The sequence below is a fragment of the Saccopteryx bilineata genome, chromosome 3 (assembly GCF_036850765.1).
Source record: "Saccopteryx bilineata isolate mSacBil1 chromosome 3, mSacBil1_pri_phased_curated, whole genome shotgun sequence".
NCBI classification, from domain to species: Eukaryota; Metazoa; Chordata; class Mammalia; order Chiroptera; family Emballonuridae; genus Saccopteryx; species Saccopteryx bilineata.
The window spans coordinates 240,318,849-240,427,867 of NC_089492.1; the positions used below are offsets into that span (position 1 = coordinate 240,318,849).

The 109,019-nt window shown below is 40.7% G+C and overlaps 2 pseudogenes; one reads left to right on the forward strand and one right to left on the reverse strand.

Moving 5' to 3' along the window:
* The first annotated feature begins 19,945 nt into the window (after positions 1 to 19,945).
* Positions 19,946 to 81,272, forward strand: LOC136330018 (small ribosomal subunit protein uS2-like; annotated as a pseudogene).
* Positions 81,273 to 88,814: 7,542 nt separating this feature from the next.
* On the reverse strand, positions 88,815 to 89,479 carry LOC136330019 (peptidyl-prolyl cis-trans isomerase FKBP3 pseudogene; annotated as a pseudogene).
* Positions 89,480 to 109,019: the final 19,540 nt, after the last annotated feature.

Genomic DNA, 109,019 nt, shown 5'->3' on the forward strand with positions numbered 1-109,019 from the left:
GAGAGAGATGAAAAGCATCAATCATCAGTTTTTCGTTGCGACACCTTAGTTGTTCATTGATTGCTTTCTCATATGTGCCTTGACCGTGGGCCTTCAGCAGACCAAGTGACCCCTTACTCTAGCCAGAGACCTTGGGTCCAAGCTGGTGAGCTTTGCTCAAACCAGATGAGCCCATGCTCAAGCTGGCGACCTCGGGGTCTTGAACCTGGGACCTCCACATCCCAGTCCAACGCTCTATCCACTGCACCACCACCTGGTCAGGCTCTATCTGACTCTTTTGAACTCAAACTTCCCTCTCAAAGATTTTTTTCCCTTCCAAAGTCTTCCTCCTGTATAATTGCCAAGAACTGGGCTAGTAACACCAGAAGGACAGAAACAGAAAGGTTTTTTTTCTTTCTAAGTGCTTCACAACATGTCACATTTTTTTGTTGGTTGGGACCTGGGCTTCTTTGTACTTTGTCTTCTTTATCCCTGAAAGAACTATAAATGGCAGGAGAGGCCTTCTTAAAATGCAGGAAGTTCACTCCAGTTGCTCTTTCATGTATTTGTTATTTTAAATGGTGACAGTTTAGTGAGTCACTTTGGATTGTAGAGATCACACAGGTCCTTTTGTGAAGGCTACACTGACATTGTCTCATTCACCAAATATTTATTGGGTACCTACTGTGGGAAAGATGGGGCAGTAAGGCTGAACATGGGGAATGGAATTGACTTCCTCTGAGCTTCAGTATGTACATGCACTGTAATTTTTTATGATTATTGAATTTACTTAAGAGGTATAAGTCATTATGGTCAGAGATTTTCAGTATGGCAGGTTTCTTCTTCCATGCCAGCTCCAATTGTCTATCTATAGCACTACATCAAGGAAAATTGTGAACCTGAGCTCAAGTGTGATGGGAAAGCATGTGACATCAATCAATAGCATCTCCTATAAGTGCAAGAGGGGAGAAAGGTGACACATATATCATGTAAACTTTCATTTACTCATTAAACACATACTGAATGCCAATCATGTTCTGAGCACCGTGAAGGCACATGTGAATGTAAATGCAGCAATACAGGATAGTATGTGACTAATGTCAATAGATGACTGCAAACATTGTTCCAGAGAAATGTAGAGGTTACTCTGCAGTGATCAAGAGGTCATAAAGAAACAGCTATTACATGAAATGAGCCTTGTGTATCAATTAAGTTCTCACCAGAGAAGTAGAACCACTCTGAGCTCTGTTGGGAAATTAGGGATTTATTATAGCAATTGGATATTACATAATGGTGAGAGGATCTATGGAACTAAGATCTGGAAAGAAGAGCTGGAGGGTCAGAAAGAAGGTCACTAACTAGTAACCTCAAACACTGGCACTGGTAGATAAGTAAACATTTGCAAGGGAAACCTGGAAAGTCAGGTGTATGTAGCTGCTGAAATGGGACAGCAAGCGAGAACCTATGGAGCAGCCCATGGAAGATTGTTGACTCTGTTCTGTGTGTGGGTTGGGGCTGTGGGTCATCAGGACCAGCAGTGGAGACGAAGAGCTGATTGAAGAGGAGGGGAGAGCGAGAACAAGTTTGAATCTGCTAGTGCCTCTGTTTTTTTGTCTCTCACCACATCTAATCAGGAACTTCAAACTTCCAGAACTGTCTTGATCAACTCTAACCTGGAGTCCTACAGGAAATGAGACTCTGGGAAATGTAGTTTCAGCTTAGTCAAGTTGACACAGATCAAAATATCACACCTTAAAAAGTGGAACAACTGTATGTAAGAGGAATAAGAGTGAACATAACAAATGGGGAAGGCTTGTGAGCCAAGTTTTAGAGGGAGAAATAAATAAGACAGTGTTTAGAAAACCATGGGTAGATTGGCCTGGGTAGAGTGAAGAGCTCATGCTGAATAATAGTGGAAGAAAAGACTAGTACCAAATGTGGGAATCATTAACTAATAAATTAACTTATTCAACCATTTGTTATTGAACACATATTACCTATCAGGCATTGTCTATAGTGTATACAGTATAGTGATAAATGAAATAGGTAGATTTTGGAAGGATTTGAATATCACACTTAAATGTTTGTTCAGTTTTTGATCCATCTCTTGAAAAATAGTAGACTCTTCCAATTGAAACAACTGACCCATTGAATTTCTGCCCTGAATTCAATTTAATCAACATTTCAGCTCCTCCTCTGTATAAACTCCTCACAGGCACACTATCATTGTCTTTTCGAACTAACAATATTGGTCAGAGTGAAAGTACCAAGTCACTACTTTCTCTGGCAATTTTCTAGAATGATTTGTGTTCACATTTAATTTTATGTCATGATGTCCTATTCAAAAGCAAAGGTGCTTTAATAGCCACTCAGTGAAACACACAACATGCAGATTGAACTGCCTAAAACCCAATTGTTGAAGTGCATATTATTTCAGAATTCTGTAAAAATGTTGATGCATAATTCATATTAGCTTACTTTGGGTCACACATGAACTCTGCGCTAGTAAAGTGTAGCACAGCATTATGCCTCTTGTTTAATATACATGATATTATTTAACCTCTTAGAAGTACTGCTATTGGTCTAATTTTGTGGAAAGGAAAACTAGACTTAATGAGATTCAATACCTTTCCTGAGATTTTATAACTAGTATGAGACTGAGCTGGAATCCACTCTTCTTAACCCTTCCAATAAATAAGCAGCCAACTATTCTATAGCTTGGCAACTGTTGACTTAAAGACTCCTTCAGATAACTCAGGAGGAATAAGGAAACTAAGACATATCACTCATTGTTTTAATAGATACAAGTTGAGGATAAAACATCTGTGGGAGAAATTTGCAAAGAGCAAAGGGAGACCTTTGAAGTCTTTAGGTTCTGCTCCAACCACGCAAGTTGCAAATGAGCACTTCCTCTAGATTCCACAATGTAGGCATCTGTGTGTCAAACTTCTCCTTGTGACACTTGCATAGTTTGGAGCCTTGTGTGACGGGTACTTTTTTCTCTACAACTAGTCCCTGGACTTATTAGTGAATGATGTAGATATGCTACCATTTATGCTCAATCAGCAACATAAGAAGGATCTTGTTGTATGGCATGTGCATGTGTGTGAGAAAGAGCATTGAATCTTTACAGAGTAAAAACTCAACTGAAACCAAGGACAACACTTGACGCTTGAAGGGTTTGCCATGAAGTCAGTAGCATTCCCTTCTTTTCATTTCTTTTTTACCACTTTCTGCTGTCCCAGATATTTCCTGAAGTGTTTCCATCAGCTCAATAAACTCTTCATATTCTCTGATGCAGGGTCCATTAGCCTCACTCCGCTGCATCTAGTAATAGATTTCAACATTACTCTGCAGGTAACCAAGTGGTACTGCATTTCACCCTCATGACAGCTCGGTGAGATAGACAAGGCTAGAACTATTCTTTCCATTGGACAGAAGAGAAAATTAAGACCAAGAGGGACGAGGAGACTTGCCACTCTAGTTAATGGCAGAATCAAACTAGACCCTGCCTTTTCTGCTCTGCCACATAATATGTCAGTCCTGGGAAGGAGTGCACCATTATTATGGGTCAGATATTTTATTTTTTATTTTATTTTATTTATTCATTTCAGAGAGGGGAGAGAGAGAGAGATAGAGAGAGAGAGAGAGAGAGAGAGAGAGGAGGTGGGGAGGAGCAGGAAGCATCAACTCCCATATGTGCCTTGACTGGACAAGCTCAGGGTTTCAAACCGGCGACCTCAGTGCTCCAGGTTGACACTTTATCCACTGTGCCACCACAGGTCAGGCAGATTATTTTATTTTTTAATAAAAGTTTCCCAAGTTGACATCCTGTTTTCTTTTGGACCCATTTAAAATTGATTTTTGAATGGGGACCTGAGGTGGTGTCGCTGAGGGGAGGAGGGGGACAGGGATCCAAAGCACACAGGCTCTGACCAGCGGCTGCCTCCTTTATAGCACAGACTCTCCAAACCAAATGTGACAAATGGGCAGAATCTCATAAGTATTCCATCTCTTCACTTCCCTAGTTTGATTACATTGTACCGGATGACATTTGGAACTCGGTGCAGAGAGCTGAATTATGCAATTTGCCGATATGCAATTAACTGGAGTAGCAACACATTCAATCTAATGGGGGCCAGACAGAGACTGCATAATTCTTGGGAACACGGGCTGATTATGCAGTTAAGTGGTATGCACTTAAGAGAAGTGCACCACATCTATCTGATCCCATTTCTTCCAATAGATTCTTCATGGCACTTTATCCTAGCCTTTCTGCTTTTATGGTCAAACATATTCTAACCTGTATCCACTTGAAATGAGAACCTTACAGTTCATATGTAGATTTGGGATTCATTTCTTTTAAAAGTCAACCTTTAAAAATCTGAATTTTTGGATGCAAAAATGGATAGGCATTTGAGAAAGGAAAGGGGTGAATCTGGGGCTCAGTATGTCTGGGTCTTAGAGCTAGGGGATAATACCTGAATTGTGCAATCGAGGATGATTTAGTTTTAGTTTCTTTCTTTCTTTCTTTCTTTTTTTTTTTTTTTTTTTTTTGCTTGCTTAGGAAGTTGTGTTTCAAATGCAAACATGAGGCAAATGAAAAGATTTCTTTTTAAAAGCAAAGGCCTTTGCAGTCATTACTTTTTTTTTTAACTTGAAAATGGATATTGTAGAAAGGGGGCCCTTTTACGAGAAATTCCAATTAAATGACAGTTCATTGAATATAGCCAGTTTTAAGTTACTCTGATGATGATGGATCGTTAATTTAATTTGGCAGGTTTTTCTGGTTTACTGTATGCTTGCTGTGTACCCTGGATTGACCTAACTCCTTTGGGGGACCTCAGACGTATAAAATATGGCTGTCTGTCCTCAGCCTTCTTGGGAGGTCACGACTCATGCATACAAAGTAATTGAGGAACAATAAAATCCAGCATATGATTAGATATAAAAAATGGTTGTTAGAGTAAAAAGATAAATCAGAGAAGGGGGAAAATAAGCTGGGCTAGAATTTTTCATCACTAGAGGGAGACAGCGGGAGAAGCAAGAATCAGTGCATCATATATATTAGATCAATCACAACAACTCTGTAAAGGTATTACTATCCCCAATTTACAGATGAAGAAACTGAGGCTCAGGGAGGTTCAGGAAATTGCCTTGATCTACAGGTAGCAAGAAACAGTGTCAGAATTTAGAAGTCTGTCTCTCTGTCTCTCCATACTTCCTCCTTGGGCATGTTTAAACAGAAGGCCATGGCAGACATACTGTGGAGCACACAGAATTAATTATACAACCATCATAATCTTTCCCAACTTTGGGGCCCTGTTGTCTGGGAAGATATCAAGAAGCAGGTAAGAGCTGTGGTCTTAATTATTTTTTTCTATATTTTTCTGAAGTGAGAAGAGGGGAGGCAGAGAGACAGACTCCTGCATGTGCCCAACTGGGATCCACCTGGCAAGCCCACTAAAGGGGCGATGCTCTGCCCATCTAGGGCTGTTGCTCCATTGCAACTGTAGCCATTCTAGTGGCTGAGATGGAGGCCATGGAGCCATCCTCAGCACCCAGGCCAACTTTGCTCCAATGGAGCCTTGGCTGCGAAAGGAGAAGAGAGAGATAGAAAGGAAGGAGAGGGGGAGGGGTGGAGAAGCAGATAGGCACTTCTCCTGTGTGCCCTGGCTGGAATTGAACCCGAGACTTCCACACACCGGGCTGATGCTCTACCACTGAGCCAATCTTCTAGGCCTGGTCTCACTTTTAAAGAAATTTTTCTCAACCCTTTAATTATACCATTGGCCCTCTGGTTCTTAGAACTACACTCTGGCTTTCCTGGGTTTCCAGCTTTTAGGTGGCAGATCATGGGACTTACCCTCTATAATCTCATGAATCAACACCTTATAATAAATCTTATCTTCCTTATAATTAAATACTAATAATATTTATCCTATTGGTTCTGTTCTCTGGAGAACACTAATACCTTTCCTTCCCCCCTCCCTTCTTACTTTCTTCCCTCTACTGTTCTTTTTCTCTCTTTTTACTTATATTTCTATTTTGTGTGTGTGTGTGTGTGTGTGTGTGTGTGTGTGTGTGAGAGAGAGAGACAGAGACAGAGAGAGGGACAGATAGGGACAGACAGGCAGGAAGGGAGAGAGATGAGAAGCATCAATTCTTTGTTGTGGCTCATTTGTTGTTCTTGATTGCTTTCTCATATGTGCCTTGATCGGGGGGCTACAGCAGATCAGAGTGACCCCTTGCTGAAGCCAGTGACCTTGGGCTTCAAGCCAGTGACATTTGGGCTCAAGCCAGCAACCATGAGGTCATGTCTATGATCCCATGCTCAAGCTGGCAACCCCACGCTCAAGCTGGTGATGCCACGTTCAAGCTGGATGAGCTTGCACTCAAGCCGGCGACCTCAGGGTTTTAAACCTGAGTCCTCTGTGTCCCACTCCAATGCTCTATCCACTGCTTTTCTGCCTGGTCAGGCTATATATCTATTTTTATATGCTTATTGCCTTCTCTTCCTTTTAGAATATTAGCTCCATGAGGGACATTCAGGACTGTGTCTGGTACATAAGTGACGTTCAATAAAAATTTGTGGAATATATAAATAAACCTTGTAATGTGGGCTTATTAATTCTTATTTTAATCAGAAATATTAGGTCAATTGCCCAAAGTGAAAGTATTGTTCAATGTCCACCCATGAGCTCTTCAAAGTTCGAGACCATGTTTTATACATTTTTCTTGCCCCAACATAGTCTCTGGTACCTGGCCGCTGAGAACAGGATAGAGTAGTGGTTGATGAGTTAGAGTTCTGACTCTGCCATTTACTGTGTGACCCTGGGCAGGATATTTAACTCTTTTTGAGGCACAATTTCCTCTTACATGAAGTCAGAATAAAAATAGTACATGCTTCACAGGGCTATGAAGAGCAACTCAATTAATACGGGAAATCTCTTCGCTCAGTGCTCGACACATATTGAGACAGTTTTCATATTTTCTTGTTTTGTTTTACCTCCTTTTTCTCTTTGAAAATATTAAACTAATTTGGAGCTAAATGAATAAATTTCTATAGTTTTCAAACTGTTTCAATGAGTCATCTTATTTATTTTTAGTTTCTCTAATCCAAAGGGCTTCTTTCTTGACTTTAAACATGAATGTGAACGGCATTCATTCCATGCAAAACAGCAATGTTGCCCAGTGAAAAGGCGCGCCCCATCTTCCTGCTAGCATTCTGTGAGCTTCAGGGTTGACCACCAGGGCACTGGTGAAAGGGGAAGGAGCGGCCAACACTGGGTAAGGTTTTGCCTTTAATTGTGGGCAAAAATATTTCAGGCTTTACACCATTCCATTCCTAGGGAATCCAGCTCTGTACTGAATTTTTAGAATCCTTATTCTTTAGAGATAAGAGAATGCCCTCCTTCTCTCCCTACCTCTTTTGTCCTCTTCCTATTTCCTGTCTCTTTCCTCTCTTTACCCAGATACCTTCATCTTCCCTCTTCAGTTTACCTCGTCTACATCAACACAACATCTCTAATCAAAATCCTTTTGCCTTTGAATCTCTTTCTTTACCAAGCCTTCTGAAAACAGAAATGCTGCAATTAGAAGCATTGTTGCAGAATGTCAAACTCAAGTTAGACAGGCCTGTGTTTACATTCCTGGCTTTGCTACTTACTAACTTTGTGACCTTGGGCAAGTTCTTTCACTTCTTGGCACCTCTACTTCCTCATTGGTAAAATAAGAACAACATCTATCTCATGGGTTGGTGTTCTTGTGAAGATTTTTTTTTTTTTCCTGAAGCTGGAAACGGGGAGAGACAGACAGACTCCCGCATGCGCCCAAACCGGGATCCACCCGGCACGCCCACCAGGGGCGACGCTCTGCCCACCAGGGGGCGATGCTCTGCCTCTCCGGGGCGTCGCTCTGCCATGACCAGAGCCACTCTAGCGCCTGGGGCAGAGGCCAAGGAGCCATCCCCAGCGCCCAGGCCATCTTTGCTCCAATGGAGCCTCGGCTGCAGGAGGGGAAGAGAGAGACAGAGAGGAAGGAGGGGGGGGGGAGTTGGAGAAGCAAATGGGCGCCTCCCCTATGTGCCCTGGCCGGGAATCGAACCCGGGTCCCCCGCACGCCAGGCCGACGCTCTACCGCTGAGCCAACCGGCCAGAGCCTGTTCTTGTGAAGATTAAAGAGACATTCTATGTATACTGATGAGCACTTAACAGGCATTTAAAAGATATTAGTAATTTCTCCCATTTCCATGTTCCAACTAAAGGGATAGATTTGAATTTCACTTGAAACATAAGAGTCAAACTAATGTTCACTGAAGCTTGACTCATAACAGCCAAAGGTCAGAAGCAACCAAAATGATTTTCAATAGATGAATAGATAAAGTGCAGTGATGGAGTAGCCATACTGTGGAATACTACTCAGCAATAAAAAGGAATGAACTATATAAGCGCACACAACAATGTGCGTGAACCTCAAAAACATGCTGACCAAAAGGAGACACGGAAAAGGGTAGACACTGTATGACTATATTTATATGAAATATTGGGAAAAACAAATATAATCTATAGTGATAGAAAGCAGATCAATGGTTGTTGGGAGCTGGGAGTGGGAGTGGGGATTAACTGGCACAAAGGAGTGTTTTTGGATGACCAAACAGCATCCAAAATTGATTATGAAGATGGTTCTATGAGTGTATTACATGGATAGGTACAATTAAAATGAGTGCATTTTTAGCATAGGTAAACCCTATCTTTGTAAAGTTCATTTAGAGAAATAAGAATCAAGAGAAACTGACAATGTAGGTGACTCACACTTGACAGTACCTGGTAACTGATTTTCCTTTGACATCGATCATCTAAGGAAACAGAAAAAAAAATTCTCTTATTGTCCAGAGATTCCAGTAAGAGTTATGAGGCAGTCCCTGGAGTGAGGAGGAGTGCGGGGTGTAGGGTGTTATGCTTTCACGGTTTGGGAAGGAGAGCACCGGCTGTCTCCCATCAGCTTTCCTCCTTCTTTCCCAGAGGGAACGGGCTGTGTTATATTACTGTATAAAGCCTTCTCAAGTTCTCCCCATCTTCTCTCACTCCCCTCACTGGTCCCCCTTCCTTTTCTTCCTTTCGCTGTGTTCTTTGCCTGCCAAGTTCTGTGCAGTTCTGAATCACAGAGAAACAGATCACCTTCTATTAATCTGAAAAGTCAGGTTCAAATAGGAAGAGTAAGCAGGAAATTTTCATGCAATTCTCTCGAGCTATTCCCAGAAAAAGTTCTACTTTTTTACCTTGTTCTCACAATGATCTGGGTTTCTTTGTCTGAATAATTAAGGCTAATTCTTCATTACCCCTCTTCATTAGTGTCAATGGAGAAACATGGTGAATTCCTGGGAGTTTGGAATTTGTAGATCAGAAAAGCAAACACATTTTATGTGTTTATAAAATACATAAACACTTTGTAATTAGTTGTAGTAAATAAATTTTAAAACCAAATTACAAAAAGAATCTCATTGTAAAAGGCCCCAAAATAACAATGTTAAATGTTTAGTGAGTCTCTTTCTTTCTCTGTATTTTTGTTTTATGTGTTTTTTAACATATATATGCCTTACTATATATGCTGTCCAGCAACTTGCTTTTTTTAGCTTCTAATACACTTTGAAATTTTTCATGTCTGTACATATATTAAGTTGAACTATATGAAATTGCTATTTCTGTACCTCTAAATAGGAAAGAGTTGACAGATTCATATAGTTTACCTAATATGTATACTCTAATATTTAATGGGTACATAGTATTGCATTGTATGGTTGTACCACAATTTAAAAAAATCCTTCCTCTTTTGGTGGACATTTAGGTTGTTTCCATTTATACAAACAGAACTGTAATGACTGTGCATGCACATATGTATTCACATATATTTTTGCATATAAATGTATATTTGTCTTTGGCTGTGTGTGTCTATATGTACACACAAATATATCTTTGTATATATGTATATCTTTTTATGTGTGTGTTTACACACATATCAAATCTTTGTATATATGTGTATTTCTGTGGAATAGATTCTTAGACAGGTAAGTATTGTGGTCAAGGACTTTACACATTTTACATTTTGATAATTATTGCCAAAGAGTCCTCTAAAATCACTGTAACAATCCACACCTCAAGATTGTTTCTTTCTTCCCACACTCTCAATAATCTGATGGGTGAATTGGTTTTGGAAGCATTTTGAAATTTGTTATTTTATTCAGCAAAAGATATAAGAAAAACCTGCCACATGCCCAGCACTGAGCTAGGCCTGAGGAGTAAATATGTACATAATTGATATAGTCACTCCCTACCAGTGTGTGTGTTCTGATCAGTGAAACAAGACTGGTGTAGCCTGACCTGTGGTGGCGCAGTGGATAAAGCGTCAACCTGGAAATGCTGAGGTCGCCGGTTCGAAACCCTGCGCTTGCCTGGTCAAGGCACATATGGGAGTTGATGCTTCCAGCTCCTCCCCCCTGTCTCTCTCTCTCCTCTCTCTCTGTCTCTCTCTCTCCTCTCTAAAATGAATAAATAAAAAAAAAAAAGACTGGTGTACACATACACAGTGGCAATGACATCATTGTCATAACTACCAATCATCTGTAGCAAGAGTAACTGAAAATACACCAACTCCTACACTGAGGGTCCACTGAAGTCAGACAGAACGAGTGTCATTCCAGCTCTTCCACTTACTGTGTGCGCAACCCCAGGGTTTTTTTTATTTGTAAGATGGTATAGTAGCAGTAGTGCCCTCATAGAATGGTTGTGAAAATTAAATATGGAATGCCAAGCACAGTGCCCAGCCCTTAGCAAGGACTCCATGAATGTTAGCTGCCACTATTTGCCTTCAATTCAAGAGTGCTTTACCAGCTGCCTGTTGTTATCCCTCTTATATGTGGCACTAACTACTGAATATAAAGATTATTCCTTATGTAGTGTGTCTAGCTCTGAGGAGGCAGGGCCCATCACTTTCCTCATTTGGTACATTATACTTCTATTAGTACAACCTGGTTGCTAAGGTGTCTGCTCTAAAGTTATTCTATTCTAAGAACTTTAAACACTGCCTGTATCCTCAAATAGGGGGTTTCCTATTGCTAGTTAACATCCCCCTAGTTCTTTTAAAAAAATATTTTCCAATTTGTTGGAAATTTATTTTATGTATTTATTCATTCATTTTAGAGAGGAGAAAGAGTAAGAGTGTGTGTGTGTGTGTGTGTGTGTGTGTGTGTGTGTAGAGAGGAGCAGGAAGCATCAACTCCCATATGTGCCTTGACCAGACAAGTGCAAGGTTTTGAACCAGAGACTTCAGCATTCCAGGTCGACGCTTTATCCACTGTGCCACCACGGGTCAGGCCACAACCCCCTAATTCTTGATTGAAAAAAGGCCATGCCAATTATCACCAGTGCACTTTAGAAGGAAGATGATAAGGTAGATATTTTTAACCAATATAGAATGGTGCAAAGTTAAGCCATGGATGTTTATCCATAACAGACAAATTTCTGCATTTATCATTAATGATTTATAAAACACTGTTTTCTTCTAGATATGTAAATGTTGTGTTCACTGTGGTAGCATAAGCAGGTGGGCGGAAAAGTGCCTGGTCCATTATGCATGACCATGAACGTACTGTAGTCCATAAACATACAGCTTCCTTCTCCAGTACATTTGTTTAATCTCTTTCAATTAATGGGCTGTTTGATGCACAGGTGGCTGCAGCAAGTGCTGCTCAATGGAAACTGTGAGAAAAGATCAGAGAAATATAAACAATGGACAATCTAACAAGAGGTCATTACCCCACTGGAAACTCATGAGAAGGAAGGACTATGGTGCATATAAATAGCCTTTGGAAAGAGGCATCTCCATCAGCTGCTAAGGACACCCTGACAACATGGACAGGTGTGGATTGATAAGTAGCAGCAAGGAAACACTAAAATGCCACTTACAGGCAGGGCTGAAACCATTCCAGATGACTCAGACCCAAGGCTTCTGGGTTGGGGCTCCATTGGTATGATTATGTGTATCATGAAGTGTGTCATAGGCTACCTGCAGGGTCTTAACCTAGTTTGGGTCCCTGGACTCCTATGATCATCTGATGAAAGTTCTAGTCCCTATCCCCGAAAAAATAGCCCCACACATGTAACTAAGATTCTTTTTTTTTTAATTTTTATTTTATTTTTTTACAGAGACAGAGAGAGAGTCAGAGTGAGGGATAGACAGGGACAGACAGGAACGGAGAGTTGAGAAGCATCAATCATTAGTTTTTCGTTGCGCATTGCGACACCTTAGTTGTTCATTGATTGCTTTCTCATATGTGCCTTGACCATAGGCCTTCAGCAGACCGAGGAACCCCTTGCTTGAGCCAGTGACTTTGGGTCCAAGCTGGTGAATTTTTGCTCAAACCAGATGAGCCCACGCTCAAGCTGGCAAACTCAGGGTCTCGAACCTGGGTCTTCTGCATCCCAGTCTGACGCTCTATCCACTGCACCACTGCCTGGTCAGGCTGTACCTAAGATTCTTGCACATAATCACCTGGGCTTCGCAGATGTCCCGGAAGTTCCCTGGGCCCTGGAATAACAAACCCTACTTGGTGCTCATTTCCAGTTTTCTTTACCCTTTACTCTTTTTTTTGTGTGTGTGACAGAGACAGAGAGAGAGTCAGAGAGAGAGAGAGACAGATAGGGACAGACAGACAGAAAGGGAGAGAGATGAGAAGCATCAATTCTTTGTTGCAGCACCTTAGTTGTTCACTGATTGCTTTCTCATATGTGCCTTGACTGGGGGGCTTCAGCAGAGCAAGTGACCCCTTGCTCAAGCCAGCAACCTTGGGCTCAAGCCAGTGACCTTGGGCTTCAAGCCAGCAACCATGGGGTCATGTCTATGATCCCACACTCAAGCCGGTGACCCTGCGCTCAAGCCAGATGAGCCCGCATTCAAGCTGAAGACCTTGGGGCTTTGAACCTGGGTCCTCTGCATCCCAGTCCAAAACTCTATCCACTGTGCCACTGCCTGGTCACGATCTTTACCCTTTACTGTTAGCAGTGACACCGGTAGCTTTTCCTTCTCAGTTTGGATGTCTACTGATGTCCCCTGCACCCTACAGATTCTTTCTTTCCTTCAAGCCCATCTAGTTTATATCCTTTTTGAGCTTTTTGTGCTGTGAATTCCTAAGGCACTTGGAGTTGGTAACATGCAATTTTGTACCCAATTATATGTATCTAGGATGTCCTGAGCCTATCACTAACACAGCATTTATGTTGTCATTCATTCAGCACATTTAATGAGTGCTTACTTTGTGCCAGGCACTATTCCCAGACAACTATTGTAGTATATTAAAATCAGGATCACACAGTATGATTTGTCAACTTCCCCACAGACAGTGCATCCTCAGAGGTGAGGACCAGATCTCCCACCTTGCCACATCTTTTTCTCCTGCCTTCTCCCACTCATCCTCCAAGGCTCAGTGCAAACGTCCTTTCTCCTGGGCCAGGTTAGGATGATCGGGCATCTTGTGCTTACCACTGTGAGAACACTTGCCATATTATTTAGACATCATCTCATCCCATGTCTGTATCTCCAACTGTGCTTTCTTCCAAGGCATGGTGTTATACCCAGTACAGATGCTGGAAATAGTAAAACTCAGTAAGCATTTGTAGAATATCTAAGCTTTCTCTCCCCTCTAGTCCTTCACATATGCTGTTCCCTCTGCCTGGAACATTCTTCCACTTTTAGTGTTTGCAAATTCCTATTATCTTAAACACTTCCTCAAGAAAGCTTTTTTTTAAATTTTTTATTCCTAAGTGAAGTTAGATCCCCTACTAAAATGCTGCCAAATGACTTCAAACATCCCCTAACATTGCACTTAATTGTAATTCCTTGGCTAATATTTATAGTCATTGCTAGAATATTAACTCCATTAGGGCAGGGGCCATGGTTATCTTATTTACCTCTGTATAGCAAAGGACTAACACCTTGTATGGTCCCTGACTACTCAAAGAGTAGTTCATGGACTGGCAGCATTGGCATTCCTTGGGAGCTTGCTAGAAATGCAGAATTTCAGGCCTTACCCCAGATCTTTGGAACAAGAATCCCAGGTGATTTATATCCATACACAGTAAGGTTTCAAAAGCAGTGTTCTGATACAAATGTATTCAATAATTATATTCCGAATGAATAATAAATGTTGAATGGAACAAAATCGAACCAGCTCAATCTTGGTTACCCCTATTGTCCAGCACAAGACCTAGCACAAAGTAGGCACTCAGAAAGTGTGCAAGGAACAAATGTTGGCTTCCATTCATATACAGTCACTGCATTTTCTTTAACTAGCTTATAAGCCAAATTGGGGGGGGGCAGTTCCCATTTTGGCCTTTTTTCTTACTTCTATAACTTCTAACTTTGCACTGTATGCATAGTAGGTACTCAGTAAAGATTTGAAGCCAAGCTGATACTTCAAGGCTAAGAAATATACTGTGAGCCAGACTGGATTCAAGCCAGCTAGTTTGAAGGCTGGGGGTATATGTGAAGTGACCAGGGACGTTTTCAGTTGTCTGGAGACCCTCAAGCCCCGGTAAACGTGCTTTTCATTTCCAGCCTCATTTGTATCAGGAATATCTTACGTGGGGCAACAAAACAGGGAGGTCATGCAATGAGGACTTTGATTTCTGCTTTTTATTCTTTTCTCAGGACAATGTTTGGTTTGAAGAGGCCTAATTAGCCCACTTCCACAAGCAAAAACAGTGAATCAGATCCTTCTGAGTAGTATGTTTTCAGTATAATTACCTCATCCAGATTTTCTTGAGGAAAAAATAATTTGCTTTTTTGGCTTCTGGTCGTAGTATTAGGACAACTACAGACTGTGGGAAAAGGCTTTGTGAAAACAGACATATTGACACACAAGATGAGCCTTCATTTTCTTTAACGAGGTGAAAATAAAATTTGGATTTAGGAATTGTATTAGTGCATTGAGAGAATACTCTGGATGTTTCGGAAGAACGCTGCACTGAGGTAAACTCAGCAGACACTCGAGTACCTCCTGCGTCTGGCGTCGCAGGTGTGACCACTGACCTGGTGGAGCGCTAATCTTTTATTTATTTTTTAACTAGTCTACTCATTAGAATATCAAAATCTAAGGGATTGTGGCAAAAATTTATGTTTCTTTAAAGTGGTCAAATTTTAGAACGAAGAATCGGAACCCTGGAATCTCAGGGCCTTTGATGTTTAAGCTGTAGATCCCAAACTTTCCAAAATAGTTTAGAGATTACCCTACATTGAAGTAACACAGAAGCACAGGGATAGCCACCAATCGCCACTGATATCTGACCCTCCCCCTGCCTATTCCGGGAGAGCTCCCACCGCCTCAAGTCCTTTCAGACAGTCCCGCAAGTTTTCAAGGAGCTTCTTACATGTACTCCGCCTGCTCGATCCTTGGTTACTCAGAGGGGCCCACCATTTTGGTCTTTTCCTTCTCCAGCTCCTTGCAATAACTCTTCTTTCACAACCAAAGCTGTGCCCTGGGTCACCAAAGACACTCTAGCTGCAGGCCCACCAAGGCCTACGACCGCTGCCGGAGCCATACCTCTGTCAGCACCTCCACCAATTCTAGTAGGGCCACCTGCTCTGTCTACAGATACAGTCGACGCCTTCCTCTCCTTCCCTGGCTGTGGCCAAAAGGCTCTAAAACAAAACCAGAGCGCACACCTGGATCCAGTTAGCAATCTGTTCAGGAGCCAAGTAAACAAGGAATTTCTGAGTCATAGCCTTTCTACCCCCCACTTCATATCTTCTGCTGGTTGCTACTTCATCAGGCAGGAGAGGCTGACATAAGAAGCTCAATCTTTGTTTCAGATGCCCCAGACTATGTCCCATTTTCACTCTCCTTTACCATCCCCCTGGGAGGGACCAATTTAACTCCAAATAGATGTAGGGATTCCATGATGTACATGTGTTTGAAGAAAGGCCTAGCCTAGGAGCCCCACACCTCCCCCCAAATTATCCCAGAGAAACACTCCCATTTTCCCTACAGTCCGCTCTGTCTGCCAGGTAGAACCAGATTTCCTGAGCTCTTTGTACTAGACCTTCCCATTCCCAGTGGGGTCTGGGCTGCATCATTTTCTGGCCTGCCATAGAATGGAGAACAGTCTGGTTAGGTCCAGAAGTTAAGAATCCCACCCATGTACCCAGCACACAAAGCAGTTAGGAGCACAGGATTAGGTAGCCAGCTCCTGACTTTGCCACTACCGTCCATTCTAAGTCCCTTTATCTGCAAAGTGAGGCAATCCTGGTGCCAGTGGAGAGCACTCAGTAAGGTCTATCTGTCTAATTATATATCTGTCTAAATATATAATTGTCTATCTATCTATCTATCTATCATCATCATTTTCTATAGTGTTTAGCTTTGAATCTTAGTAATCACTCAGTTATTGGTTGCTACTAATAATAACAAAAATATCTAAGTGGTGCCTTATGGCAGTGGTGTTATAACATGTCTTCCTGTCTTTAGCTTTTTATTCTGTGCAATTCACTTCATTCAGCTGCTAGATTCATCTCCCTGGAACATTTCGATCACCTTACTCCCCTGTGTGAAAATGTTAGAGGGCCTCCCATTATTTACAAACAAGGTCTGAAATCTTTCTTTTTGCATTCAAGGCTCTTTTTTTTATAAATAAAAATTTATTTTAATGGGGTGACATCAATAAATCAGGGTACATATATTCAAAGAAAACATGTCCAGGTTATCTTGTCATTCAATTCTGTTGCATACCCATCACCCAAAGAGAGATTGTCCTCCGCCACCTTCTATCTAGTTTTCTTTATACCCCTCCCCCCACCCCCCGTAACCACCACACTCTTGTCCATGTCTCTTAGTCTCGTTTTTATGTCCCACCAATGTATGGAATCCTGCAGTTCTTGTTTTTTTTTCTGATTTACTTATTTCACTCCGTATAATGTTATCAAGATCCCACCATTTTGTTGTAAGTGATCCGATGTCATCATTTCTTATGGCTGAATAGTATACCATGGTGTATATGTGCCACATCTTCTTTATCTAGTCTTCTATTTTTTTTACAGTGATTAAAGCCTTTAAGCAAACTCTTGGCCAATACAGCAAGAATCCATAAAAGAGTAGTGTCCTTAACATGTTCACCAAGTCCAAGCTGTCTCCAACACCATGCCAAATCCCTGAAAAATGCAACCCAACCCTAGTTCTGTCTGTTAGGAGCTGTCACAAGGAGCAGGAGTCCAGAAAAAGTCCACATCCAGGAAAAGTCCGCATGGCACTGGAATTGTCATAATTCTATACTTTGCAGCTCACATCCAAGTCCCAATGACTGCTGCTTCTAGCTGGTAATGGTTAAGGTAGACTGGAAAAGCCATCTGCAGCATGTGTGGAGATGAAGCTTCTGTTCTCCTCTGCCTGGAGAAATGAGACCAGGTTGCTTTTCCCTGGAGCTCTGTGACTGTGGTTTGGTAAAGAGAACCTTGGGATACACTAAGCAGTCTCGGTGTGGCTTCTTCAGTGTTCCTTGGTTGAAGAGTCCTCTTAGTTTAGTCCAAAGTTGGTTTTTCCAGATGATATTTCTTTTTTTTTTTTTTTTTTTTTTTTTTTTTTTTTTTTTCTTTTTTCATTTTTCTGAAGCTGGAAACAGGGAGAGACAGTCAGACAGACTCCCGCATGCGCCCGACCGGGATCCACCCGGCACGCCCACCAGGGGCGACGCTCTGCCCACCAGGGGGCGATGCTCTGCCCATCCTGGGCGTCGCCATGTTGCGACCAGAGCCACTGTAGCGCCTGGGGCAGAGGCCACAGAGCCATCCCCAGCGCCCGGGCCATCTTTGCTCCAATGGAGCCTTGGCTGCGGGAGGGGAAGAGAGAGACAGAGAGGAAAGCGCGGCGGAGGGGTGGAGAAGCAAATGGGCGCTTCTCCTGTGTGCCCTGGCCGGGAATCGAACCCGGGTCCTCCGCACGCTAGGCCGACGCTCTACCGCTGAGCCAACCCGGCCAGGGCCAGATGATATTTCTTAAAATTAGTTTGTAATCCACTTTGGTTCTGGGAGGTAGAAGTTGTTTCATCCACCTACTCCAGCGCCATCTTGTCTTCCTCAAGGCTCTTTTATTAAGTCCCACAAAACATTAGCTCCTTTTTCTCCACTGCTCTTCTTTACACCTCTTCTACCCCAATTAAAATAAGCCAATATTCCTCACATACACCCACACCATGTGCACTTCTTGTCTTTTTACCAGCATCCAGACCTGATCTCTTCTTTATGCCTGGGTCATCTTTAAGGACCTTGGTACACTTACCCTTTGTCATCACACTGTACACTGTGTGCTTTAAGTTTATATACCCATCTCCATATACCAGATGATGGATGATGATCTCTGTCTGATTTATCTTCACATTCCTAAACCAGGGTTTCTCAACCACAGCACTATTGACATGTGGGGCTGAATAATTCTTCATTGTGGTAGGATAGCGTGTGTATTGTAGGCTGTTTAGCAGCATCTCTGCCCTCTACTCACTAGTTGTCGGTAGCAGCATCCTACACCCAGTTCTGACAACTGAAAAATGTCTCCAGATGTTATCAAATGTCCCCTGGAGGACAATATCACCCCCAGTTGAGAACCACTGCCCAAGAATGAGCTTGGAAGTTTGAACACAGATGGCTCTCAGTAGAGCCCATGAACAGAAGAAAGGAGTTTGGCTTCGGTCCTTTCAAGTTTAAAAAGTAGTGGAATATACAATTAATGATATTCTTTCAGTAATTAGAAATAAAAGTACAGAGTTCTCAGGAGAAAGAGCTATAGAAATTTGAACACCATCAGCATGGAATCAGCCAATAAGTATTTGCTGGGTAACATGAAGTTTAAGAGTCTGGAGTCAGACATAAATTGGGTTCCAATACTGGCCTTTCCACTGTAAGCTGTCACCATAGGTGAGTACCTTAAACTTTCAGAGTTTCATTTCTCTAATTTGTACAATGGAGATAATGATTGTAATACACCTTGGGTTGTGACGAGGATAAATCAGATAATGCATTTAAAGTCATTAGCAGAGAGCCAGGGATGTAGTATTTAATAATAGTTCAAAGCTATTACTAATATTGTGATTACTGTAATAATAATTTTTTGTGTGTGAGAGAGGGAGATGGAGGGAGGAAGAGAGAGAGAGATACAGTAAGGGAGAGAGGTGAGAAGCATCAACTCATAATTGTGGCACTTTAGTTGTTCATTGATTACTTCTCCTACATGTTTTGACCAGCTCTAGCTGAGCCAGTGACCCCTTGCTCAAGCCAGCGGCCTTGGGCTCCAGCCAGAGATGTTTGAGTTCAAGTCAGTGACCTTGGGATCATGTCAGTGATTCCACAATCAAGCCAGTGACCACGCACTCAAGTTGGTGAGCCCATGCTCAAGCCAATAAGCCTGCAATCAAGCTGGCAACCTCGGGGTTTCAAACCTAGGACCTCAGAGTCCCAGCTCAATACTTTATCCACTGTGCCACCACTGGTTAGGCATAATGATTCCTTTTAAGTCCTTTCAAAGGTCATGATAATACTGTTTCCATTTTACAGACATGTTGTAGTTAGGACATGGATTTTCTGATCTCCAACTTCCACTGGATCACATTCATCTTACAAGTAGACTCTACTTTTTTATTTGGAAACTAAGTGCTAACTGCCTACAGCAAAAATTCTTTTTGTTGGTAAAGACCATCTATACCTATCATTGGGAAACTCAGTAACTGCTTATTAAGCACTTTGGATAAGTACATGTACTAGGTATTGAATAGAAGACACCTGTGTTAAAACAACACACCTGCTTGTTTGTGGCTTACAAACCCCATAAACGAAAAGATTTTGTCCTTTAGACTTTAAGAAATTAATTTATAAGTTTAGCAACCAGTTGGCATCAGCTCCAGGCAGCATTATATTTTTGGAGTAAAGCAGCATGAGCAGCTGCCTGGGCCCAGAGCAGAGGCTGGGACAAAAGCTGAGGTACAAGAAAACAGGTAGGTGGGGAAGCCAATCAACAAGGAACATCCATGCAGAAAATCTACAGCGAGGCAGGCTTATTCTCATGCTTCAGAAAACAAACACCAGAGAGAAAGTCAGAAGAACTTAGCCCAAAACCAGTTCTATCATTGACACACTGGTTGACCAGAGTAAAAACTCTCCAGGCCTCGGTTTACTTATCTTCAAATGAGGGCGTCAGATGAAATCAGTGGTTCTTAATTAGTGCTACTTAGGTTTAAGGTGGACCACTGTGCTAGTCTTAGTGGTGCAGGATTGTTGTAGCGATGACTAGCCATTAACAAAGTGCCCAACAATTCGTAAAAATATAGGAAAAAAACCCCTAGGGTTTTTTTTTTTTTAATTTTTTTATCACATCGGGTCTCTGTTGTTTGGTACAGGAGATTATTCAGGGGGCTCAGTTCATTTGCTCAAGCATTCATTCAACAGCTGAGCACCGCTGGGTGCTGGGCCTGGATTGGGGACCAGATACTACTGCCTTTACCTCTCAATTTGGAGTTTACCATTTAACCTGTTAAATCAATTCATAGGTTGTAGGAGGAGACCTGTATTTAGTCCTTCGGGTATAAATCCCTGTGCTGCATATGACATGCCACTTCTGATCTGTTGATGGCGATCCCTTGTCCCAACTCCTTACCGTCAGCTTTTTAAACTCTGTGCCCGCTGTCTGGGGAACTCTCGGGGCAGCTGTCACTGTCCCCCAGCCCGCTCTGTCTGCGGAAGCGGAGGGATGGAACTGGCTTGCCCTCGGATTCCTGCAGGTGGAGCCAAACCCCCTGGCAGCGCGGCTGCGGGCCTGCGGCCCGGCCACGCTGGGTGGTGGCTTCCTCTCCCCATCTCCCTTTTCCTCTTCCCCTTCTCCCTTGTGCGGTCTCCCTCAACCTCCAGACCAGCCGAGTGCGTCTGAGGTGAAACCGTGCCAGACTCAGAGACGGCTGCCAGGTTCCTCTCAAGTCTTGGCTTTCACAAAGGAAAGCAAATTACAAAAAATGGAAATTTTCAAATGAGCGTTCAGCGGTATTCAAATCGACGTTTGGGTAGCATAGCACGCAGGCACAGACCGCGTTCGTGCTATTTTGTGATTAAATTGATACTTCCTTGCTTTGGTTTTCATCTTTTAACGTCTTGTTTCTTCCCTTCTTCGAACTGAGCCTTCCTCTGGGGAGCGGCGGAACCCCCTGGCCACTGGTATGGCCAACATTTGGGTCTGCCTCTGTTGAAATCTTGCCTCTGCTGATTTTTCTCAAGAGTTGAACTTTAAAAATGCCTGTGTTTTTCAGCCAGGAGAAAAACAGATCAAGAAGTTTCTTGGCACTTTACCAGGAAGTGCTGTGTTTTGTGCACCTACGACAGGGTCTATGACAACGCATAAATCGTCTCTGTGCTTCATCTTGATGCACCGGGAAAGCCTGTCTGCCTCGCTATTAGTGTGTTACCTTGTTTCCCTCTCAGCTTGAATTGTGTGCTGTCTCATCCTTTAGGAAAAAAAAGGTTTTGTAGTGGCTCTTGAGTTGGTTCTTGAAATATTTTACTTTACGTGTAGTTGAAAGAAACAAAAGGCCTGATCATGTACTTTTTGTGATTTTTTTGCAGTTCTGGCCAGGCCCTGTCCCCACTGGGTTTGTGAGGAAGGCGCTCCCAGCGAGCTCTCCCTTCCCCACCACCCCAGACAGAAACATTCTTTCCTCGGAAGCTTTGGCTGCCCCTCTTCCACAGCTGCGTCTGCGCTGCCTGGAGACAGGTGGGGGAGGCCGCTGGGCCAAGGCTGCTAATTCCCTCTCTAAGGACTGGGAATAGCTATTAAAATTTCAAGATCACACACTCATGCACACACACAGGTTTTTTGGTTTTTTGTTTTGTTTTGATGGCAGTTACTGTTGTACAAAGGCAGCAGTGACAACAAATGGCACCCATTTGCCAGACTGAGATTAAATGTCGTTCGTGTTCTCTGGCCACCTAAGCATTACCGTGGGCCACTGCTACATTTTTCTAAGCACCTTAGAAAGCTGGGTCCTGTGGCCTTGGCCAAGTTGTGAGACTGATTATGAACCATGGGAGAGAGCACCACCCATCTCTATAGATAAATCCAAAGTTCACATAAACATGGAAATTATTCAGGCAGTAGTCACATGAAGGGGTCCCTGTTGGTTTGAGGCTACACAAATTAGAATTCTCTACCTGGGTCAAGTGATAGCAAATAAATCATGACTGGTGGTGTTTTTTCAGACTCAGAATGGAAAGATGACTTTTGCAATCTGAAATCAGACCCTATGGCTGCACCCTAAGGGCATTAGCCCAGCAGCCAGTGCTCCTTAGGACCCTCCTACCTCAGTTTGTGCTCTTTCTTCTTCCTCGTGCTGTTTTTCCCCCAACCTCTTCTCTGCTTAGCAAACTCTTGTTTGTCTTTGGAGACTTGTCTCAAATGCAACCTCTCTGAAGTCTTTCATAGTCATGCCCATGGGCCAGTCCCTTCCCCCACAGAATTAATAATCCTGTTATCTGTTAAATATAACTCCATGGCTTAATCTATATAACACACCACATGAGGTTATGCATATTGTTTATGCCTCTTCCTCCCCTGGTAGAATATACTCTTTGCCAAGGCAAGGAACACATCTATTTACTTCATACACCTCGCGCTAAAAATGCTCAGGGAAAAAATATGTTGAATGAATAAAGAAATATGCTTGGTTTTTAAACATTTTAAAAGGGGCAGTTTGCTTTCTTTCAGGTTATTCTAGTCCACCTGCCAGACAACTATGACTGTATCTGCAGAGCTAAAGGTAAAAAATTTAAGTTTACGTTAAAGCCTGTGGTTCATGGCTCAGAGACGTACTTCTGCTTTACAGTGAGGCGAGTTTGATATGGATGTGGGTGGAAAATCTGTACCCCCAGCACCGAGTTAATGCATCTATCTGCTTCTGCAAAATCCAATAAGAGCGGAGGATCACTGCAGACACGAGAGCCTGGGAGCATAGTTCTCCTATCGCTTTGGTATAGCCATAAGAGTCATACTAACAAGTTGTTATTTACTAGGTTTTATTCATAAAGTTACTCCAGGGAGAAACCTGGAAATATCCTTGCAACCTCTTTTTCCCTCACTTCCCAAGCCCAGTTATCACCAAGTCATGTCACATTTTCTCCAAAATATCTCTCAGATTTGTCCACTGTTCTTCATCTCTGCCATTGCCCTGTTCCAAGTGACTATCACTTCCCCCCTGGACAACTGCCAAGGCCTTCTCATTAGTCTTTCTGCTTCTTGTCTCGCCTGTCTCCCATGCTGTCACTCCCTGGCCTACCACCTTTCAGTGGCTGCCCTTAGCATAATCCTTTACATGGCCTTGTGTGGTCTGTCTCCACGTCTTTCTCACTGAATATACTAGCCTTAAGGTCTTCTCACTTGCCAGAGTCTTGCCTACTTCAGGGCTTATCCACGTGCTTACTTCTCCTGAGAAAACTCATTCACTCTCTTGGATCACTTCTCATCTACCTGAAATCAATTCGGTGGCACTTTCTTGGAGTTGTGTCCCCTGGTTCTCCTCTCCACTCCTTCTCTCCTGGATATATTATGTCCCAGTTGTCCTTCCTGATGCCCTATTATCTCTTCATGTGATCACAGGTTGTAATTTAAAAATTATTGGTGTTTTCATTTGATTTAGGTCTGTCTTCCCCTCCACAGTAGATCACAGGAAGGCAGGGATTGTGTCTTTGTTCAAAAGAGTTTACCTGTTTACCCAGTGCAGGAAATCCTCTTTGGATAGTGCTGCAGCGAGAAATGCTACAGGTCCTGGGTAGCAGGACTGTGACATGAAAAGATTTTAAAGCAAAAAAAAAAAAAAAAAAAGGTAATTTGCAATGAGACTCAAAGATGTTTATGCACATGGAGCAAGCAAGGAGAAGACTTGAGTTATGATATGATATCCCACGGCCTTTCTCCACTGCTATTTGAAAAATAAGAAGAGAACAAGAACAAAAATATTTGTTTTACAGCTCTACCAAGATTCAGCCCTCCCCTTTCTCTCCCCCTTGCATCAAGTACATCCTGTACTTTTGGCAACATGTTGACTGGATATTTAAAAGCTGTGAACTGTTCAGAAAATTTCACATACTGGGTTATGGGCCATGTGTGTTTGATCAAAATTCAATTACTACACTGTACCATACTTGGAAACCTATCATCCCAAGTTATGAAGTATGACGAAATAGGCAAACCTAATTGGTTCAGTATGGGAACAGTATCAACCAAGCTTGTTATGATAAATAGCTTCCTGTGTTAAAGGTTCTCTAGAGCTTATAAGTATCTTGGCTTACCTCCTCAGTGGAATAGGAATATTGCTCCCAGGGACCCCCTAGATCACTGTCCCTGCAATGCACTGGCAGGCCGCTTTTCTTCAACTTACTGCCCTTGAAAAAGAAAAGTGCTGTGCACTTTTTCCTCTTTTTTCCCATTTCTTCCTTTAGAATTAGAGCACCTGGTAACTTCTTCAGCTTATTTTTCCTTATAGAAACAATTGTAAAAATCACGAAGCATTAAAAAAAAACAGAAAAAGTGTCAGATATTCATGTGCCCACCAATCAGAATGAACAAATAACACCTTCCCCCCATTTCCATCAGACCTGCTGTCTTTCTTTTTTAAGTGTCCTTTATCCTGCTTTTTAAGACCAAATTGGACCATGATTTATTAAACCACCATATTTCTGAGACTTATAAACTAAGTCCTGAGATACTTGAACACACTTGAATCAAGAGGATGTACATCTCATTACAGAGAAGTACCTTAAGTTGTCAGTCTTTCAGGTGTTGAAATGGACTCAGTGAGAATATCTAGTTTATTTTATAGATGAGGTTATAAAGCTCCATAGAAGAGGAAGTTTGTTATAGGTGTGGGTAGAGAGATCGAGAAATTATCTTAACAGTTTGGAAAGGATACAAAAATTAAACAAATCAAAATGTTTCCATGCTTTGTGGTCATCGTGGACACATGCACACAATTTGTCTTTGGAAGTGACATTTTGAGTTAGGATAGAAGTATTTTCTTCTAGTGATCTCAGTAAAGGGCAAAACAATTGGGTGACTGACATTTTAAGCCCTGAAAAGCAATCAGTTGCGCTGGCATTTTCCTCAGAAGACAGCTGTATGGCCAGGAAAATTTGCATATATTTACCCTTAATTTAAGTCTACTTCTTGGAGCTGCTTCCCTGAATTTGTTCTCATTTTATTCATCATTTTCATTAGACCTTCCTCCTTAACTTATTAATAAAAATGCATAATGCTAAACTTGCATTTCTCCTCTGGAAAAAATTTTGTGTTCCAGAAAAAGTTGTTCTGGTAAAAAGCAAGAGCCTTCGTTTGTCCTTGACAATAATTCATTAATCATGAGTGCTGCAAACATAACCAAGACAGAGAAAGATTCTTGGTGAAGGCAAATATGCAAGCCCACACAAAGGCAAAGTGGAGATACCGCATGGTTTAGCAGCATGAAATCACAACCCTGCCAAGATTAGATTAGGGACGTTCTTCTTGTTCTAACAGTACCATTAGGTTTACTTTAGAAATTGCAATTAGCTTAAAAGTTGTGACTTCAAAAATGGCCCACTGTCCTTTCTGTTTTCTTCCATCAGGTGGATGCTGCTATCGTAATCTTTCTGCGATTTTTAAATAGAACTTTTAACAAGAAGGGCTCCTTGAGAACTGTAAACTTCAAAATACAGAATGTGACTGTCAACACTTATACTGCTACATAATTTTTTTTTTCTCAACAAATGCCTGATTTTGGCAAATTTGCTTTATTTTTTTAAATGGAAACTTGCCTGATTGAATAGCATAAGAAGGGCCAGGATAAATGTTATTATCTATGTGCAGTAATTAAGAAAGCAGTCCTTGTCACTCTACTAGGGACCAGGCTTTGCCTGCCTATAATAGAATTACATGATCAGAATTTCTGAAGTGTAGCAGGAAATAAAGGGAAGGAAGTTACTAGCATGTGGTTATTCCAGATGAACAGGAGAAAAAAATGGAGTGGAAAGTAAATAACAAAAACATATTAACTTTTCTAACTTAATAAAATAATTATTTCAGGAAAAGAAACTTCAATTTCTCTCTTTGGGAAGAGTTGATGTTTCCTTCATAAACTTCAGTGTATTATTTTAAAACATAAATCACCAAATGCAGGTCAAACTCTACCATAGTAAACATCAGTTTTAAGACAACAATTCTCTCAGTAATCACAATAAATATTTTACTGCCATAAAAATAGTGCTAAGCTTTGGAAACAGCCATGTTAATACAGTTTTGAAATGATGGTGATAGAAAGAAAATTCCCCTATGGAGTCAGTTGGCCAAAGTGTGGTGTCCTAACTTTTTCTTTGGTGTTCCCTTTCCTTCTCTCTGTGTACTCATCTATCTTGGCTACAGTAGTCGCCCCCTTATCTAAGGTGGATATGTTCCAAGGCCCCCGCTGCATGACTGAAATGGTGACAGTACTGAATCCTCTATGTATTATGATTTACTCCATGCATATATACGTATTTATATAATAAAGTGCCATTTATAAGTTAGGCACAGTAAGAGATCGACAATAATAACTAGTAATAAAATAAGACAATTATAATAATATACTGGCTGGGTCAAGCATATTGTTGGAGCATCAATTGGTTGGAGTGTCGACCAGATCTGCCAGAGTTTTGGGTTTGATCCCCAGTTAAGGTGCCTGCGGGGGTTGGCCAATGAGTAGATGAATGGATAGAGCAGCAGATCAATGTTTCTCTCTCTCTCTCAAAAATAAAAAACAATAACAATATACTGTAATAAAAGCGATGTAAATGTCTCTCTCTCAAAATATCTTATTGTATTGAATTCTTCCTTTCATTTAAAGAAAGCACTTTACTGCTTCTCTTTGGCACATTATGAAGAGCATCACTACTCTTGCACTTTAAGGCCATTATTAAGTAAAATAAGGATTGTTTGAACATAAGCACTTGCAATCCCAAAATAGTCAACCTAATAACAAAGATGATTACTCAGTATTCAACGGGCAGATAGTTGATATTCTGGACAAAGGGATGAGTCACACTCCAGGTGGGAAGATGCAGAATGGCATAAGATTTCGTCATGCTATTCAGAATGGTGTGCAATTTAATTTAAAACGTATGACTTGTTTATTTCTGGAATCTTTCATTTAATATATTCTGACTGCAGTTGAGTGAGGGTAACTGAAAGCATGAAAAGTGAAACCGTGGATATGGAGGGAAAACAGTATCTCTTTGTTTCAAACACGGCAAAGAGGTACGTAAAGGCACTGATAAGTCTTTGAATAAATCTTACCCCAAAGCCATGGTATTAAAAAAAATAGTTTGTTTTCTTTAGAAGAAATTGAAGTGAAAGAGTGGTGATCTGCAAAGAGAGGAGGCAGAAAACACTGTGTTTACCATTGTCTTAAAAGTTGTTGAGTTTTATACTTTGGAAGATCTGGGTGCAGGGGCTGGCAAACTTCTCCTGTAAAGGACCAGATAGTAGATATTCTCAGCTTTGCAAGCCCTACATTCTCTGACACAACTACTCCACCCTGCTTCGTAGCACAAAAGCAGCCCAGATAACATGCAAACAAAGGGGCGTGGCTGTGTTCCAATAAAGCTTTATTTATGGACACTGAAGTTTGAATTTATTGTATTTTTCAGGTGTCATGAAACATGATTCTTCTTTTCATTTTCCTCCACCCTTTAAAAAGGTGAAAACCATTCTCAGTTCATGGGCCCTGTTCTCATGAGTTTCCATTATTAATGGAGCATGAGGATTACAGGTGTGTGGAAGCACATGACAGATAGAACCTAGCTACAAGTAGCTGTCAGTGTTTTTAATGGTACTTTGTACTTGACCTTCCTATCTCTAATCCTTCCCCTATACATCTCTATCTAATTATTCTTTTTTAAGGTGCAGTATGATAATATTTCCCTGAAGTCAGAGAAGTAAAACGATACCTAGAACACCTTTCTGTTCCAGTGGGGACACAGTTTTGTCCCCTCCATTATGGATATGGACCAATTAATCTGCCACCAGATGTCAATCTGATCTCCCCAGGATATTGTATCATATAGGGAGCTAAGCTTGGGTCTTGGCTATTGAAAAAGTGAGCACTCAACAGCAGTGGCATCCAGATCTAACGTAGTGAGAAAAAAACTCTTGCTGTGACATTGAGCCCATAAATAACAGCTGTCTCTGCCACAGTGGCCACTAGCTTTATTCGTAGACACACTGATCAAGCTCTGCCATAACCAGGAAAGAGGCTGACTTACATTCACAAATCAGATCAACTTTTCCTCTGTAACTGAGAGACCCCTCTGTAGTGGGAGCCCTCTGATGAGCATTTACAAAGGACAGAGATAGTTCTCACACTCGAGCCATTCTGTGAAGTCCATCCTTACAACTCTCTCCCCTTTATCCTTATTACCAACCCTCCAATCTCATTCTTCCTAAGTCTATGACCATCTAGCTAAGCCATTCAGCACTACTCACAAATTAATATAGATATGTACCTCTCCTGTTGCCTTCCAGGCAAAGGGATAATCATATGTACTGCTTAAGTTTCTGCCTACTGAAAGAACGACCTTTTCTCCTTTTCTTACTGTCCTTCAGAGTCACTCTTAAGTAGGGCATACTGCTCACATAGTCCACTCTTAGCTGGTGTGTATTCCTGCAGGGTTTTCTGCGTCCTTCAGTCGATTTTCATAAGCAATTCCCTGCAAAGCTATTGGAATTTGTTAAAGAAAAGATAGCAATACCTCTTGCATAAGATACTGGGAGTGTGAGTGACCTGCCCGTGCAGCTTACCATACTGCCTTTACCACCTGCTCAAGTACAACCTCATGTTTAAACTTCCACTTAATTTTGGAGTGAAACTGTGCATGCCAAATTTTATGACTTGATGGATTAGATAATATACAGTTGATAATGGGAAGTTTAGGTCACATGGTATTCCATGGCCAAACACTCAGTTTCTACCAACCAGGAGATGTTTTGCAAAAAGAGACTACATATTTGTAGAGGAGTGCAAGGCTTTGCTCCAAACCCTGTGGGCTTATACTTTGTTTCTGCTATTGGAGCTGTCTAGTACCCATCGGTGGTACACTTTGAATACCATGATTCTGTTAGCTCTTATGTCTAAGCTGCTTGATACGCATCCTGGACCAGCTAGACAATTGTTGTTTGGTCTGGGACCTAATTAAAATTGATGATCCCGCCCTGGCCGGTTGGCTCAGCGGTAGAGCGTCGGCCTAGCGTGCGGAGGACCCGGGTTCGATTCCCGGCCAGGGCACATAGGAGAAGCGCCCATTTGCTTCTCCACCCCTCCACCGTGCCTTCCTCTCTGTCTCTCTCTTCCCCTCCCGCAGCCAAGGCTCCATTGGAGCAAAGATGGCCCGGGCACTGGGGATGGCTCTGTGGCCTCTGCCCCAGGCGCTAGAGTGGCTCTGGTCGCAACATGGCGACACCCAGGAGGGTCGCAACATGGCGACGCCCAGGATGGGCAGAGCATCGCCCCCTGGTGGGCAGAGCATCGCCCCCTGGTGGGCGTGCCGGGTGGATCCCGGTCGGGCGCATGCGGGAGTCTGTCTGACTGTCTCTCCCTGTTTCCAGCTTCAGAAAAATGCAAAAAAAAAAAAAAAAAAAAAATTGATGATCCCTAGGGATCATTTGGTAAATGTGTCCAGCAGCTTACCCAAATGGGGTGTGAATTGTTGTAAGGCCAGTGGCCACTGCCGTGGCCATGTAGGTTCTCAGTGGATTTGGGCAGACGGTCAAGGAACTGTGGATCCAGAAAATGGTGGGCCATTCCGTTTATTAAAGTCTCGGAACGACGAATGAGCAAATAGGCAAGGAGGACCACTTCCCTCTTTATCTCAGGGATCCCAAGCCCCGACTCACCTCTCCGGATTCACAACCGTGACTCACAGGCCGCCACCAGCCTCGGCACTCCCCAGCCAAACAGGCCTGGCCGACATCTCAGGGCTCCCAAGCCCCTCAGCACTCTCTCTCTCTCTCTCTCTCCCCCTCTCTCTGTGGACTCTATAGCAAAAACAGGCTGGGGGGATAAATCCAGCAAACAATGGTTCCTCCCAAGCAGGAAGGCAATCTGCAATTTGCCGCCCTGAGGACAAGCACCCGAAGTCTTTCACAGACCACACTCACAAGGTGCTACCCTGCGCCAATGCAAAATACAAGTGAACAAACCTAAACGCACTTGTTTCACACTTGAAACACACTGGTTGCCCAACAATTTTCTTCAAAACCCTTGGAGGTCTTCAAAGCATCTCTGTGCTGAGGTGGCAGAGGCCTGGATTTTTATGAGGTTTATCTTACACCTTTTCATGCAGACAAGTTTTATCAAGGAGTCCAGGATCACAGCAGCTTTTTATTTACCATATCTTAAGAGTAAGATATCATCAATGTATTGAACTACCATGAAGTCTTGGGGGATGGTGAGGCGATCAATATCCTGTTGACTATTTTTTGACTAAGAGCCAGAGCTGCTATGGCCCTGGGGTAAAACAGTACAGGTGAACTGCTTACCTGCCAGATGAAAGCAAACTCTTCTGGTATTCTCTGCTTATTGGGATACAGAACAAAGCGCTTATCAGATCAATAACGCCATACCAAATGCCAGGGTCTGTGTTGATTTGCTCCAGCAAAGAGACTATATCTGAAAAAAGCAATTGCAATTGAAGTACAGTCACATGACTGAATTTATGAGAATCCATTGTCATTTTCCAAAACCTATACATCTCTGCAGTCACCAAAGTGGTGAATTAAATGGGGCTATGATAAAAATCACCACCCCAGCATCTTTCGTTCATTTTTAAATAGCTTGGTGAATGACTTCAAGGTGAATTATTTTTAAGAAACACATGAGGCCCTGGCCAGTTGGCTCAGCGATAGAGCATCAGCCCAGTGTGTGGAAGTCCTGGTTTTGATTCCCAGTCAGGGCACACAGGAGAAACGACCATTTGCTTCTCCACCCTCCCCCTCCTCCCTCTTTTTCTTTCTCTCTCTTCCCCTCCTGCAGTCATGACTCAAATGGCTCCAGCAAGTTGGCTCCAGTTGCTGAGGATGGCTCCTTGGCCTCTCCCTAGGTCAGCGGATCTCAACCTGTGGGTCACGACCCCTGTGGGGGTTGAACAACCAAAACACAGGGGTCGCCTAAAGCCATTGGAAATACATATTTTATTTAAAAATGTATTGTATAATAAATTGTATTTTCCGATAGCTTTACGCGACCCCTGTGTTTTGGTCATTCAACCCCCGCCGGGGTCGCGACCCACAGGTTGAGAACCACTGCCCTAGGCGCTAAAATAGCTCAGTTGCCAAGCAACGGAGCAGTAGTCCCAGAAGGGCAAAGCATTGCCCCATAGAGGGCTTGCTGGGTGGGTCTCAGTCAGTGTGCTATTGGGAGTCTGTCTCTTCCTCCCCACTTCCCACATTAAAAAAAAAATGAGTCAAGAAATAGAACTTTGCCAGTCACCCCAGGAGCCTCTACAAGTGCCTCATCCCTCACAGCCCTCTTCCTCCCTTCAAAAGTGACTGCTATCCTGAACTCACTTCCTTGTCTTTTTTAATGCTTTTATTACCTGAGCATGCATCCTTAAATGTTACAGTTTAATCATGCCTATTATATTTTAAAGTTGATTTTAATCTAAGATTCCTTCCCCTTTTATTCTTATTATTTACCTCAGTGGTAGTCAACCTGGTCCCTACCACCCACTAGTGGGCATTCCAGCTTTCATGGTGGGCGGTAGTGGAGCAACCAAAGTATAAATAAAAAGATAGATTTAACTATAGTAAGTTGTTTTATAAAGATTTATTCTGCCAAACTTAGCGAAAATTCAACATAAAGTACTTGGGAAGTAATTATTATTATATGCTTTAACTTGCTGTAACTCTGCTTTATAAATTTTTAAAGTAAAGTTACTTCCCTACTTTATAAATCACCATTACTGTGGAACCGGTGGGTGGTTAGAAAATTTTACACTAACAGAGATACAAAAGTGGGCGGTAGGTATAAAAAGGTTGACTACCCCTTATTTACCTAACCCATTTTAACTGTAGAGTTTCCCAAATTATGTATATATTTATTGGATTCTCGAGGAGCAATTCAATGTGCTACTTTCCCTTTGTATTTCCTGTCGATTGGCAGCTGCAGCCAGAAACTTGATTGGATTCAGGTTCAATCCCTTTGGTAATACTTTGGGTGGTTATGTTATGTTCTTTCATTAGAAGATACATAATGTCTGTCTGATTTTCACTCTTTTTACTATTTCAACCACTGGTGATGATCAAGGCCTATACCCATTTATTTATTAGAAGTTTCAAGTTGTGGTAGTCTATCATTTTTTTTTTTCCATATTGGCTGAAACACTTTTACAAGGGTAATTCCTCTTGTCTAGTATTTGGTTGGCCTGCTGATATAGACTTGGCAAGATAAATGTTTGATTCTTACCGGTGACGTCACGGAAATGGTGCCGTGAGCAGCGCGTCCGACAGCTCTCCCCTAAATCACAACAAATTTATCAACTAGAAACAGAAAAATTTATCCTCGAAGCATTCCGGAGTTCCACACAACCTGATAGCGAAAGGACTGTTATCACTTGAATCTGAGAGACGAGGGTGTGGAGGAATCTACCACAGGGACGTTCTTTCAAACTGCAAGGAAGTGCGCCTGTGGTGAGTCAGCCCATATACTTGGGAACCGCGAGCCACCACCGCGAGCCGCCGCGAACCGCCGCATGCGCGCCCGGTCCGGTTGAGCACCACTGACGTTCCCAGCGGCCCGCACACTGCGAGTGGGGGTCGCCAGCCACCAGTGCCCGGAGCGCCCCATTCGCACGCGTGCCTTGGGCATTCCACGTGCCCAGGGCGCCCTGCTGGCCCGCACACCCAGGGGGCTCCATTATCCTGCGCCTGGTGCGGTCCAGCCACCAGCGGCGGGGCGAGCAGGAGAGGCTTGGGAGATTCTCTCTGTGGGCGGGGCACCTCACCCAGCCATTCAAGCTAACAATCAAGCGTTGGGGGAGGGGCGCGCGCAGGCAGCCTAAAATACCTTCGGAAGCACAGCTGCGACCCAATCACTGAAATTAGCTTAACCCATGAAATCTGCGCACCCACAGGGCTCTAATTGATAAGATCTCTCTCAATTCAGCGTTCCAAGACAAGAGGCGTGATATTTTTTAGTGCCTCTCGCTAAAGGGGCGGGGGCAACTTCTGATTAATAGAGCCTCCATATTTAGGGATAAACGCTAACAAGAAGGACTTGGCAGATAATAAGGTCTATACTACACTAGTCGTAAGCAGAGACTAGTGCCTCTTCTTCCCTGCAAAAACAGGCTACAAAGTGTGGAAAGCCTGGGTTGAGAGGTCCAACTAAATGATAGGCGCTGAACAGTCACCTTGACAACAATTGACTCCCACCCCCGCCTGATTACACTGGAGGCCCTGACTGTCAGAGCCTTTCCCAAAGCCTTGCACTGAGTGGGGATAGAGTGGGGATTTCTCAGCTCTTTGAGCCTCTTACTCCCCAGGCAGAAGCAGTTGTAGCCTTATAGCTGGATCACCAGGCTGCTAATTCAGAAAGGGGGGACTAGGAGAGAGAATCCAGGAAAGCAAACTCTCTCATCGTTGGACCCTGCAAACGCCAACAAGCCTTTACTTCCAGCAAGACTAAAGCCAATTATATGACATTGCCATAGAATCCCATCAACTGCAAATCCCTACCTAAGAGTGACACAGGGGCAGAGCCTGGGGTACAGAGTCACCGACCAGGAAGAGGGAGAGAAAAGAAAAAGGAAGAAGTTAACCTCTCAAAATCAAGAAAAACCCACAGACTTTACAACTTGATCCACTATTTTTTTGTTGTTGTTGTTGTTGTTTGTTTCTTCTATCTTTTCGCCTTTATTTCCTCCACCTCGGTCCTTCTATTCTCTGCCCATCTTATGCTTCCCCTTTCTTGAACTACACTACCCATGAGTGTTGCATTTTATTTTTCTTCTTCATCCTCACCCTCCTTTAAGGTTATATACTCCAAAACACTTAACTCTCACTCTCTCCTCTTTTTTTTTTTTGTCTTGCTTTATTTTGTTTTTTTTCTCTTCCTATTTTATTTCTTCCTTCGTTTTTCTCCTTTTCTTATTTTTTCCTTTCTATTCGTTTTTTCTTTTCTCATTTTACTTTCCTCCCATATAATCCTCAATCACGAACAAATTAGTTAATTTGGGACTCAAGGCTTTTTTTTGGCTTTATTTCTCTTTTTTGCTTTTGTTTTTATTTTTTTTTCTTGTTTGTTTATTTTTGTGGCATTTTGGGTCCTCCCAACCCAAGGTCTCCATTGTATTTAGTCTTCGCTCCACTTAATACAACAGATTTTTACTTATTATTTATTTTTTCTTCTTTATTATTCTTTTTTGGTCCTTTTTTCTGGTTCCCTCTTATCCCTCTCATTATATCTCTTAGTTGACCATCACATACAAGCAAATCATCTTATGCTTGTCTAAGATTTTCTTCCTTTTTTTTTTTTTTTTTTTTTTTGCATTTAGTAGGTCCCTACTCCCTTTTTTTTGCCCCTTGAACTCTTCACCCCAAATCAGGCCCTCCATTATAGGCACGATATTTCCCTGAGGAGGGGAGAGGAGGGAAAGAGAAGAGAGAAAAAAAGGGGGAAATAATAAATTATTACTGTTTTTTTTGTGGGGTGTTTTACCTTTTTTTTTTTTTTTTTTTTTTTTTTACTTTTTACTCTTTATTAATTCTAATTAGTGCTATCAATAAGACCACCCTCAGATGCCGATAAGAAAGAGGAAATAGAATATTATGGATACAAAAGAAAGAGAGGTAACACAAATAGATGTGGAAAAATCGATGGAGAAAAGACTTAACATATTGGAAGCCTTGGAGCTAAATGACAGAGAATTTAAAATAGAAATCTTAAAAATACTCAGAGATATACAAGAAAACACAGAAAGGCAATATAGGGAGATCAGAAAACAACTCAATGAACACAAAGAATATATTACCAAGGAAATTGAAACTATAAAAACAAATCAAACAGAAATGAAAAACTCAATTCACGAGCTGAAAAACGAGGTAAAAAGCTTAGCTAACAGAACAGCCCAGATTGAAGATAGGATTAGTGAAATAGAAGACAAACAACTTGAGGCACAACAGAGAGAAGAAGAAAGAGACTCAAAAATAATAAAAAATGAGAAAGCCCTACAGGAATTGTCTGACTCCATCAGAAAGAATAACATAAGAATAATAGGTATATCAGAGGGAGAAGAGAAAGAAAATGGAATGGAGAATATACTCAAACAAATAATAGACGAGAACTTCCCAAGCCTGTGGAAGAAACTAAAGCCTCAAATTCAAGAAGCAAACAGAACACCGAGTTTTCTTAACCCCAACAAACCCACTCCAAGGCACATCATAATAAAGATGACACAAACCAATGACAAAGAAAAAATTCTCAAGGCAGCCAGGGAAAAGAAGAGTACAACATATAAAGGAAGGCCTATTAGATTATCATCAGATTTCTCAGCAGAAACTCTACAAGCTAGAAGAGAGTGGACCCCAATATTTAAAGCCCTGAAAGAGAGGAACTTTCAGCCAAGAATACTATACCCATCAAAGCTATCCTTCAAGTATGAAGGAGATATAAAAACATTCACAAATACAGAAAAGATGAGAGAATTTATCAACAGAAAGCCCCCACTCCAGGAAATACTAAAGGGGGTTTTCCAACCAGATTCAAAGAACAAAAGAAAACAAAACCACAAGTAACAGCTCCACCAAGAACACAATAAAACCAAACTTAAACTGTGACAACAAAGGAAAAAAAGGGGGGAGAGGATGGAGATTAACAGTAGCAAAGGATGATGAAGTGCAGAAATACTTATAAGATAGGGTACTACAATGAATATGATAGGTACCCTTTTCATTACTTAATGGTAACCACCCTTAAAAAAACCACCACAAAAACACTTGACTTAAAAAAGGTAGCAACAGAGGAAAGAAGTATGGAACACAAACAAACAAAAACAAATGATAGAAAAACAAAAGAGAAGAATCAAACTAGATACAAAACTAACAGAAAGCAATTTATAAAATGGCAATAGGAAACCCACAAGTGTCAATAATTACACTAAATGTAAATGTATTAAACTTACCAATAAAAAGACACAGAGTAGCAGAATGGATTAAAAAAGAAAATCCAACTATATGCTGCCTACAAGAAACACATCTAAGCAACAAGGATAAAAACAAATTCAAAGTGAAAGGCTGGAAAGCAATACTCCAAGAAAACAACACCCAAAAAAAAGCAGGCGTAGCAATACTCATATCTAATAATGCTGACTACAAGACAGAAAAAGTACTCAGAGACAAAAATGGTCATTTCATAATGATTAAGGGGAAGTTGAATCAAGAAGACATAATAATCCTTAATATATATGCACCAAACCAAGGAGCACCAAAATATATAAGACAGCTACTTATTGACCTTAAAACAAAAACTAACAAAAATACAATCATACTTGGAGACCTCAATACACCGCTGACGGCTCTAGATCGGTCATCCAAACAGAGAATCAATAAAGATATAGTGGCTTTAAACGAAATACTAGAACACCTGGATATGATAGACATCTACAGGACACTTCATCCCAAAGCGACAGAGTATACATTTTTCTCTAGTGTACATGGAACATTCTCAAGAATTGACCATATGTTGGGCCACAAAGACAATATCAGCAAATTTAGAAAAATTGAAATTGTACCAAGCATATTTTCTGATCATAAAGCCTTGAAACTAGAATTCAACTGCAAAAAAGAGGGGGAAAAACCCACAAAAATGTGGAAACTAAACAACATACTTCTAAAAAATGAATGGGTCAAAGAAGAAATAAGCGCAGAAATCAAAAGATATATACAGACAAATGAAAATGAAAATACAACATATCAGAATCTCTGGGATGCAGCAAAAGCAGTAATAAGAGGAAAGTTCATATCACTTCAGGCCTATATGAACAAACAAGAGAGAGCCGAAGTAAACCACTTAACTTCACACCTTAAGGAACTAGAAAAAGAAGAACAAAGACAACCCAAAACCAGCCGAAGAAAGGAGATAATAAAAATCAGAGCAGAAATAAATGAAATAGAGAACAGAAAAACTATAGAAAAAAATCAATAAAACAAGGAGCTGGTTCTTTGAAAAGATCAACAAAATTGACAAACCCTTGGCAAGACTCACCAAGGAAAAAAGGCACAGGACTCAAATAAATAAAATCCAAAATGAAAGAGGAGAGATCACCACAGACATCATAGATATACAAAGAATTATTGTAGAATACTATGAAAAATTATATGCCACCAAATACAACAATCTAGAAGAAATGGATAAATTCCTAGAACAATACAACCTTCCTAGACTGAGTCATGAAGAAGCAGAAAGCCTAAACAGACCAATCAGCAGGGAGGAAATAGAAAAAACTATTAAAAATCTCCCCAAAAATAAAAGTCCAGGCCCAGACGGTTATACTAGTGAATTCTATCAAACATTCAAAGAAGACTTGGTTCCTATTCTACTCAAAGTCTTCCAAAAAATTGAAGAAGAAGCAATACTTCCAAACACATTTTATGAGGCCAACATAACCCTCATACCAAAACCTGGCAAGGATGGCACAAAGAAAGAAAACTACAGACCAATATCTCTAATGAATACAGATGCTAAAATACTAAACAAAATACTGGCAAACCGAATACAACAACATATTAAAAAAATAATACATCATGATCAAGTGGGATTTATCCCAGAATCTCAAGGATGGTTCAACATACGCAAAACGGTTAACGTAATACACCATATCAACAAAACAAAGAACAAAAACCACATGATCTTATCAATAGATGCAGAAAAGGCTTTTGATAAAATACAACACAATTTTATGTTTAAGACTCTCAACAAAATGGGTATAGAAGGAAAATATCTCAACATGATAAAGGCCATATATGATAAACCATCAGCCAACATCCTATTAAACGGCATAAAACTGAGGACTTTCTACCTTAAATCAGGAACAAGACAGGGTTGTCCACTCTCTCCACTCTTATTCAACGTGGTGCTAGAAGTTCTGGCCAGAGCAATCAGACAAGACAAAGAAATAAAAGGCATCCATATCGGAAAAGAAGAAGTAAAGCTATCACTTTTTGCTGATGATATGATCCTATACATCGAAAACCCGAAGGACTCCACAAAAAGATTATTAGAAACAATAAACCAATACAGTAAGGTCGCAGGATACAAAATTAACATACAAAAGTCCATAGCCTTTCTATATGCCAACAATGAAATATTAGAAAACGAACTCAAAAAAATAATCCCCTTCACGATTGCAACAAAAAAAATAAAATACCTAGGAATAAACATAACAAAGAACGTAAAGGACCTATATAATGAAAATTACAAAGCATTGTTAAGGGAAATCGAAAAAGATACAATGAGATGGAAAAATATTCCTTGTTCTTGGATAGGAAGAATAAATATAATCAAAATGGCCATATTACCCAAAGCAATATACAAATTTAATGCAATTCCCATCAAAATCCCTATGAGATTTTTTAAAGAAATGGAACAAAAAATCATCAGATTTATATGGAACTATAAAAAACCCCGAATAGCCAAAACAATCCTAAGGAAAAAGAATGAAGCTGGGGGCATTACAATACCTGACTTTAAACTATATTATAGGGCCACGATAATCAAAACAGCATGGTATTGGCAAAAAAAATAGACACTCAGACCAATGGAACAGAATAGAAAGCTCAGAAATAAAACCACATATATATGGTCAAATAATCTTTGATAAAGGGGCCAACAACACACAATGGAGAAAAGAAAGCCTCTTCAACAAATGGTGTTGGGAAAACTGGAAAGCCACATGCAAAAGAATGAAACTCGACTACAGCCTGTCCCCGTGTACTAAAATTAATTCAAAATGGATCAAAGACCTAAATATAAGACCTGAAACAATAAAGTACATAGAAGAAGAAATAGGTACTAAAATCATGGACCTGGGTTTTAAAGAACATTTTATGAACCTGACTCCAATGGCAAGAGAAGTGAAGGCAAAAATTAATGAATGGGACTACATCAGAATTAAAAGTTTTTGCTCAGCAAGAGAAACTGATATAAAAATAAACAGACAGCCAACTATATGGGAACTGATATTTTCAAACGACAGCTCAGATAAGGGCCTAATATCCAAAATTTACAAAGAACTCATAAAACTCAACAACAAACAAACAAGCAATCCAATAAAAAAATGGGAAGAGGACATGAACAGACACTTCTCCCAGGAAGAGATACAAATGGCCAACAGATATATGAAAAGATGCTCAGCTTCATTAGTTATTAGAGAAATGCAAATCAAAACTACAATGAGATACCACTTCACTCCTGTTAGATTAGCTATTATCAACAAGACGGGTAATAGCAAATGTTGGAGAGGCTGTGGAGAAAAAGGAACCCTCATTCACTGTTGGTGGGACTGTAAAGTAGTACAACCATTATGGAGGAAAGTATGGTGGTTCCTCAAAAAACTGCAAATAGAACTACCTTATGACCCAGCAATCCCTCTACTGGGTATATACCCCAAAACCTCAGAAACATTGATACGTGAAGACACATGTAGCCCCATGTTCATTGCAGCACTGTTCACAGTGGCCAAGACATGGAAACAACCAAAAAGCCCTTCAATAGAAGACTGGATAAAGAAGATGTGGCACATATACACTATGGAATACTACTCAGCCATAAGAAATGATGACATCAGATCATTTACAGCAAAATGGTGGGATCTTGATAACATTATAAGGAGTGAAATAAGTAAATCAGAAAAAAACAAGAACTACATGATTCCATACATTGGTGGAACATAAAAATGAGACTAAGAGACATGGACAAGAGTGTGGTGGTTACCAAGGGTGGGGGGGGGGAGGGAGGACATGGGAGGGAGGGAGGGAGAGAGTTAGGGGGAGGGGGAGGGGCACAGAAAACTAGATGGAGGGTGACGGAGGACAATCTGACTTTGGGCGAGGGGTTTGCAACATAATTTGATGACAAAATAACCTAGACATGTTTTCTTTGAATATATGTACCCTGATTTATTAATGTCATCCCATTACTATTAATAAAAATTTATTAAAAAAAAAAGTTTGATTCTTTCCTTTTCTTTGTCTAGTTATCAAGGAAGTGAATCGAGTTCCTTTTCATCCTCAGAAGATGACTAATTCATTTTTTTTTTTACCTTTTACTATTATTATAAACTCATGAGTTTAAACTTATTTGATGAGTTTCAATCTATTGCAATTTTTATTGAAGCTGAAACTGTCCATCCTTGGCTATAGGAGCCTCTTCAAGCTTGCTCCTGACTCTTTGGACATGGCGTCAGTGGTCTTTAATAGCTTCCTTGCTATCTGGTGTGTCGAGATGTTCTAGGCACATCTGGTACATATTAATCCCCAAATCTGGAACTGGTCACTTCTCCAAATATTCCTAACTTCTTTAATGAAAATAGCTTTTCTAAACCACACTCTGAGCACCAGGGATGCTCATATTTCTGAGTTAATGGGTTCTAGTTCACGCTGGTATTTTTCCAGTCAAGTTCAGGCTACAGGATTTTTTACTTCATTTCTGTGTTATGTCTGTATCTCCTTTCTTCTACACTGAAAATCTTGGTTCTCAAAGACATGACAGACGTAGAATATTCCATAATTATTCATTTGTTTTGTCCCACATTACACGCATAACAGTATTAGAATTGCAATACTAATATATACTACCATCGTCAATTATGATTACTGAAATATAATTTTAAAATGCTTCTATTTTGCATATATTATTTCCATTTCACCCCTCCTTAATGGTTTTATTTATCTAGATTTTCAAATCATACAGCTATCATATACCATAAGCTCTTCTTCTTAACCCTCAGTTAGTCTTAGCTATTCATGTAAGTATATATTTAAATCCCACTATCAGTTTCAATGTCATTGTTGCTCTAGTCATTTTTGTTGTCTGAAGTTCACTGGCCAAGATAGTGTTACCTGATAGAATTTTCTGTGATAATGGAAATGTTTTATAAATTCATTTTCTAGTATGATAGCCACTAGCTGCATATACTTTTTGAGCACTTGAAACGTAGATAGTTTGATTGAAGAACTGAATATTTAATTTTACTTAATATAATTTTTTTTTTTACAGGGACAGAGAGAGAGTCAGAGAGAGGAATAGATAGAGACAGACAGACAGGAACGAAGAGAGATGAGAAGTATCAATCATCAGTTTTTCGTTGCGAGACCTTAGTTGTTCAATGATTGCTTTCTCATATGTGCCTTGACCGTGGGCCTTCAGCAGACCAAGTAACCTCTTGCTCGAACCAGTGACCTTGGGTCCAAGCTGGTGAGCTTTTGCTCAAACCAGATGAGCCCGCGCTCAACCTGGCTACCTCTGGGTCTCGAACCTAGGTCCTCTGCATCCCAGTTCGATGCTTTATCTACTGCGCCACCACCTGGTCAGGCCTTAATATAATTCATTAAAATTAAATTTTAAATAGCCACATGTGGCTAGTGGCTACCATATTAGTCAGATTTCTTAGCAAGGGCTCATAGGGAAAATATTTCTTGAGTTCTTTCATGTAAATAACAGTTTGTTTGCTTTTATATTTGTAGGTCAGTTTTGCTGTATATTTAAAATCTTTAGGTCACATTTTCTTTCTCTGAGCATCATATATATGTTACTCCATTTTTTTCTGGCATAAAATATTACTGTTGAAAAATCTGATGATAATACAATATTTTCCATATAAGTTATGTGTGCTTTTTGCCTAGATGCTTGAAAGATATTTTTTCTTTAAAGCTCAGTAATTTTTCTAGAATATGTCTTTGTGCTTCTATAGAGACTTCATCACAATCAATCACAGGTGATAATTTCACTAATTGTGCATGCCACTGCATGCCATAGGTCACCTAGCTTTCCATTTCCTTCGGCAAAGCATTCAGCACTTTGTTCCAGACCAGAGATGAGACTGAATCAATCCTCAAATCCAGTTTTCGAGGTCTTTGAGGGTCTGTTTCCTGGAACCACTTCTTGTACCAATTTCTGTATCAGTGTTTAGCTAGGAGACAGAAACCATACCAATAATTAGAACAGAGAGAATTTATAATAAAACAGAGACAATAACTTCATAAATGGCAGGGTCACTTTAGATATATTTTCTCAGGCACACAATATGTCATTTTAATTACTTTTATTTTTTATTTCAGGAAAGGTGATAATACTTGTTTTTTTTTCTCTCTCCTTGAGTTTCTTTAGGGATTCCTATTATCCATATGTTGAATTTTCTTTGCCTATCTTCAGTATTTGTTATTTTCTCTTGACTTCTATTTTAATTTTTTTCATTCCTTTTTGAATTAGAATGGGTTTTTTGGGGTTATTTTTTACTCTCCATTTTACAGGCATTACATGTTATATTTGTTTGCTCTTCTTTTCCTCCTGCAGCAATCTTCTTTTTATTTTAAATTATTTTTTCCTTTTATTGGTAATTCTTTTTTAAGTTCTGTTACATTACTTCTGAGTTTCTCTAATTCTGAATTATGCAGTTTTCCCTTATATCATATTGTTTTCTTAATATATTTTAGCTCATTTTGAAATAATATGTTACAGTCTTGCTTTGTCTTTGAGCACGTCTTTCAAGTGTAATTTTATTGTCTGTAGGAATATTATTCTCCTCTGTTTCTTTTACTTTTTTAAATAATAAACTTTTATGGGTTTGATCTTGATTTTTTTGTTACTCGTTTTTAATGTAAATTTAGTTTTATTAAACCTTTAAAGAAGATTTGTTTTAGATAGACTTTCTAATATTACCAGTGCTCTCTCTTCTGTCATTTTGTGTAGTATAAAAAAATATGATGATTTGTTTTCGGACTCTATTCTCCTCCCACTGTTTGAGTTAGACCTTTTTTTAAAAAACATTTCTCTCTGTTTCCCCTATCATGCTCGAGTTTAATTCTACTTATAGTAGTTTCTTCTGTGGGGTTCTGTCTTTGAAAGAAGCCCTGTCAGCTGTTTCAAGAGTTCAGAAGAATAAGACCACTCCATCCTCCTTAGTCCATACTCCTGACCCGTTACACTCATCTGCTACTGGGGTTTCTGCTGCTGTGCTCACTTTCTAGTCAGTCCATCAGTTGCACAGTTGCTTTTCTCCAGTTTTTCCCACACACCTGCTGATAACACAGCTCTTGTTACTACTGATGTTTTCTTCCCCCATCTATTTGTATTATGGAGCTTGTGGGATACTTAATCACCTCGTTTTGTTGTGAATATTGGTCATATTTGGGGCTTATTTATTTATTTATTTTTATTTATTTTTATTTTTCCAAAGCCAGAAATGGGGAGGCAGTCAGACAGACTCCCGCCTGCGCCCTACCGGGATCCACCTGGCATGCCCACCAGGGGGCGATGCTCTGCCCATCTGGGGCGTTGCTCTGTTGCGACCAGAGCCACTCTAGCGCCTGGGGCAGAGGCCAAGGAGCCATCCTCAGCACCTGGGCAAACTTTGCTCCAGTGGAGCCTCGGCTGCGGGAGGGGAAGAGAGAGACAGAGAGAAAGGAGGAGGAGGGGTGGAGAAGCAGATGGGCGCTTCTCCTGTGTGCCCTGGCTGGGAATCAAACCCGGGACTCCTGCACGCCAGGCCGACACTCTACCACTGAGCCAACTGGCCAGGGCCCATATTTGGTTTTATATCTTTTTTTTTTTGGTATATTTTATGTGAGGATTCAACAAGATCCAAAACTATGCTGCCACTGTCTTTCCCTTTCAAGTCTTTGATGATGGGATTAACATGTAATTTCCTCAGGGATGTGAAATTGGTTTCTATTCACTATTTGGTTTGTTTCACTTGTTCCTTTCCTTTATGATAAGGAAATGAATGAGGAGATTCTACCACTTGCCAAAATGGTATTACAACTTGGTTTCCTGAAATAGGAAAATAACCCCAGAATGGGTTCATTCTGGCCAAAAGTGGATGCATCGCTGACCCTCCTGAGTTCTTACTCTTGCCAGTGGATCACAGTTGTCTGTCATGTCCCTAAGGATTAGTGCTAGTGAAGAACAAGTGTCTAGTAACATCTCCCACTGGGTATTTCTCTTTCTCAGTGCACAGCTACTCGGGCAAATACCTTGGATTTCTTTAAGTAGACAAAGGGCAAGTTTACATTTCATACTTGGAACAGTACCGCAGGGTCCTTCCTCACAGGTACCTGGCTTCTTTGTGTGATGGTCTCACACTTAAGTGGATCAATATCTAGGAGCTGGGTAAGGAAATCTGACTTTGCATTGAGAAAACTCAGGTCCGTACCCCAATTTTCCAGATTTTTTTTCTTGATTTTTTTTTCAGTCCTAGAAATTGTATACTAAATAATCTCATTCTTGACAGTCACACCATTCAAAGTGTTTTTTGCTGCTTATATAGTAACCAGGTAGTGCTACCACTAGACCTCTGCCACTGCAGTATCCCATTATCTCCACTATACACAGAGAGCCTGTATCAAGAGCAGCATCCTCTACATAGGGCAGGCACTAGAGTGTTTTAAAGGATATGAGTGCTTTAGCCAAATGTATAAATATTTCTTTGTCTTAGTCAAGGGAGTATTCTTAGGACCCTCTTTGGAAACATAGTTAGATGGTGAATGAGTAGGTCATAAAATGATAATTAAATTTCAACATTATTATCTCCCTTAGTCTTTGTGGGTTTTTTCCCCCTGTTCTCTATATTTTAACATTTCAATCTCACCTTGGACAGGTCTCTGTTGAAACCAGATTTAACTTCATCAACTGAGTAAACAGATACATTGTTTTGAATTAGATCGCTGAATTAAAGAATTCTAGTAAATATGTTGATAATTTCTTCTTGTTTACCTGCCCTTTGCCCATCTGAATCCACTATCACACATATTTCCCAGGTTTCTACAGACATAAATAAGTAGGGAATTGTAACTATTTTAGTAGATAAACTCTCTCTGCTTGGCATAATGGGATTTGACTTTCTTTTTATAGGCCAAGAGACAATGAGAAGTGTTATGGTGGAACATGAAGTTAACTGTAACTGTAGTCTTTGATCACATATGCATGTTCTAATGCCTTATTACGAAAATAAAGTTGAAAAAAACACTTTCCTGTAATGTGTTAAAATTTTTGTCTGTGATTCTCTGTTTTCTTCGATACATTTCCTACAGGCTGAATGCATTTCACTGCTTCCATTTGCCAAGATTTATTTCTGACCCACCCCAAATCTAGGGTCCTTTTTAAAGAAGAGTCCTACCTGTGTCACTTTTTCTCAGGGCTCTCTGCAAGGTGACTGGTTAGCAAATTTAATTAACTAATGCACAATAAAGTCCCACTGGCTTCATGCATCACTCTTCTTTGAGGATAACACTTGCATTTTAAATGAAGCTTCTTAGACTGTCAAGCTCAGCAAGTGGCTTATAGATCATCAGGACAAATGCACTGATTTCACAGAGGAGGCTGCTGAGGCTCTGAGCCCTCATGGGACTTGCTGAAGACCTCAGGGCTGGTAAGGGACAGAGCCAAGTACCAGAACTGGCTTCGGGTGCAGCATATCTTGCACTATGCACACAAGCTCTAATGACATGATCAATTACTAACAGAATTTTTAGGTATTAAAGAGAAAAATATTTAAAATTTTGTATTTATTTTAATATTCAACATACACTTACATTCAAAGTTATCACTCCTTACCTAGAATTTCTATTCTCACTAGTATTTATATCTGTGCTCAGCACAGGGGACTGTAATTATTTCTTACTTGTATTTCTCCCCAACTGGACTCTGAGTCACCAAGGACAGGGATTGGGCTTTATTCGTCATTGTATCGCAGCACGCAGGCCAAGGTAATGCAGAGTGGGGATTCGCTGTACGTTGCTGAAAGAATGAATGAACATGTATGATGGTCAGGAACAGGGCTAGAATCTTAGGTATTACACATTTATGTTTTATTGAAACAATAAAAGTTGTTTTATTGATGAGGCATCTTTCCTAATGTTCTTCAAATCACATTAGATAATCACCTTCCTCCTCTATTTCCTCTTAAGGCTGCTGACTTTAAATAATTTTTACACTGATGTTGTTAACCTCTCTAGTTTCTTCTACTCACTTCATAAAGCTTTTCCACATACGGTTATCATCTGCCTTTTACTGGATTAAGAAATGACATACTTAACAAATACCCGATTAATGTGTTCCATTTTATTTTTCTCTACTAGGGATTGAAAAAAAAGAGCCTTTGAAGAGCCTTCAAATCAACAGTAATTTCAAATTTTCACAACATAAAGAGGCAGAGCGCAAAGTGAATTTGATACTTTGAAAAATGCTATAAGCCTCCCAGTAGACAGATGAACATGCTTCTACTTCATGAATGCTTGTTTCATAAGTATTCCATAAATATCGATGTCAGGGTTGTTAAGTAATTAATTTTAACCTATTGAGAAAGCACTTCTTTTCTACGTGGTTGATTTCCAGTGGGGAGACTAATTAAATATTAAAGACCATGTGAGATGTTTTCTATAATTACAGTTTCTAGCTGTATTTATGAATAATGTGTCTACATGCAAAATTAAATAATAATGTGGTATCAATCCTTTTTATTCCTATACAGAATACATAGGTTTTTTCTTTTTCAGTTTGGAACTTCTTGGCCCAAACCTTTTATTACTCTTCACAACTGCCCCCATAGACTCTTTCTTATTTCCACTATGATATGAAAAGCTACTGTTCTATGTTTTTTATGCTTTTCTGTTTTCTGGGTCTTATCTCCAGCCATCCGAAGTTACTTCTGTCAGTTTGTATTACTTCTGTTATTTATAGACTAAACTCATTTTGTATCATCAGTACAACCCATCTTAGGTTTGTTGAGTGCTTAGATTGTGGGATTTGGGGGAAATGACATCATGAAAATACATCTATAATTTGAGTATTATCTGGGACATCCTTGTCCCTTAATATCTTCCTAAAATTAACCTGAACCACATTCCACATGCCAAAGGGAAGTTTAATGCCCTCCCCAGCATTTGTGATGTTTTCAGACACCTTTCTTTTTTTATAGCCATCTCTGAATTCTGCCTTATATTTCCACTCAACTCTGAATAGCCAGTCTACCTTTTTGTGGCTGGTCATTTCTCTTCTTCACTTTGCTGTCACCTCCCACCCCAATTTAAACACTTTCTTTCCACATACATACACATATAAATAATGCATACATATATGTATACATATACCTGTGTATCTATACATATACATATGTGTGTCTATAAAACACATTTATTTATTTTTAAATTACCCAAAGCCTCAGTGTATGTGGCAAACTAAAGTTTGGTAAGACTAATGGGAGATACAGCAATATAGATAGAGTAAAAGAAAACTTAGACTTGTTCTGAAAAGTTCTTCTAGTCCCGTCTGCTTGCCCATCATTTCTCTTCTCTATCCCCTTCTCTCTTCCCTCTACTCTCTTCCTCTCAGGAACAAAAAGGCTTTCTCAAATTCTTCTCGATGTTTACTCAGAGCAATCTAAATCTCTCTACCCTATTCTAAATCACCACAGTCCTTGGCTTTTCTTTTTTAAAAAGTTTATTTAGAAAATTAAATTTAATGGGGTGACATTGGTCAATAAGAGTACATAGGTTTCAGGTAAACATTTCTACAGCATTTGAACTGTTGATTGTGTTGTGTGCCCATCACCTAAAGTCAGATCATTTTTCTGTCACTGTATATATGTCCTTCTCTACTCCCCTCCCCACTCACCCTCCACCTCTGAACCCCCTCTCCCTGGTAATCACTTCACTTTTACCTATATCCATGAGTCTCAGTTTTATATCCCACCTATGTGTGAAATCATATAATTTTTAGCTTTCTCTGATTTACTTATTTCACTTAGTATAATGTTCTCAAGGTCCATTTATGTTGTTGTAAATGGCAATATGTCATCATTTTGTATGGCTGTGTACTATTCCATTGTATATATGTAACATACCTTCTTTATCTAATTCTCTATCAACTTTACCCAATACTCTGTCAATTTGACTTTGGTTGTTTCCATGTCTTGGTCACTGTGAATAATGCTGTGATGAATATGGGGGTGCATGTGTCTTTGTGTACCAATGTTTTTGATTTTTTGTGCGTAGATATCCAGTAGAGGGATTGCTGGGTCATATGGTAGTTCTATTCTTAATTTTTTGAGGAACCACCATACTTTCTTCCATAATGGCTATACCAGTTTACATTCCCACTGGCAGCGAATGAGGATTCCTTTTTCTCCACAGCCTCTTCAACACTTGTTATTACCTGTCTTGTTGATAATAGCTAATCTAACAGGTGTGAGGTGGTATCTCATTGTAGTTTTGATTTGTATTTCTCTAATAGCTAGCAAAGATGAGTCTTTTTGTATATCTGTTGGCCATTTGTATGTCCTCTTGGGAGAAGTGTCTGTTCAGGTCTTCTCCCCATTTTTAAATTGGATTGTTTGCTTGTTTGTTTTTGAGTTTGTTGTTTGTGAGTTCTTTATGTACTTTGGATACTAACCCCTTATTAGTGCTGTTGTTTGTAAATATCATCTCCCATTTGGTTGGCTGCCTTTTTGTTTTGTTGCCAGTTTTGTTTTGTTTTGTTTTGTTTTTGCTGTGCAGAAGCTTCTTAGTTTGATATAGTTCCATTCATTTATTTTAGCCTATACTTCCCTTGCATTTGGGGTCAAATTCATAAAATGTTCTCTACAGCCAAGGTCCATAAGTTTAATAATTTATTGTTTCAGATCTTATATTTAGGTCTTTGATCCATTTTGAATTAATTTTTCTGCAGGGGGACAAACTGTAGTCAAGTTTTCTTCTTTTGTATGTGGCTTTCCAATTTTCCCAGCACCATTTATTGAAGAGGCTTTCTTTTCTCCATTGTGTGTTTTTGGCTCCTTTTTTGAAGATTATTTGTCCATATATATGTGGTTTTATTTCTGGGCTCTCAATTCTGTTCCATTGGTTTGTATGTCTGTTTTTCTGCCAATACCATACTGTTTTGATTATCGTGGCTCTACAGTATAACTTGAAGTCAGGTAGTATGATACCTCTGGCTTCATTCTTTCTTCTCCAGATTGCTTTGGCTATTTGTTTTTTTTATGGTTCCATACAAACCTGATGATATTTTGTTCTATTTCTTTAAAAAATGACATTGGGATTTTAATGGAGATTGCCTTAAATTTGTATATTGCTTTGGGTAATATGGCCATTTAAACTATGTTGATTCTTCCTATTCTTCAACATGGAATATTTTTCCATTTTATTGTGTCTTTTTCAATTTCTTTTAAAAATTCTTTGTAATTTTCATTGTATAGATCCTTCATATCTTTTGTTAAGTTTATTCATAGGTATTTTATTTTTTTGTTGTTGTTGCAATTGTAAAAGGAATTGTTTGTTTCTTTTGAGTTCGTTTTCTGGAGTTTCATTGCTGGCATATAGGAAAGCTGTAGACTTCTATATATTGATTTTGTATCCTGTGACTTCATTGTTTTGGTTTATTGTTTCTAATCATTTTTCAGTGGAGCCTTTGGGGTTTTCTATATACAGGATCATGTCATCCGCAGAAAATGACACCTTTATTTCTTCTTCCCTAATATGGATGCCTTTTATTTTTTCCTCTTGCCTAACTGCTCTGGCTAAGACTTCCAGTCTATGTTGAATAGAGCGGAGACAGTGGGAAGTCTTGTCTTATTCCTGCTTTTAGAGAAAAAGTCTTCAGTTTTTCACCATTTAGTATGATATTGGCTTTTCTTAGTAAATGCAAGAACTTTGTCAAAGTAGAAAAATCACTACATGTGGGAGCTCATACCACTTCATTCTGTGATAGTCCTCTTCATTTTCTGCTGGGGGATGGGCTATGCCTGGTTTTGGCTCTTTCGTTACACTTACTTTTCAAGTGCAAACCATCATATACTTTCAGATCTTTCTAATCACTCAAGAACACATCAAGGCGGATTTTTTTTGCTTTTATTTGTTTTTATGTATTTATCTTTTGTTATATATATATATCACAATTTCAGTGATTTTAAATTAATGACCTTAAGGAATACTGAAAGGAAAAATTTCAGAAGCATCCTTTTTGACCTTGCTAAATACAGAGGATCCTCAGGTTACAACAGTCTACATACGATATTTTGAGTTTATGACACTCACTCCCATAAAAACTTAAAAAAACTGAAATGTGAGTGTTATGGCTTACGCCGTCAGCATCGTACTTACGGACTATGTGGGCAAACTAGTTTGGTTGTGCATGGCAGAAAAATAGGGCAGTACAGAGTACAGTACATTTATGTCCTTTTCCCTTTTCTGTGGCTTAGTTGTGTTTTTATGTTCCAGATTATGATTTTACAATTGTGTTAGGATAGATAAGTGACTTAGGCTTGGGTGTGTTTTGACTTACATCAAAACTCAGGTTAATCACTGTCATAGGAACGAAACTGTGTCATAACCTGAGGACCCCCTGTATTTATATGAGTTTAGTGGCTTCAAGCAGGATGGTTTCTGATACAAAGAACCCTTGAATTGTTTTTAGTATGTAAAATGCTATGACTTTTATGTATACATTGGCAGAGAATTAGACTTGCTGTGTTGAAAAGGAAGACCTTAGCACTGTCTCGATATGAAAAAGTTGCAGGTTTGATCCCTGGTCAGAGCACATACAGGAACAGATCAATGTTTCTGTCTCTCCCTTTCTCTTTCTCCCTTCCTCTCTCTCTAATATTAATAAATAAATTTTAAAAATATATAAAAATGGAGAAATAGGACTTTGAATAGACTCGGACATTTACCTTACATGGAGAACATGTTTCCAAATCAAATAAAATTTGCTCATTTAAAAAAAAACCAAAACACTGTTTTTTTTCTCTCCCAAAACCAAGAAAGAGATTAATTTACTAATTATTTAGAAGCCCTACTTCCTTCCATTTGAGACAGAATCCTCAGTAGCTACACGCTTGAGAACTCACACAGTCAATACCTGGAAGAAGGACAATCACTCCTCAGACTCATTTACCCACAGTCACAAGGCTCAAGCACACTTTCGTCAAGGACCCCATCACAAAGTCCAGTGTCAGATGAGGAGTTCCTAATCTTTTTGTCCTGTGCATTGGACCAGGCATGATAGCTTTTCTTTTTTAAAAAAAAGATTTTATTTATTGATTTTGGGGGAGGGGGGAGTAAGAAGTATCAACTTGTAGTAGTAGCTGCGTATGTATTGTGTAGTAGTAGCTGCGTATGTATTGTGACCAGGCAAACGCAGGGTTTTGCACCGGCAACCTCAGTGTTCCAGGTCAACGCTCCATTCATCACAGACCAAGCCATGATGGCTTTTCTGATAACAGCTTTCTTAATTTTAGGTTCATTGAATTCTTTAAGAAAATAAGAATTGAAATGGGAGTCTTCCAAGTTTTTATAGATTAATACACAATTTAGGTACTTGCTAACTAGGCAGATACTGTTTAAGGACAAACCACACACAGGCATGGTGATGTGGCCTCAAGAAGTGGGTGCATGGTTGATGAACAGCAGACCCTACGCAGCTGTAGAGGCAGAAATAACTCAGTCATCCAGAAGTAATTCCTAAGTCTTTTGTTAAGTTATTTGTTTATCCATGTAGCATATTTTTATTGAGTTTTATGTGCCAGTTACTGTGATTCAGAGAGGACACACATTCCAAATATGTATTAGTCAGGATTCTTGGTTGTGAGTATAAGAATACAACTCAAATGTCTTAAACACACAGGGAATTTAGTGGCTTATATACCTGGGGGAATGCAGAATGAGCTTCCTTCTCATAGACTAGATCCAGGGGGCTAAGATGGCATTTGGGTTTTATTCCCATATTCTAACTGTGCTTCCCTCTCTAGGGTTAGCTTCACTCCATGGAAATGCTCTCTTCTGGAGATGGGAAGGACAACTGTTGGAGGTCCAAGGCCTCTCTGTCATTATACCATTCAATCCCAAAGGAAAAGAAGAACCTTCTCTTTCCAAGATTTGTATATTAATATCATGGGAAGACTCTGCCCAACAACATGCCTGCACTGAGATCAATCACTGTTATCAAGAGAGTATGGTACTAGTATTTGCCGGGGCCACATGGAAAGCCTACTGCAAACTGCTAGGGAAGGCATTGCAATGAATAGTCTTAGCAGAACCACATGGGATGAAGGAGTAGCAGTTCCGTAATGGAAAGAATGGTCCTGGGAAGACAAATATAGCTGGTGTTCATGATTAAAGACTAAATGCCTTCCTCAAGAAATTCTGAGTGTGGTAAAGGAGTTGGTCATATAAACAATTGCTGTCGACAGATGAATGTTAACACAGTGCAGATAAGCACAGAGCACTATGTGAACACAGAATGTGGACCTATAACTCAGATGGAGGGGTGAGGGATGGTTTCCTGGATATTGCATCCCTTGGTTGAATCTTGATGGACAAATAAACAGGGGTTATCACATGTATAGTAGAGGGCAGAATCGATATCTTGGGAATAGAAACAACACCAATAAAAGCAGGGAGTTAACAAGAGATACAATGAATATTTGCTAAATGAATGATTTGCCTAGAATGGACATTTCTAAGGTTATCTGTGATATATTATTTACTAAATTTGGTGAATATCTTCAAATCTTACTATATTTCTCTGCTGGTATTAATGCTTTCATCTCTGACTTTTCATGACACTATTCCTACCTGGTTCTCTTCCTCATTCATTCACTTGATGAATTGCTCAGGTCAAAAAAACAGAAGGCTCTTTTCTTTTCCTCACATGTACCAAGTCCTGTAGGTACCAGCTTCAAAATAGATTCTGAACTTGATCACAACACTTCCTCTTCCCATGGAACCGGTGCCATATGGGACCTCCTGGGGCCAGTGAAATAGTCCTGCATCTGGTCTTCCTGTTTTCTCCATGCCTCTCCTATTATCAGTTTCCTGCAGGGTGGGCAGAATGATTTTTTTAAAATGTAAATCAGATCATGTTCCTATAGAAAGTGAAATGTGCTAACAATGTGAAAATCTAGTGGAAGAATATTCCAGAAAGAGGGAAGAGCATGTACAAAGGCTGTGTGTTGGGAGAATATTTAGAGTGTTTGAGTACTAGAAGAGACTGTTACAGTGAGCTAAGGGGACTATGGGAGGATGAAGTCTGTGAGGCCTTGCACATTTCTTGTTTCTGGCCCTCCCTGCCTCTATCTCTCAGCTTTCTCTCCAGTTTCTGACTCGCACAGTGAGTGAGCAAGGGAGGGGGAGGAAGATAAAGATCATGAGAGCTTTATTTGAATTGGTTGTAACTAGGCTGGCCCCATGCTCTTGGGCCTGAGGGGTGTTTAAAGCTGTCCCTTTTTTCAGTGGAGTACCTTCCAGGGCCCTCCTGGAGATACCCAGTCAGACTCTCCAACTGCAACTTTAGTGCACATTTTCCTTGGGCTTGACTGTTCTCTCTTCTGCAGACCCTGCTTGGCAGGGGGCACTCTCCATGGGCTCACGCTTGTTGGAGTTCGCCCATCCAGGAGGTTCAAATGGACAGAGATGGAAAGGTCTGCAGCTTAGCTCTCTTCAGCATTGCCATCTCTGTTCCATGGGAAATACTCATCCCTAATTCCATCAAAGTAAGTGTAGGACTTTCCCCAACTCAGTAGCCTTTGGACTCCACCATCAAAGTGGCCAGTCATTCTCACCGCTTGTAGATTTCCCAGCAGGAGTCAGAGTGCAGGCCATACTTGTGTCTGCTAACATGCTGCTTTGCTATGTGACCCAATAAAAAGCGCCCTTTATTTGGCTTGAAATGAACAGATAGACCCTCCAACACCACTCTTCATTTTTCACCAGCTCACCAACACCCCGTTATAGGAAGGTGTAGCAATTCAAAGTACTGCTCAAAAAGTTCTAGATGATACACTCCAATTAGAAGAGGAGAAGGCTGTCAATATTAAGGGCACTGAGTATAGTTTCTACTTACTTGCTTCAAGGTCAGGAAGAATCACTTATCCAATTAGTGGGGACACGAGACAGTGACAGCTTTTTCCTAAAATAGATGAAAAGGATGATGCTAGGGAAAGAATCCTGACCCTAATTTAAGAAAGGTGCATTAAAATAATGAGACAGTAATTCAAACGACACATCTAGGGAGATGTACTAGCTAGTCGTATAGTTTTTGTTCCTAAGAGTGACCTCTTTAACAGACCAACAGGAAGAAGAAGAGGCAAGAATGCAGAGGTGCCCCTGTGCAGGACTGCCTCGTCCTTAGAACCTTCACACTTGCCAGGGAATTTTCTATATCAGAAAAGTGTCAGCCTGACCAGGCGGTGGCGCAGTGGATAGAGCGTCGGAGTGGGATGTGGAGGACCCAGGTTCGAGACCCCGAGGTCGCCAGCTTGAGCGTGGGCTCATCTTGCTTGAGCAAAAGCTCACCAGCTTGGACCCAAGGTCGCTGGCTCAAGCAAGGGGTTATTCAGTCTGCTGAAAGCCCGCGGTCAAGGCACATATGAGAAAGAAATCAGTGAATAACTGATTTCGTTGCATCAGTGTTGCAACGAAAACTGATGATTGATGCTTCTCATCTCTCTCCGTTCCTCTCTGTCTGTCCCTATCTGTTCCTCTCTCTGACTCTATCTCCGTCCCTGTATTAAAAAAAAAGGTGTCAGATGGAAGAATAGTAAAGGTTACTCAGGAGGTAGATGTTGTTGCTGTTTGTCTTCCCTGATAAATAAAGAGTTTTTATTTACTCAATAAATACTTTTTTTGAGCAGCCCCCTGTGTTAGGAGCTGAAGAGAGAATAGTAAAGAAGACATTAAAAGGGGGCTTATAATTCAGTAGTAGATAGAAAAGAATGTTGATTTAGTGTTACCTTGCCATTTGAATCAGGCAAACAAGATGCTTAAAGAAATCTGTAGCATGACCTATAATATTTCTCGGAGAATTTTTCCCAAGAAACAGTGGTTTTTGTATTTTTTTTCTTTACAGAGAGACTAACAGACATTTGGAATTCAAAAGACAGTAAAAAATGGAAAAGAAATTAGAAAGAAATGGATAGGAATGATTAGGAATAAATATTAGATTTAGTAATAATGCCATACTGTTATAACAGTATTTTTTTTTTGTATTTTTTTTTCTGAAGCTGGAAACGGGGAGAGACAGTCAGACAGACTCCTGCATGCGCACGACCGGGATCCACCCCACACGCCCACCAGGGCGACGCTGTGCCCCTCCGGAGCGTCGCTTTGCCGCGACCAGAGCCACTCTAGCGCCTGGGGCAGAGGCCAAGGAGCCATCCCCAGCACCCGGGCCATCTTTGCTCCAATGGAGCCTTGGCTGCGGGAGGGGAAGAGAGAGACAGAGAGGAAGGGGAGGGGTGTGGAGAAGCAAATGGGCGCTTCTCCTATGTGCCCTGGCCGGGAATCGAACCCGGGTCCCCCGCACGCCAGGCCGACGCTCCACCGCTGAGCCAACCGGCCAGGGCCTATAACAGTATTTTTATGAGTAACATTTATTGAGTACTCACTATATGTTAGACCCTATGACAAGCACTTTTATAAATTATATTTTGTTTTCACAACAATAGTTTTGTTGTTTCCCCAATTTTATAGATATGGAATTTGAGGCACACCTAGTAGGTGACAGAGCCAGATTTGAAAATGGCCATTTTGGTCTTAGCCACTGCTTCATGCAATCAGGGATGAAAATGCACTAAACAGATTCCCTCAGTCATCAATTCTCCACTGGAGTCAGTTGTAAGCGAGGCCCATCCCCATAGGGTTATTGCAGATAGCCCTTAGTTTCTTGGTCACAAGGAAAAGGTCCTCAACTCTATTTTGTGATTTGTCATTGTGTATAAATAAAAAGAATCTAGTAGATTTTCTCCTGGAACATATTCATTTCATTAATATTACCAACCTTGCCTGCTTTGTGTTTGAAAATCAGTGGCATCTTGCTGCAAGCTTTCATCTTACTTGTCTTAAATGAAATCATACCAAAAGAACTATTTGGAAGCAATGAACTTTGGAGAATTTTCCAGGCATCTGGGACTAGCGAAGCTTTTATGACATCTTCTCGTTGCTTGTGGGATATGTGAGCCCAAAATGCATGGTACCCTTCATAAGGAAGTCTCTCTTTTTCCCAGCAGGATTGAGATCCTCTCTGAGAACATTTCCTTGACTGGCTGTCTCCCATTGCTGCTCTATTAGTGGTTTTGAAACATCTTTCAGAAGCAGAAAGAAGCTCTGGTCCCAAGATGAGGTGCAGAGAACCCCTAGCAGCGAATTTGACAACATGGAGACAAGTTTTAGCAATGTCTGCAGAAGAAGAACAGGACCTCATGCTGAGAGTCTCTCAAGTTGAGTTGGCTCTCTGGAAAACAACTGGATATGGCATTGTTCTTTACTACAGTTTCCACAGGCTAAAAAGAAGTTGTTTATAAAACAAAAGCCACATACAATTTGGTATGGTAACATTTTTGAGAGTTTTGTTTTTGCGCAGCGGAAACCAGGCCTGATGTGGTCATGGTGGAACCAGAGCCAGTTCTGTTACCCCAAAGCACCTCTCCTAAAACACGAGTCTGAGTAAGCCAGGCCTGGCCTTGCCAGGAACAGCCAGTATTGTTTGGCTCTTGGGAGAGACTTCCGGGACAAAATGCTCCAAATGACCACAGCAAAGCTCCACGCTATGCAACAGCGCGCAAACGGCACACCCAACCTCCCATCGCTCGCATTGTCAGGAGTGCAAGGAAACCTCCCATGTGCTCTCCTTTCTTCCATTCCAGTGAGAGTGAATCACAGTCATTGTTTCCTGGACGATCTTATGGGGTAGGTCGTCTAGCTTTTCCTCTCTAGCACTAAGACTTCCTGGGCCAGGGGAGACATCTCTCTTGTTTGCAATTCTTCAGTTCGCAGTCAGTGAAAGACACCAAATGAAACATCCAAGCTTCCTGATGTTTTGAGCCAGATCATGTGAAAACTATAGAAAATCCACGTTTGCTGGCTTTGAGAATGGGAGTAACAAACTACGTTTTTTTCTCTTTTTGCAAAGGGAGTGAGTTACCAAAAGGGCCAGAATCACAGTGATAAAGCAAAGCATATAAGAATTTTATTAAAATTTTGGGCCCTAGGAGACTTTCTGCTGACTGTGTCTTCATTTATCCACATGATTTGGATAATTATTGTTCCTCTGCCTGCCATTCTGTGGTGAAAAGTTCAGTTCTGCAAACAAAAATTTTGGGGGAACGTTTCTTATATTTTGGAGGCTACGGTACTATAGACATGATTTGGATAGCTTTTATACATGTACTTTCTTAGGAAAGTGGGAAAAAAAATCCTTAATTTGTGTGATTCATTCCATGGCACAGTGACTCAGGACTGGACAGAAACAGACCAAGCTTCTGCCCTCCGGAGGACACATGTGAAAACCGGGGGAGATAAACAATAAATTCATAAACTCAGAAATGTGTCATTTAATTTCTAAAAGTAATAATACTTTAAAGAAAAATAAACAAGGTAAGGAGATAAAAAATTATTAGGTGAGGTGGTCAGAGAGGAACCCTTGGAAGAGAAAATATTTGAGCAGAGATCTGAAGCCTGGAGGAGTGAGCCATGCACTGTTCCAGAGGAAGGGCCTCCCTGGCAAGGCTGGTGGCTTAACCTAAGTGCAGGGGGGATAGTAAAGTAGTAGTGGTTGAAATTGGAAAGGCAGGCAGATCCCAGGGCATGCAGGCTCCTGTTTGTTATGATAAAAAATAAAGATAGTTATTTCAAATGCTATGGGAAGTCTTTGATTGCTTTGTTTACTATCTCTTCCCAGTTCCAAAAAGAGATCGAAAGAATTTCATCCATTGATTTGACAGGTATTTATTGAGCACAAACTATATACCAGGTTGGGTCCTGTGCTTAAAAAGTTATGACCTTTGTCATCAAATAAGGAGGTAAGAAAATAACAAACATCCAGAACAAAAGAACAATGAAGAAAGTCGCAGAAGAGAGGTAATGATATTATGAACTATGAATAATGTAATAAGAACAAATTATAAATATTAATGCTGTGCACTAGTTACTACTCATGTATTTTTTTCACAACGAATTAATCTCTTATGTACTATTCCAAAGAAACACAAAAACTGAAGTCAGAAAAGCAAAGTACTGCCTGACCAGGTGGAGGCGCAGTGGATAGTGTTGGACTGGGATGCAGAGGACCCAGGTTCGAGACCCCAAGGTTGCCAGCTTGAGCAAGGGCTCATCTGGTTTGAGCAAGGCTCACCAGCTTGAGCCCAAGGTTGCTGGCTCGAGCAAGGGGTTACTCAGTCTGTTATAGCCCCCGGGTCAAGGCACATATGAGAAAGCAATCAATTAATAACTAAGGCACCGCCATGAAGAATTGATGCTTCTCATCTCTCTCCCTTCCTCCCTATCTATCCCTATCTGTCCCTCTTTATGACTCTCTCTGTCACAAAAAAATAATAATAATAATAAATAAATAAATAAGAAAGAAAGAAAAGCAAAGTAGTGATACCATAGGCCAGAAGTGATTAAGGTGAAAAGTCAGGATTTCAATCCAGGTATGTCTGATTGTAAAGCACTGGGTTTACCTTATTGAGAAGAAGTAGCTACCATGACATACAAAGTTTGGGTAAGTCAATATTTATAACTATTGCTTCTAGAAATAAGATACTTTATCTACCAGACTTGGATCAGACTGGTTTCAGATATATATTCCAAAATTAAAAAGCATGACAGTAATAAAATGGGTAGTTAGATTTTGGAAAAACAATTCCAAAACACTGTGAGAGAACAGCCCATACAATTTTTCCTTCATAAAATAGGTTATAATCTGTAGTAATAGTGTGCTATTTGTTTGTTCCTCATTTATACCTGTATCCTTGCCAGCATCATAAGCAGCTGTAAGGGCAAAACCTATGTCTGTCTGTTCACCATTGTGTCTCCAGAGCCTGGTATTGGCACCTAGGACGCAGTAGGAGCTCAATTAATATCAGTTGAATGAATGAATTAATTAAACTTCATCTTATTTCCTTCCAAGGCCATGTACCACTCCAGACAGCATGCAGAGATGGCGGAGAGTATAATAAACATCAGAGGTATTTTACAATTCAAGGCTGACCCATACCGACCCTTTCTTTAATTAAATCTTTCACTTGTGAATGAATCATTTCTTCCATTAATTAAAATAGGATACACATATGTCTCTGTAAAGTATGTGTCAAAAGAAAGCATTCCACCTAAAATATACAAGAGGCGCTGACCACTGTGTTGAGTCATCCATCATAATCTGCAAAAAAGATCGGCTTTGGAATTAGAACTAGCACAATCATCTCTTATGACCTCAAAACTATTAGTTGCAGGTTCTCAACCAATCTGTCAGCTCCTATGTTAATATAAGGAATGACGCATAGTGTGAAGCCAGAAGAGAAACGCTTGCTTTGGAGGGCAGAGCATGCGGCCCCAGAACTCCAGGAATGCCATCATCTCTAATCACTGTTTGGAGCCCATGCTCTCTGGAGACTTGTCTCGATGGTGAGAGCTGGAAGGCAGCCAGTCGCCCTATTTCAAGGTTCAACGCTGGTTTCTCTGGAAGCCAAAATGATCACGGCAAGAAAACTGACGGGGCTGTTGAAGTGGCAAAAGCAAGTTTGTGTTTCCATTCACCCTGTGGTCTCCCCCCTAGAAGAAACAAGATGCAAAAATCTATCTGCAATCTTTAGCTCCAGCAGACAGTGAGCATATTCAGCCATTGTCCAAAATATTTTGCCTCAGAGTCAACTATGCACTACCCAAACACCAGAGGCCTCGATTAAATACCTTAACATGTTTTAAAATCACCATTGGGGATTCTCTAAGCAAGATAAAAAGGAGGGAGGGATAAAGCATTGAGTAACTCAGTTTAACAGCGCCTCAGGTCCCCTAAAACAAGTTTTCAATATCCTGGAAGATTTCAAATGCAGCCATTTTTGAAAAGTAAAAATTGTGAAGACTATTCTCTCAGTGATGCGTCAGGCTCCTCAGGAACAGGAATGATAAACACTTCCCCTGCATACTTAGGAGGTTGTTTCAGAAGAGGCCAAGTGATTGCTAAACCAGTTGTGGCAAATTGAATGTGTTTTATTACCATACCTTGATGTGAATACTAACCGCTCTTTTCCTTTTCCTTCAGATACTGTAAGGCAGCCACAAGAACGCTGCAGGAATGGTAAGGGCCTTTGAGATCATCGGGGCTATTTGCAATGGTGGGACGGAGGCCCCGAAGTGAAATGACTTGTCCAAGGCCAAAGGGCAGGTTAAGGGCAGAGCCAGGAGTCCCGACTCTGTCTCCTGACTCATAGTCCTGGGCTTTTTCCCCTGTGTCTTTACGTAGGGCTGAGTCACAGGTGATTTATTCCCCCAGAACAGTGCTAGGTACACTGCCAGTGGGTTGATTAATGCGTTGATTCCAGCAGAGTAAGAGACTCAAATCTCTCAAGTACTCAGGAATAAGTCAGTAGCTTTTCTTAGACTAAATTTAAGTCCAAGTTATTTGGATTATTTAAGAGGTTGAACCCAGTCACTATGAGGTTATCTTTCATTTTCTTGGTACTTTCTCCTATTTCTAACACTTCTCTAATTCTTATTGGCTATTTCCAGGGCCAAGATATATATCACTGGGGGAAAAAAGAGGTATGCAAAAGGTTTAACATATATCAGAGATGGACCACAATGTTGGAGAGTTCATTGTTTACATGGTATAGAGTAGTGTTAGGAGCATGAACTCTAGATTCCAGGTGCCGAGGTTCAAATGCTGTCTTTGACATTTAGAAGATATGTAGTCTAAGAGCACTGATCTTGGGATTTTTAGATTACTGAGTCTCAGTGTTCTCCTCTGTAAAATGGAAACTACAGTACTTACTTTATAGGATTATCATGAAGATAACTTGAAAAATCGAGATTACTCTTTGAAAATTCCATTTATATATATAGTTTTAAAAAAATTTTTCCACTGATTTGAGAGAGAGAGGAGGGGAGATTGAAGAAAAGAGAAAAAGAGAGGGGAAAGGAGAGAGGGAAGGAGAGGGAGAGAGAGAGGGAGAGATAGAGAGAGAAGAGAGAAGCATCAATTCATTATTTCACTTAGCTGTTCCAATTAGTTGTGCACTTATTGGTTGCTTCTCATACGTGTTCGGGACAGGGATTGAATCTGTGACCTCTGCATGCTGGAGGTGGGTGATGGGGAAGAAGGGGGAAGAGGGATACTCTATTCACTGAGCTCCCTATCGGGCCAATAAATGTAGTTTAATGATATACACATATATCCAAACAGTAATATTAGAATATGGCAATGAAAAAATTTAGACTATTGAATTTGCTTTTTATGAATTGAAGTCCTAATGATAGGTCTTTTTTTTTTTTTGACAGCGACAGAGAGACTCAGAGAGAGGGACAGAGAGACAGGAAGGGAGAGAGATGAGAAGCATCAATTCTTCATTGTGGCACCTTAGCTGTTCATTGATTGCTTTCTCATATGTGCCTTGACCAGGGGGCTACAGCAGAGTGAGTGACCCCTTGCTCAAGCCAGTGACCTTGGGCTCAAGTCAGTGAACTTGGGCTCAAGCCAGTGACCGTGGGCTCAAGCCAGAGACCTTTGGGCTCAAGCCAATGACCATGAGGTCATGTCTATGATCCTACACTCAAGCCAGCGACCCTGTGCTCAAGCAGTGACCTTGGGATTTCGAACCTGGGTCCTCCAGGTCCCAGTCCGACACTCTGTCCACTGTGCCACCACCTGGTCAGGCAATAATAGGTCATTTTTCTAAAGCAAAGAACATCCTTTCCTAGGTGATAATGTTATTTCCTCTCTCTGCCCCCATCCCATGGCACCCCAGTTTAGGGACCAGTGTTCGTTGTCTGACGGCTGTAGTAGCCTCCTCTCTGCTGGCTTGCCTCTTTCTCTTTTTCTCTATCTCCAATCTAGTTCTTCTGGAGTAACTTTTTAAAAGCACATATTTGGCTATATCATGCTGTAGCTTAAAAGCCTTCAGGCAAATCCTATGGCTAAAGCAGTAGAGTCTGGTTTGAGCCCACTATTACAACACACTCCCACCAGCATCATGGCCACACCCTACGTCCTAAACTAACAGGACTCCTCACTGTTCCCTCCACACCCCACACACTTATACACCTCTGTGCGTTTGCTCATGATGTGTTCTTGGCTTGAAATCTTCTTTCTCCACTTCATCACCTACTAAATTCCTAGTCATCCATCAGGGCCCAGCTACAATTTCACCTTTTCAACTACGCCTTTCCTTACTCTATTCCCCTCTTGGCAAAATTAATTATTCCTTGCTCTGTGTTTCATGTTACTTCATCATTATCTCACAAATAGCACTGACCAAATTATATTATATTTTGTTGTATATGTGTCTGTCCCCAACTAGACTTGGGTTAGCAAACAATCGAAACCATTTCTTCTTTCCATGCCTATGGCTCTGTTCCCCACTAAGATCAAATGTTAGTAAAATTGGCCCTGGCTGGTTAGCTCAGTTGGTTAGAGCATTGTCCTGAAACACCAAGGTTGTAAGTTCAATCCCCGGTCAGGGCACATATGGGAAGCAACTAATGAATGTACAACTAAATGGAACAACAAATGAATGCTTCTCTCTCTCTCTCTCTGTCTCTCTCTCTCTCTCTCTCTCCCTCCTCTCTCTGTTTCTCTACAGATCAATCAATCAAAAAATGCTGCTAAAATTGTTTTGGTTTTTTTTTTTAAGTTCTTTAGTTCTTTTTTTTTCAAATTTATTTTATTTTTTATTCATTTTTTAGAGAGGAGAGAGAGAGAGAGAGAGAGAGGAGAGGAGAGAGAGAGAGAGAGAGAGAAGTGGGGGAGGAGCTGGAAGCATCAACTCCCATATGTGCCTTGACCAGGCAAGCCCAGGGTTTCGAACTGGCGACCTCAGCATTTCCAGGTCGACACTATCCCCTGCGCCACCACAGGTCAGGTTTAAAATTGTTTTTAAACAGTGCTCTGGGTAGTCCCTCTAAATCCATCACAGTCGGCAACAGAGTGAAACATAGGTGCCCATCTACAGCCAAACTGTGACTGCCATGAATGCAGGACCAGGTCTTCTTTACCTCTTTACCTCCAGTGCCTAATACAATACCTAGGACCTAGTAAAAATTTGTTAAATACATGAAGGCAAAGCACAACATTGTTGCACTATTAGCTGTGAACTTTAAGGAACAATTCTGGGAACCAACAGTAGAGGGTCAGACCCAGACTGTTAAAATACTTGTCATCACACTTCATATCCTAGCGTCTGGGGTGTGGAAATGTAAACTCCGATTGTAAAAGGGGTTCAAATTTGGGAAATAGTTGTAAAGGAACTCAAAACAGTTTCATACACACTTACCACACAGATTGGCTTTCTTGGTAGAAAATATACCTCCCATACACAAGGAAGTTTTAATCATATGGAACTTATCATTCATGCGATAGGATATTATTTATCTTCATCCTTCTTCACCAAATATTTCCAAATAAGTCTTTATATCCAGTTTCATAGAGAAAAGTATATCCAGTTTTATAATGTAAGTTGACAGGACAGTAAGATTCATTTTATGGAAATTACCGTTATTACTTTTAGTAATAGCAAACATTTACTGGAGCCACACTGTGTGCCAGACACTGTCTTAGCTGCTTGATCTGTATTATTTTATCTGGTTCACGCAGCAGTGCTATGAAGTTGGTACCATGATTATCTCCATTTGCAGATGAGGAAATTGATTCTCAGAGAAGTTAAGTAAATTGCATAACATTTCCTATCTAGTAAATGACAGAAGTGAAATTCAAAGCAAGATATGCCACAATTTAGAAACCATATCCTTAATCATCATCTTTTCATATCTCATGAGAACTCACATTGCATCCTGTATCAGTCAGCTTTTTCACAATAATGCTGTGTAACAACTGCCTCAAAAGTTATTTGCTTAAAACAAGCATTTATTTTTATGCTCAAAGGTCTGCATATTAACTGTGATCTGACTGAGTTAGGCAGAACTCAGTTGGGTGCGTGTGTGGGTTCAGTTTACATTTGCTTCACGCTTGTTCATTTTGGGGTCTAGGCTAAAGGCACAATGCTACTCAGAGCATCTCATGGTGGGTCACCAGTGCACAAGATTAAACCTAACCTGAGAAAGTACATTTAAGGTAATATGTCATGTTCACAAACATTGTGTTGGCCAAAGCAAATTGTATGGCAAAACTCAACATTAATAGGGGAGGAAGGTAAAGGCCTATGATGGGACATGGAGGGGAATAAATATTTACCAAATAATACTACAAAGTATTACATAATTTGTTTGTTTATTTATTTATCGACAATATGTACTCTTTTGCATTTAGGCAGGTATTATTTCATTTTTGCCCTTGAGTCAAAGCACAAAATTCCCAAGCTGCCACTGAAGACTTGAGCCATTCCAGCCCTCACATAGTTCTAGGCTGAGTCCTAAAATGCTGACTATAGAACAGTTCAGAATGGTACCATTGTTAGCAGATCCCAAATCCACACTATTCTTCACCTGGCTTGTTGTCAGGTTTATAAAGATGTTTATGTTTTTAAAAACCCTGCAATAAAAATTTGATTTCCTCAAGAGCAATGTATTTTCAGAAACCCAGAAGCTCTTTTAAAGAATCATAGAAGAAGGTCAGAGCTTTTAGAGCCAGGTTGGCGGGTACTTAGTTCAACCTCCTCGTTTTACAGACGAGGAAACAAATAGTTTCAGTTTCAAACTTTCAATCACTGCATACAGTGGGTTACATTTTTTTTCCCCCGCAATAAAAGCAATGAGGAAAAAAAATCTGGGGCCACCTTAACATGTCTTACTGTAATTCTATAACAGGGACCTCTGTTCAGTTTATTTTATGAGAATCCTCTTATGACCTGCTAACTTTATTGCTATAACCAATTTTCCTAATTGGCTATGAAAAATAAAAATTACATTTTTCTATGTCTCTGTCTAATCTTGGGGATCTTCTGCTTATAGAGCTGGCAGAAGAGCTGTAAGACACCTGGTAACCTGTTCCAGGATCCTGAGGACATCTAAGGCTGTTTTCTACATGGGAGAGAGAAAACCAAGCCCAGATTTCCAGAAGAGGTACTGCAGGTATCTTTCTCAGTAGAGCACTTTCAATATTTAGTTAACATTTGCGTTATCAAGCAAAAGCACAGGATGTCATGGAAGTGTGTAATGCAGGATTTAACCTAGTGTATATGGGGAGGGGCCGAGGGGTAGTCAGAGAAGGTCCCCCAGGGAAAAGAACGTTTTCAATAGAGCATTTGGGAGGCTGAGGTAGCGAGCTTTCCAGGCAGGGGAAAGAGCAGTTCTAAAGGTCTAATGGAAATGGGAAATGGCCGAGGAAGCCAAGGCTAAGCAAGAAAGGAGAGACTCACATGAGACTAGATAGGCAGTCAGGGCTCAGATGGGGGGTGAGGTGCTCATAAGATGACAGCAGAATTTTGGACCTTATTCTAAGGGCAAAGAAAAGACATTGATTTTTTTTTTTAAGCTAGCGAGAGAGAGAACGAGAGAGAGATACAAGAAGACAGTCAGACAGACAGGAAGGGAGAGAGCTGAGAAGCATCAACTCATAGTTGCAGCACTTTAGCTGTTCCTTGATGGCTCTTCATGCGTGCCTTGACCAGGGGGCTCCAGCTGAACCAGTGAACCCCTTACTCAAACCAGTTACCTTGGGCTTAAGCCAATGACCATGAGATCATTTTGATGATCTCATGCTCAAGCCAGTGACACCAAACTCAAGCTGGTGAGCCTGTGCTCAAGCTGGCGACCTTGAGGTTTCAAACTTGGAACCTTAGCCCTAGGAAACTAATCCTAGGTTGATGCTTTATCCACTGCACCACAACTGGTCATGCGAGAAACGGAATGTTTTGAAGTAGGGGGATGGCATACAGTAATTGGATTTGCATTTTTGGAAAGAACACTTTGGCTGTCTGTACTTTCAAAATTAAATTGAAGAGGTGAAATAAAAGATTTGGGAAATGTAAGAAAATCACTTGCCGAAAAAAATAATAATCTGGAGCTGGTGAATCCAAACATTCAGCCCAGGTTGGCTGTGGATTTTCAACGTGGACGGTCAGACGAGTGCGTGCGCGCATGTGTTTGTAGACTGCATAGGGCATACTGAAGTTTTTTTTCGTCCTAATCTTCCCTACAATTTCCAGACAGCCCAGGAATAACATCATTCTTTGAAGTTTGAAAACATCTCCAAGAACATGCTGGTTAAAAGACAAGAACAGCTCCAGAGTTAAAGCTGGCAAGCTGGACACATACATGCAGTTAGCCCCCTTTCTTCCCGAAAACCACTACCACAGAAGCAAAGAGAGAAAAGGTGAAAACAGCAGAAATGTGTGCAGGACTGGTGACTGACACACCTACTAAATCAACAAAGCCACAGCTAAGCCTGCAATGGGCAACTCCAGGTGGCGCTCCTACAAGCCAAGAACACCAAAAACTGCCAATAAACTATCAGAAGCTAAGGGAGAGGCTGCGCTCAGAGGAAACCTCCCCTGCTGACACCTTGTTCTTGACTTCTAGTCTCCAGAACTGTGAGACGATACATCCTTGACATCCAATCTGTGGTACTTTGTTATGGCAGACCTAGGAAACCAGTACACGTGGTACCTGACGGCTTGCTTCTCCGCCATCCATAAAGGGAAGGACCATGTCTCTGAATCTTCCTCTGAAGGAAGGAGCAAGGAAAGGGAGAAAAGAAGAGGGGGTGGGGGAGAAGCAGGTAAGGGCCAACACGTGCCTAGATCTACTTTGACCCCAGCTGCAGAACCTGACTCTGAGGAGGTGGGGTTATACTTCTGTTTATAATTCTTTTATCATTGGAACATATTTATGTGCTATGTTTATAGTTGAAAAAGAAATATACACAAACAGGCACATATACCAAAGAAAAATGGAAAGAAAGTTCTTCTACCTCAAGATTTCCAAATATTCCAAGGGGAGGATAACTAATTGGTAATATCAAAGTTAATAAAGGATGTTGAGGTTAATAAAAAAATTAAAGATATTGTATTTAAATTTGTTTGTTCTGAGTATTTCCCTAACAAAGTGGGCTGAGTGCATGGGGGCCGGCTGGGCTCTGTCTTACAGAGCCAGGGGACACTGACCCAGGGCAGTCCTTCTCAGACTTGCTTGGGAACATTTAGAAAATTTTCCAAAGATTGATCCTGGATAGATATAGAGAATAAAGTAATAGCTATCACTGCCACCCTGTTATCCAAGCTCCAGGACATGATACATAAAACACTCACAGCCTCCCTGTGGTCCAGAGGTTAAAAATTATTAACTGAAATAAACTGAAATAAAAAGAGTCACATCTGCCTTGGTCCACAATTCATTTTTCCAGACAGTTTTGGCCTGCACTGCGGGGGGGGGGGGGGGCGCGCACACACGCACACACACGTACACACACACACACACACACACACACACACACACCCGAGGGAGAGCAGAGGCAGCTGCAGAAGCCAAAAACCTCCCCACTCCTAATTAAACCTCCAAGTTTCCAGGCAACACAGCCAAGGAGAAAAATCATTTCTAAGCTGAAGTTCCCCAGCCCCCAGCCCTCAGCCCCCCACCCCGGCAAAGGAAACGGGTCATTTGGTTTAATCGGCCCACGTGCACATTCTCTCTCCCCAGGTTGCCAAGACGGGGCCTGTACCTAGCAGAGGTATTTGTGTAATCAAAGCTTCTGGAACTTTCCCTGCCAAGGCTACCAATGTGAATAGGCTCCTGAGGTAAAAATGTTCCCTCCTGCTGGGGACGGCGCCCTTGAAGTCTACATCAAAATCAAGTCAGGGTCACAGCTGTTGCGGCACCCCATGGCGGAAAACTTGCAAGAAATCCTAGCCTGTACTACTGCTTTGCCTCAGGTCTACAGGAAACAGGCCCCAGTTGGGATAGGGAGAGGGAGAGAGAGAGAGAGAGAGAGAGATACAGAGAGAGACCAACTCGTTCCATTTAGTTGCTCCGTTGTTTCTCATACGTGCCCTGATCAGGGATCCAAACTGCGACCACGAGGGCGGGGACGATGCTCTATTCACCAAGCAACCCGGCCAGGCTAGCTGGGAATATGCTTTCAAAAGGCCAACTCTTCTAACTAGTACTCTGGAGTGGGAAACAACGCCACTCTAGAACCACCTTGACCCTTCATCAAGGCAAATTCCACCCAGTCACTAAGAACCACTAGGTGGCAGCAGATTAACTCTTAAAATGCCAGTATGGGATCAAAGAGGGAAGACTTGGGCCTGAAAACTGCATCTGATCACTTCCCTAAAAAAAAAAAAAAAAAAAAAAAAAAAGGCTCTTTCTGTGCTCAAAGTCTTTGGCTTGCTTTGGAAAAAATACTATGGGGAGAAGATTGCTTCCTGGCCATGCATTCATATGGTGGCTCGAGGCAGGGTGCAATTGTGTATGCTCCAGGATTCCTGACTTAGACACTTGGTTCAAGGAACTAAAAAAATCCTTTGGGGAATTATTTTTCATGTTCAATTTACTTTAATAAATACTAAAAGCAATAAGGAATGCATTCCGTTTTCCAGGGACAGTGCTATGGATGGGCCCCTGCCCTTGGGGAGTGTGGGGAACACAGGCATTAACCGATTAAATACCTTGTAGTTATCCACTTTGGGTTAGTAAAGGAATGAGACTCAAACTTGCTGTGAATAAAAAGGAAAGATCGAAGTTAAGGGACAACAAGCTTGTGAAGATCATTTTACATCAAGCGTCTCTGATATGGCAGGTCTTCTGTTTTTAGGGTGAGCAAGGCCTATGGGAGCTGACAGAAACTTTGCCAGCACTGACTAAAAATGCTTGCTGTTCAGGTGACAAGGAAAACAAATCATTCTCCTAGGTATTCCAGCCTCTGCAAAGTATCACCCCCCCATTCTGCTTATTAAACTTCTCCACAGATATAAAAATACTATGGTGTTGATTGGAGTAGTGAGCTAGAAAGGAGAAATTGATTCACTTTAGAAAGGGGAGAGGGAGCTACCAGCCAAGAGAGGAATCAGTCTAGAAAGGGAAGAGAAGGAGGGCGGTGAAAGGATAAGTGCTTTTGTAGTTACCGTATTTCCCCATGTATAAGATGCACCTTTTTTCAAAAATTTGGGGTCTAAAAACTGGGTGCGTCTTATACAGTAGTTGTAGATTTTTTAACTTGCATTTGCCTCTTTTTCACGTGGACGAGGAGTTGTATGCATTTTATAATGAATAAAACTTGAGCCCAGTAACTTTATGTAATACATTTTTTTTTTTCAAATTGCGGGACTCAAAATTAAGGTGCGTCTTATACATGGGAGTGCCTTCTACATGGGGAAATATGGTAGGTTTAAGAGACTGGAGGAATACAAGGAGAAGGCATGAAACTAGACAGCCATAACTGTGTAATATATATGACTAGAGGGAGGGAAAGGTGATTTTCATATGCTTTGCTGTACATTTGGGATTCTTTTCACTATGCTTCAAGAGAACTCAGTAAAGATTAAAATTGCTTTATAATTATTTCTATTTCTAGGACTGGGAGGCCACTGACGACACAAGCAAGCCCCAGTGGTACACCACTCTCTTCCTTTTGCCACCTGTCTGGATAGTAGGACAGTCCCCAGATTTTCATTTCTTTCAGGAAAAGCCATCCACGATCTCAAGTAGGTTACACAAAACTTAAGTATTTATCATGTTAATCCTAATTTTTTATTCTTCAATGGGCAACCTTAGAGTTTAAATTCTAGTCTATTTTATCAAAAGCATAGGAAGCATCACGGTAAAATAACTCTCTGATCGTCAAGCGCTTTTGGATGGTGATATATATATTTTTTAAATCACCCACCCTTCTCATGTTGGGTACAAGGCAGGGCTAATAAGTGATGGACATGGGGCTCATAGTGGCCCACTAGTCTAGCTTCTTATTTGGGATAAGAATGGTTGTCTTTAAGAACCTTATATGAATTAGGTTTTGAGGTCCTGATCATGCTTCCATGCCTTTACACATCTTTTCCCTCAGCCAGATTCTCTTCACCTCTACACACCTCTTTATCACCCAGCTATGTCTGGTGTACTTAGCAAAAGACTACTCTAATGTGAAGACTATTGAAATGTCCCAGCCTCTGTGAAATCTGCCCTGACCTGACTACTCACCCATACTCTCTTGTACATAACTCACCCCATGGAGCTGCAATATTGTTTTCATATCAACCTTCCTAATTATAGTTAAGACACAAATGATCTTTGTATCTTTAGTGCCTGGTACAGTGCCTGATGCAGCACAATTGATGCTCAATACACGAGTGGGCAAAGAGCTGTCATATATCTTGTCATTTCATGCTGAGAAAGGCCTGCTTTTGAAAAGCCATCATTTTCCAATCACTTAACCTACAATTCAAACTTCAGTAGGTGCTAGGGATCAATTACTCATCCCTCTAATTGTAGTATGTATATCTAATTTTTCAATTGGCAGTCTCAGAACAAAGCTCACTCAAATTCAGAGAGAGTAGAGGAAAATGTTCCAATAAGATGACTTTCTGACCAACAGAGCTGTAGGAATATAGTTCTCAAAGCCTTTAGCAATATATTTTTGTGCCTATTCTGTTTCTGACAGGCAACTATTCCTTTTTAAAATATTTACTTTTTAAAAATATAAAAGTATTCTATGCTCATTAAAAATTTTGCAACATAGAGAAAAGCAGAAAAGAACAAAACAGTTTTCAATCAGAGTCTCACTATGTAAATAGTGAGTCTGTAACATGTTGGGGTATGAATTACTCTCCTACTTATGGAATTTAATAAAAACCAGACGACAGCTCGTGCTGTCTGCTCAGATCGGAGCCAGCCTCCCCAGCAAATGCAGCGGTGGATTTCCAAGCTGGTTGCTGCAGCACACATGCAGAGAGCGCCTGTAGGCACACCCTGGTAAGCCACACTGGGTGGGGGCATTGAATTAATGGAAAGGGTGAATTATCATGGTTGGGTGCCTTTGCTTGATCCCGGGGAGCTTTGTACATTGCCAACCACTTTTCAGTTCTCTTCAAATCACCTGAAGTCATGATAAGCCTCAGGCTGCAGTTCCTTTCAGCTCCCATTCACTCAATTACTGGTCAATCCTTTCATGCCGCAGTGATGCTCATGAGGCCATTCATAAAAATCAGGGGGCCTCCTCAACAGCCCCAGGACCTCTACCACTGATTTTCTTAAATGAACTAACCTTGAGCTCCCATAATACATGACTAGCATCCAGCATGACATTCTCCTTGCACCCTCAGCAGCAACGTCGGCACTGTCACTTGTTAGTGTAATGGGCAAACAGCTCACCGGAAATGATCACGGCAGAACGATGCCCTTATTGAAGTAAATAAGCAGAGAGAGGCCGCTTTCAGCCTGGCAGTGTAGGCACTCAGGAAACCTCGTCAAAGAGTTGGCACTCTCCTATCTGCATGCGGGACTAGCCCGAGAAGAGCATACACTACTCTTGAACACTGGAGTGGAGTTCCACATGTGCACATATAGTTATTTTATTTAATGTAAAAAGAATTTCTGGGCCTCGAGTAATGAATCAGCTTTGTAACTAAACAAGGTTTATCTGTTTGTTCTTGTTTTTGTTAGGCACCAAGTTCGTTACTGGGGACAGAATGATACACATGACAGTCCTACGTGGTGGGAAAGGAATTTAGTATTTATTGAACGCTTACTCTGTGCTTGGCTGTACTAGGTGTTTTTTTGGAGTTTTTTTTAATTAACACATTTTAACTCAACAAAGTGTGAATTAGTATTTCTTGTCATTTTACATTAGGAGAAATTGACACTCAGGGAGCTATTTACTTTTCTAACTCACACTGTTGTGATTTTGAACAAAAGCTCGCCCCCCCTCCAACACACACACACACACCTAAGTCAGTTCCACAGAGCAGCAGGGAGAAACATTTTAGCGCAGTGGGCGGGGCTTCTGTCTGACCTCACGGTTGGCTCTGCCAGGCTCTGACTTAGCCTGACTCAGGAGTGACACCTCCACAGAGAAGCTGCTGGCCTGAGCTGCAGCAGGGTAGCCTCGCAATCAGGTGGGACCGTTCCTCTGCTTTGCAGACCTCTAGTTTTGAAAGAGGCCTTAAAATCTCTCTATCCTTCCAGCTAAGCTTTAGTCTTACCTCCTCCTTCCCTGACAATGCAAAAGAGGACATGGTGGGGCCTGACCTGTGGTGGCACAGTGGATAAAGCGTTGACCTGGAAATGCTGAGGTCGCCGGTTCAAAACCCTGGGCTTGCTGGGTCAAGGCACATATGGGAGTTGATGCTTCCTGCTCCTCCCCCTTCTCTCTCTCTCTCTCTCCTCTCTCTCTCTCCCTCTCTCTCTCCTTTCTAAAATGAATTAAAAAAAAAACAAAAACAAAAGAGGACATGGCGGGATGTATTTGACGCTTCGGTAGATTTAGGTGCACTTGTGGCCACAGGTACAGGTCTTGATTTTTTTTGAGTCCTGATATTTTGAGCTATTTTGGTTCCTAAACCATACAGTGGCACCATGGTTACCTTACAGGGTTATGATGATTGTGGTTCTTGAAATGTAAGAACCTGTGGCTCACACAATACATGGAATATTTCAGCTGTCCATAAACATTTTTTGTCCCTTTACTGCTTTCCAAGCTCCACTAGCACAGACCTATATGTTCAGCCCTGTTCCATGTTCTAAACTATTCACTTTTTTTTCTGTGTGTTAATCTTTGTCCCACCAACCACTTCTCCTCCCCTACTAGTTAACCTTAAGTTCTTCGAGGGAAGAGATCATGTCACATATTAACACCTTTCAGAAAGTACAGCCCATATTAAAAAACAAAAACAAAAACTTGATTCATTGATTCTGTCCTGTTGACACCACCTTCTGACTGCTAAGCACTATGCTAGCAATATTATACGGAACCCAGCTCATACTGGCTTGTGAGAATCCTGTAAAGTTTTCAGACAATTTGCGAGCGGGTTGTTAAACTGTGGGTAGCTTAAATTTTGCTGTAGTAGGAGTATTTACACCACAGAAATTGTCAAACACTACAAATCAGAGCTTTGCTCCATTCCCACCCCCAAACACAAACAAAGAACCAGCTGTGTGCTAGTTTTCTTAATAGTCTAATTTCTGGTGCATCGTTTCAAGAAGCTGCCAGATGATAGCTTCATTTCGCCAAGCAGAAGCCTGTAGAGCAGTGTTTTTTGACCGCTGGTCTGCAGACCAGTCTGCCAGAAGTTTTGTGCCAGTCCACAGAATGTTGTGTCATTCTGATGTTGTATGAAGATTATAAACCCAATGATCTTAGTCGAATCTGCTCATATTCAGGATGATTTCTGCCTTACCAGTCCCTGAAATAATTCTCTTATTTTCACTGGTCCCCAAGTGTAAAAAAGGTTGAAAACCAATGCTGCAGAGTATCTTAAGACTCCCAATAATGATAACAGGGTTTCTAGCCTTAGAATTGGAAATTTAAAGATCTCACTTAGTTTAACCTCCCTTCTAATGCAGAAGTATCTTCTTTAACATGCCTGGTGAATGTGCACCTGGTCTACAGAACACCCTTAAGGATGGGGAGTCATTTATTATCTTCCAGGAAACCTTTCCCATGGAGAACTCCAAGATTGTTTTAAGGTTCTTCATAATAATCTGTTACGACCTCTTCTGTAACTTCAACAAATTGTTCTTGGATCTGCATGTTTCTTGTCACAGAGCAGAAGGTCTACGCACTCTCTGAGTGGCAGCATTGAGCACAGCTACCAGCTCACTCCCAGTGCTCCCCTTTGTCAGGCCTTCATTTTCCAACTGTTATGACCCCCTCAACACTGTGGTTATCCAGAACGGAACAAAATAGTCTCGATTTAGCCAGTTCAGTACAGTAAAGTGAGACTTTTAGCTTGTGTTATACTTAAAAAAAATCAGTTCTTTCCATGGGGATAATTTTCAAGCTGGGCCACCTTAGTGATGTACCTAAAACAATTCATTTTATGAACTCAGCACTTCACATTTATGGTGGTCATATTCATATATCATCTTCTCATTATTGATGCAGTATTTTTTGAGTACTGGTTTTGGTATCGATCATATTAATTTAATATTTTAGTTTTATGACCTCTTCTAGAGGCTTTCCTATAGATACATTTTAAAGACTGAATAAAAATATTCAACCAGTTATGGTTTTTAACCTAACTACTATTATTCATTATTTGTCACTGCTTCTTAATCAACAATGGTAGTAAATTTAATGTTGTATATCTTGTTTTTAGTGGAATAGCCAATTTCTTGTAATCATCTACTTGTTTTCTAATTTGCTTGTAAATTTTGGATTTAATAATTGATTCTAGAATTTTGTCTTGAGAAAAAACTCACCAATCAGTACTTTCTGATAGCCATCTTTTCCTGTTTGTTGAAATTCAAGATGATATTGTAATACTTTTTTTTTTTTTTTTTGCACTTTTCTGAAGCTGGAAACAGGGAGAGACAGTCAGACAGACTCCCGCATGCGCCCGACAGGGATCCACCTGGCACGCCCACCATGGGGCCACGCTCTGCCCACCAGGGGGCGATGCTCTGCCCATCCTGGGCGTCGCCATATTGCGACCAGAGCCACTCTAGCGCCTGAGGCAGAGGCCACAGAGCCATCCCCAGCGCCCGGGCCATCTTTGTTCCAGTGGAGCCTTGGCTGCGGGAGGGGAAGAGAGAGACAGAGAGGAAGGTGAGGCGGAGGGGTGGAGAAGCAAATGGGCGCTTCTCCTGTGTGCCCTGGCCGGGAATCAAACCCGGTCCTCTGCAAGTGTAATACTTTTTTTGATAACTCTCCCATTCACTTTGATGTTACATGGATTTTAAGTCATAGGATTCTTACAAGTCTTAATCACTTTCTGTTAAATAATTTGTCTGATCTATCAGTGCATTGCTGTCCAGTAGAAACCTGATGCAAACCACAATGGCAAGCTACTTAAATAATTTTAAAATGTCTAATGACCACATTAAAAAAATAAAAAAGAAACAGGTAAGATTAGTTTAACTGTGTATCTCTAAATTATAATAATTTCAACCTATAATTTATATAAAATTATTAATGAGATATTGTACATTTTTATACTAAGTCTTTCAAATCTAGTGTGTATTTTACACAAACAGTAAATCTTAATATGTACTAGGGCTCAAAAGCCACATGTAGCTAGCCGTTATATTGAATCATGGACTTAATTCTGATTTCAAGGTGCCTGGAAATTAATTATTGTTGTTATAATTAATATAATTATATATATAAATAAATAAATAAATTTATTTATTTACCTTATACTTCATTCCCATTTTTATACTATTTGTTCTTTCCTTTTCAGAATGAAGTTCTCACTCACAGTCAAGAAGGCCACAGCTAAATAGGGGCGAGTGGCCTTGCTTTCTCTTTGTCTATTAATATTAACGAGAGTACCTTTTACAGTTAAGAACCATAAAGAAAGCTCGTTAAGAGCAACAACATCCCCTAACACACAACTCTCCCTAGAACCACAAAATGGGTATGTTACATAGGCCTGGGAGCTAATTCTCTCCAGATGTTTGCAAAGCGAGCAAGACGAAAAGGTGGAAACTGAAATTACTAAACACTTAATAAGGAGCTGATGGACCAAGGCCCCAGGGTTGGCTTGCAATAAGTGGAACACAGAGACCCTGTTTGTTCAGTGGAACTTCAAAGCCTGCCTATAAACTCCCAGGAAAGGTGAGAGGCAAAAACACTGCAGAGAACCCAGCATTCCTGCAAAGTCAAACCGGAGACTGACTCGAGATGCTTCCCCTGGTGCTTGAGAAGAAGACTGAAGGGCAGATCTGGTGAGCAGATGTTTGACTTTTGTTTATGCCCATTCTTACATACAGTGTGTGCATGTTGGATACAGGCGTTTCTCAAGCTAGGCCAACAGAGACAAACCAATTAAACATTCAGTTAAAAAAACAAAAAAGAGAAAATGTCTTTTCTGTTCTAAGTATTACTCTTCACCAAAACCATAAAATTGCTAATGAGACATAGCAGATCCACATAAAGTTGATTATATTTATCTTTATTTTTTCTTCCTATCCTCCCTTTAATAGTGGGATGAACAGCATGGAGTTTGGGCTAAGGTCATAATTAAAGAAGAAGGAGGAAGACTAATTCATCAGCTGTGGTAGCATTTGGAAGTCTGATAAGTTATCCCTTTGGTTACCTCGTAGGTGAAAGGCTTCCAGGATTCAATCCGGTAGCTTTTTGTTTTTGTTTTTGTTTTTCCTTCTATTGCTAGTCACTATGACCTTCAAGGTATATGCTGTTTTCCTTTTATATCTCTTTTGGGCATTCAAAGTGAAACAATGAACAATGGCAGCCCCAAAGGAAGACAGAAGTGATCAAAAGCGATCATCTTGCCCAAGCAAAACAGCTGCCAAGGAGGAAGATGGGGCTGGCTCTCCTTCAACAGTTACCAAGAGAAAAGCAAACTCCGCTGTTAGAAATTAAGGCAAAACTCCATCTTCTCCTTGGAGAATCAAACAAGTAGGTCCATTGCCTTTAAAACTCTTTTATTTTTCAGAACCGAATAAAATGGTTAGTTAAATGCATAATCTCTTTAGACTGAGGTAGACCTAGGTTGGATTCCCAGCTTAGCTATTTAGTAGGTATGTAAACTTTTAGGTAGTTTAACCTCTCTTCAATTTTAGTTTCCTTATCTTACAAACAGGGTATGAAAATAATACCTCTTTTTAAGACTCTTGTGAGGATTAACTGAGGTATACATGCAAAATGCTTACCTCTTATAGCCCAGTTCCTGACACAGGTAAGAGATAACTAATGATACTCAAGGTGATATAGCCTATCCTTATTATCTACCATCTCAGGCTTCTGTTCAGCTCTCTTGCTGCAGGGAGACGTTCTTCTGTTATTCCCAGCCTTGGTCATTCCATGATTTGCAGGCAGATTGTTTTCCTTCTTAACCTACCAAGGGTAGGTTCACTGAGGCTTCTTTCTTGTGCTAGTTATCTTCATACAGAAAAGGCACAGTCTCAACTGAGTTATGTATTTGGTGAATTTCTTAACTCAGAGCATTCGCTGGAAGTGTGGCTCTCAGAAATGGTTTCCTGAGTTGGATCACTGGCTAGGGAGCCATGTGTCACCTTGTCCCACGCATCCTTTAGTTCCCCTTCTCAGTACTTTTGTGCAGACGGCCGATCACCATAATAAAGCATTTCATACAATCATGATTCAACAAGAAAAAGATAAATGTAAACACTACACAGACAAACACCGTGAGGAGAAACATCTGGATGTCCACGGCTGTTTCCTGTTGAGAGAGTTTGGGAACTTGGGGATTTTAACAGTTGGACAGGGCTAATTTTGGAAATGACTTCACATTTGTACAAGAAAGAAAAGCACACATTTATTACACTTCACTTGTCAGATGAGGGAAGTTGGCGGTCAGCTTCCCAGGCCTCTGTGAGAACAAAAGGGATTGAATTGGAAACACAGCAGAGGATTTTCCTTCCCTTCCCGCTCTCTCACTCAGAGCACCCTTCTCCTTCCTCGTGACTTTGCTCTCCTGGATTTCTCCCTTCCTTCTGATGTTCGGTTTCCTCTTAGGTTCCAGAAATCTTAACTTTGAAATCTGGCTTTGCCATCAACTGGCCAGTTTATTTTATTTATTTATATTTTCCAATTTTTATTTTTCAATTACGGTTTACATTCAGTATTATTTTGTATTCGTTTCAGGTGTACAGCGTAGTAGTCAGACAGGTACACACGTCTCAAAGTGCTCCCCTAGAATATTTCCAGTGCCCACCCGGCTCCCTATGTAGGTGTTGCAGTATCCATTGACTATATTTCCTATCCTGTACTTTAACATCCCTGTGACTGTTTTGTAACTGCCAATTTGTACTTTTTTGTCCTTTTAACTAAATTTATTGGAGTGACACTGGTTAACAAAATGATACAAGTTTCAGGTGCACAAGTCTACAACACGTCATCTGTACACTGTATTGCTTTCACCATCCCAAGTCAAGTCTCCTTCTATCTCCATTTATCTGCCATATCCTCCTCCACCTCCCACCTCCACTCAGTAGTCACCATGCTGTTATCTGTGTCCATGAGTTTTATTCTTTTCTTCTTTTTTGCTCAATTTCTCCACTGCTTCCCAGCCTCCCAACCCTCCCTCCCCCGACAGCTGTCAGCCTGCTCTCTATCTATGAGTCTGTCTCTATTTTGCTTGTTAGTGCATTTTGTTCATTAGATTCCACATATGAGTGAAATCATATGGTACTTGTCTTTCTCTCTGACTGGCTTATTTCACTTAGCATAATGCTCTCCAGGTCTATCTAGGCTGTCGTGGCCAGTTGATTTTGGACAAATCCTTTAATCTGTCTAAGCCTCAGTTTCCTTTTTTGATACTAAAATTAATAATAATGATAGTAATAATAATTAGTACTCACCCATGAATTTTGTAAGAATATATATATATATATATATATGTGGTTTTCAAACTTTTTACACTTGGGGACTGTTGAAAATAGGAGAATTATTTCAGGGACCACTAAGGTAGAAATCACCATGAGCAGAAGCAAATTTGACTGAGATGATTGGGTCTTTAATCTTCATACATTAGGGTGGTTAACTCTTTTGCAAACTGCCATGAAATTTCTGGCCGACTGACACTGGTCTGTGGATCAGCAGTTGAAAAACACTGGTATAGGCCCTGGCCAGTTGGCTCAGAGGTAGAGTGTCAGCCCGGTGTGTGGATGTCTTGGGTTCGATTCCTGGTCAGGGCACAAAGCAGAAGTGCCTCTCTGCTTCTTCACATGATAATTAATGGGACTCTTCTTGTCTTGAACTCCAGACTATTGCTGCAAAGATGAAAGAATGCTCACATGCTAAAGAGGAGATGCTAAGTACACACCAGCAGATGGTATTCAGTGGTAGACCGGACGGTCTTGCAATACCGCACCGCCTTAATCAGCCTATGTAAGAAAACACCAGAAACTCAAACTCAAATTGTTTAAATAGTAACTTCATACTTATGAAATGTTAGTTGAGTAGGGACTCATGTCATCTCTCCTGTTTCCCATGAGTTACACACGTCACAGTCAAATGAGAGTAGTTCCAAGTAAACAATTTCAAGAAACTGGGACTGCCTACAAGGAGGGGAGCCTGGCTTTTCATTCCTCACTAGATGCTCACTAGACACTCCAGGCCCATGGAGAGGTTGCCTTCTAAGCAGAGTAGAGTGAGAAAGTTCTTGGGAACTTAACATACACTTCCTTCCCTAGACGTGGGCGGGCACATGTGAACGCAGAGTTGTAGCTACTTCCTGTCCAAGCCACCTGAAGGTGGGTGGCCAGAGGGACCATCTGAAACAGCTGCACAAGAAAAAAAATCAGCAGAAGGACAGCCTGATCCCACCAGTTAGCATGGAAGGGATGCCTGAGTCTCCCACGGGCCAAGAGAATATTTTGGAAGGTAACTGGATCTAAAGATCCTTGACATCACCCCAGCAGAAAATGGTAGCAGGGTAACTGCAAAAGCTGGGAGTGGGGGATGGCAAGACATCACCTGGAGTGTGTGTCACTCACACTAATGTCAGGGAGCTGCACAGTCCTCAGGGTGCCTTTAAGTAATCCACACATCCAGCCCACCAGAGATTTAAGGTCTGGAGGCCTCTGATCACAGACAGGCAGTGTTAGCTTAGGGAAACCCAAACGGCAGCAGCAGCACCTAAGGCAGGATGTTTCCCTCTTTTTCTCTTTAAAAGCCCTTCCTTTTACCCTGTTCTGGAAAGCCAGTAGAGGGAGGAGAACAGAACCAGATATACGCCAGACATGCAGCTCCCAGTCCCCATAAAAGTTCCTGACCATGACACAGGCCTACACTGAGAATTGTAAATTAGGATGTTGGAGAGAGCAGAATTTTTAAATTGGGAGTGAAATTGAAACTTTGATTTAGAATCAGAACTTGTTGTTATAACTGAAAGTGACATTTTTTTTTAATGGATCCATTTTGCTCTCAAGATCCCATTCCTGATGATGGAGGAAGAAAATTTCAGACATTTTCAATGAAGGATAATAGCCTTTCCATGCTTACTCAGAGAGCCTTTCCATATGGCGTTGTTCTAACTTAAAGGGAACTTAAGTTATCGTAACCTAAAGGGAAGCTTTACCAAAATCCGGAACCCTTGATGTCCTACCAATGAAGGAGGAGAATGCCTTCAAGTTTCTTGCAGCAAGAACCCACTCAGGCGGCACCAGCCTTGACTTTCAAATTTACAAAAGGAAAAGTGATGAAGGGGACCTGGGAGGTGCTCCTGTGGGTGGCTCCTGCCATTGTTGCCATTGGAAACCCAGCTGTTGTCAGGGTCATATCGTCCAGGGACACTGGCCAATGAGCTGTGCTGAAGTTTGCTGCTGCTAATGCAGCGACTCCTGTTGCCGGACGCTTCACCTCCAGGACCTTCACTGACCGAACCCAGGCAGTGTTCCAGGAAGCGTGTCTTCCGGTGGTTACTGATCCCAGGGCTGACCACAGCGTCTCACAGAGGTGTCTTATGTCTGTTAACCTGCCTACCTACCGCAGGTCTGTGTGTCACACTCTTCTCTGTGCTGTGTGGGCATTGCCATCCCCTGCAACAAAGGGGCTCACTCAGTGGGTATGATGTGGTGGATGCTGGCCCAGGAAGTTCTGCACATGCGTGGTACCCTCTCCTGGGAACACGCATGGGAGGCCATGCCTGATCTCTGCTTCTGTAGGGATCCTGAAGAGATTGAAAAGGAAGAGCAGCCACTGCTGAAAAGGCTGTGACTGAAGAGGTATGTCTGGGTGAATGGACTGCTCCAAATCCCAAGGTCACTCTGCTCAGCCTGAGGTCGCAGACTGGTCTGAAGGCGTGCAGGTGCCCTGTGTGCCTCCAGCAGTTCCCAACTGCAGGCTGGAGCGCTCAGCTCCACGGAAGACTGGTCTGCAGCCCCCACTGCTCAGGCCACTGAATGGGTGCGAACAACCAGGGAGGGGTCTTAAGCTGTTCTTCCATCATCTCTTCAACAGGACATGGAATGAGGTTGATGGAAAGGAAAATAGATGTTTTTGTTTGTTTGTTTTAAGGATAATGCAGTCTTTAGGTTTAAAACTAAATAGGTAAATATTCAGTGGATTCTATTAATATGACAATTAGGACTATATCTTCTTTCTCAAGTTATTTCTCCCTTTCCTCTTTATTTCTCTGTGCTGGTGTCTTGCAGATGCTTACATACCTGTCTCACAGTTGGAGGAGACGTCTCTAATGCATGCACAGTGTCCTCATTATATAGGTGAAAAAACAGAGGTAAGTAGCCTGTAAGGGCACATAGCTAGTGAGGGGAAGAACCACCTCTGTGGGTGTGCAGTGCTGCATATACATGAATGCAAGACCACCAGGTGAATGAATTAGGCAACTGACATTTCCTTTTTCTTGTTTTGAAGTGAGAGAGAGAGAGACTGATAGGAACAGACAGACAGGAAGGGAGAGAGATGAGACGCATCAGTTCTTTGTTACGGTGCCTTAGTTGTTCATTGATCGCTTCTAATATGTGCCTTGACCGGGGGCTCCAGTAAAGTGAGTGACCCCTTGCTCAAGTCAGCGACCTTGGACTCAAGCCAGCGACCTTGGGCTTCAAGCCAGTGACCTTTGGGCTCAAGCCAGTGACCATGGGGTCATGTTTATGATCTCATGCTCAAGTTGGTAAGCCTATGCTCAAGCCCAATGAGCCCACACTCAAGCCGGCAACCACGGGGTTTCAAACCTGGGTCCTCAGCATCCCAGGCCAACACTCTATCCACTGCACTACTGCCGGGCCAGGCTAGGCAACTGACATTTCATCTTACAAAAATGAGAAGCATGATGGCTGGATTGGGTGTCTGAGGGGCCAGATTTTGACACATTTTTAATGACACTTTCAGACTCATCAAAACACACAAACCTAGCACAATTGAATTGCGTATATTTTTCTGAAAGATGACCATGGTCCAGTAAAAGACATAAGGTTTCACGTGGGTTCAAAGTATGATTTGTACTATTTATTCCATTCACTTATGCCTCACTCATGTACCACATATTTATTTTGTGTGTTTTATAAATGAGGTCATGTTCTAGGCTCGAGGAATAAACATGAAAAGGATAGATAGCCCCTGCACTTAGGGAGCTTTCATTTTGAATAAGAATGGGATGAATAAAAACTAATTACACAATTCATGCCTAATTATAATTTTTGGTAAGTATGATGACAGGGAAATTTATGGCCCCATGAAAACATAAAATGAGGACATGACCAATTTGGTGTGTCAGAGAATCTTTTCTTGAAGGAATGGCATTTGAGCTAAGCTAGAAAAGTTGAATAGAAGCTAGCCAAGAGGAAGGGAAGAGTTTAAGAATTTTCCAGACTAAGTGTGTGCTGTTTCTATTGAGACAGACCTAAAAAAACGAAAAGGAGCTGAGATGCCTGGATAGTAGTGAGGTCCATTGTACAAGATTTCAGATCAGATAGGTATTAGATTCAGTCCATGCTCCACCAGACAGTGTATGTGGGAATATCCATGATCTTACTGGGAGAATCTAGGGGCTGGAAGAGGTAGTCATAATGTAGCTGTACCATTTGGGCATGCATTCAGTATGATGGACCAAATAAATGCAGCTAACAGCACTTAAAACTGAGGTTATTAAACTTTTTCTGTTAATAACTGGATGGTAAACATTTCAGGCTTTGTAGGCCATGCTGTCCTGATGGCGACTACTCCACTCTTTTGCTGTAGCACCAAAGTAGCCGTAGACAATACACGAACAAGTGAGCGTGGCTGCGTCCCAGTCAAGTTTTACTTCCTGATACCCAGGGTGTCGTTTGTCCATCTCTCTTATCACATAGGATATTTAAGGTTCACTTGACAAGCCATCTAGCAGTGGTGGTTTCAGGGTTGGTTCAGAAACATCTTGGATGAGGGAGCCAAAGAATCAGTTCTGTGATTCCCCTGTGGTCATGTAAGCAAATAAAACAAAGACACCATAGTATGAAAAGGAGAAGTTCATGGAGGCTGAGGATTGAAAACAAGTACTCTGTATAGAACAGAGTAAATCCATTAGCCTGTCCATGCTTTCTTAAAACCAGTCTCAACTGTTCATTGGTCAGCAAAGGGTCTTGAGTTCAGTCCAGTAGGGATTTGATTCCTCAGGTCTCTCAAAGTTCATGGTCCTTTGACAAGTTCTGTGGCTTAGAACCAGTTGTGATGAAACACAACAGATTTTGATATCTCCTAGGCAAGTACAAGTGGAAATTTTACCTTGGACAATTCCAAGCTGGCTGCTGGAATTTCAAGCATCACTTGTCTAAAGGACAGCATCCCATCAGGAAGGAGAGCATAGCCTGACCTCTGGTGGCGCAGTGGATAAAGCGTTGACCTGGGAACACTGAGGTTGCCGGTTCAAAACCCTACACTAGTCTGGTCAAGGCATATATGGGAGTTGATGCTTCCTGCTCCTCCCCCCTTCTCTCTCTCTGCTCTCTCTCTCTCTCTCTCTCTCTCTTTCTCTCTCTCTCTCTCTCTCTCTCTCTCTCCCTTCCCCCTCCTCTCTAAAATGAATAAATAAAATAAAAATTAAAAAGGAAATAAAAAAAAAAAAAAGGAAGGAGAGCATAGCCGGAGCAGTTTTTGCTCACAGCACTCCCTCTTTTACCAGGAAAGAAGTCTTTCCTAGAAGCCACCTATCCACCACTGCAGCCTTACCCTATGTCTTATTGCTAAAACTAGGCCTCATGTCCACCTCTATACCTATCTCTCACAGGTGAAAAGGACTGGAATAATCAAAGCTCTTCCTTAAGCAGCCTGTCTGATACCTGAGCGACACTGGAAATATGTTAACAAAGAGGCATGGCTTTGATGGTTACTGGGAAGGCCACCGATTGTGTCCCTCAACAATCCTTGCTGGCATCCCTCCTTGTTAACAGAAAATGCAGACACAATGGGAGACAGGTCCTGCTGAAGAAGCTATAGACAGAGCAATATAAAAGAGTTCTGCAAGAATTAGTTGGGTCCTTGGAGTGCAGCGCTTATAACAGGGCTGAGTGCTCTGAGTGGAGCTTCAATATGCTGGCTGCTAATGAGAATAATCATATCTTATCTGTTTGGAGATTTGGATTTTGTTTTCATTAGAATAGTTAAAGGAGAACACTCCTGCATGCAACCCCTCTCCCTAGGGACATATAGAACCAATCTAAAGAAAAAGCTTAAGGACAGGAAGCTCTAGTTTATCTATAAAACAAACATGCTGATCATTTAAAATAATCTGCCACAGGTTATTGGATTTATTCTATTTATACTCTACTTTTATGAGAAACTGGCAAAGTATATATACACACATGCCAACATTAGGAAGTTAGTAAGAAAAGCCATTTCGGGGTATGTTATAATTAAAGTCATACTAATTCAGCCCAATATTTAAACACTTACTCTGCCTCAATCTGTACCATTGGGTAATGATATAATTATAACCCTGGGGCAATGCAGGACATGGGAAAAAGAAAGAACGCTTCTTTTCAAATTTTTATCTTAATTGTACGTTACTGTTGTCTAATTATTTGTCAGGGGAAGGCAATGAAGAATGATGAGAAAAACATGAGTTTTTGCAGCTGGCCAACTTGAGATCAAATCTAGCTCTGCCACTTAACTGCCTCAGTTTCCTCATTTGTGTTCATAGCACTTTGGGGTATCCTCAAGGGTAGTTTTAGTACACAAGAAGGCCAGTCAGAGGCTTAGTTTTTTTAATTTTAAAGTTACAAAGTGAAAATGGGTTTTCTCTTAAGTTTTTAAGTTTGACTTTAAATTTTAATATATTTATAAGTCTAGCAAATTTTAATCACCTTGGAGAGGACCTATCACTAAGTTTGATTTCATTACAAATTGAGTTCATTGAACATCTTCTGATATGTTAAAGTATTATTACATTTATATGTAGAATATATTTGATTCTTTCCTTAAGGAATTGTCTGACAACAAATAAAACTTCCTCTTATTAAAAAAACCCCATATGTAAGTACTGTATAATAAATTAAACTTATAAATATGGGAAACCGCAGCACTTAAATAAACTTAGTGATACTTTAAATTAAAATAAAAAATAATTAATTATTCGATTACATAATTTAAGTTGGAGTTCCAATATTGTCACTCTACTGGTCATATAAAGTAAACATTAGAGATATATAACATGTGCATAGATCCCTTAGCCTGAAATATTGATGTTAAACAATTCTATATTTGCCTATTTAGCTATCACTGAAAGTCACTGCGGTTATTTCAACCTGGAGCTTCAGCTAGCTCAGTGGTAGTCAACCTGGTCCCTACCGCCCACCAGTGGGTGTTCTAGCTTTTATGGTGGGTGGTAGCGGAGCAACCAAAGTATAAATAAAAAGATAGATTTAACTATAGTAAGTTGTTTTATAAAGATTTATTCTGCCAAACTTTGTGAAAATCCAACCTAAAGTACTTGGTAAGTAATTATTATTATATGCTTTAACTTGCTGTAACTCTGCTTTATAAATTTTATAAAGTAAAGTTACTTCCCTACTTTATAAATCACTATTACTGTGGAACCGGTGGGCAGTGAGAAAATTTTAGTACTAACAAAGATACAAAAGTGGGCGGTAGGTATAAAAAGGTTGACTACCCCTGATAGCTGGAGTGACTCCTCTCGTCCCTCACTTAGAAAACTCTCGTATCTTCCCATGTAAACATGGGTTGGGTTTCTGAGTTTACTTCCTATGTAGAAATTTCAGCCAGATGCTGACTGGATTCTTCTTGTTGACTCTGCTTGGATGTGTTGAACTTTATTTATAGTTGCAGATCAATTTCAAGATGCAGCTGTTTGTGTCACCCTTTCCCTGGAGTCAAATTGTACACATTTCTATATTTTAGGAAGCCTGTCACTCTTGCCAAGTCAGCCTCTTGGTTGGGTTCTGCATTTCCTTGGCCAAACCTCAAGATCTGTAAGTGCTTCCCTGCTTCTTCATTGTTCCTAGAGTCAAATAAACTTGTTATTGATATTGAATATATGTATTATATATTTGGATATTGAAATAACTGATAGAATTTTAAATCTCTCTCATGGCTTCTCATGTGGTCACAATATTTGAGGTCAGTCTATTAGCAATCTATAAATTTGGAATTATAATACCTACTTTGTAGGGTTGTTGTGAGTTAGCATTAATTAATGTGAAGCACCTTTTCTAGTGATGGTACATTGTTAAGTACCTTGATCCCAATGCATTTTCTTAATAACTTTCCCTGATTACTTCCTCCCTTCCCTTATTGGCCAGCTTATATTCCATTGCTAATTACAGCATCATCACACCCTTGCATTAACCTGCTCTGTCCCTTTTTATGCTCATCATACTACTGTGGCAAAACACCAACACATGTAAATCCCTCTCCCCCTGCTCCAGGCCTGCTCCCACAGAGCTCGATGTGGCCTGAGAAAACCACACTACAATGCTCATTGGTCTCTTTTCAATTCTTGTTTTTACTCATTTTATTTTTTTATTTTTATTTTTTTAATTTTTTTTATTTTTCTGAAGCTGGAAACCGGGAGGCAGTCAGACAGACTCCCGCATGCGCCTGACCGGGATCCACCCGGCATGCCCACCAGGGGGCGATATGCTCTGCCCCTCCGGGGCAGCGCTCTGTTGCAACCAGAGCCACTCTAGCGCCTGGGGCAGAGGCCCAGGAGCCATCCCCAGTGCCCGGGCCATCTTTGCTCCAATGGAGCCTCGGCTGCGGGAGGGGAAGAGAGAGACAGAGAGGAAGGAGAGGGGGAGGGGTGGAGAAGCAGATGGGCGCTTCTCCTGTGTGCCCTGGCTGGGAATCGAACCCGGGACTCCTGCATGCCAGGCCGACGCTCTACCGCTGAGCCCACCGGCCAGGGCCTTGTTTTTACTCATTTTAATGCTGCCTGGCAATCATAGTATTTTTTCTCATCCATTCACTTTCCCATTCTCCTCAACAAATATTTAATACCTCTTGTCTCTCCTCAACGCAATGTTATAATCATGTGCTGAGAAGAAAAATCAGAAATATTGAGGAACAGTTCTATTATATTAAGAGTTATCCTAGTCATCATCTAACTGAGCTCTTCCTAGTTATGCTCTAAAAAATTACAAGGCTTCCTGGCCATTTCTCCATTCCCCTATTCCCCTCACCTACTCTGTTCATCTCTTTATTATCTTCCACTATCTACTGTACTATATATATAGTACTTGTGTATCTTGTTTGTTTTATATCACTCCTCATTAGAATGTAATCTTTAAGGGAACAGAGATTTTTGCCTGTTTTATTCAATACCATTTTCCAAGTGTCTAGAATAGTAACTACTGAAGCTTTGGACAAAAATAAGTTGGATAAGTGAATAAACGACGAGAAGGATACAATTAGTGACCCATGTGAAATACAATAGTTTTCAGTTGCCCAGGTTTGGGATTTGGCTTAAATCAGGGTTAGCATTCAATTATTTAACAAATTTCCATATGTACCTAACTTATTTAAAGTGCTATACATCAAGGAGAGAACCTTTATCTTCAAACATCCCATGGGAACTTCTTACCTTTTGTATTTTATGCTACTTTTGCCAGTGGAGATTATGCAGCTTGACACTCACGGAAACAACAAGAATAATCTTCCTTTGTTCAGCTAAGATCTGGCTGAAATCAAGGTTTCTTGTCCAGAAATACTAGGAAGTCTCATAAGTGATAAACACATCTCCTCATTTCTTTTTCCTGATCCATTTGTATTTCACAGTATGTGCAGGTCCCCCAGTTAAGCAAAACTTATGCCAACAATGAAACTCCTAGGATGTTAATTTGAAAAGTTTTCACCAGCTTGGGGTTAGTCTCTTTGCACTATAATCTTCTTTAATGAATCAAATAATGCACTTCGCATTTGGAATAAAATAATACGTTAAAAGGCTCTGCTTTCCTCAGAAGATTCATGTGGAATTCATTTTCACATAGGGATAATTACACACAGCACTGAGGGTGGGCACTGGGCTGAGGGGTATGGATATTCATCAGGTCCTTGAAGGGAAATTGTAAAAGAACTTAGTACAGAAGCTAAAAAAGGGTCCTAAGCAGTAAAAAATGAAGTTAAGATGTAAATATTGATTCCAATACTAGCTTGCTTCCCTACTTAAAGATATTATTGATGAGTCAATTATTTCCACCAAGATGTTTATTATTTAAAAAATAAGGTGGGTTTTTTTTTACATTGGGTAAATTTTCACTGAGCCTTTTAGTTTGCAACATGAGGTAAAAGAAAAATCAGTTCTCCTTAACCAGTATTTTGTACAACTATAGTAAATATTTTAAACAACAGGGATTTATAACAGATTACATTTCATACAAGTTTGGAGAGGAAATAAACAAGTTCTAACATAACTCCTTAAGTTTTCTAGTTGACTCCTCCCTTACAATAGGACCCAGCTGTAGTTAGTTACATAAGTTTCTTCAAGGCCATTGCTGATGTCTTTAGTTTTGAAGCATTGTTATTTCAATCATTATCCACTAATTCCACTTCAAACATGAGTTTTGCATTGGGTGGAATTTTGGCATCTGGCTGTCCTTCCTTTCCATAAGCCCGTTCTGGTTCATCTCCCATCAAGCCTTTCCCCTGCACTCATAGTCAAGAGTGATTCAGCCCATCCTCTGACAACTTTGCCTCTTCCGACCTCAAAACTTAAAGGCGTGGCATTTTGATTCTTCATTGAATTGGTTTGAGTGTTGGTATCGAAAACAATTCTCTCCTGTAGTGTTCCTGTCTACCAGCAGTGAACAACGTCTCCCCTTTGGGGAAGTTGGTTTTATCCCCTTTTAAAGAATAGATTTTCTATAATTTGGTGGACCTTTATCCAGAGTCTCTTCAGACTTGGTTTCTTTGGGTTTATCTTCATTAAGCTTCCTGTGTTTCATCTGCTCGGACACTTTCCTTATACTTTCAGTACGCTTAAAATGCTGATATTCGTAAAGATGGTTCTAGCCTGAAACCAAATGGTCCTTGTTAGCTGCTTTGGTGACATTGTTAATGTTTCCTAATTACTTATGTTCTGCAAGTCACGAATCTGAACCATGGTTGTGCAGAAACAATAATGTCCTTTTCAGGTAGCTGTGCAGCACCCACCCCCCACTCCAGGCCAGCTGTGGACCAGCAGCTACCATCTACTCCCAATGCCTGCCCCTGCTTTTCCCCAAGATGTTGTTTTGCAAAGACCACATCCAGTTGTGTAAAATATTTGAGGGAGAAATAAGTATATTTGCATATGATGTTGCATATACTTTGCAAAGGATTACATACCATCTTCAGGAAAATTCTAAGCTAAAATGAAAATTAGTAGTGTTTTTTATTATGCTTTCCTTAGCTTCTGTGCCAGTCTTTATGGTTCCCCACTGCCTACAGCAAAAATGCCACGTCTGTCTGGTACCTAGTTCACCTGACCTGCCACCTCCTTTTTTGTTCTCTGCAGTATTGTACGCACCAGTCACACAGAATGGGCAGGCCATAAGCAGTCACTATTGGTTGACTATCCCCTAGCCTCTTTCTTACTTTCTTCCTAACACAACCACGACTTTCTTCCTTCTGGCACTGGCATAGTATATGCTTCAGGGGCCTCACCACGCTTTAGGGTTTAGGTTTTAATTAGTCTACAGCCAACCTGGTAGATTCATTTCTGTGGTAAGTGGTTGGTTTAGACATGAGAATGTGATGAAATCTTGGCCAACGAGAAGCAAAGGGAATCCCGCCAGGTAGGGGATTTCTTTGAAAAATTCCTGTGTCTTAAAAGAGGACACAAAAAAGGACAGAGGCTTACCTCTTTTCTACTTATAGACAAGGTTATGAAAGGAGGTGATGCCAAGAACAGTTTCTTCTTTTTTTTAAATTTATTCATTTTAGAGGAGAGAGAGAGAGAGAGAGAGAGAAAGAAGGGGGGAGGAGCAGGAAGCATCAACTCCCATATGTGCCTTGACCGGGCAAGCCCAAGGTTTTGAACTGCTGACCTCAGCGTTCCAGGTCGGTGCTTGATCCACTGTGCCACCACAGGTCAGGCTGAGAACAGTTTCAATATCATATAACACACATGGCGTGGCAAAGTGGAAAGAGGGAAGGAACCTGGACTTTTGAGGAGGTCATTGTGCCCCTGGCCTAAACCATCAAAATAACAATTACAATTGTGATTCATATGTCAGGTACTGTTATGAATATTTAAAAATTTCTATTGATTGATTATAGCCAGTGAGGAAGGGAGAGAGAGAGAGACAGGAACATCCATCTGTTCCTGTATGTGGCCTGACCAGGGATCAAACCAGCAACCTCTGTGCTTCCAGCCAATGCTCTAATCAACTGAGCTATCTAGCCAGGGCTGTTATGAGCATTTTATATACTCAGTTAATCCTCACAACTCTCTTATGTTGTGGGAGTTTTTATCAGTCTCATTTTACAATTGAGCAAACTAAAGCAGAGAGGAGTTGGTGTGCTAAGGTCACTGTCCTTATTTATTTTTTCAGATATTTATATAGAAAATTTTGAGTATACACTAAAGTAGAGAATAGAGCATAAATCCCTATGTACCCATCAGTCACCCAGTTTAAGCAAGTAGCAACTCCTGACCAGTCTTGACTCATTCATGCTCCTGTCCTCTTTTCTCCCCACTTTATTTCACAGCAAATCCCAGACCTCATATTATATCCTACTGGATTACTTCATGCATGACAAAACTAATAGCTATTTTTATTTGGCTCTCTTGTTGCAGTCAAAACTAGCCTCTAAATATTAATAACTTTCTCCTCATAAGAATTTGAAAATGTAGATAAGCTGAAGGCAAAATATAAAAATCACCTACAAGATGATTATCTAGCAATCACAATTGATAATCACTTAATGTTTTGAATGTGAAATTGTATATTTTCCTACTTATTATGACCTGAGCATCCTCCATCCTTATTCCAGCCTCCACGATCTCCGGGTGCTAGAATAGCTTTTCTTTTCTTCTATCATTTTTTCTTTTAGGAACTTGAGGCACGCTCTCTTCACATTTGGTACAATACCTCCATCATTATAAATTAATCACATGTGACAATTGTCCATTTATCCATGTTCCTGACTAGACCAGCACACACTGAGGGCAGGAATCATTTCTGAGTTTAAAAAAATGTTTTTAAAATCTCTGGTACATATAATGCTGTAAGAAACAATCTGACAAAACTTATTATTGTAGGGATGATGTTGAACATGGGGTAGGGAGAGGGTGGACTGTGTCATGCAGTGTCCCCTTTACAAGGATCCAGTGGAAAAGCTTTTTTTTCACCCCAGTGGCAGCTTAAACCATGTTGTTCCTGAAAACAGGTGTGCTTTCTCTTTAGTCGATGCCGTAAACTGGAGCAGAATTAGTTTGTATGTCCTTTTTCTGCTTTGGTCACTAGATAGCTCAGAGCTAAAGTTGTGGTTCTAACTTTGGGAAATGTTTACAGGTTTCAAAGCATAAACTCTTTTGCTAGTTTTATTTTTCCCCCCAATATTATTTATATTTCAATTAATCGTATGGTATCATCGGTGGGAACATTTTTGACATGTTAACTCATGAGTTTTCTTCTCTTCCTTCTTCCACGAAAGTAGCTTGCAGGTTTTATGCCTTCTTGCTTCAGGGGTGGTAAGATTATGGTTGACTTCTACTTCTGTATTTGTTTAGAAAAGTCTAAAATCTTTAAGGAGGATTAGCTAAGTGTCTTCACAGAGAGAAAGGGCTTCTGAAGGAAACTTGGAAAGAGAAGGATTTCCCCAAGAATGACAGAGATTCCCAAGGTCTATGGATCTGTCAGTGTAGAGAACAGAGGGAAACAGAGCTCACAAAGCACAAGACTCCAGGTGGGAGGAGTGGCCAGTCCATCTACCCACTCAGAGCAGGCTTGGGTTAAAAATTAAATTTGATGTATAGAAAACAAAGAAATATAATATTGCTTTTTACCTGAATTTGCAGATTGGAATTCATTTTCACAACAGTACTTAATGAATTTGTGAAAGCTATTCCAAATCCTTTTTGTAAAGAGACACTATACAAACAAACAAATAAGAAAACCACTATTATGGAAAGAATGTGAACTGCAAGTGTCACAGTAAGGGAGAACATGGAAACTTGTTTACAGTTGGGGGTTCCATTATTCATAGATATGTCTCATGGCCCGTACAGTGGAAGCAGGAAGACATTGCAGGGCAGATATAAAGGTAATGAGGAAGAAGTCTGGTCCAACAGAGCTCAAGGGCAAAGTGGTTTGAAACACAATGTGAGAATGTACTGAAAAATCTCTGAGGCAAAGACTGCTAAACTCTGCCCCAATATTCCTTTTCTGTTTTCCTTTTGGTAATATAAACCTTCCAGGATTTCAAGTGGTCATATGGCAAATGATTATGTTTTTCCAGACTGCCCTTCAGCTAGGTGAGGTCATGTGACTAAGTTCAGGCCAATAGGATGGAAGTAGAAGTAATGTAAGGATACTTTCAAGCTATCACTTAAAAAAAAGCTGCTTATGCTGACTTCCTCTTTCTCCTTCCTGCAGGCGGAAATGCAGAGATAAATGAAGAGACCCAGACACCCAAATAGTTCTGTGGGTCATGTAAGGTTGGTGGATAATGGGGGATGGTCACTTGGGGAACTCAGACCCGCAAACTTTGGCTAGGACCGCCCACAACCAAGCACGCCAAAAGAGGCTTCACAGGAACCGTTTGGAAAAAAGTGACCGTCTGCCAGCCAGTGAGATTTCACCACATCATATTAGCTCGACCTCCCTAGAGGGACCCTTTAAATATCTCCCACGCGGTTTAATCCTTGCAACTTCTCTGGCCTCCATATTTCTTTCTTCGAGGCCAGGGAACCTTGCAGGGCGGGATTCTCTGTACTCAATAAAGCCTTTTTATTATTCCACACTTCGTGGCTATGGCCCCTTCCTCCCTTCTTGGCGGGGAAAAATACCTTACAGGTCACAGCTTCCCACCCAGACTAGGAAACTCACCTGGTTCAATTCTGACACATGAGAATGAAACAAACCTCTGCTATACTTGGTTAAGATGAACACATAAATCTTAGGCTATTTTCTTGGTATTCCATCCAGAAGAATGCTATGAGATTTACCAACGGGAATGGAAATAGGAACTCACGAGACGGGGGATTATAAGAAATCATGCTGGAGTGCATCTCCCATAGCAGGCACAGTGCAATGGGAAGCCCTTGCAGGGTAACATTAAAGACTGACTATAAACCCATGGGAGACTCAGCATTCAGACTTCTGCTATACATGGGCATTGACTGACCAGGAAGAAATTAGCTAAAATTACCACTCTAGTTCTGCTTCCTCCTGAGTCTGGTTGTGGTCCACTTCCTGGTGAAATAAACAGTATACAAAAAGGTGAAGGGAGAGGTCAAACTGGTCAGAGAGAGGTGAATACCAGCAATCTAGACCTGGCACCCCCGTGGCATAGAGGACAAGGGCCGATCAGCAGTACCACGTTGGGGCATTCAGCAGAACACTGCAGGCTATTAGAGTGTAAAGGCTTCTCCCCTACTCCTGATGTTTCCTTCTTTGAGGAATGAACTCACTCTTGGCCTCTTTCTGCCCCTTTGGTCAGTTCCTCCCCATGCATTTTCTAAACTGAACTGATTGGTAATTTTGGAAAGAAAAATGGCACAGTCAGGTGAACTCTTCCCCACTCCTGAGAGTGAGCTGCCCCAAGGACCACACAGTCTACTGTACCTCTTCCTGCCACGGCGGTCTAGGACACTCACCCCATCTGGGAAACTTGCAGTGGTTCAGTGCTCCCTGGGACTGGGTGGCAAAAGAAAGGACTGACATTGGTCCCCCTCCTCCCAGTTTAACCCAGAGGGCATGAATGTGGTTGAGCAAATAAAGAGCACACGGAGGAGCAGCCACCAGAGGACAGGGAAGGGGGAGATGATTAAAAGCAGCTCAAGTCATATGTGGGACACTCCCACCCCACCTTGGAACTCCCAGAGAGATGGGGGGGGGGGGAGTCTGAATAAGCTACATGCCAGGTGAGGACTGGAAATGGAGCAGATTTACGGGAAAAACTCTTAAAGTAACTTAAGCCTAGTTCTGTCCGCTAGGACAATGAAAGGAAGGTTTGGGCTGAGGTAATCAACTAATATTGAAGGCCTCTTGATAGGTAAATAATACTGTTCCAGGTGTTTTATAAAACTTAGATGGGACGCAGTCTAGCACCTAATAAGTTTACAGTCCAATACAATTTACTGAAATGGTAACTTTTCTTCTTGCCACGGAAAGTAAAAACCACATTTTCCTTAGAGGTTTCTACTCAAATTCTTTCCACTTTTACGCCTCCTTGTTTTACTGATTCTGCAGCTTGGTGGGGAAGATATGAGTTCAGATTAGTTTGAAAGAACCAACCAATGAGATCTGACTGAACCACTCAAATCCCATTGAAGGGATAAATATTCTCAGGGATGCAGGTTTTTGGAAAATGTTCACTTCAAATCTATTTTTTAGGCAGTAGAGTATAGATATGCTTTACCATTCTTCTTTTTCTTTTTATGTAAGAGAAAATTCTGAATTCAGCACAATTTTTGTCCTAAATAAGTGTTTCATAAGGATATTCATACAAGTTCTCATTACAATGCGGCTAACAGGGCCACGTTGGTTGTGGTTAAGATATATTTGCCATTTTGTGGGCTACATCTTTGTAAACCAGCCAGCTCATTGCCTTAACTGGGGTCACTGGGGGGTTTGGGGGTGGTGCAACAGGGTCACTCCTTTCCACTCCTGTGGGTCTTCGTTAGTCATTTTGTGTGCCAAAGTGCAAATTTGCTTTGGGAAAACCAGGAGGCTTCCAAAGTATATGATTTTGTAGATGCCTCAAGGTGTTGAAAGCAATTTTTCTAAAACTTGTTCTAGTTTTCTTCCCTCAAAAGCAATGTCAGGGTAGGTCAGCATCCAGGAAAGAGAATCGGCGTTGGAGTCAGGAGCACAGCTCTGCCATTGACTTGCTGTAGCTTTAGGTAAATTCATGAACCTTTCTGAGTGTCAGGTTTCTTGTCTACTAAATGGGATACACATACTTAGACCGTGGGGTTAATGCTTATATTAATGAGATTGCATATAGACAGGCCTACTGCATAGGAGGCACTCAGAAAGACCAGCAAAATACCTTTGATACCAGAGACAAATAATAGACAATCCAGAGCAATTTACTAAGGTCCAAAAGGAATGAGCATTGCAGAAAAATACACATTTTTGAAAATGTGATGTTAGCTAAGTATGGACATTAGGAAGAAATGAATTAAACAAAAGCATTAATTAGACATCCTACCTTGTGTCTAGGGCTGAAGAAATTGACAAAGACCAAACAGACATAGCCTTGTCCATTGAGGCTCACTGGACCTCATTCTAGATGAGTTCTAGATGCATGCAAACTTGAAATAGTAAGTTAATAATACAGGTCAACCAGCAACAAAATCATTGCTGGCCATGGAGTTGATCCTCTATAAATATATGAATATTTGTCAACTAGATGAGCAGAGCATGACTCTAATCAAATAATAGAGTGTAGGGATTCAAAACTTTCAGAATGGAGGGGTAAGAAGCTGGGTGGAATCTACCCCAGAAACACAAATTAACTGGTGAAAGTTATGAAAGACAATCATTGAAAGCAGGGGTAGTCAATCTTTTTAAATCTACTGCCCACTTTTGTATCTCTGTTAGTAGTAAAATTTTCTAACCACCCACTGGTTCCACAGTAATGGTGATTTATAAAGTAGGGAAGTAATTTTATAAAATTTATAAAGCAGAGTTACAGCAAGTTAAAGCATATAATAATAATTACTTACCAAGTACTTTAGGTTGAATTTTCTCTAAGTTTAGCAGAATATATCTTTGTAAAACAACTTACTATAGTTAAATCTATCTTTTTATTTATACTTTGGTTGCTCCACTACCACCCACCATGAAAGCTGGAATGCCCACTAGTGGGCGGTAGGGACCAGGTTAACCACCACTGATTAAAGTTTCTGGTGACTATCCTAAGGGCATAAAGCAAATGGAGAAAGCTTCATTCAAGAAAATCTACTAGATCTTGCTAAGAACATTGAGCATGGGTGCCATTTGAGCCAGAACCTACTCTGTTACCCCTCCTCATAGCTTCACATAGAAGATCCAATCCAGGCATGTGCAGCCAAAAGACAGGGGCTCCTGCTCTCTCCAGTCCCCAGTTTTGAGCTATAGTTTCACCCCAGGAAGAGAAAGATGCCATTTCTTTTCCCCAGTCCCATGTTGCAGAAGCTCTGTTCTACATAGGCATGGCCGAAAGGATCACATTTTCCCTGCTCACCCAGCTCTAACTTGGTTTGGCTGATTTACTTCAGGTGCAGAAGCTGAGAACACTGGAAGCCCATTGACCCCATCCAGCATGCTTGTAGGCTGAAAATTCCAGGCCAGAAGAGGCAAGTGAAGATCAGTTGCCACTCCTCAGGCTCCACTCGTGAAGTGGACATGCCACTCTGGTTAAAGCAGGACCCTGCCCCCAGCTCTGATGCCACAGGGAGTCTGTCCAGGGAAAAAGCAGGCCACAACAATGGAAGAACTCTGTAGCTTTGCCTGAGATATTGACTTCATTTGGAACAGTGTGGAGAACTCCATACCTAAAGCCATTGCTGAAAATAATGGAGAGCTTGGTGGAGAGCAATGAAGAGAGTGATGTAAGAAAAATGGCAGAGCAGAAGTTTAGTAGAGAGATGCCAGAGAAAGAGACAGCTAAGAGGCCTCCAGGAATCACAGTCAATTCTGGAGTCATGAAGGGTGTACACATGTGCAAGGCTACACCTACTCAGGAACAATGAGAGGAATTAGTACACTCAGGCTGTGCACAGAGCTACTAACATAGGGCAGAAGCTGCCCTAGCACAAGGGTCTTAAACACAACTTCTGACCAAACACTGACTGAGCAATAAGTGACTATGACCTAAGGTGACTCCTAGAAAGCTGAGTTTAAAAATAAAATCACACTCATCCCTGGCCATCTGGAAACCAGTGTAATTGACCAAGGCTGTTCCTTATTAGAAATGATCATAGAGGGAACCTCTATGCTACAATGCCTCCCAAATGTGGGCCAAAACAATGTCAACTCCCTGAACTGTGAAAGAAACCACCAAGCCACATACACATCCATTGTTAGAGGGTAAACATCTAACTAGTATGTTGGTTTTCTGCTCCATTGCCTTATACCTTGTTGTCACCTCTCTGGCCAGTGCCTTTAGATTGAGGTTTTATTGGGATTTTGCCCATGGACACTGCCCTTGTGGTCTCTGTAAGTGTGAGTCATTACCACATGGTACCACACTTGATCTTAGCCAAAAGGCCAAGAAGCAATCCATTACCACATGGTCTCAGATGGTGAGGATAATTCCAGGTGTTACTTCCTAGTAATGGTGTCAGGTCTAGAATGGGTCCTGCACATGTGCTTTCTTGTGATGAGGGAGAGAGGTCCTTTGAGCTGCAATGGCATCAGCCATCTCAGTTTGAGGTTTGCAATCAACCAGAAATGAATGGTGGGAATGGAAACAAGTTAGGAAGGGTGCCGAAGCAAAACAGGATCCCCTACTTTGGAATGTCTCTGAGCTGTCACTGCCAAGACACCAAAAGAAGGACCAAGACACCAGGAGCAGAACATAGAGGAAACTGATGTAAAAGTGGTCCCTGAATGTGCAAGATTCTTCCATTTCAAATGTGGTGATAAGCTTAGAGAGAAACAGCTGGATGCCCTGTGGGGAGAGGTTATGCCCCAGGAGAGATGGACAGGCTGAGCATTGACAGGTAGAGAGAAACAGGGATGGGGGTACACTACTTAGGCTAAAAAACAATTCTAATATGTAGAGCTATTTTTATTTTCCAGCTAATAGAAGACTAGAAGTAAACAGAAGAGAGAAGAAGAGAGAGAAGGAGAGATGGGGGCAGGCATGGAAGACTTTTGGAGGTAGACACACTGAAATAGGCACAAGTGATGTCTTGCATCTAGACAGTGAAGAAGTTAACAGAAAAACTGAAGAGTTCATTTATTCAACAAATACTTTAAAAATTTATTGGGGTGACTTTGGTTAATAAAATTATATAGGTTTTAAGCTACAATTTTATAATATACTGCTCATAAAAATTAGGGGATATTTTTCAAGATTGATATGAAGCTATAAAATATCCCCTAATTTTTGTGAGCAGTGAACATCATCTGTGTATTTCATTGTGTGTTCAACACCTGTCACGTCTTCCATCACCGTATATTCGACCCTCTTTACCCTTTACTGCCTCCCTCCCATACTTTTTCCCTGTGGTAAACACCACACGGTTGTCTGTGTCTATGAGTTTTTGTTTGTTGTATTCAGTTTTATATCCCATATGAGTGAAATCATATGGTTCTTGACTTTTTTCATCTGACTTATTTCATTTAGCATGATATTCTCAAGATTCATCTATATTTTCCCAAATGGCAATTTTTTAAAATTTTATGGCTGAGTGGTATTCCATCATATATATTCCATCTTCTTTATCCAATCATCTATCAAAAGACACTTCAGTTGTTTCCATGTCTTGGCCACTCTGAGTAATGCTGCAATAAACTTAGGGGTACATATATCTTTACAAGTAAATGTTTTCTATTTTGGGGGGTAGATACCCCCAAAAGAAGAAGGGTTACTGGACCATGTGGTAACTCTATTCTTAATTTTTTTTAAAGTGAGAAGAGGGGAGATAGAGAGACAGACTCCCACACGTGCCCTGACTGGGATCCACCCAGCAACCCCTGTCTGGAACTGACGCTCAAACCAACCAACCTGTCCTCAGCATCCAGGGCCGATGCTTGAACCAGTTGAGCCACTGGCTGTGAGAGAAGAAGAGAGAGAGAAGGGAGAGAGGCGGGGGAAGAGAGGCATATAGTTGCTTCTCATGTGTGTCCTTGACTGGAGATTGAACCCGAGATGTTCACATGCTAGACTGACACTCTATCCACTGAGCCAACCGGCCTGGGTCTATTCTTAATTTTTTGAGGGATCTTTATCCTGTTTTCCATAGTGTCTGCACCAGTTTACATTCCCACCAGCAGTGGATGAGGGTTCCTTTTTCTCCACAGCCTCTTCAACACTTGATATTACATGTCTTGTTGATAACAGCCATTCTAACAGGTGTGAGGTGGTATTTTATTGTAATTTTGGCTTACATGTCCCTAATAGCTAGTGAAGTTGAGAATTTTTACATATCTATTGGCCATTTCAACAAATATTTTTGAGCGCCTACTGTGTGCCAGCCTCTATTCTATGTATCTAGGGTAGATCAGTGAATATATCAGATAAAGATCTCTGTCCTCACAAAGCTTACATTCTAGCATGTTTCCAGTTGTTACAGAACATCCATGGGTGCATTTAGAATATTGGCACACACCTTACAGATGTTGATATGTACTTTGGACTTCATTACACCACAGCTCATTTAGCATAATAATAACACTAGTGATAATAAATAACTATACTGTGCATACCATCTGCCAGGTACTGGTCACCTGCCTTCTGCTCATTAGATTCTTTAACCCTCACTGAAAACCTAGTGTTATTTTTTCCTTGGACCAGTCACTGTGGCCTAGCAGCGTGGTGTACTCTGATTGATCAGGCCATTGTCTATGACTCCCAACCCTCCTTTCCCTCCTGCCTCAGCCTGTCCACCTCCCTTGGGCTAAGACAAATGCCATGGGTCCCATCAGAGCCACGTGGATTAAGCAGAATAACTGGAAAGGAATAAGAGTTGGCTCACCAAAGAAAGTGATGTTGAGCAGACAAGCATATACCTACCAAGTTACATAATAGGCTATTTTAGAAAGGCCATGGCTTCAGCATTTGAAGTCTGAAATACAGGAATGATGCAGGGCAAAGCAGAACAGGTCTATTATTAACACTGTTTTATAAATGACAAAACCAAGGCACAGACAGAGATGCGCCTTGCTCAGGTTCACACATCTAATAAACAGTGGGGATGGGATTTCGGTTTGACTCCAGAGCCCAGGCCTTAATTGCTGCATTATTCCAATAAAGTCTAAAGGCAATGTAAGTCACCAGAGTTCACAGATTCTAAGACCCTCATTTTAACACTTCTGCAATTGGAATGTGTTACATATTATATATAAGAATATGTAGTATCAGTTTAATTGGCAGTATTTTTTCTTCCTTAGTGGTACATGAAATAATACTCATCTTGCAAAAAGATCATGTTAGAGTTGATATTAACAAATACTGGTAATGCTCCCAGTCCGTGCCAGGCCACTGTGCTAGGCTCACTGAGCTGTGTGGTATGCAGTGAAATAGGTAATAACTAGGGTGCCATGTGAAGAGTGCAGTGAAGAGTCGTGCACAGAAGGGAGAGGCGATGTAAGACAGGGGCACGAGCCAGAGGAGGGAGTCAGAGAAGCCTTCCCAGAGACGAAGGAGAGGAGTATGGAGGGACAAAAGTGACTACATCTTGATTCAGAATAAAATATGAGGCAAGGGATGGTTCAAGGTGAGGCCTGAGGTAGCACCATTTGATGTAATGATGCCTAATTAGCTGGACGGTGAGTATCACACTGTCTACACGGCAAGAAGTAAGATGTACATTTTAGGGACTGTGAATAGGCCATGTTCAGATTGCATTTTGGAAAGTTCCCTCTGGGAGCTGGTTACTTGATGTCTTAAACTGCAGGCTGGCTCAGGGGTGGTGGCAGTCATACAGAAGAGCAATGTCGAGGCCCTGGATTCCAAGAGTCTGTGTCAGGATGTGAAAGAGGAGATAGGCTTGAAAAAACTTCAGAGATGAAGTTAGAAAGGTTTGATGACTAACTAGATTTGGGGATGAGGGGCAGAGAGAAGAGGCAGGTATGATGTCCATGTTCTGGGCTTGGACAACTGCTGGGTGGTGATGCTACCATTTAGAGCAGAGAATAAAGGGAGAGGGAAATACATTTAGAGAGGAGGAGGATGTGTGTGATTGTGTGCATATTCATTGTGAGGCTCCTGTCTGTAAGGAGGTGGCATTTGTGACTAAGTGGAGTGTTCAGGTTTGAAGACAGAATTAGCAGTCAGGAATGTGGGGAGTTAGATAAAACTGTGAGCTTCTTGAGGGCAAGGACTCGGTTTTTCTGTTTTCCACCTATTTTTAGTGATTAGCATGGGAACTGGTGCATAATCAATGCTCAATAAACCTTTGCCAGCAGGAAAGTATAATAATTGTAATAAACCATGTGTGTCTGTGAGAATGTGTATGTGATGTGTATCTGTATACTAACATATATATGTGAGTGGTTACTATGTTTTTTATATGCTGGGAACTGTTCTAAAATCTTTACAGGAATTAACTCTCACTCCTCACAATAATATACAAGGTATGTGCTACTACTACCCCATTTTAAAGATTAAAAAATTGAAACACAGACAGGCTTACTCACTTGCCTAGATTTCCAGAGCTAGAAAGTTGGTAGAACTATAATTTGAAGCTGGATGGTCTGACATCAGGGTTTTCTCTTCCGTGCTTTTGGTATCGTTTTTTGTGGCTTTTTTTTTTTTTTTTTTTTTTTTTTCTGAAGCTGGAAACAGGGAGAGACAGTCAGACAGACTCCCGCATGCGCCCGACCAGGATCCACCCGGCACGCCCACCAGGGGGCGACGCTCTGCCCACCAGGGGCGACGCTCTGCCCACCAGGGGGTGATGCTCTGCCCATCCTGGGCGTCGCCATATTGCGACCAGAGCCACTCTAGCGCCTGGGGCAGAGGCCAAGGAGCCATCCCCAGCGCCCGGGCCATCTTTGCTCCAATGGAGCCTTGGCTGCGGGAGGGGAAGAGAGAGACAGGAAAGCGCGGCGGAGGGGTGGAAAAGCAAATGGGTGCTTCTCCTGTGTGCCCTGGTCGGAAATCGAACCCGGGTCCTCCGCACGCTAGGCCGACGCTCTACCACTGAGCCAACCGGCCAGGGCTTTGTGGCTTTTTAATTAAAATTTTAATTTATTGTGTTAACATGGATTCAAGTGTCCCACTCAATATAATACCCTCAACCCCTAATAATGTGCCCCTATTACACCCCCTTTGCCACCCTCCCCCTGTCTCTTTCCCCCTTTTTCCTCTAGGGTTTGCTGTCTGGTTATCTGTATCTATGTGTTATGTATATATAATTTTGCTCATCCCTTCACCTTCTCTGACCCCATCCCCTAATACCCCTTCCCTCTGACAGCTGTTCCTCTGCTCCCTGTGACCCTGCTTCTGCCTCTATTCCATTTTTCAGTTCACCGTGTTCATTAGATTCCACGTAAAAGTGAGATCCTATGATATTTGTCTTTCTCTGCCTGGCTTATTTCACTTAACATAATAGTCTCCAGGTCCATTCACACCATCACAAAAGATAAGATTTCCTTCTTTTTCGTGGCTGCATAGTATTCCGTTGGGTACCACAACTTTTTAATCCATCCACTGACAGACACTTGGGCTGTTTCCAGATCTTGGCTCTTGTAAACAATGTTGCAGTAAACATGGAGGTGCATTTCTTTTTTTGAATTAGTGTTTTGGAATTCTTAGGATATATTCCTAAAAGAGGGAGAGCTGGGTCAAAAGGCAGATCCATTTTTAGTTCTTTGAGGAAACGCCATACTGTTTTCCACAGGGGCTGCACCAGTCTGCATTCCCACCAGCAGTGCAGGAGGGTTCCCTTTTCTCCACACTCTCACCAACACTTGTTGTATATTGGTTTGTTAATGAGAGCCATTCTGACAGGTGTGAGGTGGTATCTCATTGTGGCTTTAATTTGCATTTCTCTGATGACTAGTGATGTTGAACATTTTTTCATATGCCTATTGGCCATTTGTATGTCCTCTTTGGAAAAGCAGCTATTCAGTTTCTTTGCCCAGTTTTTATTTGGATTGTTTACCTTCCTGGTGTTGAGTTTTGGAAGTTCTTTATACATTTTGGTTATTAACCTTTTTCAGGTGTATCAGCAAATATGTTCTCCCATTGTGTGGGTTGTCTTTTTATTTTGTTAACGGTGTCTTTTGCTGTGCAAAAGCTTTTTAGTTTGATATAGTTTCATTTGTTTATTTTATCTTTTATTTCATTTGCCCATGGCGATATATTGGCAAAAATATTACTACGAGAAATATCAGAGAGTTTACTGCCTATGTTTTCTTTCAAGATATACAGTGGTACCTTGAGATACGAGTTTAATTCATTCTGTAATCGAGCTCGTAAGTCAGTCAACTTGTATGTCAAACACATTTCTCCCATTTAAAATAACTGAAATAGATTTAATCTGTTCCAGCCCTGTGAAACATCCCAAACCATCCTAAATTATGAAAAAATACATGTTTTTAATTAAGAAACACACATGTATACTTTACCAATGCATAACAAAATATATGAAATAAAAGAAAAAAGTGTTATTTAGTACTGTATTCTTACCTTGGAGACAGACGAGTGCGGCTAACGGAGGTGATGGCGGAGGGGGAGGGAGGGAGGGAGGAAGGGATGCAGGCACTGTAGACATGTAAACTAAAACTGCACTTTCTTAACACTAAGTGTAAACTAAAACTGCATTTTCCTTACTTTAAACAAAACTAAAACTGCACTTTCTTTACTTAAAATGAAACCACAAAAACTTAATTGTAAAAAAAATGCACTTTCTTAACTTTAAACTTAACCTAAGCTTAACATTACATTTTTCTCATTTAATTATCACCTGTTTTACCTTTTTGGCTGCACTTTCGGTACTTGCAGTTGCAGGACTTTTGAATAAAAAATCTATCCAAAGAGGTTTGCTTTTGCCTGCCTTTTAAAATGTTACGGAAATGTGACAAACAAGTGTCATTAAAAAGTGCTGAAGCACGACCAGCTGAAACTTTTTCTTGGTGTTTCTTTTCAATGAAACTTGAAAGCTTCTCCCACATTGCCAGCATGTCTTTCATTTCACTTGTAGAAATCACTTCCTCCGACTCTACTTTCTCCTCACTACTAATCTCTTGCAGAAGCTCTGTATGTTGCATCACCTGTAGCTCCTTCAACTCTTCAGTTGAGAGTTCCTCCTCATGTTCCTCGATGAGCTTGTTTACGTCACCCTCATCTACCTCCAGATCCATCGACTTTCCGAGGGACACAATCTCCTCCAACGCTTCTACCTCCGTCTCAGTCTCGATCTCTGGTTCGAATCCTTCGAAGTCCCTGTCTGCAACAACATCAGGCCATAACTTTTTCCAAGCTGAGTTCAAGGTTCTTCTTGTAACCTCTTGCCATGCCAAGTCAATAATGCGTAAACATATCACAATGTTGTAATGATCTTTCCAAAACTCTCTAAGGGTTAGAATTGTATTCTCAGTCACCTCAAAGCAGTGGCAGAACAAGTGCTTTGTGTAAAGCTTTTTAAAGTTGGAAATGACCTGCTGATCCATAGATTACAAGATTAAAGTCATGTTGGGTGGGAGGTAGAGGACTTTCACGAATTTGAACTCATCGAGAATGTCATCTTCAAGACCAGGTGGGTGGGTGGGAGCATTATCAAGGATTAATTATGTTTTCATTGGGAGTTTATTTTCTTGAAGATGTTTCTTCACTTCAGGACCAAAGACGAGATTTACCCATTCAATAAAAAACTGCCGTGTAACCCATGCCTTAGTATTGGTGCGCCACATAACCTGCAGTTTTTCTTTAAGAATCTTGTGAGTCTTAAAGCCTCGAGGATTTTCAGAATGATACACTAGCAGTGGCTTTAATTTGCAGTCACCACTAGCATTTGCACACAATCCAAGGGTCAGAGGGTCCTTCATGGGTTTATGGCCTGGCAGCTTCTTCTCCTCTGCGGTGATGAAAGTCCTCCAGGGCATTTTTTTTTTCCAAAACAATCCTGTTTTGTCACAGTTGAAACTTGTTGGGGGATGTAGCCTTCCTTTGCGATAAGCGCAGCAAAACATGCGATGTACTCCTCAGCTGCCTTAACGTCAGCACTTGCAGCTTTACCATGCCTCACCACCGAGTGGATGCCAGATCTCTTGAAATTTTCAAAGCAGCTGTGACTTGCCTTAAACATAACTTCTGCTGCCTCTTTTGAGGTTGATGGTTCTTTCTTCTTCAAGTCGCTGTAAATAATATGTTCCTTTTCACATACTAGTCTCCGTCACTGTATCTCCTGCCAGCTCTTTCTCTTTCACCCACACCAGCAGAAGCTTCTTCATTTCCTCATGGATATTTGTCCTTAACTGGGACATAATTTCAGTTCTTTTCACTGTATTTGTGCTTTTGATGGCATCCTTTTGTTTAAGGATGGTACAAATTGTAAATGTATTGCAGTTGTACAGCCTTGCCAGTTCAATCACTCGTACACCACGCTCGTGTTTTTCTATTATTTCTTGCTTTACTTCTATAGACATCATTCTCTTCTTTTTCTCACCACTGTCCTTTAAACTCACTTTCTTTGGCCCCATAATAATACACAAAAAAAGTTAGTAAAAAATGCAAAAATGATGCAAGAATGAGTACAGTGCATGAGATTCAACTTGATTCTGCGGGTAACATGTGAGAAGGAACGAGATGCTGGTGTTGTGCTGCCAATGCTGGACCCGTGCCCAACGCGCCAACTAATGCAGCTTCCTGAATCATGACTCATATCTCATAATTTCGCTCAGATCTCAAACAAAAATACGAACTGAGTCATAGCTCGTATATTAAAAAAAATTTGCATGTTGGTCTGCTCATATCTCAAGATACCACTGTATATGGTTTCACAACTTATATTTAAGTCTTTTATCCATTTTGAGTTTGTTTTTATGGATGGTGTCAGTTGGTGGTCTAATTTCATTCTTTTGCATGTACCTGTCCAATTTTCCCAACACTATTTATTAAAGAGACTTTCTTTACTCCATTGTATACTCTTGTCTCCTTTGTCAAGTATCAATTGTCCATAAAGGTGTGGGTTTATTTCTGGCCTCTCTGTTCTGTTCTATTGATCTGTATGTCTGTTCTTATGCCAATACCAAGCTGTTTTGATTACAATGGCCTTGTAGTATAACTTGATATCAGGAAGTGTTCTTTGTTCTTCTTACTTTGTTCTTAATTTTCAAGATTGTTGAGGCTATTTGTTTTTTTTTGTTTTTGTTTTTGTTTTGCTTCCGTATAAACTTTTGGAATATTTGTTCCAGATCTGTGAAGTATGCCATTGGTATTTTAATAGGAATTGCATTGAATCTATAGATAGCTTTGGGAGTATAGACATTTTAATGATGTTTATTCTTCCTATCCATGAGCACGGTATATGCTTCCACTCGTTTGTATCTTCCTTGATTTCTTTTTCCAATGTCTTATAATTTTCTGAGTACAAGTCTTTTACTTCCTCGGTTAAATTTATTCCTAGGTACTTTATTTTTGTTGTTGTTGCAATAGTGAAGGAAACTATTTCCTTAATTTCTATTTCTGACAGTTTATTGTTGATGTAAAATGTCACTGATTTCTGAATATTAGTTTTATATCCTGCCACCTTATCAAATTAATTTATCAGGTCAAGTAGTTTTTTGACAGAGATGTTAGGGTTTTCTATGTACTGTATCATGTCAGCAGCAAATAATGACAGTTTTACTTCTTCTTTTCCAATTTGGATGCCTTTTATTTCTTCTTGTCTGATTTCTGTGGCCAGGACTTTCAGAACTATGTTGAATAAGAGTGGTGAAAGGGGGCACCCTTGCCTTGTTCCTGATCTTAAGGGGATTGGTTTTCATTTTTTCCCATTGAGTATGATGTTGGCTGTGGGTTTGTCATAGATGGCCTTTATTATGTTGAGGTATGTTCCCTGTATTCCCACTTTGCTGAGAGTTTTTATCATAAATGGGTGCTGGATTTTATCAAATGCTTTTTCTGCATCTATTGATATAATCATGTGATTTCTATCCTTCATTCTGTTTATGTGATGAATCACATTTATTGATTTGTGAATAATGTACCAGCCTTGCCTCCCTGGAATAAATCTCACTTGATCATGATTTATGATCTTTACAATATATTGTTGTATCTGGTTTGCTAATATTTTGTTGAGAATTTTAGCATCTATGTTCATCAAGGATATTTTTGACCTCTAGTTTTCTTCCTTTGTAGTGTCTTTACCTAATTTTGGAATGAGGACAATGCTTGCCTCATAAAATGAACTTGGAAGTCTTTCCTCCTCTTAAATTTTTTGTAACAGCTTGAAAAGGATAGATGATAGTTCTTCTTTGAATATTTGGTAAAATTTGCCTGTAAAGCCATCCAGTTCAGGACTTTTGTTTGCTGGAAGTTTTTTATAATTCTGTCAGTTTCATTTGTCTTAATCAGTCTGTTTAGGTTTTCTAATTCTTTCAGATTAAGTTTTGGAGGATTGTATTTTTCTAGGAATTTATCCATTTCACCTATGTTGGCCAATTTTTTGGCATATGGCTTTTCATACTATTCTCTTACAATTCTTTGTATTTCTGTGGTATCAGTTGTTACTTCTCCACTTTCATTTCTAATTTTATTTATTTGGGTCCTCTTTTTTTTTTTTTTTTTGATGAATCTGGTTAAAAGTTTCTCAATCTTATTAACCTGTTCAAAGAACCAGCTCTTGGTTTCATTAGTTTTTCGTATGGTTTTTTAGCTTCTGTGTCATTTATTTCCACTCTGATCTTTATTATTTCCTTCCTTCTACTTCCTCTGAGCTTTATTTGTTGTTATTTTTCTAGTTCTTTTAGATGGAGGGTTAAGTTATTTATTTGAGCTTTTTCTTGCTTCTTAAGGTATGGCTATAATGCTATGAATTTCCCTCTCAGGATTTTTTTCACTGTGTGTCAAAGATTTTGGGTTGTATGTTCATTTTCATTTGTATCAAGGAAATTTTGTATTTATTCCTTGATATCATTATTAATAAATTCAGTATTTAATAGTATGCTATTTAGCCTCCAAATGTTTGAATGTTTTTCAGTTTTTCTATTGTAGTTGATTTCTAGTTTCATGCCATTGTGATCAGAGAAGATGCTTGATATGACTTTAATCTTCTTAAGTATATGAGACTTGTATTGTGTCCTAACATATGGTGTATCCTAAAAAATGTATCATCAGCATTTGAAAAAGAATGTATATTCTGCTGCTTTGGGGTGAAAGGTTCTGAAGATATCAATTAAATCCAGTTGATCTAGTGTGTCATTTAAGGTTACTGTTTCTTTGTTAATTTTCTGTCTGGAGGATTGATCCATTGATGTTAGTGGTGTATTAAAATCCCATACTATTATAGTAGTATTGTCGGTATTACCCTTTATGTCCATCAAAATCTGTTTTATATATTTAAGTGCTCCTTACTAGGTGCATAAATATTTACAATGGTTATATTCTCCTGATGGATTGCTCCCTTTATCATTATGTAGTGACCTTCTTTATCCCTCATTATAGCCTTTGTTTTAAAGGCTATTTTGTCAGATATAAGTATTGTTACCCCAGCTTTTTTCATTTCCATTTGCATGAAATGCTTTTTTCTATCCCTTCACTTACAGTCTCTGTGTATCTTTTATTTTGAGGTGGGTCTCTTGTAGACAGGATATATATGGGTCCTGATTCCTTATCCATGCAGCTACCCTATGTCTTTTGATTGGAGCATTTATCCATTTGCATTTAAAGTTATTATTTATATGTACTTATTTACCACCA